General features: G+C 63.8%; 4 protein-coding genes and 1 long non-coding RNA gene across 11 annotated transcripts; 4 read left to right on the top strand and 1 right to left on the bottom strand.

Moving 5' to 3' along the window:
- The first annotated feature begins 50,622 nt into the window (after positions 1–50,622).
- Positions 50,623–53,184, top strand: PSMG3 (proteasome assembly chaperone 3). 3 transcript variants are annotated; one of them, XM_042921934.1, is made up of 3 exons: positions 50,623–50,771; positions 51,846–52,082; positions 52,668–53,184. In XM_042921934.1, the coding sequence occupies exons 1-3, from the start codon at positions 50,736–50,738 to the stop codon at positions 52,818–52,820; spliced, it is 426 nt and encodes a 141-aa protein (XP_042777868.1). In that variant the 5' UTR covers positions 50,623–50,735; the 3' UTR covers positions 52,821–53,184. The 3 variants fall into 3 exon arrangements, with proteins under 3 accessions (XP_042777868.1, XP_042777867.1, XP_042777869.1); XM_042921933.1 differs by having other exon boundaries at positions 51,843–52,082; XM_042921935.1 differs by lacking the exon at positions 50,623–50,771 and adding an exon at positions 51,516–51,609 and having other exon boundaries at positions 51,843–52,082.
- A 7,333-nt stretch (positions 53,185–60,517) lies between these two features.
- Positions 60,518–67,843, top strand: TMEM184A (transmembrane protein 184A). Of its 3 annotated transcripts, none has more exons than XM_042921932.1 (9): positions 60,518–60,719; positions 61,316–61,516; positions 63,675–63,840; positions 64,224–64,314; positions 64,424–64,499; positions 64,581–64,672; positions 65,479–65,648; positions 66,201–66,395; positions 67,038–67,843. In XM_042921932.1, exons 2-9 carry the CDS (start codon positions 61,316–61,318, stop codon positions 67,271–67,273), a joined length of 1,227 nt encoding a protein of 408 aa, XP_042777866.1. In that variant the 5' UTR covers positions 60,518–60,719; the 3' UTR covers positions 67,274–67,843. The 3 variants fall into 3 exon arrangements, with proteins under 3 accessions (XP_042777866.1, XP_042777865.1, XP_042777864.1); XM_042921931.1 differs by lacking the exon at positions 60,518–60,719 and adding an exon at positions 60,752–60,926; XM_042921930.1 differs by lacking the exon at positions 60,518–60,719 and having other exon boundaries at positions 60,806–61,516.
- Positions 67,844–72,469: 4,626 nt separating this feature from the next.
- On the bottom strand, positions 72,470–82,671 carry MAFK (MAF bZIP transcription factor K). Of its 3 annotated transcripts, none has more exons than XM_042922216.1 (3): positions 82,505–82,671; positions 74,398–74,477; positions 72,470–72,912 (listed from the first exon to the last, which is right to left on the bottom strand). In XM_042922216.1, exons 2-3 carry the CDS (start codon positions 74,431–74,433, stop codon positions 72,478–72,480), a joined length of 471 nt encoding a protein of 156 aa, XP_042778150.1. In that variant the 5' UTR covers positions 74,434–74,477; positions 82,505–82,671; the 3' UTR covers positions 72,470–72,477. The 3 variants fall into 3 exon arrangements, with proteins under 3 accessions (XP_042778150.1, XP_042778149.1, XP_042778151.1); XM_042922215.1 differs by lacking the exon at positions 82,505–82,671 and adding an exon at positions 78,381–78,499; XM_042922217.1 differs by lacking the exon at positions 82,505–82,671 and adding an exon at positions 75,080–75,205.
- LOC122209914 lies at positions 78,908–80,442 on the top strand. The gene is made up of 3 exons (XR_006197831.1): positions 78,908–79,744; positions 79,971–80,222; positions 80,323–80,442. It is a non-coding gene; the product is annotated as an uncharacterized LOC122209914 (long non-coding RNA).
- Positions 82,672–103,170: 20,499 nt separating the features above from the next.
- Positions 103,171–132,104, top strand: INTS1 (integrator complex subunit 1). The gene is made up of 47 exons (XM_042921852.1): positions 103,171–103,495; positions 104,023–104,313; positions 106,001–106,197; positions 106,284–106,421; positions 106,685–106,844; positions 107,001–107,106; positions 107,219–107,405; positions 107,495–107,640; positions 107,736–107,877; positions 108,770–108,946; positions 109,472–109,580; positions 110,189–110,309; positions 110,652–110,729; positions 111,289–111,446; positions 111,985–112,081; positions 114,848–114,939; positions 115,112–115,172; positions 116,095–116,292; positions 116,540–116,669; positions 116,927–117,106; positions 117,192–117,341; positions 117,752–117,931; positions 118,035–118,139; positions 119,121–119,288; positions 119,381–119,492; positions 120,372–120,533; positions 121,217–121,363; positions 121,696–121,794; positions 122,042–122,166; positions 122,821–123,075; positions 123,583–123,742; positions 124,006–124,146; positions 124,378–124,543; positions 124,662–124,785; positions 125,451–125,581; positions 126,091–126,178; positions 126,256–126,482; positions 126,575–126,698; positions 127,434–127,567; positions 127,953–128,145; positions 128,776–128,903; positions 129,268–129,380; positions 129,979–130,092; positions 131,002–131,072; positions 131,366–131,457; positions 131,609–131,718; positions 131,814–132,104. Exons 1-47 carry the CDS (start codon positions 103,438–103,440, stop codon positions 131,927–131,929), a joined length of 6,561 nt encoding a protein of 2,186 aa, XP_042777786.1. The 5' UTR covers positions 103,171–103,437; the 3' UTR covers positions 131,930–132,104.
- Positions 132,105–135,889: the final 3,785 nt, after the last annotated feature.

Raw genomic sequence — 135,889 nt, 5'->3', positions numbered from 1 at the left:
CCCCTGATATGTACACTCGAGCCCAGAGACGTGAACTCGCACTCCCTTCACTGTTTAGGACGGATCTGATATTTCAGTTCACGGCGCGTGGCTCCTGACCCCAGGCCGGTACCTCCGAGGAAACCGTTCCCACCCCTGACCTGCGGCCCCCTCCCCGAGAGATTGGTCACCACATGAACAGCAGCAGCTCCGAAGAGTGGGCTGTGGGTCTGTGTGCTGGTCCTGTGCGGCCTGGAGACGCAAGACACATAGATCCAGCCGCGCCTGAGGCAGGTTCTAGAGAACCACAGGGCAAGAGTGGAGGCAGGGCCGCCAGTGCGCCCAGGACATCGGCTGCCTGGGCCCATCACTAGCAGGGCAGGAGGGATGCTCTGGGCCTCCCCAGCTACCCACCGATCGAGCCTCCCTCGTGCCGTGGCCGGGGTGAGCCTTCCAAAACCTCCTCACCGTTCTCAGAAGCAGCCCAAGCTCCTGGAAGGCCCACCGCGAGCATCCCCTGCCCTGCTGCAGAGACAGTCCTCCCGCACCTCGGCCCTCTGCTCCCGCTGGGGCCTCTGTCTAGCTCCAGTTTGACTGGCTTGTCCCGCCCCTTTGTCCTCAGGACAAGCTTTGTGTCCTGAGCTGGTCCCGGTGCCCACGTGTGGCCCATCCCCTGGGCTGTGACTGTGGGGTCAGGGAGGGCCTTGCCGGAGCCCCCTCTGGGGTCCCCGTCCAGGGAAGGATGGACCGGGAGCCCGGGGTGGGGGTGGGCAAGCGGGTCCAGGGAGCAGGAGCCTTTCCCAGAGAAGGGGCCACCCCCCCCCCCACCACACCCCACCTCTTGCTCCCAGGTCGGCTGTCCTTTCCCAGAGTGCCCCTCCCCTGCCCCGAAGGAAAGGCCACTTACTTGGAGCCCCCGTCGTGATGGAAAGCCGGGCACAAGCAGGAAATCCTGGCCAGGCCAGCGCCTCCCTCCTCCCTGGCTGAGCCCCTCCTCTGGCCCCATCTGCGGGGCAGAAGCACAGGAACAAGAGTCCAGGTGGTGGCCGACATCCACGGCCGCCCCCATCCCCGCACGGGCTCAGCTCAGGGCGCCCAGGCCCTGAGAGCCGCCTCCTGGTCGTGGGACAGCGTTCAGACTACGGGGCTGGGATCTCTCCGGCTGCAAGCCTCTGACCCCGCCTGGAAGCGACTCTTGGAGAGATCACTTCCTGCCGGGCAGCTCTCAGACCCGAGTCCACGGCCTGGCCAGCGGTGCCGTCCGGCCCCTGGGCCTCGGTTAAGGCACCAATTAGTGCGAGACGCAGGATGGCTGTTGGGGGTCCACCCCGGGACCCCAGAGGTCATCTTGTCCACTGTTCCCTTCCAGGGCTTGTACCGCCCATAATTGCTTCTGGTAAAAATACTCTCCTCGTGATGCTGGCCTCTCTACTCCTCCTGCTCAAGCCTCCTCGCCCAGGGGGCATCAGGGCTTGCTTGATCTCCTTCGGTGTCGGGGAGCTCACCACTGCCCCTCCCCGGCAGCTCCTGGCTGTGTGCAGGTACCACCAGCTCTGTCTTGGGAAAGCTTGAGGCCCCTCCTGCCCCACATAGGGCGGCCCCTCCCGGCCCCCAGCCCGTCTCAGACACCGAGCCTCACGCCTCCTGGGGCGTGTCCTAGCCCCGGCCGCCCCCCTTCCACGTGCCCCCTCCCCGCCCCTTAGATCTCGGCAAAGGTCACACGGCCACCAGGAGCTCCTGGAGCTGACTTCTGGGGTGTCCCGGCTCCTCGGGCTTCACGGATGACAGCCTAAGGGCCAGGACCCAGCTGTATGACAGATCGTCATGTGGGCAGCAGACAAAGCACCTAGCCTGTGTGACACAAGCGAGATATCAAACGCCTCCCGGCGCCTCTTTATTGACTAGAAATGTTGTGCTTCGTGCCCCACCGTCTCCCGCCTAACGGGCCGGACACAGAGCTGGAGGACAGGCGGACGGCTCTCAGGCGGCCCAGCGAGCTCTAGGCTGGGGGCCCGACGTGGCCTGGGGGGTCCTGCTTCTCCCCAGTGCCAGCGGCCCCCGGACCCACCTGACGGGGGGAGTGCCCCTGTCCCCTGTCCTCCTGGCCCACTTTCCCTTCCCCTCCCATTGTGGGTCCAGCAGGACACGATTACTCCTCGCAGAGGCCACAGGCAGAGGGACTTGCTGAAGGCCGAAATAGGGATGGGAGCGCCCGGCCGGGTCCCCCAACCTGAGGAAGGCTGTGGACCTCGACCCGGACGGACGCACGGGCGCACAGGCTCGCTGCAGCCGCAGGGGTGTGGGGGCCCCGTGGCAGGAAGACACGCCCCCTCCCAGAGGCCAGCGGAGAGCGAGCATCCTGAGGGGGGGCTTCCGGGCGGGGTCCCCGGGGGCCCCAGCGTCTGCCACCTCCCCACGCCCTGGGCCGGGGACACCAGGGCCCCTGTGTCTGTCCCTGTACCGGGCCCTCGGCAGCTGTCCGCTGGCTTCTCCTCGGCTGGCCTGGTACCCCAGGGACCGCACTGAGCCAGAAACGTCTGGTCTCAAAGGAAGCTGGGAGGAAACGCACGTTAAGCTAAATGAAGGGCCGTTTCTTCTTCCAGAATAGCTGGGGCCGCGCGCGGCCGACAAGCCTGGGGCTTGGGAGCCAGTCGAGGCACGCGCAGACGGTAATTAATAAAAATGGGTAATGATAGACCATCTGTCCCAGCCTGTGCTCCGTGGTGGGGCCACGCCGAGCCCTCATTAGGCATTCCTCTGCTGTGTCCCCACAGATGTCGGCAGTGGCCGTGTGGGTCCCGTGGGAAGACGAGGCTGGACAAATTTAGGCAAACAGCATGGAGTGGGCTGGGCCTCCGCTACGGAGCTCACGCAGGGTCAGCCTGAGCAAGACCCACAGACAAGGGACCTCCATCTGTCCTCCTCCCGGGAAGGGCAGACCGCGGCGAGGCGGGCCTGGTCCCCGCTTGCTGCCCGGGTGACCTTGGACAAGCCTGAAATGCTCCTTTGCTCCCCTTGCACCCGATGCGGTCAGGGCACAGCCCCAAGGACAGGGGTCAGGGTGTGCACTTGGCAGCACAGGAATGAGGGTTCAGGTCTCCCCGAGACTTGAATGTGCTCACGCGCAAGGCCTCACGTGCGAGGTCTCGGGCACGTCGCAGAGGCCGCGGCTCACGGAGCCCCCGGAGTTGGAGACGCAGGCGAAGCCCCCAGGACAAAGTCCGCACGCAGCTGGATGGACCTGCCGAGGGAGCCCCGGGTCCCGGAACTTTCCAGAAGGTGCTGGGCAGGGTCCGTCCTCCCTGACGATTCCGGACACCCTATCTGCTCCTGCCACAGCCCCCTCCAGATGAGGCCTGTGGCCCAGAACTGCCCGTGGCCCCAGAGGAGGGTCCATCCAGGGGGCAGACGGGGCTGCACCCCCAGAGAGGCGTGGGGATCCCACATGCCCACAGCTGACGGCCCGGTGGGAGCCAGGTAAGCAAAGAAGGAGACACGGGGAAACGGGGTTTGGCACAGGCAGGGGAAGAGCCCGTGGGGGCCTGGAGCCGGCGGTGGGCTTGATCTCGGGCACTTGGCGGGCACGGGCCAGGGGGCTGGCTGGAGACGCCCACAGCAGCGCTCGGCCTGCCCGGCTCCCCCAGCCGGGGCCGCTCCGGACGACCGGCCAAGAGCCTTCAGAGTGGCGCTCTCTTGCTCGGGCCCGGGTGGCTCAGCCTTGAACGCGGTGGGCAGGCGTGCACAGAGAGGGACACTGAGGCACAGAGCTGAGCGGCCTGCTCAAGGTCATGCGGCATGAGGAGCAGAGTCCGGGTCCCTGCAGGCGGTCCTGGCCTGGAGAGGGAAGGTCCCAGCTCGCCCTACTCCCTCCCGCCCACGGCTGCATTCCCTCCCCGGCCGCACCTGCAGCCTCCCCGTGAGGGCCCCAGGCCCACCCCCACCTTGCCTGTCCCGAGGGACCCCCAGCTGAGCAGGACCTGGCTGCAGGTGTGCAGGGCAGCGGGGACACCTGACCCCAGGCCTCTCTGGTTACAGGGAACCCAAGCCTGGCCTGGTCCGCCCTCCGGGAACCTGAGCCTCCGGGTTTCTCTCCACACAAAGGAGCTCTCAGGACATGGAATCAGAGAAATTGTTTGCTCCTGGGGCGGTGATCCTGGCTGAACCCTCTCGGGGCCAGAAGGGCCCTGGAGGTCAGAAGGGAAACTGAGGCCCAGGGAGGGGCTAGCCCTCACACGGGGGCGGGGGTTGAGGCCAGCGCGGAGATGGGAGCCTGGCTCTCCTGACCACACCAGGGATCCTTTCCACGCGGGGGTCTCCTTGGACCAGAGGCCCCCGTCAGGCGGCCAGACGATCCCTGTCAGTGGAGAGACGGGCCGTGGGGAGTCTGGGAAAGCGACAGAGGGCCCAAGGTCAAGGGGATAGAGAGGAGGTACCTCATTATCACCGTGAATATTCATGTGAGTATATGAATATTCTCTGCTACCACTGGTTTGGGGGAAGCTGAGGGGTGGGGCAGACCCCACCTCTCACCCCTCAGATCAACCTCGGAACCCGCGACGGTGGCCCTGGGCTTTGGAGCCCGTCCACCAGCCGACCCAGCGGGGCCCCCTCTCCAAGGATCACCAGGGAGCAGGGGCCAGTGTGGCAGGGACACGTTGCCTCTCCCTGCCGCGAACTTGGGCTCCAGAGCCTAGCTGGTCACAGACACCTGAAGACAGGTCGGACCTCTCCAGGTGACTGGCAAGCAGCCGGGAGGAACTGGGGAGAGGCCGACGCTGCTTGAAACGGGCTCCCCTGGGGGCCACGGGGAAGGGACATGTCCCACCTGCGGTGGAGGGAACCCAGAGAAGGAAATGGAGGAAGGCTCAGAGAGGGTCAATGACTCACCGAAGCCACACAGCAAAATCAGAGGGAAGCCCAGGGCTGCATCCTGGGGCGGGGAGGGGGGGGGGCTGGTGTGCAGGAAGGTGACCTATGAGCTGGCTTCTACCCCAGAACAGGCACGTAGCTCTTGTCAGCAGACCCACAATCGGTGTTTGTTGAATGAAAAGCTGATCTACAATCCTGTCTATGTTTGTCTCTATTTAAAGATGGGGAACCAGGGTGCCAGGAGTTGGGGGGCTCAGCTGGCTGAGGTTCAAGCTCTTGATTTCAGCTCGGGTCACGACCTCATGGTTCGTGGGTCTGAGTCCCTCTGCACCTTCAGTTCGGAGCCTCCTTGGGACCCTCTCTCTCCCTCTCTCTCTACCCCTCCCCTGCACATGCTCTCTCTCTCTCTTTCAAAATATATACATAAAACTTTAAAAAAAATAAACAAGTAAAGATGGGGAAACTGAGAGTCAGCAATGAAGGGACCCGCCCAGGTACCACTGGTAGGGTGTGGGGGACCAGCAGCCTTTGCTTTGTGGGGAAACGTGTGCAGGCCGGACAGGGGTCTGTGCAGCCTGCCTCCTCTGTGACCTCGGTCCCCCATGAAGCAGAGCTCAGCAGAAGCCCGGGGCCTGGGGAGCGGAGGGGGGGGGGGGAGGGGAGGGCCCGGACCTTGGCCCCGAAGCCACCCTCCAGCCCAAGTGCGTGCACACACACGCACCCCGGTCCGAGTGGGTGACAAGGCAGGCAGGAAGCCGCGTAGATAAGAAATGAAATGAGAAGGCTGACAGTCAGTGGGAAAGAAAAATAATCATAAATGATGGTTTTTATTAAAAAAAAAACTTCACCGGGAAAATGTATGCTCCTTCCAGCAGCCCAGAAAGAGCCCAAAATGTAATAAGGGGGAAGAGAGGAGAAGGAGAACGGAAAATTAAAATCATGAAAGTAGCCCGAGAAGATCTCCTGATTTCTGCTGGGAGCGCACGCACAGAGGGAGCGGGGAGGAGCGCGGGAAGGACAGAGGGAGGAGGGGGAGGGTGCCAGTGTTGTGTGAAGGGATAAACATTATTCTGCAACCAAAATAGCAAGAGCAGCGGCAGGAGGAGGGACAGATAATCTATCACGGAGCAGTGATGGATGTCCCTGCTGCAGCCAGAGGCCGGCGGAGCCCGGGGTCCGAGAGGGTGGGTGGGCGGGCAGGGGGCTGCCTCTGACGGCCCAGGGCAGAGGCCGCAGCCCAGCTGGAGAGATAGTGTCTGTACCAGAAGGGACCTTGAGGGCGTGTGGAGTCCGATCAGAAGGAGAGAAGGGAAACAGGCCCAGAGAGGGGAGGCCGGCCCCGAAGCCACCCAGCAAGCTAGTGTCAGGGTGGGGCAGCAGCCGGTCCTGCCCCGTCGCCGCGTCCGGTCCTGCCCCGTCGCCGCGTCCTGTCCTGCGTGGGGAAGCGGCACCCCGGCCCTCAGGGGGGCAGGGCCGCGGATCCAGGCTGGGATTGCTTCCGAGTCTGGAATCGGCCCCCCGAGGGGGCTGCGTCACCTCACAGCCCGGAGCGGAAGGGGTGTGTGTGTGGAGGGCCTGGCCGGGGGTGGGGGTGGGGGGCATGTGTGGCGACAGGAGTTGGGAGGGACTCCAGCTGGGCTCCCTCCGTGTCCCGCGGGAGAAGAGGACCCCCGGATCTGGACCCCGTGCATCTCCAGCACCGGCGGGCACCTGCCCCGTGTCTGGCCCAGAAACCAACGTCCAGGTCCAGCTGAGCTCGCAGGGTGGCGGGAGGGCCAGGGTGCTCGGGGACCAGGGACTCTGGGCCTCTCCTCACCCTCCCGGGACCTCGGGGGGGGCTGTGGCTGCAGCATCACCACCCTCCCCGACGGGCGCTTGGGGGCACCGGCCAGCTCCCTGCACCCTGCTCTCTGCCCTGCTCAGCGGCACACCTGAGACCCCATGCGGAACAGATGGACAAGGAGGGGGCAGCTAGACAGGCCCCCTCTAGAGAGCTCTAAAGCGAATCAAGAGACAGAGAAACCGGACAGAGTAATGAGACCAAGAGAGAGAGATCCCCCCAGAACCCCCAGCTGTCCAGGACCCCCCTTCCTGGGGCTCCTTCCCCTTGCCACCTTGGGGCCCCACATCTACATGGGCCCCCCACCTCCCAAGATTTCTAACCCCCTACCCCTAAGAAGCCCAAATCTTGCCTTCCCAGGACCAACATTTTCTAGGATCCCCATCTCCAAACTCCCCAAGACTTGCCCTGTCCCAAGACCCCACCTCCTGAGGACCCCACCTCCCCAGACCCCACCTCCCAGACCCCACCTCCCCAGAACTTACCTCCCCCGGAACCCCATCTCCCCAGAACCCCATCTCCCTAGGACCCCTGCTCTCCCAGACCCCCTCCATGCACCTCTGTCCTCCCACCCTGGGGCTCCCTGCCTCCCTGGACCCCTCACCCAGTGCACCCTTCCCACCCCTACCGTCAAGGGCGGGACCTGTGAGGCCCTTTCCCTGCAAAGCCCCTATGCCTCCTACCTCCTTTGCTCTGAAATTAAAGGTGATCTCAACCCCCTTCAGGAAGGTTCGGTAGCAAACACCACTTGGCCTTCTTGTCGCTTCGACCAGAGCCGGGAGACTTTGCTTTCTGCACAGCAGGGGAGTGGCCGCAGCAGCTTTCGAGCTCTGGGCGCTGGACACGGCCCCGCCCCAGGTCCCCTCTGTCTGCAGCAGGAGAAAGGGCATGGGGTTGGGGTCCCAGCGCCTGCTACGTCGGAGAAATGGGGAGCAGGACAGGCCTCTTGGGTGGTCATGGGGCCAGCACCCGCCTGCCTGGGGGAGCCATGACCATGTTCAGCCCTGGGGAAGGAAGATCTACCCTACACACCCCACTGTGGCCATCCTGGGTGTACGTGACCCCCTGACAGGGGGGTGCAGGGCAGCACCCCACCTCCCCAGCCGCCTGTGGGACGGGGGGCTGGGGGGGGTCACGAGGCACTTCATTCCTTCAGGCCCATGAGGCTGTTCCCGTGGGGTCTGCAGGCAGCTGGGCGCTAGGAACCGGGAAGGGCCTGCTTGTCCGAGGAGCTTTGCAGGGGAGGGGGGCAGGAGAAGGGGGCTGAGGGGTTCAGAGTGGAGGTTTGGGCTTCCCGAAGGTGGATTTCTATGCTGCTGAGTTTTGCCTCTGAAATTGGCAAAGGCTTTCTTGGTCCCAGGGGACCGGAAGGGAAGGAGGGAAGGGATGGGAGCCAGGCCAGAAAGGGGGGAAAGGGGGGGCGGGGCGCCTGGCCCCGAGGGGCTGAGGGCTCTCTCGGGCCCAGCTGGCCCGACTCCAGGGGTCCCCTGCACCCAGGACACCAGGGAGAACCCGGTGATCAGGCCAGCGGCTAGGAGGGCCTCTGCTCCCAGGCTCCTGAGCTTTGAGCTCTGCTCCTCTGAGGGATTTTTCATCAGATGCAAATGATTTCCTGCAGGGGAGGCAGCAAAGCCTCCTTCCACCCGAGCACCCCTGGCCCCAGGTCTCCAACTGCCCCCAGGGCTCTACGGAGCCAGCCCCAGATTGGGGGCCACCCCGGGGCCAGCCCCCACCCGGGGCCCCATCGGGAGGAGGGGTGGTGATGATGGAGGGCAGACAGGGAAGCTGGCCTGAGGTGGGGAAGGGCTTCCTTCCTGATCAGAGGGGGGACAACCCTCGGCCGCCCCCACCCCGGCCCCAGGGCCCCTCCCTGTGACACCAAGCCCCCCCATCCCTCACATCCCCGAGGGTCGATTAAGATGTCTGGAGTTGATTAGATTCTGACACTGATGAAATCCAGAGGTAATTAGCAGAGGAAAAAAAGTTTTGATTAGTCCTCAGCATAATTCCCTGCAATTATTCAAAGTTCATGCCTGCAGGGGGTGGAATATCTCCAGGAATATTTATTTATATCAGGATTTTTTTCATCAACTTTGTGAAGCTAGTTAATCACCAGGCCTGAACTTGTTAACTCGGAGGCTTGATGGGGCCGAGCTGGGCCGGGGGGCCCCCGTCACCCTCGGAAGAGAGAGTAGGGACCCCCCCACCAGCACATGGCTTGGGGCACGCCTGCCAGTTTGCTGGGTTTGTTGTCACCATCTCACTCACACGGGGTCTCGGCCATCGGATCCACGTGCCCAGCTCTGGAGCCACCGTTGCCCCAGCGCACACACAGACCCCACCACGGGGCCCTTGCCCGGGCCGTGTGTCCCCCAGGTGGTCAAGGAGACCCTTACCTGTGGCGGAAAGCCCAGGCCAGGCAAGGCTTCGCAGGCCCTGCTGCAGGACTAGAGGTGAAGGGTGACGTCTGAGGCCCTGCTTCCTGCCCTGGGCCCTGGAGCCACCTCGCAGGGCACCGTGCACCTGGAAGACAGATGTCTCAGGAAAGCCCCGGGGCAGGTTCGGGGACATCCTCTGGGGCTCCGGCTGGCCAGCTCACAGCCACATTCAGCGACCGTGAGCTCAGAGTGACGGCTTGGGTACTGGTCCACATCACTGTTTCCCGGATCACCCGGCTGGGACCTCCCGAAAGGACAATCGTGGAGGAGGTGAAGGAGGGAGGGAGGGAGTCTGGTAACGACCCGGAAACCCAACGTTGAAGGAAAAGGGGTTTGACTGTCAGAAAAGCTCCTCAGCCTCTGATGAAGGGGAATGAGGCCAGGGCCGCCCCCCACCCCGCTCCCAGGCAGCCATGGGGCCGCCCCCTGCCCCCCACTCCTCAAGTCCACGAGCTCAGGCCTTCTCTATGTCCGGTCGCCTCGGGAACCGCAGCACGTGGAAAGCTAACACGGGGTGTCTCAGTCCCATCTGTCTGCAGAGGCCGGAGGGCAGAGCCCCGGGCAGGGCTGGTCCCCTTGGGGAGCTGTGGGCTGGGTGAATCCGGGGTCCTTTCTGCCGCAGAGCCCAGGGTCCATGCGTGTGCCGACCGTGGTTCTAAAAAAGGCCACAACGCCACTTTCCCGTCCAGCCAGGCCTTCCAGAACCCGGCCACTGCCCCGCTGAGAGGCGGAGTCTGTCCCCGCCTGCGTTTGGGGGCATCTGCCACGTGGCATGGCCACGACAGGCTCTGTGATTTCTGAGGCTGGGTCACACAGGCCACCTGGCTGTCTCAGGGACACCTGCCGCGGGAACCCCGATGCTTATTCTTTGGAAGCCCAGGCCCCGCGGAGAGGCCCACGGGCAGCCCAGCCTGAGTGCGTCCCGGGGAACCTGCCCCATCCCGTGCCTTCCGGCTCGTGCCCAGCCCTGCTGTCGTGGCAGATTCGAGAGCGGAATGAACCATGGTTTCAAGCCACCGAGTCTGGGCCGTCAGCACGTGGACCCCGCTGGCAGCCACCCTGCCCCCCCCCCCCCCCCCCCACACAGCCCGGCCGGAGCGGCTCTGGGGAGGACGCAAGGCCACGACCGCTCTGCCTCCTTTCGGGCAGCAGAGACTTCTGTCCTCACTGAGAACTGAGCGCCAGCCCTCCCTCCTCACCCCTGTCAAGGCTGCCTGGAAGACATGGGCCTCAGCGTCAGGTGACTCTCTTTTCGGATTAATTTAGCCCGAACCAGCACGAGCTCTCAGGCAGACGCTGCCAGCTAGGTTCTAATGCTGAGCTTTATTAGCTGGGTGGTTCGGGGAGGGGCATCTGTGACCAGTCTGCCCGGTTAACGCTGCCCTAATCCAGCCAAGAGGGAAGCTTGGAAACTCCCCCTCTTTCCCCGAGAAGGCGGTTCAGCAGCAAAGTGTGGGCTCCTCCGAGAAGGGGGGAGCACAACAGAAGGAGGCACCGGGCGCCCGGCAGGGGCGGTGAGAGGCCTGGCTTGCTGGGTCCAGCGTGGACAGGCCGAGCGAGGCTGACCTCCCCAGGGGCCTTCTCAGGCCTGGCCCTGCCTGGCCCTCAGAGCCTCAACCTCTCCCAGGCAGGCCTCCCGCCTCCAGGACTCCCCTAGACGCCTCCCCCAGACAGGCTGGCCACACAGCAGCACAAAAGGTCAGTGGACATGGTCTCTGTTTCCCGCTCCGCCACCAGGCCCGGCCCTGAATTGCACAGACGCTCTGGGGGCTGAGTCCTGGGCCGGGTGCTGGTACGCAGAGTCGGGGGGAACACATGGGGACTTGGCACCTGCAGGCGGATGTCTTGCGGGCCAGGCTTCCCAGACCCTCCGTAACAGGCGTCGCTGCATTTTCGAGTCCTCTGCACACCTTGCTCCTGGCTGACCCAGAAGTGACCCCCTTCATTCTTGGCTCTGGCCTTACTCTTTGGGGCTGGGGTTGGACCTCTCTTCCGGGAGGCCTTCCTGGGCCCCACCAGCCCCGGAGGCCCAGCTCAGGGCATAACAATGACCACAGTGACTCACAAAGCCCCCACCTCAGCCCCTTTGCGGGGAAAACGGGAACGTCTCAGGAGCCCATGAGCTAAATGTGTGCAAAACTCTGCCGTAGACGGAAGTTCTTTGGAAATGCCAAAGTGCGTTGAGATCCAGAAAGCACGTCACTAACCACAGCAGCCAACCTCCAAGATGGCCTCCAGAGACGCTCCCTGCTGGTATTTACGACCTCATACGGCCTCTTCCGACTCCAAGTAGCCTGGGCGATGACAGGATAGTGTGGAAAAGGCAGAGGGTGACTTCCCAGCGAGGCCACAAGAGGCAGGGACTTCCTCCTTGTGCCCGTGGGCCACCCATCCTGTCATGGAGATGCTCAAGCAGCCCATGGACACGGCCAGGTGAGAGGAGCTGGGGCCCAGCCAGCAGTGGCTGGTACTGATGCATGGGCCGCCTTGGAGGAGGGGATCCTCTGCCCCAGGTGAGCCTTCAGATGACACAGCCTCCCGAGAGACCCTGAGGGACCACCCAGCTCAGCCACTACCAACTAACTGGCCCCAGAAATTACGTGAGGTAACACATGCCGTACTAACTCACTAAACTGTGGGGTGATTTGTTACACGGCCGTAGCTAACTAGCACACAAGCCGATCGCTTTGTAAACCAAAAATAACGCTAATAGCAATGGTGACGTGTCCTTGTAGGAGCCGTGGCTGGGGGCGCCTCCCGTGGGGGCCACCGTGATGGTGTCAGGTGGGGGCTTCCCTATGAACACAGGGCGCCAGCCCGGGTCTCAAGCACCAGCAGCCCCCAAACTTACTTGGATTTCCCATCAGCCGCCTTCCCAGAGCAGGGGCCAGATGAGGGGCTCGGAAGCCCCCTCCCTACCTCCCCCCGATCCAATCATTGCCCCTGTTTGGACAGGGAAAAGGCCCTCACTGGTTTTCCCCAGTCCGCAGCTTATACCAATAAAGTCTGTGTTCTCACTCAAAAACCCTTTCTTTCTCAGAAAGCTCTGCTCTCGCAAAAGAAATCCTCTGCGCTTTCAGAATATTGCCTCTGCTGTGAGTTTTTAAAAATTCATCCAGAAAGTCAATTGATTTCTTTGTTCTAGCTGTGTCTGCCTCCCCCGCGAGGCAGCTGGGGCCCAGATTCAATGGGCAGAGGCCACAGAGCAACAAGAAAACTGTGGAAAAGATAAAAACGTCTGTTATTAACTCCAAACTCTATGGTGCTCCGGCAGTACCCAGGCTGCTCCGGAGGTCAGGGCCAACCCCAGGAATCCCAGTGCTGGTGGAGCCGGGGCGGACGGGGCTCCCGCCCCCGCTTCACCTCCAGCTCAGAGGCCACCCTCTGGGATATCAGCCCCACCCAGCGACACACTGTGTGCAGCCCAACTGGGGGCACGGGTGTGGGCTGTAAACAGCCCCCGGGGTGTACAGGTGAGGTGGGAGGTCCAGGCAGAGCTCCAACAGCAGTGGCCAGAGCAGGGCATCAGGTCTGATGAGGATGTCAGCTCAGGGGCTTCCACACCATGGGCCTCTGCCCTGCCCCACCCAGGGAAAGATAAGCCTCAGGCTTCTGGAGACGCCTTCCCTGCCCCCAGGGCATGAGTGGCCCCCACTTCTTCCTCGGGGTCCTGCAGATCCAGAGGTCAGCAGGATACTCCCACTACATAGAAAGTGAGGGACACCCTCTGGATGCCATGTTAATGTCGCTACGATCAATAGAGGCCGTCTCTGGAACGTCCACTGTACTTGCCCTGTGATAGGGATCTCAGTTCCTGGGATCCGGCTCAAACAGGGGCAAGTGGCAATCTGTGTCTATCCCAGAGTCAATGGGCATGAGACCCTGTCTCTGACTTGGCCCTTGTGAAACCAGTGTAACCCTGTCAGCCTAAAGTTTTGGTTGTCCTTGCATAGAAGTCAAGGAAAACCAGAGTGTAAAGGGCCCTAGGAGAGCAATTCATTCAAAAGTCTCATTTAAACACAGGGAAACTTGGGTTCTATAAGGCATTCCTGTACCTCAGTGTCCAGCATGGTTTGTGATCAGAAGGGGATGGGTAGATGGATGGGAAGATGGGCAGGAGATGGAAGGATGTAGGTGGATGGATGGATAGATGATGAATGGACGGATGGATGGAAGGTGGGTGGGTGGATGGATGGATGGATGGATAAATGGATGGATGGATGGATGGATGGATAAATGGATGGATGGATGAATGGATGGGTGGAAGATGGATGATGAATGGGTGGATGGATGGAAGGTGGATGGATGATGAATGGATGGATGGATGGAAGGTGGATGGATGATGAGTGGACAGATGGATGGAAGGTGGATGGATGATGAGTGGACAGATGGATGGAAGGTGGATGGATAAATGGATGGATAGATGATGAATGGATGGATGGATGGAAGGTGGGTGGATGGATGGATGGATGGATGGATAAATGGATGGTTGGATGGATGGGTGGGTGGATGGATGGATGGATAGGTGGAAGTTGGATGGATGGATGGATGGATGGATGAATGGATGGGTGGAAGATGGATGATGATGGGTAGATGGATGGAAGGTGGATGGATGATGAATGGATGGATGGATGGAAGGTGGATGGATGATGAGTGGATAGACGGATGGAAGGTGGATGGATGGATGGATGGATGGATGGATGGAAGGTGGTTGGATAAATGGATGGATGGATGGATGGATGGGTGGATGGGTGGATGGGTGGGTGGATGGATGGGTAGAAGGTGGGTGGATGAATGGATGGATGGATGGGTGGAAGGTTTATAGATGGATGGATGGAAGGTTTATAGATGGATGGATGGATGGATGGAAGGTGGATGGATGGGTGGATGGATAGATAGAAGGTGGATGGAAGGTGGATGGATGGATGGATGGATGGAGGGTGGATGGATGGATGGATGGGTGGATGGATGGATGGATGGGTGGATGGATGGATGGATGGGTGGATGGATGGGTGGATGGATGGATGGAAGGTGGTTGGATAAATGGATGGATGGATGGATGGATGGAAGATTTATGGATGGATGGATGGATGGAAGGTTTATGGATGGATGGATGGATAGAAGGTGGATGGATGGATGGATGAATGGATGGGAACTCATAGCATTAGACATCTCCACTAACATCCTGATTTTAGTCCAAAATACAAAGGACTTCTGGGGCACCTGGTGGGCTCAGTCGGTTAAGCGTCTGACTTCAGCTCGGGTCATGATCTCACCGTTTGTGGATTCAAGCCCCATGTCGGGCTCTGTGCTGAAAGTTCGGAGCCTGGAGCCTACTTCAGATTCTGTGTCTCCCTCTCTCTCTCTCTGCCCCTTCCCCACTCATGCTCTGTCTCTCTCTCAAAACTAAATAAACATTTAAAAATTTCAATAAAAAAATATACAACGGGCTTATATGGAAATACAGTCAAAGCCTGAGGGAAAGCTCTTCCATGCACCTGACCCAGCTGAGCTCTTTGTGGACTGCAGAGAAAAAGCGATGGCCCCCAGTTCCAAGACACCCGGTGGGTAATGCAACGAGCCCAGTGTCTCTGTTTGGGGGAAGACGAATGTGAGTGAACAGGTCAGACAGTGGACACGGCAGTGGAGGGATCACCTCAGGGAAATGCAGGAGAAGCTCCTGGAAAGATCAGCGTGCCAGAGAGGACAGAATCAACTGCCAACTATTGCAGATCGGGGCAAGACCGTGCCAGATTTTGCTGTGCCAAAAATGGTTGAAAAAGAACGGAGGTGGAGCATAACAGGATGTGATTACCAGACCAATTATAAACCTGTGGGAATCAAGACCGTGTGGTATCGGCACGTATACAGACAAACAGATGAATGGGACAGAACAGAGTCCGGAAAAAGATGCACACAAAAAGGGACAACAAATTTTTGACAAGAGGCAAAGGCAATTTGGTGGAGAAAAGATGGTCTTTTCATCCGATGGTGGTGGAACACTTTGGCTATCCATATGTCAGAAAAACGAGCTTTGATCCGTAACTTACATTCTATACAAAATGTAATTCAAAATCGTTCATAGACCTAGCGGCACCTGGGTGGCTCAGTTGGTTGACCATCCAACTCTTGATTTCAGCTCAGCTCATGATCCCAGGGTCATGAGATTGAGCCACGCGTTGGGCTCTATGCTGAGTGTGGAGCCTGCTTCAGAGTCTCTTTCTCCCTCCCTCTGTCCCTTTCCCCGACTCGTTCTCTCTCTCTCTCAATATATATATACATATGTATATGTATGTATGTATATATATATATATATATATATATACACAAAAATAAATAAATAAACAAAATGACTCATAGATCTAACTGTAAAAATCCAGAATTATAAAAGTTCTAGCAGAAAACATAGGAGAAAATCTTTGTCTTTGCTTAGATGAAATTGTTTAGCCACAACATCAAAAGAACAATCCATAAAATAAACATAAATAAACATTAATAAGCTGGACATCGTCAAATGAGAGCTTCCTGCTCTCTAAAAGTCTCAGACAAGGAGAAAATATTTCCAAACCATATATGTGACAAAGGATTTGACAAAATATGTCAAAAACATTCAATGTTCCACAGTAAGAAGACAAACAGCTCAGTTGAAAAAAATGGACAAAAGATATGAACAGATATGTCACAAAAGAAGATACACAAATGGCAAATAAGGACCTAAAAAGGTGCCCAAGGTCGATAGTCCTGGAGAAATACAAATCAAAACCACAATGAGATACTTCTAAGCACTTATTAGAATGGCTAAAAGTTACAAGACCAACCATATCCAGTACTGCTGAAGGTTTAGACCAACCAGAACCTTTAAATGCTGCTGTTGGAAATACAAAATGTTTTAACCACTTCAGAAAATCGTTTGTTAAAAATAATTTCTTAACAGTTGGAAGTTTAAGGGATGCCTGGGTGGCTCAGTCGGTGAAGCATCCGACTTTGGCTCAGGTCATGATCTTGCAGTTTGTGGGTTCGAGCCCCATGTCAGGCTCTGTGCTAACAGCTCAGAGCCTGGAGCCTGCTTCGGATTCAGTGCCCCTCCCCAACTGCTCAGTCTCTCTCTCTCTCTCTGTGTCTCTCTCTCTGGGTAAATGGACATATAATAGTGACATATCCATTCAACGGAATAACACTCAGCAACAAAAAGGAATAAGCTATCAATATGCACGACATCATGAATGAATCTCAAGATTCAAAGATGCTAAGTAGACCTATCTGTGTTCCAAGTGACACGACCTCGTACATAGAAAATCCTAAGGAATCCATACACACAGAATGCATGTTAGAGCCAATAAACAAGTTCAGCAAAGTTGCAGGACACAGGATCAACACACAAAAATCAGCTGTATGTCTACACACTAACCACGAGCAGTCTGAAAAGGAAATTAAGAAAACAATTCCAAATAAAGAATCAAGAATAAAATACCTAAGAATGAACTGAACCAAGGTGGTACAGACAGGTGCACTGAAATCCACAAAGCATTGCTCCAGGGAAGTAAAGGAGTCCTGAGCAGGTACAGATACAGCCACATGCACGGGTCAGAGAACTTGCTAATATTATGATAGTGATCTCCAAACAAATTCAATCCAGCTCCCATCAACACTCCGATTGCCTTTTTGCAGAAATGGACGGCAAATCCTCAGATTCGCACGGAATTGTGAAGGGACCCTAAATAGCCAAAACAGTCTTGAAAAAGAACAAAGTTAGGGGGACTCGACTCATACCTGTCAGTCTCAAAACTTACTCCAAAGCTACAGTCATCAAACAGTGTGGCACTGATCTAAAGAGAGACAATGATCGGGGCACCTGGGTGGCTCAGTCGGTTAAGCGTCCGACTTCGGCTCAGGTCATGATCTCACGGTCTGTGAGTTTGAGCCCCGCGTCAGGCTCTGTGCTGACAGCTCAGAGCCTGGAGCCTGTTTCCGATTCTGTGTCTCCCTCTCTCTCTGCCCCTCCCCTGTTCACACTCTGTCTCTCTCTGTCTTGAAAATAAATAAACGTTAAAAAAAAAATTAAAAAAAAAAAGAGAGACAATGATCAGCGAGACTGGGAAAAACCCATATGTCTGAGGCCAACTGATCTTCTAGAAGCAAGCCAGGACTACTCTGTGGGGAATAAATATTCTCTTCTACAAAAGGCACCAGGACAACGAAAGTCAAGCTGGATCCCTACCTCACGCCATATAAAAAATTAACTCAAAATAAACTTATAAAAGCTAAATAGAACAGCTAAAACTTTAAAGCTCTCAGAAGAAGACAGAGGCAAATTTTTATGATCTCGGGTTTGACAACGGTTTCTTCCATCCGACACCAAAACGGCAAACAACAAAAGGAAAAATACATACATTGGCCCTCATCACACTGTAAAAACTTTTGTGCATCAGAGGACCCCAACCAGGACAGTGAAAAGACAACCCAGAGGCTGGGAGAAAATAGTTGCAAAACATGTGTCTGGTAAGGGTCTAGCACCCAGAACATATAGAGAACTCTCCCAGCTCAAGAACAAAAAGACAGCTTGATTTTGACCTTGACAACACGATGCTGAATGTAAGAAGCCACACGTGGAAGGCTACGTAATGGTAAGAGCCCATTTACATGAAATATAAATTTGCCTAAAATCCTGAAAAGACTTCAAAGGCTACACCGTACAGGATCCCCCTTACATGATGTCCTAGGAAAGGCAGAACTATTAACACGCGGGACGGGTCCATGACTACAGGGGCTGGAGGGACAGCAGGAGGGACCTTGGCTGCGTTTGTCAAACTCAGAGGAATCTACACGCTGCACGAGAGCTCAGACACCTGGGGGGTCGCAGGCAGGAGGGGCCCCGGCAGGTGGCCGCCCATCTACACTCCAGGGGCTCATCGAGCATCACGGAGGCCAAGACTAGTTTCTAAAAGTGGCCCCAGTATGACTTCTGGTCTCACGTGGTCTTCTGGATGAGTGTCCTTCCCCCCGAGAAGTGTGTCCACGCCGGTCCTGTGGAATCTGCCGGCAGAGTGCAGGGACACAGCCCACGGACCCCCACCCCCACCCCGGCTAGGGGCAGGCAAAGACGCGCCCCCGTGGGCAAGCGGTAGAAAGGGACCCGGGCAGGGAAAAGAGACACGGAAAGTGGAGGCCAGCTGTCCAGGGACAGCCTCTCGGGGAAGGTGATGGAGGGTGACGGCTTCACGGGGCGTGAGGCTGGGGACCGGCTGCAACAGGGGCTCCAGGTGCAGGCAGCAGGGGGCAGCCCTGAGCCGGGAGCAGGGCCAGGGGCAGCAGACGGGCCAGCGGGGGGCTCGGGGGGCTGAGTGCGAGGCACCTGCAGTGTTTGAGCAGGACCTGAAAGGAGCCAGGGTCCCCAGGGCCTCGGGTTTCTGTTTCCTAAAAAAAACTAGAAATGGGGCGCCTGGGGGCTCAGTCAGTTCAGCGTCCGACTTCGGCTCAGGTCATGGTCTCGAGGTTTGTGGGTTCGAGTCCCATGTCAGGCTCTGTGCTGACAGCTCGGAGCCTGGAGCCTGCTTGGGATTCTGTGTCTCCCTCTCTCCCTGCCCCTCCCCCTCTCACGCTCTGTCTCTCTGTCTCTCTCTCTCAAAAATAAACAGTAAAAAAAAAAAAAAATTTTTTTTTAAAGCTAGAAATGAGATTTTAATGTATAATGTCTCCCATTTTTAATCTTGGCAGTTAATTCTAATTTAAAAACAAAAGTGTGCTTTTCAAACAAAGGGCACGTCTGGGCACCGTTTGGGACCTCTGGTGACCTCAGCAGCCTCCCCCCACCCGAGCCCGCATCAAATCCTCTCAAGGTCAGAAGGAGACGCCTAATGCCCAGGGGCTCAGCAGGCTGGCCTCTCACCTAATCTCCGGGGAGGCTGAGAGGGACGCGCCAGGCCCACGCTGAGCCCAGCGCAGGCCACACACGGGGCCCTTCTGTGCTCGGCGCCCTGCTGGCCCCCGGGGAGGGGCTGCTGTTCACCTCTCCCCACCCAGGCTCAACACCCCCAACACACACACACAAGCCGCCCCGGGATCCCGTTATCCGTTATCCCCCTGCCCCCCCCACCCCCAGCCCTGGGCCAAGGCTCTCGGGCTTCAGATCCAGTCACAGGCCCAGGAGAGAGCAGGTGGGGAGACAGGCTGGGCAGGGCCCCCCCCCCCTTCCCAGGCGCCACATGCTGGACCGGCCTGAAGCCTATCTACCCTTCCTTCCCGCCTCGGAGGGGACTGGTCTTTCCTGGAGACTTAAGCCCAAGCTCTGGACAAAACGAGAAGACCCAGGAGAAGCAAAAGATGGACGCTGTGCAGAGCCACCTCTGGCCCCCGAGCTGAGGACAATTTCTGATTCCCTGTGACCCTGCTGCCGGGAGGCCCCGGGACACCCCTTCCCCCGGGGGGGCGGGAACGTGGCCTCAGTCCGCCTGAGCCCCTCGCTTCTCCTTACAGACTTGGGTCTGAGTCCTCAAATGTGCGCTTGTGAGTGGCTGGCTCTCCGTGCCACCTGCCAGGGGACATCGTGCTGCTGGCCCTTGGGCGTGGTCCCCAGTCCTCAAAGGCCCCCCAAGGCCTCCTCGTGCCTGTGGCCACATGGCCTCCAGTGGCTCTCTCTGCTCCTTCTCCTCCACTTGCCGGCTGGGGACAGCGGGCCAGCCCCCACTGTGCCGGCAGGAGGGACCCCAGGCGGTGCCCCAACCCCCACTGGCCTGCACCTCCCCCCGCGCCTCCCCCCTCCAGACCCGCATCACCCCGTGCACTGTGCACGTGCTCCCCCAGCCCCAGAGCCCCCCCCGGGGCTCAGAGCAGGTGACGGGGGCCCAGCCCTCTCTGCTCCAGACCCACCACCCTTACACTCCACCCCCACATTACTCCTCCCTGCACCCCGCCCCCCAGGGCTGAGCTGTGTCCTCCCCGAGTTCGCAGGTTGAGTCCCAGCCCCAGTGTCTCAGCATGGAGAGGCAAGGAGGGTGTACTATGAGAGGAGGAGATCAGGACGCAGACACGCACAGGGCGACGACCGCATGAGGACACGGGGAGAACACGGCATGCACACGGCCACGGAGAGAGGCCCCAGCAGAAGCCAGCCCTGCCCGCGCCTGGGTCTCGCGCTTCAGCCTCCAGGACGTGAGAAAATTCATTTCTGTGTTGAAGCCGCCCCATCCGTGGTGGTCCGTTACGGCAGTCCCGGGGCTGACACCCCCATCCCAAGGCTCCAGGACTCCTGCCCTAGGCACCTGCTGGGCGGCCCCCTGATTGCTGCGAGCCAGGCCAGCGCCCCAGGCCGCTGAGGTGTGAGGCCTGGAAGCTGAGTGAACGGGGGCCTCGCCAGAGGTCTCCACGTGTCCCCTCCCCACCGGTAGGGCCAGCTGTCCTGCGGGGGTGGGGGGGAGCCCACTGAAAACCCAGGGTCCCGGGGCTGGTCCTCACTCTGCTGACTAGAGCGAGCCCTGGCCCCATGCCTCAAAGCTTTTCGGGGGGCGAGGAAGCTTATATCGGAGAACAGGGACAACGGAACCCAAGTGTTGCCTGTCCCTTCCGAAAGTCAGGCTGCGCTCCCGCTTAACGCTGTTTAGTATCCCGCACGCCCGTCCCCCCCTTCCCCGGAATCACCCACCTGCCACCTCTTCCCGGCATCCCCCCCACTGACAACTGGTGTGGCCTCCTCACTGCTCTCTGCTTGTAGCTTCCCGGGCTCCTCCCCTGGGGCCGCCAGAAACTCAGATCACCCCATTTATCACGAGGAGGCAGGGAGCCGACCAGACCGAGAGCGAGCAGGAGGGCCGCACGGAGAGGCGCACCCGGGGCCGGCGGGGGCGGCCACGCCATCGGGAAGGGAAAGATGGATGGTGTAATAACTGCGTCGGGGGAACCTGGCGAACCGGCTGGGGAGGACTAAACGAGATCCCTACCTCGTGCCGTTACAGAACTCGTCCCGGGGGGCAAGAGACCTCAACGTGCAGGCAAACCTGTCGACGACCTCTGAGCAGGGCAGGTTTCTGAAACACACACGGAACACACAAGTCATGCCGGGGAAGATCGATCAACGCAACTAGAGCAAAATTAGAAAAGTCTGTGTGACAAAACACGCCACAAAGGAGGCACACGGACAGCGGCGGATACGCAGAAGAGATCACAACACACACCCGCGAACACAGCGTTAACACGGGCGCGGCTGGAGGGCTCCTCCACATCAGTAAGTAAGACGAGCCCTCGGCGAGCCCAGGAGGGAGGGGACCCGTCCCGCGCTCACGATCGATGGGAAAATGCAAATTAAAGCCCCCACGAGAGGCCTCTTCACATCCACCAGGGCCCCTTGAAGACACTCGGGGCCCGGGGACGGAACCCTGCTCTATCGGGACCCTCCTGACCCCTGGAGGCTGCAGGGTGCCTGCAACCCCAGCGTGTTCCAGGTCACGAGCCTCGAGTTGGCGGGAGGAGAAGGGAGGCAGTGCGGCACCCACATGCCCGGCATCTGGGGGGTTGGAGTCTGCAGTGGGGGAGGGTCTCGGGCACTGACAGGGGGTGGGGGTTGCAGGGGGGGGCGGGGCGGGGCGGGGCAGGGAGGTCTGGGCGGGGCTGTTCGCCACAGCCCGCGCTGGAGGAGGAGCTGTGCCCCCATCGCCCCAGCGAGGAACCACCGCCTGAGGCCACACTCAGGTGGGGAGGGACCGAGCCTGGCTCCACATCCGCCCCGACCCCACTGCCCCCCAGGCCGGCCGGGGCACCGCCCCTCCCGCAGGCCAGGGCCTCAGATCCACTGTCCACACTTCAGATCTGCTCACGCTGATTGTGCCCAAAACAGCTGGATGTTCACTCCCTCTGGGCAAGGGCACCAGCTTCCCCGGAGGCTCGGGCCCCAGCCCTTGACCTCTCCCCGGTCTGACCTCCCCTCCAACCCAGAAGCAACCCCCAATGGGCTCTGGCTTGAAAGCAGCCCCCAATCCCCTTCCCTCCAGCCAGTGGCCGACACCCTGGCTCTCTCAGGGTCACTCTGGTGGCCTCTCGCTGATCCCCCCCCACCCCTCTCCCCGCCTTCCGCCCTCCAGGGAGACGTCAGCTCAATCTTTCATAACAGAGATCGCGTCACTCCCCAGCTCAAACCCCCAGCGGCTTCTCACCACGCTCCCTACCCTGGCCCACATACAAGGCGCTAACGACTTTGGCTTCCTTTTTCCGCCTCCCTGCCCTCGGTTCGCCACGCTCCAGTGAGCACCACGCAGGCCACCTCTGGGACCCACACCACATCTGCTTCCACCCCAGGGCCTTTGCACCGGCTGTGTCTTCTGCCCGGAACGCTCTTCTTCCGGATGTGCCGTTCTTGTGAGGGCGCGGCCCTGACCATGCCGTTAAGTCACCTCCTATCGCGGGCGCCGCGTTGGGCCGTCGTCGGAGCACGTCCCGCTGCCCGGAACGATCTCTGTTGTTGGTTTCCTCGTCGCCCGCCTGTCTCTCCCGGCAGACCGTGCCGGGCGCGCAGCACAGACTCAGAGCACAGCCAGTGAATGAAGCAACCGTCTCAGCTCCACCCACCGGAAGCGGCCACCGCCCTACAAACCTCACTCCTCGGGTTTCGGCAGGGCCAGAGACGAATGGCCTCCGGAATGAAGGTTTGGGTGACCCCACCAGCTGCATGGGACAAGGCCGCCCTAACAGCCTCATTTCAGCCCAAGGGCCCTGCCTCCAGACACGGTCACTTGTGAGGGACTGGGCATTAGGACTTTGACACACGGATTGGGGTGGGACGCGATTCAGCCCCTAACAGCGGGCCCGTGTCAGCTGGCTCAGAGCAAGCACCTGGCCAAGCTGGACGAGTCCTTGTCCATCCAGCGGGAGCCGCAGACCTGGTCTGGGGGCAGACGGCGTGGTGCGTCGGGCTCTGGGCGCCGCGGGGCCGGGACCGTGTCCCCTCCTGTCCCCTCCTGTCCCCCAGGCCAACGAGAGACCACCTGCTGACGGAGCCCACCTCGAGGACCTGTGTCTCTCCCGCCGTAGAGCCCAGGGCAGACCAGATGGCCCCTGGGGACCAAGTCTGGTGCGAATGTAGCCTCTGGGACCGTCTCCTAGCCCAGACCATCGCCCCTCACCCCGCTCCCCGGCAGAAAGGACCCTCGTGCCGAGATCCACACTGACCGGCCGGTCATCCGCCAAGCCCCCCTTCCCCAGCTGGCCGTGCTCCACACCCACCCCTGCGGTGCCCGTGTAACCCAGCCCCTGCCTGGCGAAGCCCCGTTACAGCTCGTCGGCGCATGGCAGGTGCCCGGCACAGCCCAGCTCCCGCGGCTCGGACAACTGGCGGAGCCGCCTGACCGGATCTGAGACACCCCTAATTGGGTTCCTGACGCCTGGGAAGCTGACGACGCACTCGGCTCAGTGGTAATTGGCACGGCGCCCCTGACGGGGCTACGTGAGGCAACTCTGGTGTTTGGCCATCATCAGCCGCACTGTGAGGCCCCAGTGGCCGGTCCCAACCCCCCGGGACCACCGCCCCAGACCCTGCTCCACACTCCTCCCGGTCTTCCTCCGGCCGGCTGGGCCCGAGGCGGCTCTGGGGGCTGGCCCGTCCCCTCCCTCCGGGGACTGACCCGTCCCCTCTCAGACCCCCACCCTCCCTCCAGGGGCTGGCCCGTCCCCTCTCAGGCCCCCACCCTCCCTCCAGGGGCTGGCCCGTCCCCTCTCAGGCCCCCACCCTCCCTCCTGGGGCTGGCCCGTCCCCTCTCAGGCCCCCACCCTCCCTCCAGGGGCTGGCCCGTCCCCTCTCAGGCCCCCACCCTCCCTCCTGGGGCTGGCCCGTCCCCTCTCAGGCCCCCACCCTCCCTCCAGGGGCTGGCCCGTCCCCTCTCAGGCCCCCACCCTCCCTCCAGGGGCTGGCCCATCCCCTCTCAGGCCCCCACCCTCCCTCCAGGGGCTGGCCCATCCCCTCTCAGGCCCCCACCCTCCCTCCAGGGGCTGGCCCATCCCCTCTCAGGCCCCCACCCTCCCTCCGGGGGCTGACCCGTCCCCTCTCAGGCCCCCACCCTCAGGGCTCATCAAGCTCCCTGGCGCAGAGGGGCCTCTCCCCTCCCTGGTCACCAGCGTCTGCTCCCTGGGGCATCCGAGGGGTCTCATCAAGTGTCGGGGAAAGCCACCCAGAGCATTAGACCGCCTCCATCTGAGATGAGCGGCCGCCTCCTCTAAGCCGACCACTCTCGGCCTCACTCTCCTTGTGTGCAAAACGGGGTACACCACTGGCTCAGCCCTCCTCCCAGAGGCTCTCTGGCGGGGGACACTCCTCGTGCAGGCCAGGCCCCCAGAAAGACAGGGGAGAGTGGGCGGGGGCTAGGCCCTGCCGCCTGCCTCCTTTGGGGGGTCCAGGCTGGCCACGCAACCACAGCAGGCACTGGGGGCCACCAGGACAGCCCAACAGCAGGGGTCTGTGAGGAAGCCCGGGGCTGTCTGCGTCAAGATCAGGGGCCCCAGAAAGGGGGTACAAGCCACGCTGGGAGCCCCCAGAAGGCACCAGCACCATCCGCCAGACTCCAGCCCTGGGGGCCCCGAGCCTGCCTGGTGACCCTGCCCTGAACCCAGCTGGCTTTGTGGGCCTGATGCCCCACTCCCTCCAGACCCTTCCCTTCTCCCAGGGGCCCACGAGCCCCCCCAAGACGTCCCGAGACAGAGGTGTGAGTGGGTACGAGGTCGCCAGCCCGGGAAGACACTGCCGTGGCAATGAGACAGCTGGCTGATCACCTTCTCCGTCTGGAAACTCTTTCCTTGGCTCTGGGACATCGGCATCCACCACCCCCCCCCCCACACTTCTCCTCTTGACCCCCTGACCCTCTGCGCCCTCTCTCCACCCCCCACGGACACGACCAGCAGATGCTGGGCCCCTCGGGACCAGGACCCACCCACAACCTTGGCTCCAATAGCCACCGCCCCCGAGCGATGATCCCCACGTGGCTCTCCGGCCTGGACTTCCCTTTGGACACCAGGCCCCTAGGTGTCCTGCCAGCACCTCAAGTAAGACATAGCTGAAACCCCTCCTTTTCCCCCCACGTCAGTAGACAGCACGAGCACCTCATCAGGTGATCAAACCAGGACCCTAGAAATCACTGCCAGGTCCCACCCTCTCCCCACATCTGCCAATGCCACCGAACCCGCCAAGCTGACCTTCTAAGTGTCCCTGGAAGCCAGTCCTTGCCCTGCTCCCCAGGGTTGGCGCGAGGCTCTCCCCGCTGCCCCCCCTGCCCACAGTGCCAGGCACGGGTGTCTCCTGGGGAATCCAGCCCTCCCCGGGGCTGTGGAGTCTGGGTGGTGCTCTCAGCCATGGGCTCAACCCCCCCAAGCAGATGACCAAGTTGACCACTCGAAGAATCCACTCTCCCCAGGCTCAAGTGACCGGCTCAGGGACAGCACATGACCCCACCTTTTCCAAGATCGCTCTTCCAGAGGTAGTGATTCCCAGGAGGATAGAAGGTGGGGACTTCTGGCGGCCACTGTCCCCAGCTACAGCAGCATAAAGGACACTCATCCTCAGAGGGACTCAGAGGGGAGAGGCGGGGGGAGGGAGGCGGGAGAGAAAGAGAGAAAATGACTGTGCGCTCAGATCCAGCCATGCCTGAAGCCCCGGATTTCCCGGTTAGCTGAGCCACTAGATTCCCCTTGTCACTCACACCTACTGGAGGCCAGCTCCCCTGGCTTACGAGCCCTGAGGGACATCTTCTACGACAGCCTGGCCCATCTCTCCGCCTCGGGAACAAACCCCTTGATCCAGTTTTGAGATCTTTCTGAAGCACAGACCTGATCTCTTGCCCTGCCTGTTAAGCACCACCCCCAAAGTGCCCCAGCGTCCAAGACACCATCCGCACTCTCTCCCTGGCGTACTGTCCCCAACTGTCCCCTTCATGCCAGAGGCCCAGTTGGGAAGCAGTCACTTGCACCTCTCCGAGGACGCCGGGCCTTTGAACTGGCTGTTTCGTCCTCTTGGAGCATCGCTGCCCTAACGCATGCCCGTGACTTGGCCGACTCCTGGCTCAGCTTCTCATCGGCCTGCCCCGACCGCCAGGCCACGGTGGGTTACAGTGGCCTCCACGCACCGCCCCCCTCCGCACGGCCCGTGGGTTCACCTCCTCACAGGACTCCGCAGCCCCCCTTCTCCCCCTTTCCACCGCGCCGCCCCCCACTCGTGTGCGCTGCGTGCACTCGGCACAGTCGTTGAACACTCCCAAGAATTACGGGCTCCGGAACTCAGCAACTCTGTGCCCACACCTTGGTCCCGCCCCTTCCTGGCCGTGTGACCTTGGGCAAGTCGCCCAACTTCTCGGAGCCTGGCCGCTCACCCATAAATTAGGAGTGAGCGCCCCTGCAAACAGAATCATTTGCAGCTCTTGTCGAGATGCCGCTGGGAAGGCCCGGTCCCTAATTCGCGCTCTACAACGTATTCTAAAGTGCTCCAGCCGTGTGCCCGGCACGTAGTAGGCCCGCAGTTCACACAAAGATGCTGCATGCGACTATGCCCCAAGTGCCCGCTTCTCTGGCTGGGCCTCTGCTCTCTTGGGACTCGGGGCCCGCGGCCCGTGAGCCCAGGCAGGATGACCAGCGGGAGCCCAGAAGGAACGCTGCACGGCCCCCGTGGACCCAGAGCGCTCGCTACGGGGATGAACGTGTAATCGCTCGTCAGAGTCTGCTGCCCCGTCCTTCCCTGTGTTTCCACCATTCCAAACGTCTTCTTTTTCTATTTCTGATTCTTCCTCTTTTGTGGGATTGCTCTGGCTTTGCCCATAATAAATCTCATTTTACTCCTGTAATTTACTCAAAGCTGGATAGTTTCAACGTCATCTACATCATTAGCCGTTCTGCCTGTTTGACGATATCTGCAAACGTTCACCCGTGGATCCACCGGCCGGTCCTTCAGGTCCGAAATGGACACGCTTCGTGGAGGCAGCCCCCAGACGGGTGCCGGGGGCAGGACCCAGGCTCGAGGGTGCCTGTCCACCCGGGTGTGACTGGCGGCCAGCCCCCCCTGGATTGGAAGGGCAGGGGAGCGGGGCTCAGAGACAAGTGAAGGCGGGGAGGGCGCACTGAGGGGGGAGGAAGGGCCCCTCAAAGGTGACTACTAGGGGGCGCCTGGGTGGCTCGTCGGTTGAGCGTCCGACCTCGGCTCAGGTCATGAACTCGCGGTCCGTGGGTTCGAGCCCCGCGTCGGGCTCTGGGCTGACAGCTCAGAGCCTGGAGCCTGCTTCAGATTCTGTGTCTCCCTCTCTCTGCCCCTCCCCCTCTCAAGCCTGCATGCTCGCTCTCCCAAATATAAATAAACGTTAAAATTTTTTAAAATAATAAAATTAAGGGGCGCCTGGGTGGCTCAGTCGGTTGAGCTTCCGACCTCGGCTCAGGTCATGAACTCGCGGTCCGTGGGTTCGAGCCCCGCGTCGGGCTCTGTGCTGACAGCTCAGGGCCTGGAGCCTGCTTCCGATTCTGTGTCTCCCTCTCTCTCTCTCTGCCCCTCCCCCACTCTCACTCTGACTCTCTCAAAAATTAATAAAATTAAAATTAAAAAAAATTTTTTTAAAGGTGACTGCTAACACCACGGACACAGGTGTCTGTGTCTGAAACTCAGATGGGAAAGGAAATCAAAGGGGTGACTGGCCATGGACGGGAGGCAACGAGGAGGCCCGGGCTGTCCAGGCCTGGCAGGCTCCTTGGAGGAGGCAGGGAGGGCTTCAGGTGCATGAAAGGAATTTATTATTTTTAACGACTAACATTTATCAAGCATTTATAGTGCCAGGCACTGTTCTAAACACTCTATGGGAAATAACGACTACCTTTAACAGCCCTCTGAAGGTGGGCGCTGTTACGTTTTAGCGGCTTTACTGAGACACAGGTCACGTGCCCTGCCTCTCACCCGCTCAGCGCACAATTCAGCGGCTCTCACTACGTCTGTGGGGCCGCACATCCAGCACCAACAGTCCGCTCCGGAGTGTTTTCATCACCCCGAACAGACACCCCGCACTCCTGAGCCGTCACCCCCGCGCCCCCGTCCCTTCCAGGCCCGCGAACCGGCGACGCGCTGCCTGTGGACCGGCCTGTTCTGGACACGCCGCATCCATGGAGGGGGATGCCACGTGCTCTGTTGTGGCGGGCTTCCTTCACGGAGCACGTTTCCGGGATCCACCCCCGCTGAAGCGAGTGTCAGACGTCCTCCTTCCTCCTTCCCAGGTAACACTCCGTCGTGTGGGCAGACCGCGTGGCATCGTCCATTCGTCTGTGCGGGGCACTCAGGCGACCCACGTTTTGGCAGCTGTGCACGTGCTGTGGTGAGCATGGGCGTCAGCGCGTTTCCATCGCTCCTGGGTGCGTCGAGCGCTGGAACTGCCAGGTCACGTGGCAACTCTGTCTGGCCATCCGAGCCCCGGACTGTTTGGAAAGGAATCTATTTTGAAGACCCATGCCACGTCTGTGGGTCCCGGGAGACTGGGATGCCTTTTTCGTTCACATCCTCCTCCCGTGGCACCGAAGGGTCTGTCGTGCAAGTGTGAGTGAGTGAATGAGTGAATGAATCAGTGCATGAATGAATGAATGAGAGCATAAATGAGTGCATGAATGAGTGAGGGCGTGAATGAATCAGTGCATGAATGAATGAGTGAGTGAACAAGTCAGTGCAAGAATGAATGAGTCAGTGCTTGAATGAGTGAGTCAGTGCATGAATGAGTGTATGAATGAATGAGTGAATGAGTCCGTGAATGAATGAGTGAATGAGTCCATGAATGAATGAGTGAACAAGTGAGCGCCTGAATGAGTCAGTGCATGAATGAATGAGTGGAGTGAGCGAATCAGTGAAGGCATAAATGAGTGAGTGAATGAGTGAATGAGTGTGTGAATGAGTGAGCAAATGAGTGAAGTCATGAATGAGAGGTGAATGACTGAGTCAGGGCATGAATGAATGAGTGTATGAATGAATGAGTGAATGAGTCCCTGCATGAATGACTGAGAGTGAACGAGTGAGTGCATGAGTCAGTGTATGAATGAATGAGTCAGTGCACGAGTGCATGAGTGAATGAGTGAGAGAATCAGTGAAGGCATAAATGAGTGAGTGAATGAGTTAGTGCATGAATGACTGAGTGAACGAGTGCGTGAATGAGTGAGCGAATGAGTGAAGTCATGAATGAGAGGTGAATGACTGAGTCAGTGCATGAATGAGTCAGTGTATGAATGAATGAGTCAGTGCACAAGTGCATGAGTAAATGAGTGAGCGAATAAGTGAAGGCATGAATGAGTGACGGCATGAATGAGTGAGGGGTGAATGACTGAGTCAGTGCATGAATGAATGAGTGTATGAATGAATGAGTCAGTGCATGAATGAATAAGGGAGTGAACGAGTGCGTGAACGAGTGCGTGAACGAGTGCGTGAACGAGTGCGTGAACGAGTGCGTGAACGAGTGCGTGAACGAGTGCGTGAACGAGTGCGTGAGTGAGGAACCCAAGGCACCAGGAAGAGGAAAAACGGAAGAAGGAAGGAGTCTTGCTGTTGAGGTGCTGAACCCGGCTCCCGTGCGCCGGGCCCAGGTGAGACCCGGAGGGAGATCTGGGACCCCCGGCTCCCACTGGCCCCTGGACGCTCGCCTCCTCTCCCACGTCGGGGCCTCTCTCTGCTCTGGGGACTCGAGCCCAGAACCCCCGCCTTCACCTCCAGGTTGTTCTCTGCCTGTGTCTCCAGTGAGGGCTCCCGGGAAGGTGTCTGAGCTGGGCAAGCGGTGTCTGCTTCTCTGGCTTTGGGGGACCCCGGCGCACTGTGACCGCCGGGGGAGGGGGGCGTCTTCCAGCTGCAGGAGGGTGGGCGGCCTCTCGGCTCTCCCAGGACTCACATTTCGAAGTCAGAGGGCTGGGAATTGTGCTCTGAAGGGTCCCCAGCTACGGCCCCAAGGCCCACATCACAAGTGTTGACAACTGTCACGGCAGGCCGCGCTCTGTCGACACCCTGGCCCGGCCCAGTGGGCTCAGGGCTCCCGTCCGGCCCCACTCCTGTTCTCCAGGTGTCTGGGCCGCCGACCTGCCCCTGACACCACCCCGGGCCCACCCCTCCCACGCCACCTGCCTGAACCCCACGCGGGTTCCCCTCAGAGTTGTGGGGAGCTGCTATGTGACAGATGCCTTCAAACGGACGACAGTCCCCGCGCCGCATCCTCCTCCAGAGTCTCTCCCGTCAGGAGGTGGGGATCTCCGTGTCCCCTCCTTTAACCCGGACAGGCCTTTGTCGTCACCCGGAGGGACACAGTATGTCTGAAGAGACACCGTCAGCCGGCTGGTGGGCCCTAACAAAGACGACAGGCGGGCGGCTCGGCCCACAGAAACCTACGTCCCCCAGGTCTGGAGGCCAGAGCGAGGCCTCCCTCCTCGGCGTGTGGACGGCGTCCTCTCCCCGTGACCCCACACGGTCGACCGCCCGCGCAGGTCTGTGCCCTGATCGCCTCTTCTCTAGAGGACGCCAGTCACATCAGCTGAGGGCCACCCTGACGATCTCCTCTGAACTCAGCCACCTCTTTGACGACCCTGCCTCTGAATACGGTCACGTTCTGGGCAACCGGGACTAGGTCTGCAAGGTACGGGTTTGGAGGTGACACAGCTCACCCAGTAACAGATGCTCTGAAGACGTCGGAGGCTGGGGTCATAAAGGGCGAACCGCTTGGCCCTGGGGCCCAGGCCACGCCCACCTGCAGAGGACACGAGGCCTCCGGCTTGGCCCACATCTTCACACGAGGTTGAGGCAGGTCCCAAGGACATCGGGGATCCCAGGACCAGCTCCCCAGCACCCCTGCTTCCCCCCATGGCACGTCCCGGTTCTACATGGCTGGGAGGGTGGGTGACACAGAGGACTCTCGGTGTGTGGCCACCCCCGCTTCTGTCTCCTTTTCTTCACGTGCTACCCTTCTCTCCCCACTCCCTGCCCACCCCAACTCTCTCCTTTCTTTGCAGACGACCGTCAGGTTTCGCAGACCCCGCGGGGAAGAGGGCAACCTCACGTCTACCTGCAGGCAGGGACCCGTCATCCGCAACCCCTGATCTGAACGGTCTCGCCTGAGTCAGGGGACCGGCTCTGTGCCCCGAGGAACACGGGCCAGCTGGGCCAGCACGGGCTGGTGGCTTCATCCGAAAACCAACAGGCATTACCATCCACTCCACCGGTGGACCCGATTCACGCCCCCTGCAGGCTGCCTCCCCTGAGCCCTGTGACTGGCACAGGACCGGGCACATGGAAGTTTCTCCACGGACACCCCCCCACCCCGACCGGGCGCCCCGGCAGTACTCTCGGAAGGCTCGCCGTGAATGTGACCTTTGGCCGTCTGGCCGGAGGTATGGTGCCCAGAAGTAGGAATGTGATAGGAATCTTGGCCAATCAGCCGGAAAAAGGAACGTTGTGTCTGGTCCTAAGTGCCTCACTTTAGGGACATTGGCACACCAGGACATCCCCAGGGACAGGACGGTAAGCCCTGGACATCAGCTTCGGGACGCATGGGTGAGGAACCAGAGGGGCTCAGCAGAAAAGCTAGGCGTGTCGCTCACTCAAACACTGGAAAGGCCGGCCTGAGGAGGGCGAGGGGGTGATTTTGTGCCTCTTCAGACGACAGAACACAACTGACAAAAGCAGATTGTACCTGACATTGAAAAGACCTTCTCGGGGCGCCTGGGTGGCTCGGTCGGTTACACCTCTGACTCCTGGTTTCGGCTCGTGTCCTGATCGCACGTTTCGTGGGGGGGCCCCACATCGGGCTCTGTGTTGACGGCGTGCAGTCTGCTTGGTGCCCCGTCTCCCTCTCTCCCTGCCCCTCCCCTGCTTGCGTTCTAGCAAAATAAATGAAAATAAGCTTAAGAAAAGAAAAGACCTTCTAACAGCCAAACCTGACCGGCGTTAGATGCGGCTGCTCCGGAGGTAGTGAGCTCTCCATCGCTGGGGGTATTCAAACAGAACTAGGACAGCTGTGGGTCAGGGACATCGCACAAGGTGAGCCGTTGGCCCTCTTGCTCCCTCGGGTTCTTCCCGTCTGATTGCTGCCGGCCTGGGCGGGCCCCAGGGAGAGACCGTGTGCTTCTTTTCTGTCTAAAAATGAATCCTTGCTTCTCATCATTTCTGTCGTGTTGCGTCCTACAGTAACAGCTGGTAGGAAATCACATTCGTACCTTCTCAGGAGCTCTCTTGAACTGCAGTGCAAATTAACTTCATGTGATCTAAAATATAAAAGGTCGCTTCTCCCACAAATTAAAAGCCGGGAGACGCTTGCCAAGCTCATGAGCACATCAAGTTCTGTAGGGACGTCGGGGGGAGGGCGAGGGCCTGCCGTCCGCCCCCTGCCACGTCCACGAGGAGGGCCCCGCGTCGCCCTCTCTCAAGGCCATCTGCCCGGTCACGACGTCCTCCCGGGCTGTGGCCTCTTCACCCTCGCGGCCTGCTTCTGCCGATCTGCTGGGCACTGAGCACTCAGGGCACACGGACCCCGTGCGGCCCATCTTCCCGGCTTCTTCCCACAGACCCTCCATCCCGTGTCGTGCAGGAAGGGGGCAGGGCCCCCCGAGGGGCCCTGGGTCTCCCCGCACCGCACCAGGGCAGAGGCCCCGCCCACCTTCCCACACATGAGACTCGAGAATGTGTCCCCACACCCAGACGGGTGCTTCTAAGGGTTGGACCCCAGCTCTGCAGGCGGGGGGAGCTCCCGGCTTCTCCGCTCCGCGCCCTCCGCCTCTCCTCCCCACCTCCCGTCACCAGGACAGAGCCGAGGTCTGTGCTGCACCGCGTCGGCCTTGGCTTGGCCCCACACGTCCAACAGGGCTCCGGGACGGGGGCTCCTCCCTCCGTCCCCACCCTGGGGCCTTGAGGCTCGGGGCTCAGCCCTAGAGACGGAGATGTCGAGGGGACGTGAGAACACGACCGTCTTGTTAGTGCCAGAACGTACAGCATCACACGTGGGTGCGAACAAGGTGAGGAAGGTTTTGAAATCCTAATTACTTGCTCCTCCGGAAGAAGTTAGGGAGATGTGGTCAGGCCAGGAAGATGGGCTTGGGGACAGTCAGTGGAGTCAGCTCTGCCTGATGAGGCCCCTGTCGACGCCAGCGGGACTGGAGAGAGGTGGCCGGACCCTCCAAGATGGAAACGCACCTCCCTCAACTGACAAGTCCGCGAGGGGCCGTCAGCGGAGGACTCTCTCTCACCTCTAGGCCTACGCACATACTGTGTCCCTTTCCGGAACTCTCTGCATGTCTTCACCTGAAGACCTACCCAATCATCAGGTCTATGCTGGGAGAGCGCTCTCTGGACCCTTCCCCCGGGAACCTCTACTCCCTGCCCCAGGAGCCCGCAGCCCCCATCACGGCACTAGACCCAAGCTGCTTGTTGGGGCGTCTGACCCCCCAACGAGGAGGTGAGCTCCTTGAAGGTGACTTCACCCTCCCTCCCCACAGCAGAGGGCCCGCGCCACGGTCCCTGTGCAAGTAAACACGGGTCAACGATGGGACACCACCTGCCCTGAGGGGCTGCACTCCTGCTCGGGCCGGTGGTGTAGCCACAGGATCCGTAACCCTCAGCGCCCCCTCAGTGCCCGGCCTTGCCGACAAGGACACTGCTGTGCAAAGGCAGCGAGGGACCCGCCCGGGGTTGTATGGCTCCTTCGAGGCCACACCGAGACCGACGGCCGAGCTTCCCTCACCCCAGACTCAGCACGGACGCCTCCCTGCCTCCGAGTCCCGGCTCCCGGAATGCCTCCCGACTGGGGGCTGGTTCTCCATGGCTGTGCCAGCGTCACCCCAGGGCCTCCCTCCCTCGGTTGCTACTCCCCGGGAGCCTAGCACACCCACAGACTTGCACACCAGCCGCCACGGCTCACTGCCAGAGCGACGGCCCCGTCATCAGAGCCTCTCTCTGGGGTTCGGAGTCACCCTGGCCTCACCCCGAGCTCCCAGGGGACACCTTGGCCTTGGACTTCCGATCCCCGGAAGGGCACCCCAGCCTCACCACCAGCCCTGCAGCCTGGTCGAACGCTCCCTGACCCAGCCAGCCGCCCCACCCCCGGCAGCCTGCTTAGTCAGGCTTAACCAGGGGGCTTCTCTCCATCCTGGTCCATGCAAAACGGCGCTTCGTGAACATTCTGCCAGCAGCCCCGTGTAGCAGGCGCTGTTACTTCTCCTCGTACGTTAGCGAGGATCCCCCCCCGTGTATCCCCTGTGTTTAGGAGAGTGGTCAGGGTATGCCGACAACATCGGCTTTCTGAATCCCGGGGTCGGGGCCCATGGACACCCCGCGTGCACCGAGGCCCCCAGCTGCCCCCACACACCTCCTCCCCTCTGCCCCTGACACCCACTGAGCCCGCCTGGCCAGCCGCGGCCCGCAGCCAGCCACCCCACCTCCCAAAGGCTGCGTTTCTGACATTGACGGTCCCGCAGGGGAGAGGCACTCAGACTCGGAGAGCATAACGAATCCAAAGAATCCTCATTACTCGTTCAACCTTCTGGCTGAAGCAGAGTTTACACCAGAGAGCAAGCCTGGTGAGGCAGTGGTGTACCAGAAGCTTCTCTCGAACACGGGGAGAACCTCAGGGTCTGAGGGTGGAAAGCAGTCGTAGGGACCATGACATGGGGGAGAAAGGAGGGCTGGGGGGAGCGGGTGCTCACTGGGGTCACGAAGCGACCCCCCCCACCTCTGCTTCTCAAACACCCCCCAGAACACAGGAGAAGTAGAGTGACACAGTCCGCAGGGTCAGCGAGCGGTGCCCTTTTCTCCTTTCTTTTCCAATGTTTATTTATCTTTGAGAGAGACAGGGAGACACAGAACGCGAAGCAGGCTCCAGGCTCTGAGCTGTCAGCACACAGCCCGACGCGGGGCTTGAACTCCGGACTGGAAGATCACGACCCGAGCCGAAGTCGGACGCTCGACTGACGGAGCCCCCCCGCCGGCACCCCAAAAAGAGGTGCTATTTTCTAACGAACGTATGAAGGAGGCATCGCACCCCGTCCAGACCCGGGCCTCGGGACTGCACGCGCTCCTTCGGGCCTGCCGGCCGCCACATCCGGGTCCCCCCGGCAAACCAGGGACTCGGGTCTGCCTTCCCCACGGGCCTTGCCGCTTGTCACCGCGCGGTTCTCCCCAAAGCCACGGGGAGAGGCCCTGGCCGCCGGCGGTCCCCGCGGAAGCCTTGGAGGCCGACTCCTCTGTCTCCCGGGCCACACGCTCCTGCAGCAAACCTCCAGGCCGAGTCGGGAATCCAGCCCCTTCCCCTGGCGTGAGCCGCCTTGACCCCTGCGCCAGGCGCCCGGCCTCATCCCCGGGCACCCCGCCGCTCCTGTCCCTACTGTCTGCTCTGCATGCTCCAGCCGGGTCAGTTTTTCTAGAGAGATCAGACAGGGTCAATCCCTTGCAAATCCCTGCCCGCCACCAGCTGCACGCGGAATTAAGCGAAGCCCTTCCCTGGGCCCGCGGCCGTACTCCCCTGGCCCTGGCCCTGTGCTCATTCATCTTGTCAGGGTCCTACAACTCCCCGGCCACACACTGCCTGCGGGAGTCCAGGGGTAGCCCCTAAAAACACATGTCCAGCCACAGAATTCCAGAAGCTGTGAAGGGACCTTATTTGGAGAAAGGGTCTTTGCAGCTGTAATTGAGTGCAGGATCCCGAGTCGGGCTCATCCCGGCTTGAGGGCGGGCCCTAAATCCAACGACAGGTGTCCTTACGAGAGAAAGGCAGAGGGAGGCCCGAGACCCAGAGACCCAGAGACCCAGAGACACGGGGAGAAGGCAGCCACGTGACTCCAGAAGCGGAGGCCAGGACAACCCAGGACGGTCAGCAGCAGGGGACGCTGGGAGAGGGGCCTGGAGCAGACCTTCCCAGCGAGTCTCCAGGGGAACCACCCAGGCCCCACATCCCGATCGGACTTCTGGCCTCCCGAACCGGGAGCGAGCAAGTTCCTGTTGTGCGAAGCTGCCCGTTTGTGCTCATCTCCTACAGCAGCCCCAGGAAACTAACACGCGGCTGCACGCTTCCTGCCTCAGACCCTTTGCACATGCTGGGCCCTCTGCCCAGAAGGCGTTTTCAGCCTGCACCCGGCTGACTTCTGCTCGGCCTTCAGGTCTCAGCTGAAATGTCACCCCCTCCTCCGACCATCCCCAACACCATCGCCCGCCTCCGCCTTGGCCCCTTCGGGGCGGGATCCCCACGTGTAACGGGCTCGTTTACCGCTCAGCCTCCCCGTCCCTCTGCCCCGTGGAAGACGAAGTCCGTGAAGGCTGTGCATTGTCTCTTTGTCCCAGGAGGCGCGGAGCCTGCACGTGCCTGGCAGAGCATGTGCTCGGCAACAGTGGGGACCAGGCAGACCGAACAGAAGTCCCCTCGCTCGGGACGAACAGTCTTCAGACTTCAGGCATCCACGCGTGGGAGCCACCCGTTCAGCCCGTGTGCATTCCTGCCTCTCTCAGCGCCCCCTCCCCTGAGAGATGCATTCGGCCCCAGCCCTTCCGGCCAGACGCGCCCCCTCTCTTGGCCGAATGAGCCCTGGGGACAGAGCACCAGCCTGGAGCACAGGGGCCCCATCGCCCCTCCCCAAATACCTGTCATCTGCGCGCTGCATTGTGAACGGTCCCCAAGCGCGAAGAGTAGATCAGATCCCAGGCTCGTTGCCCCGCGTCTCCGGGAGCTTTCTCGCAAACAGGGCTGTTTTTCTCTCGGCTGACTCGGGAAGGGAATATTGCAGCCTGGAGGCATTCAGAGATTAAAATGCTTTAATTAACTTTGAGTGACCGACGTTTGCAAGGCCTCTGTAGATGAAAGCCCCGCGGACCCTACTGTGCGACTTCACAAGCAAAATAACAATCCGTGGAATGGGCTGAAAACACGCAGGGAGAGCCAGACCCCCCGCGGTCCTCCTGGGAAACCAGAGACGCTTCCTGCCCACGGAGGGGTTGAAGTTGTGGGGGGGACATCATCTTGGGAGGGGGTCTGTCTTTATGTTCACACCGTCCTCCCTGACTCCCTCTTCCCTTCCTGATCTACCCGCCAGGCTGGGACACGCGAGCACCAGATGTGCTCATTACGTAGCGGCTCAACGCGGGGCCTGGTCTCCACCCTGTGCAGTCATCCCCCCCCCCCCCCCCGCCCCAAGCTGCTTCGGCACCCCTCCATCCCGTATCGTGGGCTGCGTCCCTCCCACTGCAGCGCCCGGAGACTTCCCCGGGGCCCCGAGTCCAACGCGGCCCCCCTGACTCCCCCTCATCAGGCTCAGCAGCCATTGCGCGCGGGTGTGGACACATGGCTTCCTTGTCTGTTCTCTCTCGAACTCGACAGCCGCTCTGCCCAGGCGGGGCCTCTGTGGTCTCTCGGCGCCCGGCACAGCCCCCCCAACTCCCCGCCCTGATGGACGAGGATGGACAGGAGGGGGCGGGCCGGCACAGGGAGGGCAGCAACCCCCCCCCCCCGTGGCCGTGTGGCCCGGTGCCACCGCACACCGGACGGCCAGGGCTCCAGGTGGCAAAGTGCCTTCCAAGGCAGGCATGGTGGTTGTTCCCACCATAGGTAGGATCCACATCCCCTCCCCTGTGGTCTGCGCCATCCCATGTCTCCCTGTGGCCAGTGGGATGCGGGGTGGGGGGGGCGGGGGGGTCACAACCACTCCGTACTTGGGCCTAGAGAGGCCCCCACAGCTTCTGCCTGTGTCCCCTGGAAGGCTGCCCCCAGGCGACCCTGCAAGGGAGCCGGTCTGGCCTTCCACAGGCAGAGGCCCCGTGTGGGGGAGAGCGGGCCCAGCGGCAGGGCCAGCCCCTAGGACAGGCACCAGACTCAGCTGCTGAGCGCGTGGGCCTGGCCACGCCAGTGGGGACCCGGCCCACAACCACGGGAGCACGTGCAGAGCCCCGGCCCCGACTCGCGCCCCAGGCGGTTCTCAGCCCGGCCAACCCCCAAGGGCTCCCCAGGGCCCTTCTCCGGCAGCACCCTCCCAAGCTCTCCCGACTTTGACCCTGGTGGGCACAACCTCGAGCTGCCTTGGGACCAGGAGCAAGGCTGGCCGGCCCCCTCACCACCTCCTCCTCGACCGTGAGCCAAACAGGAGGTGTCTCTCGGGTTCCTCTCAGCGTCCTGGAGGGCGGCCCTGTTCTGCTGTCTTACGACAGTGGCACACCCAGCCTGTAGTGCCTTTGCTCTGAAATTCGCCCCCGGGGAGTTTCCCAGAAGCCACAGCGCTGTTCCTCCAGGACGCAGGCCCCAGCCCTCTCCAGAAGGCTCTGGGCCCTCCTTTCCCTTCTCGGCAGCCCTACGGCCAGGCGCTGGCCTCGACCCACCCCCAGATCTGGCCTGGTCTCTGCCACTCCCCAGCCACTGGGGCCCGCACCCCCACCGTCCCCCACCACCCGCCGTCTCCACCGCCGCCGCCTGATGGCTCCGTGGCCAAAGCGTCCAGGAGGGCTCTCTCTCCGCACAGCGTGCTGTTGTGGATTAAAGGCAGCTGCAGATTCCTGGCGCCCTGCGGCTGACAGGCAGCCTACGCCCGCTCCTCTGTGCTCCTGTGAGCACAGGGGACTCAGGCTCATGACCTGTGGCCACAGCAACCAAAAGGTGGAGGCGACCCCAGCATCCGTGGACAGACGAACAAACCGGGCCCAGCCCAGCCTCACACCTGCTGCGGCGTGGATGAGCCCTAGGACACTGCAGACCGCGGGACCCCACTTGCGTGGGGCCCCTGGAGTTGTCAGCTCACAGACGCAGAGAGCGGGCAGTGGGGAAGCGGCCGGGGGGTGTGTGATGGGGACAGACACTGTCGCGGGTGAAGGAGAGCTTTCAGGTGCAGACGGTGGTGACGCGTGAGTGTAATTAACGCCACGAGACTGTACGTGTAAAAATGGTTAAACCGGTAAGTATTACATTCTGTGTGTTTCACCACAATTAAAACACCGAGGGAGGGTCACCTGGGTGGCTCGGTCGGTCGAGCGTCCGACTTCGGCTCAGGTCACGATCTCGCAGTCCGTGAGTTCGAGCCCCGCGTCGGGCTCTGTGCTGACAGCTCGGAGCCTGGAGCCTGCTTCCTATTCTGTGTCTCCCTCGCTCTCTGCCCCTCCCCCGCTCATGTTCTGCCTCTCTCTCTCTAAAAAATAAATAAACATTAAAAACATTAAAAAAAAAAACAGAGAAAGAGTAGGGAGCAGGATGTCCACGGGCAGCCTCTGCCCCTTGCCTCTCAGGACACGGGCTCAGGGAGCCCTGAGCTGCCACGTAGGAGGTCCAGCCACCCCCAGGGGCTGAACCCCAGTGGACAGTCCCGGCCGAGCCCAGCCCGAATCCCGACCCACAACACCGTGAGCTCCAGCAGAGCGGCTGGTGGGATGGCCTGTCATGCAGCGTGGATGCCGGGAACACAGGGTGAGACAGACGGTCAAGGCGCTGACCCAGGACAAGGCAGGACCCTCCCCCTGTACCCACAGCATGCTGGGAGCTGGGGACGTTCAGATGAGTCAGCAACACAGCCTGCCCTGCGGGGCTCACGGACGGAGGGGACACATACAGGTCACCAGGCAGCGATCACATAATGTCCTTGGGGGAGCGATGATGGAAACGCAGGACAGCACGGGAGCCCAGAGGGGGGACCGCCCCCCCCAGTTGGAGGGAAATGCATGAAGGCAAACCCTCGATGGCGCTCACCCCTCCCCTGTCTCGCTCCGCCTCGATGGGGTTCCCCGAAGTCCCCTCCCAGGACAGCACTGCTGCTCAGAGCCTGCTCTTGGGGCCTGTGTCTTGGGGGGGACCTCCCGCCACCATGTCTTCCCCAGAACGGTCCTGACACTTGCCCGGCACAGGCAGGTGCAGGGCTCCAGGTATGGGCTTCAGCCGGGCCCACAGTCAGCTCCACAGCAGGGCAGCTGTGTGACCTCAGACACGTCACCCAACCTCTCTGAGCCTCTATGTCCTCCCCGGGCACAGGGGTCCTAGTTCCCACCCCTCCCCGGGCGGCTGCAAGGTGTTTACAGGTGATGTCTGCACACAGAGCGCTTGGCTCCTGGGTCATCACCAGTGTCTTCCTGTCTGGCCCGCGCTCTGCCCCGGTGCGCTGTGCCGTGTCCCCTCCCTGGGCCTCAGTTTCCTCCACTGTTCAGCTAAGGGCCCGGCCTGTCCCCGAGACCCCCTGAGCTCTTAGAACACAGCGTGCTGGTTCTTGTTCAGGAAATGAGGCCGCAAGGAACGCCTCCACTCTGGGTCAGGTTTCTCTTCTGGAAGGGATAGACCTCCCCCCACCTCGCCTGCTCTGGGCCCTGACGTCAGAGACAGTGCACGTCCTGGCTGTCAGCGCCCGGCCCGGCTGGCAGCCTCTGGGGGTGGGGGCCTCGCCTGTCCCCCCTCTACCTCAGTCACTACCTTTGTGGCCTGGGCCCTCCAGCTGCACCCGGAACTCTCCCTTCCTTCCACGGCACACTTGCCTGCCTGCTACCAGAGGACCTCGGACCACTGCCCACCCCACCCCCCCCACCGCCCCAGGTACCAGCCCTGGGGCCTGCAGAGCCCAGGCGGCTGGGTCACAGCACCGGGAGGAGGAACCTGCCAGGACGTCTGATCCCAGCACAGGAAACAACAAACCGCCAGGCCCCGCTCAGCCTGGGTGGGCATCCCTCACAGCTGCCCAGAGAGAGAGAGAGATCCCGGCTCTGGGCGGTGACCCGGCCTGCCTTTCCTGTGACCACGGTGTCCCTGTGCACAAGTCACGGGTGGGGCGGGGGCACTCACGGAGCTCGCGAAGCCCACCCCCGGTCTGTGGCTCAGGGAGGTGGGTGCCTCTGGGGTTCTCCCGAGGTGACGAGTCCAGGAAAGCAGGTCACCCCAATTCACGCGGGACTGGTTACTTGACCACAGGCGGCCACCATCGGAGCTGAGACCAGAGCCAGGTCTCCAGACCCTCGGCTCAGGGCCCCTCCCCCCAGCCCCCCAGGCTGCCACCCCCTCCCCGGGCAGGAAGGAGCCTGGATGTTCGGAGAAGCGCAAGGGGGCCCCGGGCAGGAGTGGCCGACCCCTAATGAAGCCATCTCACCGCCGTAACAAAGACCTCGTGTGCCTCCAACGACACTTAGCAAATCCAGGCACAAATAAATAACCCAAGTCAAATTGAATTAACCTTCAACTGATCAGCACAGCTAAACAAATTATCCCGAGGCCGAACGAGATTAAAAGGCCTGGCGCAGACTGGGGTCGTGCGGCGGGAGGGTTCATTGGGTTTAACGAGTTTAAGCCCAACCCCTGTGTTCTTTTCTCTGGTTCCAGGGCACCGTGCTCCCAGAGTGCAGCCTTTCGGGGGGCCGTGGCCCCTGGGGGGCTGCAGAGGGAAACCAGAGTGGGAGATGTCCCCTAGTGTGCAAGAGGCTGCTGCCAGCCCTGCCTCCCTCCGCTCACTAGAGGGCAGGAGAGGTTCTTCTGACCCTCCATGGGGAGGCAGGAGCCAGGAAGGTGAGCGGCCCGCCTTCGAATGCCCCAGGCACCGCTGCACCCCCAGAGCCCCGGGAGTGGGTACACATGCGGTCCGTCCACACCTGGGCACGCGATTCAGCCTTAAAAACGAAGGAAGTTCTGGCACCTGTCCACCATAGGCGGACCCTGCCGACACCGTGGTGAGGGACACAAGCCGACACGGGAGGACACGCACTGGGACCCACTCCCACGAGGTCCTGGGGTCGTCAGACTCACTGACACGGGAGGACGCGCGCTGGGACCCACCCCCACGAGGCCCCGGGGTCGTCAGACTCACGGACACGGGAGGACGCGCACTGGGACCCACTCCCACGAGGTCCCGGGGTCGTCAGACTCACGGACATGGGAGGACGAGCACTGGGACCCACTCCCATGAGGCCCCGGGTCGTCAGACTCAGGGACACGGAGTAGACGGCGGGGCCGGGTCTGGGGGAGCAAGTGGGGGTCTGTGTGTAACGGGACAGAGTCTCAGTGTGGGGAGATGGGACGTTCTGGAGCCAGACAGTGGGGCGGCCGCACAGCGGCGTGAATGTGCTCGGTGCCCCTGAGCTGCTCACTTAGAAGTGGTTGAAATGGTAAGTTTTAGATTTATTTTACCACAATTAAAAATTACCAAAAAACAGTGTGTGGCCCGTGAGCCAAGAAAGACAGGTGGGTAAGAGCGAAGGCAGCAGGAGGCCAGGGGCCGCGGGGGCTTGTCCTCTGGGGACCGAGGGCATGGTGGGGCCGTGGGGAGGGGGACCGTGGGGGAGACGCCGCAGGCAGGGGCTCTGGCGAGGCGGGGGCGGCAGTGACCGATGAGCACGGAGAGGGGGAACGGGAGCAGGGCTGACCCCGTAGGGCGCTGGGTCCCCTGAACCTCCACCTACACACCTGGGTACCTGATCCCTTTTCCCTGTGGCTACCAGGAAGGTCAAGGCTAATCTTGAGGCCCAATAATCGTGACCGTGGGGAAGGCAGAGGCCAGCGTGCACCCACTTTGCTTTCATTATGGCCGTGACTGTCCAGTGCAGCTTACGATTCCTGCTCCTGATTTCGGATGCTGACGGTTCGGCCTGAATTTTAACCCTACCAACTGTGCGCACCTGACGCCCCCTGGAGGCTCACAGCGGGCCTGCGCCCTCTCGCTACCCTTACCGCCCGGTGGCACCGGGTCTGGCCCTCAGGACGGGCTCCGTGGGTGCCCGTGACATAAATTACACCTTCAAGACCTTTGTTATTAGGTGACTGTACCGCTGGGGAAGAGAGACATCCAGATGAGAGAGAGACAGGCAGACAGAGACAGAGAGAAGGGGAGCAAGAGATCCAGACGGAAACAGAGACAGAGTGACAGAGAGGGAGGTGGCTCCCGGCAGGATCAAGGGCGCGTGGGCGGGAAACGCCTGAGGAAGCAGCGGCCCCTCATCCCCCGTGGGGAGCGAGGACGAGGACGACAGGACAGGACGACCTCACATCCTTTACTCACACAGGCTCCGCGGGCCAGAGCGTTCTGTGGCCTCTGCTGCCCCCTAGTGGTGCTAACCGGTAGCACAGGCTCCCCCCCACGGCCTTCCCCGGGTCTGGGGTGGCAGCCCTCCCTCCCGCCCTTTCCCTGCCAACAAGCGACCCAAACCCCCTGCCGGATTCAACTCGGGGCTGCGGGTGCGTCTACAGGACGCAGGTTTCCCTGCTACGAGGGCCGGAAGTACACATCCCTCCCCGCCTTCTTTCCCGGCTATAAGAACAAAAATGCTGGCGATAAGAGTACGAAGGGCACATCCGTATGTGAAGGTGGGAAGTCCCACCCAATCTACACCCGCTGCCGTCCCAGAATGACCTCCAGGACAGTGTCACGCTGGGCCCTGTGTGTCCGGGGCCTCTGGGGCCGCCGCACCCTGTCCTCCCCCACGGCTGCGTTCCTAGGGACCCCTTCCTCCTCGCAGCCCCCTTCGAAATGACTACCTGCCCTGTCCTTGGGGGTGGCGGCGTGCCTGCGTCACCTGACGCTCCTGCACCCGCAGCTATGGGCCCCTTTTCTGTCTCGTCTCTGCATCCAGAGAGCCCGCCGACCAGCTCCGAGCAGGAGGTGCTCATCAGGACCACAACACCTGTCTCTCCTGCACAGATAGGTGGACGGGGTGGACAGACACATGGATGGGTGGGCAGGTGGTCAGATGGACAGACGGGTGGGCAGATGGACAGACAGGTGGGCAGATGGACAGATGGATGAACAGGTGGATGGATGGGTGGGCAGATGGACAAATGGACAGGTGGGCAGATGGACAGATGGGCGAACAAACAGACGGGTGGACAGGTGGACAGACACACGGATGGGTGGACAGGCAGACGAATGGATGGCTGGACGGGCAGACCGATGGACAGATGGGTGGACAGACGCACGGACAGGTGGACAGGCAGACAGATGGATGGACAGGTGGTCAGATGGACCGATGAGTGGACAGATGGACAGGTGGACAGGTGAACAACTGGGCAGATGGATGGATGAGTGGACAGATGGACAGGTGGACAGATGGACGGGTGAGGAGATGGACAGACGGGTGGGCAGATGGGTGGACAGATGGACAGATGGGTGGGCAGATGGGCGGATTGGTGGACGGATGGACGGGTGGGCAGATGGACAGATGGTGGATGGATGGGTGGGCAGATGGATAGACAAATGGACAGGTGGGCAGATGGACAGATGGGCGAACAAACAGACGGGTGGACAGGTGGACAGACACACGGATGGGTGGACAGGCAGATGAATAGATGGATGGACGGGCAGACCGATGGACAGATGGGTGGACAGACGCATGGACAGGTGGACAGGGAGACGGATGGACAGGTGGTCAGATGGACCGATGAGTGGACAGATGGACAGGTGGACAGGTGAACAACTGGGAAGATGGATGGACGAGTGGACAGATGGACAGGTGGACAGAGGGACAGGTGAGGAGATGGACAGACAGGTGGGCACATGGGTGGACGGATGGACAGACGGGCGGGTGACGACAGTACTCTCAGAGCACAAGGAGGCGGACACCAGAGCTGTGTGGGTGGCACTACCTGGGCGGGACACAGCAGCGCGGGCGTGGGCGGGAGCCCAGTGCACCAGAGCTCTAAGTTCGCCAAGCGGGAGCCCGCCCTGGGCCCGAGGTGGGATTCTCCGTCAGCGCCGCCGGCCGGGGGTGGCGTCTGTCTGCCCGGATTATTTACTCACTCTTTTTTACGTGCAGCCCCTGAAGTCCCCGCTCGAGGCACGGTTTCACGCGCGCAGACAAATGCAGTCACGGAAGCACGGCCGCGGTCAAGTCACAGAAGTCCCACCGTCCCCCCCCCCCGGAGCCAGAGCTGCCCCTGACCCCCAGCTCTGCAACCACTGATCTGCTTCCTGTGCCTGGAACCCGGCCTTTCCCGGAACACCGGATGCGTGCAGTCACCTGCCGTGGAGACTTTGTGCTTGGCTTCTCTCACTCGGCGCCCGGCCTCTGAGATCCCTCGGTGCTCTGCACGTACCGCTAAGCAGTTTACTCCTTCTGAACACAGGGGAGCGTCCCATCACCACCCGGCACCACTTTGTGGGTTCGGGGAAACATTCGGGTTGCTTCCACTCTACAGAAAGCCTCTGTCAACGGTCCTGTGCCGGTTGTGTGAACCAAGCCTCATTTCTCCTGGCTGAGCTCCTAGGGACGGCCCTGTGTGGTCACGTGGCAGGTGTATGTTTGTGTGTTTATAAGCCTCCGCGAACCTGCCTCCCAGGGGCCCCGAACCGTCCTGCGTTCCCACCAGCAGGGCAGGAATGTTCCAGGGTGTTGCGGGTCCTTCTCCACCGTGCCTTCGGGGCTTGTTTGGTCTCGAACAGTCTAGTAGGACTTAGTAACATCTCGCTGCGGTGATCAGTTCCTCTTGGACACACAAAACCACAGACACCTGGATGCAAACATCCTCAGAACGCCGAGTCCAGCCTCCCAAAGGAACGCAGACAGCGCTGGCACAAGTCCCGGCCCCAGTGACCGCCTGGTCTCAATTCCTCCAAAGGAAGCACACTGAGCACCGCCCGCGGGAGGCCCCGGCGTTCCTGGAAAGCTCCAGTGGTCAGAAAGTCCTCGAGCCGTGACCCATGTGCCTTCTTGGAGCCTCCACGTGGTACGGCCCCCAGACACAGGACAGCTGGGCAAAGCGAGGCCGCCTCCCGCCTTCCCAGCCCGTTCTGCCCCGTCCCTGCCGGGACAGAATCTGCTCAGGCCCTCCCTGCCAGTGCTCCTCTGGGCTGCCTCTTCCTCTGCGGACCCTCCCCGCTCCCCGTGCTGCGTGAGCTAAGAGTGGGTGGGAGGCACCTGGGGGCCACCTGGCCAATTTGCCCATTTAACAGATGAGGGTTTATAGGTGGAGGCCCAGGGAGGGGAAGGGAGTTGTCTAAGGCCACAGGTTAGTGCCAGAGCCCCGGGGCAGGGCTCGAGTTCCCTGGCTCCATCCTGCCCCTCTGCCCCCTCCCGCTCCGCGCCCACCCGGGCCCCTCAATCCGAAGCTTCGCACGCCAACTTGAATTTGATCCGATTCAACAAGCACGTTTTCGGGCCCCCTGACGCGCAGCACTGGTGGGAGCAAGGACGAGCCTCCGTGCACGCTGGCAAGATTGGCCGCGGGTTCAACGCGGGGCGACGAGACCGCGTCTTCGCCAGGGGAAATAACTTCTTAAAATATTGAAAGAAAGGCTTTCAGAAATTGTACATGGATTAAGGTTTCATTTATTAAAGAACTAAACAAACATGTGCCAGGCAGTTTTCCGGATTTCTAATGAGGGCGGAAAGGCTTGCTCCTCGAACGAAAACGTTGCGATATCTGAGCTCGACTCAGTTCGGCAGAAAACAAAGCGACGTGCTGAACTCTCGGTTCCGTGCCGTGATGGAATCGGGTCCAAAAACAAGGGATTTTCTTTGTGTTTACTGTGCGGTGTTAAATGAAAACACTCCCTTCGACACGAAACTCCAAAGCTGGGGACTTCCTTAGGCCAGACAGCCCCTGCCGGCCCTGGCTGAGCCGAGGCTACACCCAACAGGGAACACCACCGGCCTCTGCAGGAAAATAATGATTTTACTTCTTACCCTGTGCTGCAGGCATTTCAGAAATGGTCTTTAAATGCTCCCTGGGAAGAAGATTTATTCCCTTTCCAAAGGAACCGCTCCCTAGATCCTTATAAACTGGACTCAGTTTTAATGGTATTCATTAATTTCCCTTGGGAAAAATTTGAATTTCACACAGACCCGGGGCTTTGTTTTTGTAATAAAATATATGCGATTTTCAATTGGCTGCCTTTAATCTTTTTTTCTCCAAAGGCCTCAGCGGCATGTTTCTTATATCCTGCCTCCACTTGGATAATCCTGGTTTGGAAAAAATTAATTGTTCATTGTTTTTCTAGATAACCGGGTGCCGCTGAAGGTAATTTCCGTCTTATAGAGAGCCCTAATTAGAATCGCTTCTATTTCTGTGCTGTTTGTTCAAGGGTGTCTGTGACCGTCGTGCTAGGGACACTGTGCCGTACCGGCAACGGCCCCGGGTCGCCGTCGGGCCTCCCAGCTGGGGCACCGAGAGGGCAGCGATAAGCTGGGGTTGAATGCCAGGGCCCACTGGGCAGAGCGTCCCCAGCCGTGGCTGCAAGGCCGCCAAACGGAGAAAGGGCCACAGACAGCCTTGAAGGTGGCCGTGCTCACGTGCCTGTACATTGGTGTCTTGACAAGCCACGGCCAGCTTCTCCGCCACCTCGGCCTTTCTCCGGGAATGGGATCGTGGCACGAGGGCCTCACGGCCCCGGCGTCGACAAAGCCCGCGTAGATATCCCCAGACCTGTCTCAGGAGGCGTCAGGGGACCGGGGAGATGGGCTAACGCTGTCACCCTTCCGCGTCAGCGCCCCCCAAGCACCAGCAGTGCGGGGAGCTCGGAGCCACTGACCACGTGAGGTGCCGTGGATGTGGTGTCGCCAGCTGATTCCAGTGATCCGTGAAGGGAAGGAAACCTTGCACACCTGTGCGTGTCAGGCCCTGCCCCGGGCCCTCCTGCCACGGGGCCTCGTTTCGGCCTCCCAATGACTGGCACGTCTGGAAGGAACGAAACCCTGCCACGCGTGGACGAGCCTTCACAGCACGGCGCTGGGCAAAAGGAGCCGGCTGTGAAATGCCACGTGGAGTACGAGTCCCCCTTGCGGGAAATGTCCCACGCGGCCAGTCTGCGGGAACACAAAGTAGGTGAGTGGTTTCCAGGGGCGGGTTCTAGGTGTTTCATGACCTCCAAGATGATTTCTTCTTTGATGCGCATCGCTGGGAAGTATTTTCTAACTCTCGAGCACACGGGGAGCTGTTTTTACATTAACTGCTTTTCAAACAGTGACTGGTGCAAGGACGGGCACGTGAGCCAGGCTGGGGATTTCACTGGCACGCAGGGACGGCAGCCTCGGAGCCGTCCACGGAGCCCATCTGTTCCCCTTGGGGGCAAGAGACGGTTTCACATGGCGTCTGCCACCTGCCTGAAGGAATCCTAACGGACACATCCGCCCTCTGCGTCCCCGGGCCCTCGTGGGAGACTGGCCGAGACCGTGAGAGGAACAGTCATCTATACTGATAACACGGCTCCACCTACGACCACGTCTCCCCAGAACCCGGAGGCTCTGCGGGACCCTTGCTCGGGCGGACCCTGGGGGCAGCAGGTTGGAGAGCCTCCCGTAGGTTCAAGGGTGGCCAGAAGCACCTCACCTCAAACGAGAGGCCCTCTGAGTCCCAAAGACTGGTGCGCACTGAGGCTGTTCCTCGCCCGGCATGGAGCAGCGGGATGGTACTTACTTAAGGATGGGAGAACAGGTGGTTAATAATAAACGAGAGGGGCGCCTGGGTGGCTTGGTCAGTGGCTTGACCGTCCGACTTCGGCTCAGGTCATGATCTCACGGTCCGTGAGTTTGAGCCCCGCGTCGGGCTCTGTGCTGGCGGCTCAGAGCCTGGAGCCTGTTTCCGATTCTGTGTCTCCCTCTCTCTCTGCCCCTCCCCTGTTCATGCTCTGTCTCTCTGTGTCTCAAAAATAAATAAACGTTAAAAAAATTTTAAAAAAAATAACGAGATAAATAATACGTAAATATATAAAGATAAAGTCATAGCTAACTTCATAAAGCTCCAGGGGATCTGTGCACACGATCCTCGCTCAATCCTAGGAGGCAGGCACAAGTGTCAGCTCCATTTTTAAGCTGAGAAACTGAGGCGGACAGGGAAAGTTGCTCAAAAGCACAAAGTGAGTAAGGGCCAAGGAGGCAGACTCTGCGGCCCGAGGTCTTACCCATTCCGGGGTCCTGAGCGTGGACAGTTCAGGACCTCGTGCCGGCAGGCTGCGGAGGGAGCAGAATCATCCTAACACTGAAAGTTTCACTAATGAATTGACCCTTTACAAAACTGGGCTCCACTTAAATACCCCTCCCAGTGTGGTTCCCGAACCCCTCTGTCTCCCCCAACTCTCTCTCACGCACACGCATGACGTTGAAAGTCCTGGGAACCCGGCTGTGAAGCTGTGGACGGACGGCACAAGTCAATTACACAGTCAGTTGCAAATCTCAGGAACAACCCAAGATTCCAGAAAGCCCGTGAATGGGATACTAGGGGAGGTTCTGATGGCTCCCAGAGCTGCCAGTAAGTGCGGGAGGGCCTGGCGGTGCCCTGGAGGCTGCGACAGGACAGGACGGCACTCCAACAAGGAGTGACTTACGGAAGGATTAGGAGAGGCTCTTGGGGAAATTGAATGGGCCCCTGCACAGCACGGCAAACCAATCCTCTGCATAACAGAGCTGGGAACATCGCTACCAAGCAATTAGTTGGAAAAATCAGGGCCCCGCCAAATCAACACCGATTCTTTGCTCGTTCTACACATTAATGTACAATTGCGATCACAACCTAAAACTCCTTGAAGAGAAGACAAATTCAAGACATTTCCCACTTTCCCCATTTTTCAAGATAAATTCTCTTTTGCCCCATTATGGACCCTATTACTACTTGCTTCTCGTTTTAAGTGAACTCCCCTAAGGGACCTTTCTTTCCAGTTCAATTATGGCCTTAAACTGGAGAACAGTCAGCGGCAGGCAATGAGGTCATCACCCATTATCCTAGGTGCAGAAGTTCTGCCTACACGTCCACTTGGGCCACCAGGAAGCCCCTCCGTTTACTTCATATGCAGTTCGTATCCAAGATCCAGACCAAAAAAACAGCCAACTGACGAGCACGTAAGCATTTGCTTAACAGCGTTAACACTTTGTAAGCATTTGCTTAACAGCGTTAACACTTTGTTCTTCGACATCTTTTATAAAGGTGAGAACTTGGGAGTTGGGTTTTTCCCCCGCGGGGCAGGGGGGCGGGGGAGGATATCAGACTTGTGTCCATTTGCCTACAGAGAGAGGCTGCATGAACAGGTGAATAACAGTGAATGGGTGAATGGACCTTTTGAAGGCTTCCCATGGCAAAGCAATGCCCCTGCGATTTGCTTTTGGGGTGTGCGTGGGTGAATGTGCATTTAAATTTAGACCCAACAAAAACACTCTCCTGAGAAACTGATATCCTCCCCCCTTTTGGAATATGGGAACCTTGAAAGTCAAAATCTTTCCCTCTGTGACCTGGCTGCAAGAAAGCTCAAAAACAGATTTCCTTTTGATTTTTATTTCTATTTTGATAACGTTTTGTATACATGCTTTTTATTTTAAGCCACCAGAAGTTGTTTTCAAGGTGCATGCTTCATTTGACTTGACCTGGATTGTACAGGAGTCAACAAATCAGGAGAAAAAGGAAAGATTAGGGATGCTGACATTTCCTAGGGGACTCAGCGACGTGGGCCCACTAGACGGAGGGGACACGCTCCCTGACCCCGCCGGCAGGGCACTGGACAGTAAGTATGGGGTTCTGAAGAGAGGTTAGTCCCGAGAAAGTCTGGAGGCTCAAATCGAATCAGTGCAGTACCGGTCAGTGCGCGACTCCCCCACCCTGCCAAGAAAACTTCCAGCTTGGGGAAAAAGAGGAGTGGCGGGGGCTCTCAGAGATCCTGGGGAGGGGCCAGAATTCACCCGGCCACAGGGGCCACATTGGTCCCTCCTCTTCCCCTATACCCGGGCATTCGAGCCCTGAGACCAGTACTCAAGGGTGATGCAGGCCTTACCGGCTCTCCGACCGCGGCCTCGGGTAAGGTCCCCGAACCAGAACAGCCTGCTTACGCGACAGGGATGACAGCGCTCTACCACGTGGCGCTAAGACTCCGGAGTTACCGCACAGGCAGCACTTAGCACAATGCCCGGCACCCACTGCGGCCTCATGGATGCTGGCCTAGGGGAGTGGGGGGCAGATGGGCCTTTGATAGGCCGCCAGCATCCCCGGAGGGCTGGGGACCCCCTCAGAGTGGGGTGGAGAGTCCGCTCCATCCCCGGAGACCGCCCCCGCTGAACACCGCCCCCCCCACCGCTGAACACCCTCCCGACCCCGCCGAACCCCCCCCCCCGCCCCCATAGAGCGCCCCGAACCCCGCCGACCGCCTCCGCGGCGCCCCCACCCTGACCCGGGCCTCGCCGAGGGGCCTCCGCGCCGCCCCGCCCGGCCAGGGTCAGCAGGACGCCCCGGCTCGGGACTGGAACGCCCGCGGGCCACACTCGGAGCCCTTGACGGCCCGCTCTCGGCGTCGGCTCCTCTCCCACAGCCCCCCCCCCCCGCCCCCGGCCGCCACGCGGGTCCCGCAGCCCACAGCCAGGCGAGCCCCGACCGCCGAGCCGCAGGGCTCCCCCGGGACGGCCGAGGACGCGCAGCCGGAGCCCCGCAGGCCGAGGGCCGCGGGTGGGGGCCGCAGCCCCCTGCCCCGAACACGCGGCCCCTCTCGGGAGCGCGGAACCCGGCGGCTCCGGGACCCGCAGGGAGGCCCGCGCGCGACCGGAAGCCCGCAGCCGCACTTCCGGCGGGCTCGCGGGGGCGAGCGGGCGGCCGCCCCCCCCTCCCCCCGTCGCCCGCGGGCGTCACTTCCGGGCGCGGCGCGGTGAGCGCGGGCGGCACGGCGGGTGGGACGGGTCGGCGGGAGCGCGGTCCCCTGCTCGAGCCCGGGAGCGGCGCCGGTCCTCGCCCGCCGCCTGCCCGTGTGCGTCTGCGGGCGGCGCCCCGGCTCCAGGGGAAGCCGGTGGCCGCGCGGACCCTCACCTGCCAGGGCGCGTGCGCGCGGCCGTCGGCGCGCCGCGGGGACGCGGTCTGATTCACTTATCTGTTCTAACGTAGAAGTGCCCCGGAGGAGACCCCGCCATGGAAGGCAAACCTCTGCTGATGTCCCGACAGAGGACGGAAGTGGTGTGCGGGGTCCCCACCCAGGTGGTGTGCACGGCCTTCAGCAGTCACATCCTGGTGCTGGTGACCCAGTTCGGGAAGATGGGCACCCTGGTCTCCCTGGAACCCAGCGACGTGGCCGGTGACATCGGCAAGCCGGTGCTCACCACTAGAGTCCTTCTGGGGCAGGACGAGGTATAGTGGCCGGGAAGGGGTCCCCACGCTGGGCGCGGGGGGTGGGGGAGAGGGGACCGCGTCTGTGGCTCCGTTTTGTCAGTAGGCAAGTCCCCCTTGCCCCCTCTTCCCCCCAGCAGCGACAGCCTTTCCTGGTGCCCGTGCTTGGTGGCTGCCTTTCCCAGCCCGTCGGGACTTTATCCAGCAGACAAGCAGAGACACTGATTTTGTAGTGAGGGTGCCTCGCCTTCATCTTGACCCTGTCACCGCGGCCTGGAGGAGCGAGTGGCTGTCCCTGTTCGGTCTGAAAAGATGGCCTGGCAGATTGGACAGACCCCCGCCCCCTAGCCCGGCAGACTCGTCTTTTGGGAGTCCTAGATTAGAGACAGCCAGCAGGGACCCGGGCATCAGAAGGCACCGAGAAAATAAGTATAATGGTGCGTGTTTAGCATTTTGTGTAGGACCGGAATGTTCTGGAGCCTCCTTGAATCCTGAACTGCTGCCGCATCACACCGGGTGGGGGTCTGAGGCTGGTGCAGAAGCCAGGTGGGTTCCTACGGGCAAAGAGACTCGCGGTTCAGATGGTTTCTGTCGTTCCTTCACCAGCCTCTCATCCACGTCTTTGCAAAGAACCTGGTGACGTTTGTGTCTCAAGAAGCGGGAAACAGAGCGGTGCTCCTGGCCATGGCCATGAAGGACAGGAGTGTGGAGGGGCTGAAGGCCCTGAAGGAGGTGATCCAGGCCTGCCAGGTGTGGTGACCACGCCTGCTCCTCGGCGCGGCCAAAGGGAGACCCCGACACGCTCTCGATTCGGAGGCCCTCCCCTGGCCGGTCCGCAGGAGGAACTGTCTGGCCTGGGTCCCCGGAGCCGGAAGAAATACGCACACCTCAGGCGGACTCTTGGTTGGTTGGGTCGCTGAGTTACCCGCGGTCCGGTGGGAGCACAGCCGTGCAATGTGTCTTGGGGGGCTTGTGAATGGTTCTCAGCAGGGTCCGGGTAGTGGCGTTTATTTGAGAGGCGAAAGAGGAGTCATCAGGTAAGAGTCCTGGTCCTCCACACGCGGGGGCAACTGTTGGAGGACGGCTGTTTCTAATAAAAATAAACGCGTACCCTAAGCGACTTTACCATCCTTCTTAGCAGTACTGAGAAGTTTCAGTCACATGGCGCGAGTTCGGTTCTGGGTGCGTCCGGCGGGAGGAAGCCTCGTTCGGCAGGAAACAGTGTAGTTCACGCTCTGCACACGCTCACCCCACTCCTCTTCCTCTGACTTCGCTGAGCGCGTTTGCGTTGCTGGGCAGCCGTTAACTTCCCTTCCGCGAACACTCCCCGCGGTCCTGCTGGGCGGCAGTCGCTGCGAGGGTGTGGGGCACAGACCCCAGCCTCAGGAGCCGGGGAGCTGTTCATGTCACCCCACGGGCCTGGGGCCAGCCACGGTAGGGCCGCGGGCCGCTGAGTGCCCAGGGAGGGAATCCTGAATGCTGGGGGAAGGCTGCACAAAGGCCAGGAAACAGAAGTCCAGCATGGGAGGGCACGGCTGAGCCCGGGCCCCAGGGCGTTGGGGCTGGCAGAGCCCGAGGGTGGGGAGGGGGCCGATGGCAGGGGCCTCTGGTGCTGAATGCTGAGGCCTCTGAGGCCTCGGGGCTTGAGTCAGGCAGGTTTGCCTTTTGGAAATCATCCCAGGAAACACCTCCACAGGCGGGCGGAGCTACGGGGTAGGGCCTTTGTGCGGCTGGGCCTCTGGGAGGGCATCTTGGGATCCGCGGGGCTCCCCTCGTCCCCCTCTGGCCACAAGGGCACGTCACTGGCCACACCAGAAGCTGGCAGGCTAGATGTTCTGCCATGTGAGTCTGTCCCACAAGCTAGAAGCCCGCGGGAGAGCGAGCGGGGGCTCAGGATCTGCAGGCAGAAACCAGCGGGGATCCCCGTGCGCCCAAGATGGCCTTCTGGGGTTGGGGGGGTGGGTTCTGAAACAGAGAGTCTTAACCTGAGAAACCCTCCAGGGCGGGCAGTGGAAAGATGGGACCGAAGCCTCTGGACCAGCGTGAGTTTGTTGAGGGTGGGGCAGAGGGAAACCTCGAGGGCTCTTTCCGTCGGCAGACGCTGCCCGTGCAGGGCACAGACTGGCCGAGGGAATCCGACCAGACTTCCTGGAGGCGGCACCGACTCCTAAGCGGGGAAGGCGCTTCACTCACCTGCTGCTACGGGGAGCCTGAGTGACCAAGGTCCCGCCGCCCCCTCCTGGTGCCTGCACCTGTCAGGGACACGGGGGGGAACTGAGGCAGGCCCATCCCTGGGAGACACGGGACTCCTTTGTGGCCGGCTTTGCCCCCCTTCCTGGTCTCGGGCAGCCGTGTCCCCAGCCTGACCCCCAGAGCAGGAGCAGGGGCCTGGTGTCCTCAGGTCAGCACTTGGGACCAGTAGTTACCCCACGCCTGTCAGCGTCTGCCCTGTGAAGTCATGACTTGTCCCGTTTAACAAGCAGGGAACCTGAGGCTTGGGTAGGGTCCCGTCTGAGCCTGGGTTTCGGATCCACAGCCTCTGGCTTTCTGTTTGGTCCCTAAATGCACAGCAACAGGACTCACACACGTGCTGCTTGGCACCGTGGCCAGGCTCTGGGGCCCACCCTTCTCAGCCCTCACTCAGACTGGAGGGAGGTCGCCACCCTGGTCACCCACGTGTGCCAGAGGGGGAAACCGAGGCGGAGTCCCGTGGCCGCCCTGAGACGAGGCAGGGGCGCGCTGGTGGACGAGGGCTGGGGACACGGGGCGGTGCCGGCCCTCGGCCGCCCGCCTGGACGGTGGACGTGTAATGGAAACCAGGCCCCCAGCACCTTCCTCAAGTCATCGACAGCGGCCCGCAGCTCGTAAGACACAGACCGACACTCGAGGCTCCCGGCCCGGAAGCCGCCCTGCCGTGCAAATGCAGGCACGTGACTCTGCCCTTTGCCGCGGCCGCGCCCTCCCGGCTACGACGATTCTGGGGAAGAGGGACGCACTCGACAGAGACCGAGAAGCCTCGGTTTCCCCAGGCGGGGCTGTGTGCTCCGCGGACGTGGACGCGGGTGGCGCTTACCCAGCGGTCAGACTGCAGTTCGGCCTTGCAGTGATTTGTGGCCCAGCGTGAATCATGATCTTCGTTTCGGGCCAGTTTGCCAGCCGCTGCAGCCCAGACTGCCAGACGAGGCTCCTTCGTCAAGGCCGTGCCCTTGGTCGACAGGGCGCGATCTGGCCGGCCCAGCGCCACTGAGCTGCACGTGGAGACCCCCGGGCCCCTCCCTCGCACGCCCCCCCTGTTCCTTAGAGGACGTGGGGGCGTGGTTCCAGCTCCGAGCCAAGGGCCGGCAGGTGCCCTTGGGGGTCAAGAGAAGCCAGGGAGGGCGGCCGCTGTCTGCTGTCACCCCGAGCTGCTTATCCAGGGCTTTGACAGAGCCCCGGTCCCCCCTAAACCAGGTAGGACAACTAACCGGGGGAATCAGACGCCGCTCGCGGGACCGGCTCTTCCGTTAACGCCCTGCAGTGAAGTTGGAAACCAGGAGGGGGGCACGCGGGTAAGTGGCCAAGACGATGCCCGTGAAATCCGAGGGCCCTGAGTGCCCAGGGGACGACGGCAGGGAGGCGCTCTGCCCCGCGGTCTGCTAGTGCACGTCCCAACAGGAAGCACGCAGACGCGGTCGCGGGGGGGTGAGGACTGGCTCGTGGGAAGCGAGGACGCATCAATCCCTGAGGACTGTGACAGGATGGGAGGCCCCGAAGCCCCCGGGATGGGGTGCGGGGGGGGGGGGCTTTCGGGAGGAAGCCCACGTCTGGGGACATTTTGATGGGGACCGTGTCTCCGTGAGCCCCAGGAAGCCCAGGCCAGGGGCCAGAGAGCCGGCGGCCGATAGTCTTAGGGGTCCACGTCTCTGGAGGAGGCGTGCTGGGACCCCTGCGCTGGGCCTGCTCAGGGACAGGAGCCCATCCGTCGTGAAGGCAGGTGGGGACCCCGCGGGCCACCTCGATTCCTGGGCCTTGCGATCTGGCGGGCCAAAGTAGGGAGGCAGCTGGAAGGAGGGGAGGGGGAGAGACGCTGAGAGAAACAGGGGTCTCCGAGAGACCACAGGAAGTCCCAGGCCGCGCCGGCTCCCGGGCTGTGCAGGCCCCACGCTCAACCCGCACACGACCTGGGAGCACAGGGACGCCTGAACCCCCTCTGCAGCCGGGAAGACCAAGGCTCAGGGCTGTGCAGGTGAAGCCAGTGGGACTGGGGCCACAGCATCGCCCCGTTTAACCCTCGCTGCACCAGAGGAGGTGGGCGTCAGACTCCCGCCCACACAGACTAGCGATGCAGCCACGGGGGTCAGTGGTCCCGACGAGATCCACACCCAGATGGCAGGGACCCGGAGGCCAGCTTGTGGCCCCCGCTGGACGGTGGCAGGGCAGGGCAGAGGGTGTGGCCCCGGGCGGCACCCCAGCAGGCAGGGCCGGTCCGGCAAGGTGGGCAGGCAGCAAGGAGGAGTTTTCTGGGTCCAGGGAAAGGCCAGGACTTCCCCAGAAGCGACAGCGTCTCAGACCGACCCTGGCTGCCGTGAGGAGGAACCGCGGAGGTCCGGAGGCCTCACCGTGGGGCCGGACATCCCGGCCACCCCTCCCCGGCCTGGGGCCCCGCCACCGAGCTGCTCGAGGGGCCCGGCCGGACAGCCGAAGGAGCCGCCATGGAGGTGAGCTGTGGGCGCCAGTTCACGGGAGGGGTGAGGGGTCCAGGCCGGGGTCCCATTCACTCCAGTGGGGCAGGGGCTCTCAGAGAAAAACGCCCACACCTTGAAATTCTGGGAGTCCCAGCGTCTGTGCCCCACTCCTTCTCCCCTCAAGAGGACAGGGCCCAGACAGGCCCCAGAATGCCACCTGGTAGCCAGAAAGGGTCCTCAGGCCAGCACCCCAGCCCAGCCCCGCATAGAGACGGAGGAGGGCCTCCAGGTACACACCCAGGACAGCCAGCTACCTCTGGGGCAACGGGCAGGTACAGGCAGGCCCTGGGCACACACAGCTTCTCTCTGGAGACGGAGGCGGCACAGAGGAGGGGGCCGCCAGGGAATGCGCAGGAAGGACGGGGGAGCCCCAGAGGAAGGGAGGGAGGCCCCCAGATCCCACGCTGGGGTCCCCCGGGGCTGATTGGCCCAGATGACGAGAGAAGCCTACGGCAGGCGACCTGGCTGGCAGGACAGCAGGACTGAGACGGCCGTCCTGGGCTGTCTTGGGCTCCAGCGGCCTGTGGCCACCTCCAAGAGAAACAGGTGGCAGGGAGCCCGGGGCACGCGGGGGCTCCAAACACAGAGGGAACCGAGGTTCAGAGAGAACCAGAGTCTGCCCAAGGTCACGGACACAGAGAGCGGCGCATCAGGGTCCCACCCCGGTGCGTCTGACCCAGGGCCCTGGCCCAGGTCAGGAGCCAGCGTCCTGGAGCCTCCCTGCTCACCCAAGTGTGTAAGGGGGCCCAGAATGAGAGCTGGAAGGACCCGCCGTGGCCCAGAGGGAGGGAAAAGCGACTCGGGGCCCCGGCTAGTAGGTCCCTTCCGCAGCCAAAGTGATAGGGCCACAGAGGCCCCGCCGCTGCCCCACTTCTCCCAGCTCCCACACGAGTGGCTTAAAGGCCCGAGCGCCCAGGACCCTTGGCTGCCAGTGGCCCCAGTCCAGTCACCCCAGGCCCCAGGCCACGGTGGGTATTAGTTGAGTCAACGGCCGCGTGGGCTGTAAGAAAAGCTCGTGGCAAACCCTGTCTGCCACTCCCCGGGCGCCAGCAGGGGAGGGCCCCCGGGAGAGTCAGAGGACTCCGATGGGGCCGGCCTGGGGGGAGCGAGGTGTCTCGATGCCCCCACCGCCGTGCCCCAGCCCTGCCTCCGCCTGCCCAGGGGTGGGGGTGGGGGGCAGGGAAGGGGCTGCGAGCCTTCAGTGATGTCCCCTGGTGGCGGCCCGTCTGAGAAGGGGGCTGGCCTGGCAGGGCAGGTGAGGAAGGAGGTCCAGGGCCAGCAGGAAGGCCAAGGAGGCACGGGCCGTGGGTCATCAGCAGTGAAGGGCAGGTGTGGGGATGAGGGCTCCCAGGTCTCAGCCGCCCCACAGCCCAGCCAGGACCTGCCGGGAGTCCAGGCACCTGGTCACTGTAGACAGGGGTCAGAGGCCCCGGCTGCCCGGATCTGGGCAGGCAGGTCCGTCCTGTGACCGGCTCGGTCAGCGTCCAGCCCCAGGCAGGGAAATCAGGCCTGGCCGGCCCACCACCTCTCCTGAGTGTGCGTGGACCGTGACACCCGCGGCCAGGGGTGGGGCCACATTCAAACAGCCCCACGGGCAGCCAGGTGGCTGAGGAATCAGCCGTCCTGGCCCCCACGCCCCCAGGGCCGAACCCCAGCCCCCACCCAGCTCCTTCCCCTGCCGCCCTCCCACGCCCCACCCACCCAGGCTCCTTCTCTCCAGGGAGAGCCCTGGGGCCGGACCCTTTCCCTGAACTGAGAGCAGGCCGAGGGGGGTTGTCCCAGGCCCCCACTGACGGCAGGTGTACGACAGGCCGTACCCCAAGGAGCGGCGGGAGAACTCAGACTCGTCCGCACAGATGAGAAAGCAAAGGCCCAGGGGGGTGAAGGTCTCTGCTATGGTGACAGCCCAGGGCATGGGCAGAACAAGGCCCCGAGGGCCGGGGCTGCCCCCTGAGCGACAGGTCAGGACCCGGAGAAGGAGGGGAGGGGATGGCCCCCCCCTCGCAGGGTCCCAGGCTTCTAAAGGGCACGCATGGCTGGCGCTGGTAGGAAGGCAGCCATTTCCCAGAGTGTGCAGGAGGCCCTGGAGTGGGGACCCCTGGAGGCCTTCCTGGAGGCAGTGGCTGAACAAGAAAACTTGAGGGCAGACCTGGCCTCCGCCATCAGAGCAGGGGTGGCCTTGGGCAGAAGAGGATCCCGGACGCCTTGTCCCCACCTGCTGCTGTGCCCCACAGCGTTTCTGCCTTTGAGAAGGCGGCGCTTGGAAAGTCCCTCCGTCTGGGTCCAGGGTCCAGGGTCCAGGCCTCGAGCCTCCCCAAAGCCAGGCCCTTCAGTGCCCTCCCAGAGGCCTGGGCCTGCTGACTCCAGCTAGGAAGTCCTTCTGACATCTAACCACAGTGCCCCTGCTGCATTCCCAGTCACTCCAGCAGCAGCCTGGGAAGGATGTAGGCCTGTTTCCCCGCCTGTAGCACGAGTGGGTTCCCCAGGCCCCTGCCAGCCCCGTCCATGTCCCAGAAGCTGAGTCTTCTCCCTCGAGGGTCCCCAAGCTATTGTCACCAGGGGCGATGATGGGTGCTACCTCCAGAATTGCCCCATAAAGATGACAGCCACGTCCACGGCCGGCAGTACCACCCTGCACACAGCGACGGACGCTCCTGCGGGTCCCGGGGCACCGGCTGGGAGCTGGCATCGAGGGATCAGGGCACACCAGACTGCCTACCCCCCATGTCCGGGGATGGGCACGGCAGCCCCTGTGCAGGGGGTGGGGGGCAGCACAAAGCCAACAGGTGGACAGGAGTGCAGGTGGGATTTGAAGAGGAGACAGGACCGAGTGGGTGACATGCGAGCCTGCGGGACGAGGGGACGGCTGGGAGAAAGGTCGGTGTGGAAGGTTCCAGGCAGTGCTCAGAGGAGGCCCGCTGGGGGTGATGCGGAGTGGGGGGCAGACTCAGGCAAGGCCTGTCCTCGGGGGGCTCCCCCGGGGCTGGTGTGTGCAGGGGTGGGGCCGCAGACACGCGGATGAACCTCTCTGAGCCCCCCACCCCTACATCTAAAAGGGAACGGTAATTCCAACAATTCAGCCCTTGACCCCATCGCCCAGGTCTGCGGGGAGCGTTAGGTGGCACAGAGGACACGGACGGGGTGTCCCCATCACGGGCACAGAGCAGGCACTTGGTCCTGGTACCCACGGCCGCAGCATGAACGCGTCTGCGACCAGAGCATGGCCCCGACCCCGACGCCCCCTCCAGAGACACAGCAGAGACAGCTGTTCCCCAGAGGGCCTCTGGGCTCAGGGTTGAGCCCAGGGCAGCAGAAGCCAGGCCCCCCAGCGAGCCCAGTGACCTGTCTGTCCCCCTCCACCCTTCCACCCTGGAGTGTTTCCAGCATACCTGTGGGGGACAGGGTGAGATTCTCACAACGCAAATTCACCCATCCTTGAAGCAAACCGTTTCACCGCATTGAGTGCAGCGGCCTGCCTACCTCGGTCCATAACTTTGTCATCGCCCCTCACGGAAACCCGTGGCCCCATGCAGCCCACGCCCACCCCACCCACCGAGACCCCTCCTGGCCGCCTGGGGCCCAGGCAGGAGCCACCTGACCGGCTGGCACAGGCAGGTGAGGGCACCTGGCGGCCTGTAGGATCCTGGGAGCCAGCTGCCGCCGGCCAAGATAGAATGTCAACCGCGGGGGGAGGGGACAGGCCTCAGCTCCTCCCACTCCTGCTGGGCCCCTCCCTGCAGGCAGCAGCTCAGGTGGGCTACCCTGAAGAGGAGGCTGAGGCCGCCCCTCCCCAAGCCCGATACGGCCTCCAGATAGCAGCCCTTCCCCACCCCCGTGGGGCTGCCACCAGGGCCACGTGGCCACACAAATGACCAGCCAGGCTTCCCTGGAGGCCGGGCCTCCCAGGGCCGGGCCTGAGCTTCCTGCCTGAGAGGTAGGCGCTGGGTCGCTACGGTGGGGCCGGAGGGAGGGGGAGAGGCCCGGGAAGGCCTGGATGGGAGAGGGGGAGGTGCCCGGTGCCCCAGCTGGCCGGCAAGCAGCTGGAGAACTGGCATCCGGGGCCGGCGAGCGGGCTCGGGGCGGAGAATGGCCCCGCAGCAAAGCTGGGCACCCCGACAGTCCGGCAGGTTCCGGGGAGCCGGTGGGTGCCGGGCCGAACTCCCCATCGGCTGCCGCGGGCAGTGCTGTCCGACTCCACCCTGGGCAGCCAGGGCAACGGGGGCTCCCCCGCTTTCCCAGACACCTCCGGCCCCTAACGTGTGGGGTCCCCGCAAACCCGAGCAGTGGAGGCGGGCACCACCCCAGGGAAGGAGGGCGTCCCGGGCCCAGGCCTTGGAGCCGAGTTCCTGTGCACGGAGCTGCCCAGGGCTGCCCGGGGTCAGGGGAGCGGGCCAGCCGGTCAGCCTCCGGCTCCGCCTGCAGCGACGGCTGCCCCCTCCCTGCCCCCGCTCCCTCCTCCCCGGGCTGCTCCCAGCTGCCTGGGCCCACCTTTGCCCTCGCTCCTCCCCGCATCCTCTCTCACCTCTGCAGATGACTAACGCCTCGGGGCTCCTGGGAACATGGCCACGGCCCAGCCCCGGGCCGGCTGTGCCCACCGTGCCCGCCGGGCCGCAGATGGACCGCATGGGGAACAGCTCCCAGGGCGCCTCCCGGCTCTTCCTCACCACCGCGCTGGCCCGCGGCATCTCAGGGGTCTTTGTGTGGACCGCCCTGGTGCTCACCTGCCACCAGGTAAACCCTCCCCCCTGCGTCTCCGGGTCCCCGCTCTCCGTGGGACGTGGTCCTGGCTGGCCCTGCTGGCATCTGGGACCTCCAGCCATGAGCTTGGGGCAGACATCAGAGGCGGCAGCAGGCCAGGGCACAGGGGCAGGAGAGGGGGCCTTGTCCAGAACGTGGCGTGTGGGAGCCAGGGATGGGAGGTCTGTGCCAGGGACAGAGCTGGGCTGGGAGGACAGGGCGTAGGGGGGCCGCCCCCTCAGATTCAGGGAAGCAGAGGAGCCCCCGGCCCCAGGCGGTGACAACCCCCGGCAGACAGGGCAGCCCCCCCAGAGGGGGGATGGCCGCGCCCAGCAGCGAGGAAGAGCGGGCGCGGGCAGCAGGTCTTGGGCCTGAGCGCAGGGGCGGGGCAGTGGAGAACGGACATTCGGGGAGGCACCGGGGCGACAGCGAGGTGGGAGGCCAGGGAGCCGGCCGTCTGGGCAGAGGGCACTCAGGACGCAGAAGAGCGGAGTTTGGCTTTCAGCCTGGGGGGTGTGGGAGCCAGAGAAGGCGGTGGGGGGGGGGGGGGGGCTGGAGGGGGGCAGTGCCGAGAGCAGAGCTGGCCTGCAGGGTAGTGCAGCCGGCACTGGGGGAGGAAACAACTGGCGGGGGCTCCGGGCCAGCAGGCAGGGGGGTGGGTGGCCCAGAGGCCTCCAAAGCACGGAGGGGTGAGCAGACTCCCACCTCGATGAGAGCTGCCTGCTGTGTGGCCTCAAATCACCACAATACATGATAGACACAAGGGTGTGATGGGGGCCAGTGGAGCAAAGTGCAGCTGAGAGCGGCAGGGGCCATCAGGGAAGACAGCCTGGAGGAGGCAGTGTTTGCACCGCCCCTGGACAGGTAGACCGCACAGGCGGGTGGTGCCTACTCCTCAGTGGAGGAACGGTGTGGGGTCTTGGGGAGGCTGTGATTTATAGAGCAGAGAGCAGCAGAGTCCTGGGTCCGGGTGTCCGGGTCTCGGCTTCCCCCGTCTGCGTAACCCTAACCTTCTGCAGCGCTGGCGACTGTGTGTGTGTGTGTGTGTGTGTGTGTGTGTGTGTGTGTGTGCACGTGCGCCCGCGCGCGCTTCCTGGGCCCCCACCGCCTAGACAGGGCAGTCAGGGACCCCCCTCCCCACCATGGAACGCAGCTCCCGTCCCCGCCCACACTGCCAGGCCCCCGGAGCTCAAGGGCAGCTAGACTCTGCCCTTCCAGAGCCCAGAAGGACAGAGGGAGACGCAGCCTCTCGCTTTAAAGACGGGAAGGCAAGGCCGGAGAACACGGGGAGTACTTGCCAAGGCCACCCAGCCGGGCAGCGCCAGCACCGGGCAGAATCCACGGCTCCTACTGGCTGGTCATGCCGGGCCCCTCCCACTGCGCCAGCTGGGAGTGAGGGACTGATAAGGAGCCTGTCCCCCGCCCCCGCCACTCCCTGCGGGGTCCGCACGGGGCTCCACACACAGCCTCCCCGTCAACCGCCCTCTCTCCGCCTGGCACTCAACGGCACCTCCTCTGGGAAGCCTTCCAGAGGTGCTGTGGGACCACAGCCAGCCCTGTATACCCAGCGCCCTGGTGCATCTTCCTCGTTAAGACCCCGTCACTGGTTTTTCACGTCCTCACAGACGACGTGGAAAATCAGGAAAGGTTTATCGATAAACAGTGATCACCTGTATCTTCCTACCGTCTTGGAAAGACAGGGATCTTTCCTTTTGGGTCTGCCCTGCGTTTCCAAGGCGTGCGGGGCCGTCCCTGGTTTGTCTTCTGGTGTTTACTCGGCACCTGCTGGAGCACGTCCCCGCGTGGGCATCTCGGGACGCCCCCTCCGCTGGCTGTGTGGGGCTGCTCTGGGGCAGCCTGGCCCCTCGGCCGCGTATCCGCTCCGAGGGACAAATCCCGGAAACGGGTCAGGGCCCCGGCCCCGGCGACGGCCCGCCACGCTGAAATGCCAAACTGCCCGCCCAGGGGCCACGGACGGCCCCTCCCCCAGGGAAGTTCTCCTTGGACGAGTGAACACACGAGTGCGTGCGTGCGTGCATGCGTGCGCGTGTCCGCTGAGAAGGGGCCGCCGCGCCCGGCGAAGTCCTCGCTGCTGCCTCCCACCGCCCCTCTGGCCTGTCGTGCCCACGCCTCCCTGGCTCTGTCCGCCCAGATCTACCTGCACCTGCGCTCCTACACGGTCCCCAACGAGCAGCGCTACATCATTCGCCTGCTCTTCATCGTGCCCATCTACGCCTTCGACTCCTGGCTCAGCCTCCTCCTCCTGGGGGGCCACCAGCACTACGTCTACTTCGCCTCTGTGCGTGACTGCTATGAAGGTGAGCGCCCCCTGGCTCCGGGGAGGGCCCGAGGGACGCACAGCCGGCTCCGGAACCCCACCCTCCGGGGCCGGGAACCCCACCCTAGGGGGCGGGGAACGGCTCCGTCCAGCCCGGTCCAGCCCTGCGGGAATCAGACGCCTGAGCCTGACGGTCAGGATTTGGGATGCGAGGGCAGGGTCCAGGCCCTGGGTGGGGCATCGCTGCCTCAGTGACCGATGAGGGCTCCGCCCGCCCCGGGGTCACCGGGGATGGCGTGGGCTCCCAAAGCTGAGTGAGGGTCCTGGGCGTGGGCACACAGGGGGTCAGAAAGCCCTCCTGCAGCCGGGCGTCCCCGGGGAGCCCAGGCTCACTGCCGCCCACCCTGCCCTGCCCCTCTGCAGCCTTTGTCATTTACAGCTTCCTGAGCCTCTGTTTCCAGTATCTGGGGGGCGAGAGCGCCATCATGGCCGAGATTCGGGGGAAGCCCATCCGGTAAGCCTCTCACCCCGGAGCCCACGGGGGTCCCTCCACGCCCAGGGCAGCAGGGAGGGTCTGGGGACGCGTCCTCCCGGAGCTCTGCTTCAGGGACTGGTCACCCCAGGTCAAGCTGCATCTATGGCACCTGCTGTCTCCAGGGCATGTCCTACTCCATCGGCTTCCTTCGCTTCTGCAAGCAGGTGAGTGGGGGTCTTGCCTCCCTCTGCCCTCCCCTCCCAGCCACTGCCCTGAGCGCCCCCACGCTCCCCTCCCCCACCCAGGCCACACTGCAGTTCTGCATCGTGAAGCCCATCATGGCCGTGGTCACCATTGTCCTGCAGGCGTTCGGCAAATACCACGATGGGGACTTCAAGTAAGGCCAGGCCGATGTGCCTGCGGGGAGGGGGCGGGCCCGGCCTGGTGGGGGCACCGTGCTGGGCGGAGGCAGGCAGGGCCTGGGGGAGGGCTCAGCCCAGGGCCAAGTCCCCATGTGAACGGACAGGCCTCGCCCTCCTCTCGGGAACCCGCCAGGGCAAGGCCGTAGCAGGCAGACCCACGTGTGCCAAGGACCCCAGGACCTCGCAGCCTGCAGCCGGCCCACCCGGAGGAGAACGAGGCGGGGGGGGTTAAGGCATTCAGGCGCGGGGCGCCGCCGGGGACCTCCCTGGTACCAGGAGCCCTGTGCCAGGTCCACGCCCACGCCAGCCCGTGCACACGCACAGGCACACACAGACCCAGCTCGCACGCACGTGTCCACACCCACGCCAGCCCATGCACACGCACGGACCCAGCTCACATGCTTATGCGCACACAACACTGACTTGTGCACGTGAACACACACCCACAGGTCACACCAACATGCACACACATGTTCACATATACCCACCCGTGTGTCCACGAGGTAGAGGCCCGCTCCCGCAGGCCATGCCCAGGTGGACAGAGGAAGAGAGACACAGGGTTTCACAGGGAGAAAGGCTACCTCCTCACTGCTGTGGGGGGCACCCCAGCTCCCTCGCTGTTGCCCTTGGGTACCGTCCGCCCGCCACGCAGGGAAGGTCCAGGTCTGGGTTACTGTCGGTGCCCAGGCTGGAGCGCATGGGCCAGTGATAACGGCCGAGACTGTGGGGAGGGCACGGGGCAGGGTCCTGCCCTGACCCCCGACCCCTGCTCTGGCCCCAGCATCCACAGCGGCTACCTCTACATCACCCTGGTCTACAACGTCTCTGTCAGCCTGGCCCTCTACGCCCTGTTCCTTTTCTACTTGGCCACGAGGGAGCTCCTGCAGCCCTTCGAGCCTGTCCTCAAGTTCTTCACCATCAAGGCCGTCATCTTCCTCTCTTTCTGGCAGGGTGGGTGGGCTGTTGGGGCAGGGGCTGGAGCCCAGAGCCTGTCCCAACCCCATCTCCGCCCCGGTTCCCCGGGTGCCCTTAGGCCTGGCCTCAGTCTCTCTGGTTGTAGCACAGGTCAGTACGACCGCTCCCTCAGCCAGAAGCCACACAGCCCCTGGCGCAGGGGAAATGTCGAGTCCCTGTCCAGTAGGTCTGGCCTGTGGTGGATGGAACGGACAGGCAGAGGCCCTGGGCCAGGCTGGGGACACTCCCAGACCCCACTCTGCAGAGGCGGGGGTGGGGGTGGGGGGGTAAGTGTCAGGCGGGCCCCAGCTCTGGGACCAGGGAGGTCAGGGCAGACGCTTGGGGAGCGCCCAGATGGCCACCGTGCTGAGACCCTGGCTTTGGAGGCACCCCTCCCCGTGAACGTCAGCCACCCCCCAACCCCCACCGTGGGACAGGACCACACGGATGGGAGGTCCCAGGGCCTGACCCTCGTCCCCTCTGCAGATCCCGCTGAGCTCACAAGGCCCGTGTAGGGCGGGTGCCTGAGCGGCTGTCACCACCCCCCAGGGATGCTGCTGGCCATCCTGGAGAAGTGCGGGGTCATCCCTGAGGCCCAGGTCATCGACGGGAGCAAGGTAGGGGCCGGCACGCTGGCCGCGGGCTACCAGAACTTCATCATCTGCATCGAGATGCTGTTTGCCTCCATCGCCCTGCGCTACGCCTTCACCGTCCAGGTCTATGCCGAGAAGGAGAGCTCGCCAGGTACGCGGGCCCCATGGGGGGTGGGGGTGTGCGGAGGGCCTGCGGACGGGCCCAGGCAGCCCCGCCTGCCTCTGGCCGCACCACATCTCTGTCCCGCCCTCCTGCACGGGCCCAGGGGATGTCAGCAACACGGACAGGGAGACAGCCCCATCGGAGGCTAGACGGGTGCGGCGTCTGCTTCTGGCCCAGGGGCAGCGAGGTGCACGGCTCCGAGCTCGGGGTGAAATGGCTGGACGGGACGTCTGGGCCCCAGGGCCCCGGGCATCCCTAGCGAACGACGCTCAGCGGCAGAGATGGCCTGCGGCCCCTCCAGCAGCCTAAAGTGACAAGTGTGAAGGGCTCACTGTAGGCCAGAGAGAAGACAGGAGCCAGCCTGGGCGTCTTCCCCCTGTGGCCCCTGGGGAGTCCCGGCTGGGACAGTCCCAGGGTAGAGGAGCCAGGCTGGGATTCAGAGGTCCTGAAGTGCCCCCTACTGGCCGAGCCCGGGGCCTGGGGATGCCAGACCCCAGCCCTGGGCAGCCCCGAGGCCGGTGGGGGCAGGGCCGTGTACCCAGGGCCCAGGCCCCGGATGGGGGGCGGCTGGGGGGTGGGGGGAACAGCTCCAGAGCGCCCTGGCCCCACCCACGTGCTGTCTGCCCCCAGCCCCCGAGGCACCCATGCACAGCATCTCCAGCGGCCTCAAGGAGACCATGAGCCCACAGGACATCGTGCAGGACGCCGTCCACAACTTCTCACCCGCCTATCAGCACTACACCCAGCAGGCCACTCACGAGGCCCCGAGCCCTGGTGCCCACCCCAGTGTGGCCGGAGGCTCTGGCGGCCTCAGGAAGAGTCGCAACGTGGAGAAGAGAATGCTGATCCCCGCAGAGGACCTGTAGGAGGGCCACGGGGGTCCCCGGCCGCCTGCCTGGACCAGGCTGCCCAGGCCTCTGGGAAAGCACAGGGCCCCTCACCCTCTTGCCAAAGGTGAAGCCCCTCCTGGGAGCCCTGATGCCAGGCCGGTGGCACCACTTCCCGGCCTTCCTCCCGCCAGCAGGCCCGTGGCCCCAGGAGAGGGCGCCTGAGTTTATCTGACGAACCAGGAACCCACCGGGCTCACCTGGCCGTCATGGGGCTGTCGTGAGGCAGGCACTGGCAGGGCAGGGGCGGATGGACGGACCTCACTCTGGGCCCTGGGAGAGCGAGGCAGCCCCACCCTGAGGACGCCGGAGCTGTAGGCGCTACGGGCCGGTGGGGGCAGGGGACTGGGCTGGGCAGAGGTGCTTTGCACCCCCTCCAGCCCTGGGGATTCCTGAAAAGCCCCCACCCGGGGAAGGCGTGCCTGATGAGCTCTGGGAGGCGCCCAGGGCCACCTGCACAGAACCTTCACCCTGGGCAGCCCGCGAAGCGTGTGGGGCTCCTGGGGGCATCACCTATTTATACATAAACAGCCTGCGTTTTCTAGTGACTCCCGTGGCCTCTGTTCCTGCAGGGTCGGCACCCGGTGGGTGGTCACGGGAGCCCCACTGTGCTAAGTCTGGGTGTCGGGGCAAGTGTCCCGGGCGACGCTCAGAGCAGGGCAAAGAGCTCACGCGTGGATGGAGAGCCCTGCCCTGTGGCTTGGAGAGACCCAGGGTCGTGCTCACCTTCCTCCATAAGATGGGCCTCCTGCCAGCCCCGCCCTCGGTGGGTGGATGAAGGCCACGGACGCAAGCCCGGAGAGGGCACGGGGCGCAGACATGGAGCCTGCCTTCCTTCGTCCTTCTCTCTTCCTGTGCGCCAGGCCAGCACCCCGCGAGACACAGGCCCTGCCTTCCAGAAGCTGTGACATGCCCGAGCGGCCTGGGAAACATGAAAGAGGGGCCAGAAGCAGCCAGTGGGGTGGGGAGGCCTCCGGGAAGGCCTGTGTCTGGGAGGGGGTGTGGGCAGGGGCCCGCGGGTGTGGGGAGCCAGGGCCGCCGGCAGGGCAAGAGCGGCCTGGTGGGCGCCACCCGGTGACAACTTCCCGACCCGTCACCGGGGAAAGAGGGAAAGGCGCTGAGAGACCCCGCAGGGCAGGAGTCAACTACCAGCATGGGCTCACCCCGCGGCCTCCTTGCTCCCTAGGCCTGGAGACACGGGACTCAAGGCCACAGCCTCTCCAAGGGCCCGGATGGGCTGCCCGACAAGATAGGCCAGGCTGCCTCCCCGAGCGAGGCCCCCACCCGCCTTATCATGCCCTCTGCAGTTGGCGGACCAGAGTCCGCCCAGCTCGGGCCCCACAGGCTGCAGTCAGCAGGTTTGGGGACAGGCGTGGTGCCTCCTGCAGAGACCTGTGGACCACGGCTGGAGGCTGTCTGGAGGAGGCGAGACACGGTGCCAGCCCCACCACGAGCGAAGGAGGGGGCTGCCCTAGAGGCCCGTGCCCGGGAAGGGCCACCCCTTTAGGGCCCAAGGTGCCTAAGGCTATGTGCACAGGGTAAGTGGGCCAAGACCCCCTTCAAAAGACCAGACGCACTGCGGGCTCCTGGCTGCAGGGGCGCCCTCGGGCCAGGCCTGTGCACTGGGGGCAGCCTGGTCAGCTTGGCACTTTGGGGTGAGGGGAGTCCACGTTTACCGAGCACCCACTGTGGGACCCGGCCTACGCTTAGTCTTCACGACAGCCGCAGGGAAGGTGACGAAGGCCCAGAGAGGTTAAGCCACTTGCCTGAGGTCAGAGCCGGCAGGAGGCAGACCAGCTTCCCAAAGGCCAGCTCTCCCACCTGTCCAGCCCCTACAGACACCTCTGCCCAGACCAGACCCCGCTTCTCCTGGACACCCACAGGGGAGCACAGAGCCTCAAGGTCAAAGCCGCTGCAACCCCCTCACTGGCCTCGTCTGCCAGGGGGGAGCTTGGGTGCTCTGGAGGAGGAGCGGAAGGAGGCACGTCTCACCACCTAGGACAGCAGGGCCGGCTTCCGGCTCTGGGCCCCACCGCACAGGGCCAGGAGCGGCCGGCTTATCTAACTTATCCTGGCCTCCGTGCTCTTATGTGGGAAATGACCCTGACAATCCAACACCAAGGAGGCAGGCTGGAGACGTGGGTGGCCAGGGCGGGGCCAAGGGGTACCTCTTCCTTCCCAGGGGCCCGGAACAGGGCTGGGGTCCATGCCTCCCCAGCTCATACCCACAAGCTTGCTGCCAGCTGCGGTCACCTGGCCGCCCCAGGGCTCTCGCAGGAGGCACAGGCCGGGCTTCGGGGGCGTCTGGCTTAGCCGTGGGCCATGGTGACCCCATCGTGCTGGCACACTCGGCCCCCTGCCGAGTTCACAGAAGAGAGCGCTCGGCTAGAAAGGGGAGGGAACGGGCCCTCCGTCACTCAGAGGTTAAAGCCAAGGCGCTGAAGCACCCTGCCCACAAGTGACCGCAGGAGCCACCCTGTCAGCTCAGGCAGAGGTGTGGCAGGAGGGCTGGCGGGGCTTGGAGACCCTAAGGCCGCACCCACCAGCCCGCCCTCCGTCAGCAGCTAAGGCTGAGCTCGGACACGTCTACCCCTTGGAGGAACAGTGGGAAGGGAAGACCGGTAAAGAGGGGACAGCATCCCCAGAGGATGGGCACTCCACTCCACTTACTTTAGGCCACCAGGCAGGGCACCTCGCTGCCCACCCCGGGCAGGACGTCTCTCTCCCCACCTCCAGTAAGACCTGGCCTGAGACGGGGGCACAGGCCGCCGGGGGGGTGGGAGGGAGCAGCCCCAGCTGGAGAGGGAGGGCTGCCTAAGGGCTGGGGGGCTCCTGGTCTCGGTGGATGGGACCCTCGGGAACGGTGCCCACCATTCAGAAGGCCAGCTGGCAAGCTCTACCAGCCTGACCCCCTGCACGCACCGTGGCTGACCGGACGGACCCCGCAGCCAAGGAGACCCATCGCAGGGGAGGGCGACCGGGTCGGGGGCTGGGATGTGGGGGGTGCAGCGGCCCAGCACATTCACGGCCCCTGCACTCGAGGACTCGGCCCAAAGCACCAATCACAAGACCAGGCGGGTCTGAAACCAGAAAACTCTTTATTGCAAAGGTACAAAAGCGTCACAGCAGAGATGTACAGCAATAAATTAGGTGGTGGCCGTGAGGGGACAGGGCGGGCGCAGGGCACATGTCATACGGACAAGGACCACGACGTGGGGTCTCTTCTCAATAATTTATACCATGATAAAAGCAGCACAAAAATAAATATTGAAATGGAATAGCTGAGTGACCAAGGCCAGGAAATGGGAGGCCTTGCCCCCTGGGAGGACAGAGTCTGCCTCCCTCGGGAAGGACCCCGAGTCTGAAGCACAAGAATCAGGAAAACAAACCCAAGGGACAGAGATCCTTGCCTTTTAAATAAAACAAATCCATATATTAAAACGGGGACAATGAAATCTCAACGAGCTGAAAGGAAAGGCATGAGAGAATGCTCTGGTCTTCCTTCCCCGGCCCCTGGTTCCCGGGAGCGGGCAGGCATGGCGAGGTGCCCCGGGCGGTGAAAGAAGCCCCCTCCGGGCAGGGGCGGGGGGGGGGGGGGGGGGGGAGAGGGCATGCAGGGCGCCAGCACTCCCGAGGGCAGCAGGCAGCGGCGACAGCCCCCGGCCCCCACCCCCCTACTCCAACCGCAGCTCTGCTCGATTAGGGATTTACAGTAAAAACAGGAAAAAAGTTACGAAAAATCTGTACGATAAAATGTGTATATAATTTTATATATATATATACTTTTCTCTCTTTTAAATATTTCCCCGTGGTCCTTATTGATATCCAATGTGGATTACCTACCATGGCTATGGTATCGACAGCTTTTTTTTTTTAATTTTTTTTTTTACACACTGGGCCTTTTGCTCCTTAAGGATCCAGCACGCCCCAGACCCCTCACCTTCCCCCAGGACAAGGCCAAGGCCGAGGCCGCACGGCAGTGCGGCCGGAGAGACCCAGACGTCTTCCGTAGGGAGCTCTCCGGCGTCTGTCCCGCCCAGTCTGCCTCTTCCTGCACAGGGGCCTTGCAGCTCGCTGGGGGTCTCCCTAGGTGGCGGGGGACAGGCCAAGAGGAAGCCGGGAGCCCCAGCAAAGGTCACCGAGGTCATCAGGGGCTCCAAGTGTCAGAAAGAAAGAGCAGGTAAAAGTTTCAGGCGAGGAATAAGCACCAAGGTGGCCGCGTCCCCTTGTCCTCTGCACCAACAGACCACCCGGGAGCCCCCAGAAGGCCGGTCCCGGCCCGGTGCCTAGCGTCACCTCCTTGGCCATCACACCCTCCTCACCCTCGGACTCCACCGGTCACTCTGGCGGCGGGACCACAGCCCACTCCCGAGGCCGCCGCCGACTTCCCACCTGCCCGGCAGGGATAGCTCCACTTCCGCCCCGGACCCTGCCGGCCCTCCCTGCGCAGGGCTCCCGGCCAGCTCCCCGCAGCGGACCTCCCCGGGGTCGGTCCAACGGAGGGGAAATTCCGAGTCCTCGTGCAACTCTGCACGTGTACCCCGGAGGCCCCCAAGGGACCACCCGGACCAACCCGCTCCTCCGAGGCCCCGCGCCGCCGGCACGCGGGTGTCACGGCAGGCGCGCCCCCAGGCGCGCGCGGTCCTAGAGCAGCACCCCCTCCCTCCGCCTCGCGGGGCGCGGGCCTCTGGTGGGGCTGAAGCAGGCTCAGGGTGCTGTTCGTCACCGGGGACACACGGCTCCTCCCCAGGCACCCAGAGCTCAGTCAGGGCAGGGAGGGGCTGCCCGCACCGGCCGCTGGACCACGACAGGCCACTCTCGGGAGGGGTGGCAGACAGGGCCCCTGCCATCCGGGCCACAGGGCCGGCGGCCTTCTGAGGACCTTCCCTCCATACGCCCCGACGCCCCCTGGCGCAAGACACGCGCCCCCGGGGACCTTCTGGAGAGCGCCGGCGGGGCCCGGGGGAGGGCCGGCCGTGTGCGTGCGCGTGCGTGCGCGTGCGTGCGGGAAGGCGTGCGGCCCGCGGGCTCGCCAGACCCCATCTGCGGCCGCACCCTCGGCCTCGTCCCCGCCGGGAGTCTGCGCTTCGACTGGGGCGTTAAGGGGTCCGCGCGACGCGGACCCTCCGGCGGGCACCACCCCCCCCCCCCCCCCCGCCCGCCCCCCTCCCGGCGGCGGGCCACTAGGAGGCGGCCGAGAAGGGCACGGAGGCGGAGGAGACGTCGGCGGACTTGACGATGGTGATGACGCTGGTGGTGGCCACCTTGGTGGGGGCGACGGGCCCGCGGGCCACGGTGCGGGCGAAGGTCTGCAGGGCCTCGTACTTGGAGCGCAGCGCGTCGAGCTCCAGCCTCATGCTGCTGTTCTCCCGCGCCAGCTTCTCCACCTCCTGCTGCAGCTCCACCCGCTGCCGCTCCAGCTCCTCCTTCTGCGTCACGCGCTTGATGCGGCAGCTGGCCGCGTAGCCGCGGTTCTTGAGCGTGCGCCGCCGCTGCTTCAGGCGGGCCACCTCCTCCTTGGTGAGGCCCCGCAGGTGCTGGTTCAGCTCCCGCACCGACATGGACACCAGCTCGTCATCGCTGAGCACCGGGGCGTTCTCGCCCGCCTCCTTCTTGACCTGCGGGGGCCGCGCGGCAGGGCGGTCAGCGCGGAGGAGGGGGTGGCGGGAAGGGCCCCGGAGGGTGGCCCGGCGTCTGCCCGGGAACGGAGGCCGCGTGGACGAGAGCCTGGTTCCGGGCAGCAGGAGCACCCGGAGGCACCCTCTCTGCCTCCCAAGCCGGCCCTCACGCCTCCGTCGGGGCGGGGGGCCTCCTGACGTCACGCACGCGGCAGAACGCGGGTGGCTCCCTGACGGGGAGCCCCGCTGCGCCTGCCTGTCACCTGGTTACCACCTGCCGTCCAGAACCTGCGAGGCTGTGGCCCACCCGTGCGCAGCCCTCTGTGAGTCTCCAGTGCCTGGTGCGGGGGTGACGCAGGCAGGTGGGGGGGGGGGGGAAACCCAGGCAGGTGAGCGGGGCCAACGCAGGCAGGTGACTGGGGGGACCCAGGCAGGTGAGTGAGGTGGGGTGGGGGGGGACCCAGGAAGGTAAACAGGGGTGACCCAGGCAGGTGTCCAGGGCCAATGCAGGCAGGTGAGCAGCAGGGGGGGGGGACCCAGGCGCAGGTGAGCAGGGCCAACGCAGGCAGGTGAGCGGGGGGACCCAGGCAGGTGAGTGTGGGGGGGGGGGGGACCCAGGAAGGTGAGCGGGGGACCCAGGCAGGTGAGCGGGGAACCCAGGCAGGTGTCCAGGGCCAATGCAGGCAGGTCAGCAGCAGGGGGGGGACCCAGGCAGGTGTGCGGGGCCGACGCAGGCAGGTGAGCAGGGGGACCCAGGCAGGTGAGTGAGGTGGGGTGGGGGGGACCCAGGAAGGTGAACGGGGGCAACCCAGGCAGGTGTGCGGGGTCCACCCAGGCAGATGAGCGGGGGACCCAGGCAGGTGAGCGGGGTCGACCCAGGCAGGTGAGCCGCAGGGAGGCACAGCAGCCTGTCCTTCCACACCCCTCGGACAAAGTGGGGCCTCGGAAGGGGCTTCGACGTGCATGGCCCACGAATGCACGGAGGTCCCCTGTCCCGCCAGACCCAGCTCTGTTCCCAAGACGAGATAGCCGACCCAGGAGCCCACGCCAGCCTCAGAAGCTGGGAGGGCCCGGGGAGGCAGCACGCTGGGCCTGGTCGGACCCGGCAACGCGAGCAGGAGTGCCGAGGTTGACACGCGCCCTGCCGGTGGTACTGCGGGACAGAGGCCACGCTGCCCACCCCTGGGGGCCGGGGATGACCATGTCCTAGCAGGCAGGGATCCACACCTGCCACTCCCCCCCAAGGAGGCCATCCCCCCTGGACGCCAGGGCCCACATCTCCTGAGGCCACAACCCCCAATCCTGTCCCCAGCTCCCTGGCACGGCTCTGCTGGCCAACAGCCCCCACCCAACTGCAAGGGACAGGGCCTCCCTCTTCACACTCAGGGCAGTCCTGGGAAAGAGGGGCTGCTGGGGCCGGAACGGACCTTTCCCAAGCCTGAGCCCGAGGCAGAAACGGGGTCTGCCCACCCCCACCCCACTTACCTTTAATGCCTTGTTTGGTTTGGGATTAGTCGTCATAACCTGGGCACAGTCACCCGAACAGAAGGGCTTGGAAACTGGATCTAGAAAATCAGACAAGAAACAGAAATGAGTGAGGTGAGGTTCTGGCCAGGCTGGGGACGGGGCCGGCTGCCGTCGCACGTGACCTGAAGCGGGGACGTCCCCACCACAGAGACGCTCCAAGGAGGCTCGGCCTCTCGGTCCACGTCCCCCCGAAAACAAGACAGGAGGCAGCCGGGACTGAGGGGGCTCCCCGCAGGGTGGGCATCCCGGCCACGCTGCCCAGTCCAGCATCAGCCCACGAAGCAACCCAGACCCACCCCGGCCCCCACGCTGGCAGCCACCCGCCTGGGGGGCACCAGGCCCGGGCGGCCACTGCCTCCCGTCCGACTCCCCCTAAGCTGAGCCGCTCGCACCCTCGAGGCACGGGACGCCACGTTGAAGGGCCAGAGCGCACGGCCCCAGAGCCCCCTCCCGAGAACGGCCTCACCCGGCACACGAGGAGCACCGCTGGCCCCCAGGACGGCACCCTGCCCGGGCAAGAGCCCCCGTGACTCCTGACCTGGTCTGGCTGCAGAGAGGAAGGGCCCCTTTGGGGAGCCCCTGCGTTTGCCCAGCACACCCCCAGGGACGGGTGCAGCCCCACCCTCCCTAGCAGACCTACCTCCGCAAAGGGCACTGCAGCTGTGACATCACCACCCCCGCCTAGGCTGCCCCACAGCCCTGACCTGAGGCCCGCAGGATCCCGGAGGTAGGGGCCGCTACTGCGCGAGCTCACCGGCTGTCTGGCGGGAGCCGTCCCCGCCGCCCGCCAGCCCCCCCCTCCCCGCCGCTGCCCGCCCTTCTGGTTTTGGCGTCTGCATTGTGTCACACATTCTAATCATTCATGAAAAAGCCAGCCAAAGCATCCCAAGCATGATTCCCCTCTGATAGTTGCCATGGCGACCTTGGGAAGTAGCCAGCCCCTGATGGTCGTCATGGAAACAGAGAAGCCCACAGCAACAATGGCTTTGGGCAGGCGGTGCAGACATCACAGGTTGTGGGACAGTAAACAAACCAGTGGGCCCCGGCGGCTGGGGTGGGGGGCGGGAGGGCCCGGGCTCTAGACGTGCTGGCACATTCTGTAGCTGGCTTAGGAACCAGGGTCCACGTTCCAAACGCCAGGCAAGGTGAACTGAGCAGAGGGAACATCAGAAAACGCACGGGGGAAGGGGGGGACCCGGGCCCCAGAGACGGAGCAGCACCAAAGCCTTCACCCTGGGGTGAGTGGGGCTCGGGTGGACGGTCTCCACCCCTCCTTCGCCCACAGCCCCAGGACCCTTGCTACAGCACAGCCTAGACGCCACGCGCCCCCAACAGCCCACCTGCCTCCCACTAGCAGGCGTCTCAGGTCTCAGCACCCGGGCCACCGAACCCCCTGGTTCACTGTTGCCTCTGGCAACACGGCCACTGTCCCAGGCACTGACGACGGATGATGGAGAGAAGGACAGCAGCAGGGCCGGGGCCAGGTGCACCCTCAGGAGGCTTCTGGCTCCTCCGCACCACCCACGCACGCGCAGGAGGCAGACGCGCTACAGCGCGGGGTGACCCCAGCAGGAAGACAGGAGCTGCTTCCTGACAGCGGCCTGACCCCCAGCATCTGCAGGGGCACGGCGCGCCCGATGAGTGCCCCTCCCTCCAGGTCCCGGGGTCAAAGCCATGCTAGAGAAGCCACCTGGAGGGCCAGCAGGAGCCAGGCGGCGGGGAGAGCCATGAGAAACTTTTCCACGGGAGCAGGAGGGGTGGCCGGGTGTCATTCCAGCACACGTCAGCGCACAAGGGCCTGGGCCGCCAGGGCATAGCTGTGTGGTGAGTCACGCCTGTTTACAGAGCGAGGAGCTCACATTCCCACAGACCCAAGGCCCTCCCACCCCGCACGGACCGCCCAGCCCGCCCGGCTCCAGCGGAGGAGGGACCTCCGCTCAGACCCCCGACCAGACAGGGGTTTCTGTGCCTCACCATCCCCCCCCCCGCCCCGCCCATGACGGGCCAGCTCAGCCAGGACCCCGGGCCACAGCGCTGCGTTCAGGGCAGGTACGCCCCGCCCCCTCTGGGGACCTGCCCTCCGTGACCGCGCGAGGCGGGGAGGCCCAGGTAAGCAGGAGCTACACAGGACTGGACTCCGCGTCCTCCCCTCCACACAGACCTACGAGGGTCGGCTGGCAGGTCTGCAAGGTCGAGGTCACCTGGGGAAAGCCCTAGGTCCACCAGCTCTGAACCCACCTCGCCCAGCTGCCTGGCCTTCTGCGGGCAGGACACAGACAAGAGCCCGGGCAGAGACGGGAGAAGCGGGACCCCCGGGCCGGCCTGGGCTCCAAGCAAGGAGGGATGCCTTTCTGCGGGAGGGCGCCACGTGCGGGTCTGACCTCCGGGGACTTCCTGCAGTTCTCAGACCTTCTGTCCAACAAGAACAACATGAGGCCTGAGAGAACGGGAGTAAACGTAGACACGAACCTGGAGAAAAACCCAGCAAAGCTCTTCTCTCTGTGGGCCTTACGCTCTTCCTCTGGAAATGAGAGCCTCAGAACCAGGGGCCCCAGGTTCTGTCCACCTCGCAAAGGCCTCGGCGGAGCCGAGCAGGTGACTCAAGGAGACGCCCTGACTGGGGGGGGGGGGGGGGGGGGGGCTTCCCTCTCAACCCCCAGGGCTCCGGGGGCCTGGACCGGCACCCTCCAGAAGCCAGAGACCCCGGGCCAGGTGAGCAAGCCCCAGGCAGGAGCAGACACTGCCCCACGGCCCCGCGCTCGAAGACACGACCCCCACAGCCGCGGGCGGACCAGGTCTTGGCTCCTGCCCCCTGTTCAGGCAGCCGCCCCGCGGGAAGTCTCCGCCGGCTGACGGAAAGCAGGAGTGTCCCCCCCGCCTCGAGAGGCGGCACGCAGACCTGGGCTGCAGGTTCAGGGGCCCGGCTCCGGGAGCGCAGGGTTGGCCCCGGCTGCCCTTCCTGCGAGACCTCGGTACGCGGACAGTAAGGGCACGAGGGCTCACCTCTACCCAAGCCACACGAGGTACATGCAGTAGTGACCCGAGGTCGCTTCCTGCACGAAAGGCAAAAACCCGGCAGCTTCTGGAAACAGGCTCAGAGAGAAGTTTGGTGCTTGTGATGGTGCGTAAGACAAAGGATTTTAAAACAACTGCCCTAAAACGTGTATTTATAAACCGCTGCACCTCAGGCCACCTCCACGGCCACCAGAGTGCACACAGGAAGAACTGTGTTCTGAGACTCGGGGGGGGACCCAGCCGGGGTGAGAGGCCACAGCCTGAGAGGCAGGTGCACCAGCCACTCGGCCTCCCTCCCCTCCCGCCGCAGGCCGGACGCCCCGTCGCCGTGTAAGAAAACACCCACCCTGCCCCCGGCAGCTTCACGAGGGGTCGCCCCGGGGATCGGGCCCCACAACCATCGGTCACGGCAACGCCAGCCGGGCCGTGCACGCAGCCCGCGCTCTCCGCCGGCTCTTCTGAACTCCGGTCAAGTCGCGGGAGCGGCTCAGCGGCCGGAGCGGGTGGGGGGGTGGGGCCGGGCCGGGAGCGGGTGGGCCTCCTCCGCGCCCGCCTGCCTGTCCGTCCGCCCAGTGAGAGCACGGACAGTCTCCCACAGCCCTCCAGAAGCTTCTGGTCAAAAAGTCTGCGCGGTCAGCACTTCTAACTTGGAACACCTTTCAGGCGACCACTTCCCCAACTAAAGAGGTCGGTTTTCAACCCAACGCCAGAAATTCGCTCTGACGCGCCCCTACACGAGGTTAAGGCAGAGGCCGCTCTAAAAGACACGTGCCAGCAGCCCGGACGGGGCCCGGCTCTGGGGACGGCACGGTTGAGAGTAAGTGAGGGAGCCGGTGCCGGCCCTCCCTCCCGGGGCCCACGAACAACGGGACCGCCCTTCCAGAGGCCAGGATCTCACCCCCTCTACCCCCCCAGCAAACGTGTACCTCTCGCCTGTTGTCTGACGCAGCTCATCTGGGGCGACTCATGGCCCCGGGTCATCCCCACTGTGCTCCGGCCTTCGCGGGGCTGGACCCAGGCTCAGGGCCCGGGGGGACGCTTTCTCCACCGGTAAAGCCAGGTGGCTGACGGCAGCAATGGCCGCAGCCAAACGGCCCTGGGTCTAGATGGTGTGGCAGAAAAGGGGGTTTAGAGTCTCACGGGGCTCTTAGGTCGGTTAGACCAGCCTAGACGGGGAGCTTCACATGCACAGGAAGCCACAGCTCTGGCACCTAGCAGGGCGGGTCTCAGAAAACACCTGTTCCCGCTCAGTGTGGAGTGAGGGCGCCCACCGCTCCCCGGCCGGCTACACCCGGCCCTCCCAGAGGACTGTCCACGCCGGCTCTCCCAGGCCTCCCGGGGCGGCGGGTCCAGGGAGAGGGAGGGGGCAGGGGGCAAACAGGCAGAGAGGAAAGGGGCTCTGTCCTGGAGCACGTCTGCGCTCCCCCGATGGGTGCAAACCCCAAAGGCACAAGCCACGCTGACGTGACCGCCTCTGTCCCAGGGGTGCCGAGCGCCCCTCCTGCCAGCGCCACAGGACGCACCTGCCCCGCGAGCAAAGGTCAGCACGGCCAGCGCGCCCCATACGCTGACGCCTCACCCGACCGAAGACGGGCCCCAGGAGGACCGGGAGGGCTCCCACGCCCCGCCCACCCCAGACACTGGGTGTCCGTGTCCCATCCGGCTCCCTCAACGTGGGGGTGCGTCCTGCCGCTCCTCGCCACCCCCCCCCAGCCCGGCCCACACCCAGCAGCCTGCAGGCCGGCCCTGGCCGGCCGCCCTCCGGCAAGACACGACTGTCTGCCTGGCTCGGAGGACGTCTGGTCACCTTGTGTTTGCGGTTCGAGGAAGCTGTGTCATCCTGGCTCTGTCCAGAGGTGACTCAGGCAGCTGCCAGGCTGACAGCGGGCCGAGCGCCTCACCTCCCCGGCCACGCCCTGGCCCCCCACTCCTCTGGCCCCCCTCTGGGTGGTCCTTCTGTCTCTAAGCTCCCCTTTGGGGTTCTGTTCGCTCCACAGCTGCCCAGGGGTCCCACCAGCCCCCACCTCCACGTGCAGCCAGGCTGAGACAGCTTGCGTGTCTGACATACCCCAGAGACGTGTCCTGTCCTCACACCCGCCCTCCTCCTGTGTCTCCAGCTCAGGTGATGACCCATCACGCCGTTCACGCAGCAGTCGCCCCCAAGACCTTGTCCCTCCTTCCGTGGCCACCTGCTGAGTCGGGCCTGCTGGACTTGGCCCTCCAGGACTCCCTGGCTCAGGCCCCAGCTTCTTCCGTCTGGACCGCGGTCCCTCAAACGCAGCGCCTCAAGGTGGTAGAAAAACCCCCTGCTTGAAGTCCCTCCTGAGCCCCTCACTGCCTGGACCGCCTGTTGCGTTCCAAGCCTCCCCCTCTGTCTGTGCTGGGCTCCCACCCTCCTTCCCCAGCCCTTGCTTCACCGAAGCCCCCTCCTGCTCTCCCTGTGGTAGGCAGACACCCTCTCCTGAGCCTCCATCGAGGGCCGTGCCCAAAACTTGGTCCTGATCTTTCCGTCCAAGGCTCGCTTCCTTTGCTGGATGGAGGGCGGGGGACATTCTCACCTACACCTGCTCCCCGCACCCCCCGGCGAGTGAAAGGCACGCTGCCTGGGGACGTGCGTCAGCACCGCACCCGAGGGCAGCGGGGTCTGGGCGCCCCACCTCAATACCTCTCCAGCCTCCCCTCATCCAGGACAGCCGACAGGCAGCACAGAAAAGCAGGCAGGGTGCCACCCCAGACCCCGGATGTTAGACTCCGCGGCCGCAGGCCAGGTACCGAGGCCTTGGGCTTGGTGTCCTTGGGTAAGATGGGGTGGGGGTGGGGGGTATGCGTATGACACGATCCCTACATTCATTTCTACCCGTTCTGAAGTTCTATGATTTGAAGACAACACTTTCAATTTCCTGAAACTGCAAGAAAGAGGAAACATGACGGACAAAAAGCAAAAGTAAACACGGGAGCAGCGCATCTTCCATGAGCAGGGAGCAGGGAGCAGGGAGCAGGGAGGCGGGGAGCAGAGGGGAGGGTGAGTCACTGTTTACTGCTCCGAGGAACAGCCACACAGAGAACGCTCACAGCTGCCCGGGTTCCATTTCCCGTGTGGACTGGACCCTAAGCCAGAAAGTCCACTCCAGAAACCTTTAGACTCGGGAACAGCCAGGACGCGGGCAGGACTCGTCCGCCGCCTGAGACGGTAAACAGACTCTCAGCTACCGGAGCCCCGAGAGGGACAGCGCGGTGGACAGGGGCGCGGAGAACCTCCGGAAAGCGGCCTCGCTCAGCACAGCCCGGGCGCTGGAGATGGGACTGGAACGCAGCGAGCCCCGGAACCACCTTCCCCGAGGAGCCCCGATTCAACTCCCATTTTTAGCAGCCACCTTGAAAGTGAGTGAGGCTGAACTTGGAACGCGTCCCTTAAAGTCCAGCTCCGTTCACGCGCGGAAGGCAAGTGCGCTCCGGAGAGAAGACTTGCTTTGTGTTTTCGAGTTAGTAAACTTCAGTTTGGAACCAGGAGAGATCCCCTCGTTAAGTTCTAAAAGCAGACCCCCTCTAAGGAGCTCAAACTCAAGCATTCCCACTGGTTTGCCCTGGGGAGGGAAGTCCTCCAGAGATGTCAGCTACCCGCAAAGCGCAAAGCGAGAGAGGCTGGCCAGTGAGTCTTGCCCACCTGCACAGCCCACCGTCAGCTTCCGGACCCCTCCCACCTGCTTAGACGGACGCTCTTTAAAGAGCCCAGCCCCAGAAGGCGGCAGATTGAGACGGCCCGGCACTCGGCTGCGCTTTATCAAGATACCTGTGCAGTGAGGGCTGTAAGGGCAAATCCTCACCGAGGCCAATAAGGGAGAAGGGGCAGGGAGAAGGGACACCCAAGCCACGCTTGCGGGAACCCACTGACTCTATCTGCTGTGTGGGCGTGGGTGTTCGAGACCAGGGAGCTTCCCGGGGCCGGCACCTGGTGAGGGAAGGTGGCCCGATCTTCCACACTGACAATTCATTTGGCAGGGGAGCACTTCTGCCCCGGCCGGCCGCGAGAGCGGCACGACAGGTAAACAGCAGCATAATCATTAACACAGCTCGGAGAGCAGGAACTTCCAGCGGCCCCAAACACCAACTCCACCAATGTGGAGTCTTTGTCAAAAGACGCCACAACACGTGGCGAGGAGCAGTACGATCAGAGACAGCAGGCAGAGCGGTTTCTTTTACCTAAGGGAGACCTAGGTGGAGAGAGACACGTTTCCTGTACCCTCCCCAGGCTCCCGGAAAGGTGTGCGGAAGCCGGCACCCTGGCACACTGTGTCCCGAACGCGGCAGGATCACAGAGGAACCCGCGGTCCGACTTAGAGGAGATGGAGCCCCCCACTCACCGATGAGAAAACTGAGAACCACGGGGCTCGGGAGAAGGGACACGTTCGCCCTGTCCCCCTCCCCACCCAAAGCTTCCACATCAGGGCCTCCCTCCGGGGAACCCCTGGCAGGTCAGCTGCTCAGAACGTGACATCGGTCATGAGTCCCCTTCTCCTTGCCCTCCCGCCCCCTCCCCCGGAGCGCGGGTGGAAGCCACCGCCGGGCAGGGCAGCACCGGCCGAGCCGGCGGAAGCACCCAGGTGGACGCGGCCGGGTGGGCCCTGCGCGACCACGCGCTCCCCTGCACGTGGCCGTGTATTTTCGCCCCCGCCTTCCCGCCTCGCAGCGGACCTCCGCGGGCTAAAGGCGAAGCAGGTGGGGAGGGCAGGGCAGGGGCGCCGGGCCCGCAGGAACGTCCGGGCTCCCTAGGCCGCCCCCCCGGGGTGGAGGGGGGGGGCACCGCCTCCGGCTCGGACAAGGGGCGGGCGGGGGGCGGGGGCGCGCTCCCGGGCCCGAGAAAGAAAAGCCCCGGCCCGCGCGGCGCGCTCGCGGTTGGGCACCTGACGGCAGGTGCGAGGGCCGGGGTCTCGGGGTCCCGCCCAACTTCGCCGCGGGTCCGAGGCGCCGGTGACTCAGCGGCGCGCGGCCCCGACCCGCCCCCGCCCCGGCCCCCGGGCCCCCGGCCCGGCCCGACGCGGCCGCTCCTCACCTGGCGTCGCGCGGGGGGGCGCGGGCGCGCGGCGGCTCCTCGCGGGCACGCGCTCTCCTCGCGCTCGCGCTCACTCTCGCGCTTCCTCTCGGCCGCCGCCTCGGCCGCGCGCTGGGGCTCCGACTTCGCGAAGAACAACAAGTCCCCCCCGCCGCCCGCCGCCAGCCCGCCCGCCCGGCTCCCCAGCATCTGACACCGCTTCCGGGATCGGCGTCGGCGCGCGTCACGCCGCCCCGCCCACCGCGCGCCGCCGCCCGGCCCGCCCGCCCGCGGCCCCGCCCACCGCGCGCCGCCGCCGCCCGGCCCGACCCCCGGCCCCGCCCATGGTTAGACCCCGCCCCTGGGCCCCGCCCCTCGTCCACCGCTGCCCCGCGCGCCACCCGAGTCGCTGTTCCGGATCCCGCAGTGTTGCGGCTGCGGGAGCCGCCGGCTCGCCGCCCCCGCGCCTGCACCTGTGCCCACAGGTGTCGTGCGCCCCGCGTAGTGACAGTCCTCCGGTTGAGGAAGCCTGCCCGGGAGCACCCCTGTTGCCCACAACGGCGCTCCCTGGCCTCGTTGCTCTTCTCCCTGAGCACCTACTTCCCAGGTGGCCGGGCGCGCAGGCCCTCAGCCCCATCAGAGCCCTCGGGAGACAAAGGGAGTCGAGCTGGAGTACGCTCGCTCTCCGAGGGCAGGGCGCTCGACGCTAGGGCCAGCCTCAGGGTCGCGGTGTCTATCACAGGAGATGAGTGAATGCATCACAGTGCCCACCACCCTGTCCGAGGGCAAGCAGGCCCTGCAAATGAGGGAAGGGCACCTGGCATTGCCTCCACCCCGGGCCTTAGACATCCCCAGGAATTTCTCTTTGGATAAGGAGGATTCTTCTCCATCATAGGAAAGACAGCAAGGTAAAATGGTGATAAGTGGCTTTGACCTACGTCCTCTGTGAAAGTCTCAGAAACTCAGGAACCTGGGGAACGGTGCCCAGCTGAAGCCCCAGCTCATGGTTTCAGTGGGGAAACACAGGCCCAGCAAAGGCAGGCACGGAAGGATATTCTGGTCTCAGATCAGGGCCCAGCTCCTCCAGGAGAGAGCAGCCTGGTCCTGTCCCAGGTGGAGGACAGAGCTGGAGAGAGGACCCCACTGTCAAAATCCAAAACAAACAGAGACCAACCTTGCAAACTCCCTGAACAGACACCACCAGTTTGGTCATACCAACTAAGCTGAAGGTAGCAGATTTTGCAAGGCTAAGTTGACCCAAGTCATTTCTTGCTGTGCCTCTGAAAATCAGAAGCAAGGCTTACTCTCTTTTCCGAGGTTGATGTGAAAGGGCCACTAGCCAATTCCATCGCTTAGGAAAATTCTGATATGAAAACAAATCCCTGTGGAGAATGAACACTGTGCTTTCTCACCATAGAAGCTGCTCTTTAAGGACACCCCCCTGAGCCCTATTCCGTGTTTCGGTTTGAGTGTTCCTGGATTTTCCAACTGTCTTTTTGGTGTATACACAACAAACTCAATAATGACGGCTTTGGCCATTCGTTGGTTTTATTTACTTCTGTTACATAGGGCCTTTGACATTTCATGGTGTCAGAAGTGGGATTTAAAGAGAAGACAGCCCCCCACCCCCACCCCACACACAGACCCCGAGGCTGCTGAGCAAACAGACCCTGGCACCCACAGAGCCCACTGAGCTCACCACTTTCTTGTCGACCCTGAAGAGTGAAGGTGAGTCTCTCGAATCTGAGCTCTCTCTCTTAGGTTCTAAGCTGCCCAAATTTATTGTGCATGCCTGCTCAGATGGCCAGTGTTTGTGTGCAAGACTCTCTATTTGCAGCCTGTAAGGACCCTTTTGGAGCTGTGTTTTGGAGTCATTTTGTCCTTTAGCAGCTTCTGTTTGCCAATCAAAGAATGTATTCCATTTTCTCTCTCTTGTTTTTGAATAAGCTATGAAGGAGATGGGTTTTTGTTGTTATTGTTTTGTTTTGGTTTTGGTTTTGATTTTTCTTTGGGGGGGGGGTAAGGGAGAAAGGAAATAAGTTTGTCTTGAATTAAAATGAGTGTTCCAGAATAAGAAGGGAAAAAGGACAAGACCTAAATGGTTAAAGAATGTTGCAGGTTTGTGGAAAGAGATCTTGAAAAAGGAATTTAATGTGAAGTCAAGCTAAGATTGGAATGGATTTATTTAACTTAAAAAAAAAAAAAAGGATTTTAGGAGAGCCTGACTGGCTCAGTCAATGGAGCATGCCACTCTTGATCTCGGGGTTGTGAGTTCAAGCCCTGTGTTGAGCGTGGAGCCTACTTAAAATTAAAAAAAAAAAAAGGGGGCGCCTGGGTGGCTCGGTCGGTTAAGCGTCTGACTTCAGCTCAGGTCTCGATCTCGTGGTCCATGAGTTCGAGAGCCATGTCGGGCTCTGGGCTGATGGCTCAGAGCCTGGAGCCTGCTTCCAATTCTGTGTCTCCCTCTCTCTCTGCCCCTCCCCCGTTCATGCTGTGTCTCTCTCTGTCTCAAAAATAAATAAACGTTTAAAAAAAATTTAAAAAAAAAAGAATTTTAATATCAAAAGTACATGGTACAAAATTAGAATTTGGTTTCTGCTGTTAAAATCACATTTTTTTTTTAGATTGTCAGTCTGCCCCTAACAAGAAATTGTAAACAAAGGTGTTTCTGTACTTTTAATGTATTTTGCCTGCAAAGCAAAGATTCTGTATTTTATGAAAATAATTTCATGTGCTTTGTCCTTACCAAGTCTTGGATTAGGTAGGAAAATAACTGAGTCCTCTGTATTAAAAGAACTGAGTTTCATTTTTGCAACTCTAACTTTCTGTACCTGCCTCTGAAATTTTAATTGTCACTTGGTAGGAATGAATAACTAAGTACTTTACTGTTTTCACAGTGAACTCTGATACTGTTTGATCACGTGTTTTAAACCTTTGGATATTTTTGACAAATTTCTCACATATCAAATTCTAAATGAAGTCCTTTTGACCCCAAACTAACTTTGGGATTTTAAAAAGGATCCCTAGACTATCTCAAAAGATTTGTTCCCTCTCCTTATAAAAGAGATGCTGAGCAAATTATGTTTTGTTACATTCCATGGGAAGCATTGTCAAATAAAAAATGAAGTCTTTAGCTGATATCTGTATAAATATATGTTAGTAATATAAGCATTCCAGAATTTCTATGAAATTCTTAAAGTCTGACATGTCTTGCTATAATGTTATCAGTCATAATTCAGGTTATTGTTTTAAAATGTATGTCACATAAAATAACCAAATTTCTGGGGCTTCTGGGTGGCTCAGTCGGTTGAGTATCCAACTTCAGCTCAGGTCATGATCTCAGAGTTCGTGAGTTCGAGCCCCACATCAGGCTCTGTGCTGACCTGCTTCAGATTCTGGGTCTCCCTCTCTCTCTGCCCCTCCCCTGCTTGCTCTTTCTCTCTCTCTGTCTCTCTCAAAAATGAACATAAAAATTTTTTTTTAAATAAGAACCAAATTTCCTTGTCAAAGGCATTATAATGAACTCTCACTACATCTTTAACCATGGCCATTTTTAAGCCTTTTGCCATTTACAGACACTTACTGTTTTATTCTGATGCTTTCACAAAAAAACGTTCCTGCAAAAATGCTTCCTTTACAAAGACATTCATGGGAACAACCCTAACAAGCAGTCCAGAATGCAGGTTCTCTGAAAACCTCAAGACCATAGCACTGAACTGAGTGAGGATTTCTGAAACTTTAATGGAAAACTGATTGAGTCATAAAGCCGCTAACTCAAGATGAAGCAAAACAATTTTAATTACAAAACACTGAACAAACTGATAGAGATGACTGTAATTTGGACGACTTCATTTACAACGTTGCTGGTTCTTTAATGTCTTGTTTTCCAGATGTAAAGGATCCTTTTTCTCCTCTGTCTGAAGTTATCTATGACTCACAACAGTTTGGTAAAGTGTATCTTTGCAACAAAGGTTGAAACATTTTTCTTCCCCCCCCCCCCCCATTCCTCCAGAAATTAGAAACTCTTACTATTCTCTTTTTAAATTGTTTTATTTTTTAATTAAATATTCTTATTTTTCATGACAATATGTGTGTTTGCATAAATTTAAAAATAATCTGTTCTCCCTATAACAAGACAAAACTGGCCTGGCTTCCTGGCCTGGAGATGCTTTTGAAAGTCTAATCTGAGTTCCTTTATGAAACATTCCAGCAAAGTAGATTTAAAAGCACCTATAAGGGGGCGCCTGGGTGGCTCAGTTGGTTAAGCATCCAACTTCGGCTCAGGTCATGATCTCATGGTTCACGGGTTTGAGCCCCTCTTCAGGCTCTGCCTTGACAGTTCAGAGCCTGGAGCGTGCTTCGGATTCAGAGCCTGGAGCCTGCTTCGGATTCTGTGTCTCCTCTCTCTTTGCCCCTCCCCTGTTCTCTCTCTCTCTCTCAAAAACAAATAAATAAACATTTTTGAAAAGCACCTATGTGATCAATCACTATTCCTGTGTACTTATGTAAATAATCATACCAAGTATTTGGAAACAGTCTTAATTTGCAAGCAAATTAGTCTTACTGGGGTTATCTTTGATAGAAACGGGATGATTACAGAGAGAAAAATAGGCTTCGATAATTAATCTTTGTGGATATCAGATTCTAGTGCTGTTTCTTGTCTCTGAGATTTTGTTTTCTACCTGTAATCTGGACTGGATCCTGAATTCTTCCAGTTTCCTCCAAAATTTGTCTAGAATTTTCCAAACTAACATTTCCAATTCTCCCATTCTCTGGACTTGGAATCTTTATTTTTTAAAGATTTCTTTTTTTTTTTAATTTTTTTTTTAATGTTTATTTTTGACAGAGAGAGAGAGACAGGGCATGAGTGGGGGGAGGGGCAGAGAGAGAGGGAGACACAGAATCCGAAACAGGCTCCAGGCTCTGAGCTGTCAGCACAGAGCCCGACGCGGGGCTCGAACTCACAGAACGCGAGATCATGACCTGAGCCGAAGTCGGACGCTCAACTGACTGAGCCACCCAGGTGCCCCTGGACTTGGAATCTTTATGAAACTAAAACCATCCTTTGCCCAACGCTGGACAACTCGATGTCAACTTCGGAGAGCTCAGCACAACAGCCCGTGTGTGGACGCGACCCGTGCCTGGGGCCGTGTGACTGCTTGGAAAGATCCCCAGGCACATTCATGCCGCAAGCCAGAGAAACGGGTCAGATCACCACTGCCCTGCTCTCACCTCATCTGAAGAGTCTCCAACCCCGACGTCTGCAAACTCAACTGGCCACTCTCCAAACACAGAAACTGAATTTGTAATTTGCTTGAAGTATTAACCTTTTTCTTTTGTTGCATAGAAATGTCTGTCGTTAAACTACCCGCTCGCTCGCGTCATATAGAGACCTGATTTAGATGGAGCCCAACTGAGGCACTGGCCAACACCCTCAAGTTCACCCTGTCCTGAGCAACTGTTGGGCGATGCGACTGTTAAGACATTATGCATGCTTTTGAAAAATAACTTTAAAAAAATATAACCCATTTAATGTATTTGAATTGTGACATCTTCGCTCCTGGGAACCTCAGTCCTCGGGTATTGCTGCCCTTACTGTCATCCTGCCGGCCTCTCCAGTATCTTGTACACTCTCCAGGGTTTGAAATGCGGTAGGCAGCTCCTGGTGTGCCGAATGGTACCCATTAGGACCAACCCCCTGGATGAAATCAACAAGAACCACAGAAATGACGGAGACTGTGACCACGGACCTTGGGCCCGAGGACTCAGCAAGTCTGAAGGTGAGGGAACCCCACTGACAGAGCCACCAGAAAGGGGACCCCTCTGTCAAAATCCAAAACAAACAGAGACCTTGCAAACTCCTTGGACAGATACCACCAGTTTGGTCACACCAACGAAGCTGAAGGTAGCGGATTTTGCAAGGCTAAGTTGACCCAAGTCATTTCTTGATTGTGCCTCTGAAAATCAGAGCAAAGCTTCCTCTCTTTCCCGAGGTTGATGTGAGAGGACCGCTAACCAATTCCCTGCCGTTTAGGAAAATTCTGATACGAAAACCAAACCCTGTGGAGAATGAACACTGCTTTCTCACCATAGAAGCCGCTCCCTAAGGACCTCCCCCCCCCCGAGCCCCATTCCGTGTTTTGGTTTGAGTGGTCCCGGCTTTGCCAACTGTCTTTTTGGTGTATACACAACAAACTCAACGATGACGGCTTTGGCCATCCGTTGGTTTTATTTACTTCTGTTAGGTAGGGACGTCTGGCGCCTCCCAAGTCACGTGGCCCACCAGCCCACCAGCGCCACCCCCCCCTCCCCAGCACTAGGATGGGAGGCCGAGCCCCTTGACCGTTCCTGGGTCCGTCTTGCAGAAAAAGCGAGCTGCCTCAACGAGGCTGCACGTCTGAGTTCCGGACGAAGAGCGGAGGAAACTCGCCAGGGCTCTGGGGGCGACCACAGGCCTCCCGTGGGCACAGCTGCACCTGCTGAGGGGCGTTCAAGAGCCTCAGTTGCCTTGTGGGGGGGATTCCAGGAAACAGGCAGGAGAAAGTGCCAGGAAGTTTGTGGGCCTGTGGTCCACGGTTAGCGCCGCAGAGTGGCTTGGTATTCAGGAAGCCGCCCGGAGAAATGGGCCTCTTCCTGAGCGACCTTGTTCTCACTGGGCGTGCCGGGCCTCGGGGGCTAACCGGGCACACGGGTGTTTGCTGACCGCCTCAACACCGGCCCACCGCTCCAGGGTCGATCCCCCACCCCCGCCCCGACGTCCCCTCGGATGTGCAAGGGGCCTCCTCAGAGGAAAGCTGGGGCTGCCGGCCCCTCGGGTTGTGAACGATTTGGTTCCTCGCGTCCACTTTCCCCTATCTGGACCTCAGCGTCTTCTAGAACGTTTGGTTTCTGAGAGCAGCTCCGAGGTTCTCCCACATCAGCTCCCCGAAGGCAGGAAGAGCCGGACCCTGGGCGGCTGGGACGAGGTGGAGGGTGCAGGTGTGACCCGGGCACTCCTCACTGCACCGTCCTGGCCTCAGTTTCCCCAACTGTAAAACGGGCTCAGTAAAATAGAAGGAAGGTGGGTTTTTCAATGAGTCATGTAGAAACAGCGTGACGACCATTTACAAAAAGAGGTCCACACCGCACATCAGTATTGTACATTTCCAATGGACCAGAGACCTGATGGTCTTAAGAAGAAGCCGTTAAGTGATGAAAACCTTCTGGAAATGGGCTGTGGAAACGCTTGCACAACGAGAACGTACTGGGTGCCACTCAGCTGTGCGCTTAAAAGTGGTGAAAATGGAAATCTTGGGGCGCCTGGGTGGCCCAGTCAGTTAAGCGTCTGACCCTTGGCTTCAGCTCGGGTCATGATCTCACAGTTCGTGAGTTCACGTCTCACATCAGGCTTTGCAAGGACAGCCCGGAGCCTGCTTGGGATTCTCTCTCTCTCTCTCTCTGCCCCTCCCTGCTCTCATTCTCTCAAAATAGGTAAATAAACTTAAAAAAAATAGTAAACCTTATAAATATTTTCCTGCAATAAAAAATGAATTTAAAAAAACATTAAAATATTTGCAGAAAACACGAATGACTCCTTAGAAAACTTGGGAGCAGGAAAAATGTTTTTAAATCACAATTTAAGACCCAGGCCCTGGGAGCGCCTGAGTGGCTCAGTCGGTTGAGCCTCCCACTCTTGATTTCAGCTCAGGTCATGATCCCAGGGTCATGGGATCAAGCCCCACATCACCATGCTAAGCATGGAGTGTGCTTAAGATTTCTCTCTCTCTCTCTCTCTCTCTCTCTCTCTCTCTCTATGCCCCTCTCTCCTGCTCACCTGCTCTTTCTCTCTAAAATAAACCCCCAGACACACTAAAAAAGATTTAAGGCAAAAATCACCATAAGCAAAGTCACAACACAAAGTATACACTAGGAAAAAATATTGGCAACCGACATCACAAAGGTCTATCTCCCTAATCTACAAAAGGCTCCTAGGATTATAAAAGGAAGCGATAGAAAGGGGCAGAGGATATGAACAGATCCCTCAGGAAAAAACATAAAATGACAAACACAGAGAAAGCTGGGTGTGATCAGAGCGGTGCACGTTCACACGGTATCCAAATCCCATTTCGCAGCCATCAGAATCCAGAATCAGGCGTCGCCGTCGGGCAAGGCGTGGGGAGCAGGCGGCCGCGGCCGCCGGTGGGGGTGCAGGAGGGGAATCCGGGGGCTCCTTCCCCGTGGACCCTGCCCGTCCCCAGACCCGGCCTCCCCGCTCCCAGGGCTGGCTGCCACAGGCGCACCTGCTCACGTGTGAGACCTGGGGCGCGCGCGGCTCATCGCGGGGGCGCCGGTCGTGACAGCAAAAGGTGAGGCGGCCACGTCCTCGCTAAGGGATCGGCCAGGTGAGCGGCGGGACGCGGGCACCCGGGCGCCCCACGCGAGGCACACGCCAGGTCACGTGCGCGGGCGCGTGAGTCTCGTGAGCGCCGCGTGAGTGGGTGGCCTGCGCCACCTGCGGCGCCAGGAGGGCGGGAGACCCCCGTGTGTCCGTGTGTCTGTCTGTACCTGCCAGGCGGCCGCCGCAGGAAGGACAAGGTCGGAACGAGCGTCTGCCCGCACCAGATAAAGCGCCCGTCGGAGCCCCCGGGGAGCCCCGGCGAGAAGCGCCACCTGCCCCTCGACCAGCTGTGCGCGCGGCCCCGCCCTCCTTCCAGAGAATCACACGTTGGCAGCGCCGCCCGGCGGACTCCGGTGGCCCTGGCGGAGGTCCGGGGAACGGGAGGGACCCCGAGGCCCCGAGTTTGACTCCTCCGGGGGAAGAGGAGAGGCAGGGGCCAGGCCAACTCCAGCCCCCCCCCCCCCACCCCGAGGGGGCACCCTGGCCCCGGAAAGGTGGGGGTTGGGCCTTGGACAGCCGGGCCTGGGGGACCGACCACGTAGGGCGGGCGAGCCGGGCCCTCTGGGAAGTCAGCGGGGCGGGGTGTTTGCGCCCCACGCCCTGTGAGGGGGAAGCCTTTGCAGGCGGATGTTTGCTGACCCGGAACGGATGAGTCATGCGTCAGCGCAGGGCAGGCGGTGCTGGTGCTCGCGACGCCCTTTCCTCGGCCCTCCCGGCCACGACTGCCCCGGAGGATGACGCTCGGCAGGGGAAGCCCCCCTCCCCGCGCCCGGGGAGCCGGCAGCTCTGCCTCGGCCGGGGTCCACCTGCTCTCAGGGCCCGTCCTCAGCCTCGCTGGGGAGTGTCCAGGGCCTCAGCCCGTCCCCCCGCGTGCGGGTCCCACCCGTTTCCCTGCACCGGACCCCCCCCCCCCAACCCTGGGTCCTCTGCCAGGAAGCAGCGATGGCTACCGGGTGACTTGGGGGTGGCCGAGAGCCGCCGTCTGCTTGTCCCTGGCTCACTTCTGGGGTGGAGGACTGGGTCGGCTGGGCTTGGGGAGGGGCCGGTCTGGAAACCATCTTTCTTCTGCTGGTGGGGGGAGAGGGGCCCCTCCCTCACCGCAGATCCGGAGGGAGCAGAATTTGTCTCCCCGGTGCTCCCCTGGCACTGGGCGCCTGTGTGGCCTTGGGCGGGACGCCCGATCTCGGAGCCTGCCTCCACGTCCCTAAACTGAGAGGAGGACTGCCTGAGGGTCAGATGCAGCGAGCTCTTTGTAAGCTGCCGAACGCTCCCAAACGAAAAGACCCCCGTCGCCAGGATGATGGTATTGATGAAGTAATAAAGTTGACATCCATTCGACACTCTGAGAGCAACCGGGTCAAGATTCCCGAAGAACAAACTTCTCCCGACCCCTCCCACCTGCCCCGGGCGGCAGGTCCGTCCTCTGTGCAGTCCGGCGAGGTTCCTGCTGCCTTCTGGTAGAATCTCCAGCCTGTCGGCTGCCAGCAGGCCCCTCAGACAGAGAATGGTCTGGCACCGATGTGACTAGCGGGACGTGGAAGTCTCAGCGGGACAGCCATCTTCGCTCGCCCCCAAACGACCGCAACGGTATCGATGAGCAGCCGCGGATTCTCTCGCTCTCGTGCCCCAGACCCCGGGGGAGGTACTTACTGTGGATTCATCAGACCCTTCCGAGGAGCCGGGCACGGGGGCTCTGCTGTCTCCACGTGACGGAGCGTCAGGGAGCCAGGACTGGGGCCTGGACACTTGTGAGCAGGGGGACTCTGGTTCCGGCGAGAGGCCCGGGCACAGGCATTTATTCTGGTCTTGCCAAACGGAGACAAGCTGCGTGTCCACGCCGGAGGGCGTGGCCCTTACCGGGGCGGCCGGGAGCCAAGCTCCGTGACCACAGCAAGCTGCACCTTCTAGGGATGCCGGGACGGTGCCTTCCCACCAGGAGCCTGGCCAGACCTTCCCCACGGCCTTGGCCGACAGAGGACGGCGGGCGTTACGTCCGGCGTCGCGAAGGCCAGGTCGCGAAACAAATTGTCGCGTTTTCCCAAACGCCAACCATTTCTCCCGCTCTCCAGCCCCGGCTGGGCGTCGCACGATTCAGTTCTGTCTCCACTAGGCACCGGCACAGAGCACAGGTGAGGCGCTCCGTCCCCAAGCTGCCCCCATGTCCCCGGACGCCAGCGCAAGCCCCGGGTCCCCAGGCTGCGCCCGTTGCTGTCCGGCTGACGACAGATTCAGGGTCAGTAATTCTCTGCGATGGAAGCCATCACAGTGCTGCTCACGACGTGAGAGCGTCACGCGTAGGGTGACAGCGTTACCGTAAGGGAAACAAGGCAGGAACAGTCAGAGGAGGACACGCATCAGAGGAGGACACGCATGGACCAGAAAAGAGAAGAGGGACGAGGGCCTTTGCGCCCTGCCCAGGCACATCCTCCACATCCTTGGGTTTGCCCATCGCCCCGGAGCGGCCGCCTCCACCCCCTCCCTGGGGGCCCAGGCCTCTAATCACACCGGCCACGGTCACGGCCTTCCCCCGCCCCCGAAGCTGACGGCCCCACCAGTAGTCACCTCCTGAGCGCAAACTCAGGTAAGGTCAGGGCGGGCTCATCGGGGATGACAAAAGAGGTTCCCACCATTCAGGAAACACCAAGGCTTTTAGGAACCCGGGGGGAAGACGGACGTATCTTTCTTATTTTAATGCATCACAGCGCAAAGCAGCTCTGGGAACCCAGAGCCACGTGGTGCGGAAGCCCGAGTCACGAGCAGGTGAGCAGGGACGCTCGAGGACGAGAAGCACCCAGCCGAGCCCCGTCGACCCGGCCGTAACACATCACAGCAGAGGATCCGGTGGAAGCGTCGGTTGTAAATGATCGATACCACGAGAAACGCCAATTTGCACCTGACGTCAAGATGCCAAGATCTGGACACTCCTTTCTGTTCTCCACTGAGCCCGAGGTCACTTTGGACCCGCCCCAACCTGGGACATCTTGTCCCTGACCAGAATGTCGGCACCGAAAGTCAGGGCGCAGGGCGCAGGACGAGTGTGTGGTGGCACTTTTCTGCGAAGGAAACACGGGCTGCGGCTGCCGTCAGGACACCGCGTGGAATTCCTCGGACGTTTATTTTACGTATTTATTTACTTTTAAGAAAAGCGAAGGAGGGTCTTTTTCTCCTTTCAAACCTACTAATATGCTCTTTGCAGAAAACTTGAAGCCCAAACAAGGAAAGAAAACCACGTGTAGCCCCCCCCCCCCAATAGGACAGCGTTGGGGACATTTGGAGGGCTTACAGGGACAGTGACACAAAGTGTGAAGTCAGGTCTGTGCTGTGCAGGGCGGGAGGGCTGCAGTCACTGCTCTGGGTCCCTCCCACCCCACCCCACTCCCACTCAGCCCCCGGACCAAGAGAGAAGGAAGGGGCACAGGCCGAGGGACTGTCATCCCCTGAGGAGATGCTGCATCTGGGGGACGAGACTTTCCCCATCCATGCCACCTTTCGGTCCTGCCTGACGTGGGCTGCGAGCTCTACCCAGCCCCATGCCCTTGGCCTCTGCGCCCCCCCCCCCCCACTGCTGACCGGGCTGACCGGTCACAGGGTGTCCCCAAGAGCTCCCACCAAAGAAAGCCTAGGGGTGCCTGGGGGGCTCAGCTGGTTAAACGTCCAACTCTCGACTTCGGCTCAGGTCACGATGTCACTGTTCGTGAGTTCCAGCCCCGCATCGGGCTCTGTGCTGACAGCTCAGAGCCTGGAGCTGCTTCCGATTCTGTGTCTCACATTCTCTCTGCCTCTCTCTCTCTCTCTCAAATAAATAAGTATATTTTTTTAATTAAAAAAAAGAAACAAAGAAACCCTACGTCCCCTCTTCAGCTTCAGCCTTTCCAGGGGAAACTTTGGAATGTGGGTGAGGTGCTACCTGGGAGTATGTCGCTGGGCTAAGGGATTCCCTCCTCCTCAGTCCACGGCCCTGCTTGCACTGGTTCCTAAACTGTGGCCCCCAGAAGCCCCGGGGCCCACAGAGACAAGCCATGCAGAGGGGCCCCGGGAGCACCCAGCTTTCATCTGCCCTGCCCTTTGTGGCTGACACGAGTGTGCCCCCTCAAAGGCTTGCAGGGGTGGGGACGTCACAGCCGGCTCCCCTGCGTTTCCACTCCGGAGCCCAGAGCTGGGCGGCCCCGAACTCAGCCTCAGCCTGGGTCCCGGGAGTGTGGGTTACGCGGGGTGGGGTCTCCAGAGCACGAGCTCCTGAGCCCTGGGCCATCAGCGTGTGACGTCGAGGGCCTCTACCCTGACCCTAATTGAGGACAAAGGGAAACTGAGGCCCGGCCAGAGGGGCACAGTTGCCATGGGACCAGGCGCGTTCCCCGCAGCGACTCTTTGCGCACTCAGGGTCCCGGAGAAACTGCTCTCTGCCACCACCAGTGTTTCCTCCCGGCAGCACGTTTGGGTGCTAGGTGCCCGGACCCCAGTCCTGCTTCCTCTACCTCTACCCCCCCCCCCCAACACTTGGGGGTACCCGCAGGTGAGAAACCCAGGACTCGGGGCCTCCCGGGGTCAGAGGGCTCGGATTCCCGTGCCTGTTCCTGCGGCTGCTTGCTCCCTTCCCGTGACGGGGGACTCATTTCCTCGTGAGCCAGCCCGTTCTATTTTCAGACAATTGTTGGAAAGTACTTCCCGCCTCCAGCCAGAGGCTGCCTCCCCGGAGCTTCCGCTCGCTGCCCGGCCGAGTCTCAGATATCACACCGCTCGGCCCGGCTGCCAGGGCCCCGGCCTTCCTGGGCACTGGCAGAGCGCGGTCCCTACGGCCCCCTCGCACGCAGCCCTCCAGCCTCACCGCAGGGGCGTCTCACGGGCGGATTCCGGCGTCCCGTGCTCTGCAACGGACTGTTCGCTAGCAGAGGAAGTTCCAGAAACCTCCGCCTGAGTGTAGACGGGTCTCCGAACTTGCCCCAGCCCCCCCCTCCCCCCCAGCACACGGGCATCTAGGTCCTGATAACCGCTGACTCATGGCTTTGAGACTCAGGCACCAGACTGGTGGGGCTTCCGGCAGGGGTGAAGCAGTTTCTAAATTTAGTGGACGAGGTAGTTGGGAACCGACCAGCGCCCCAGGGAGCCCTGGGTCTCCTCTCCCCGTCCCCCCCACCCTGAGTGCCGGGAAGGGCCAGGCCTGGGATGGGGCTGGGGACACCGACCGGCCCGGGCCCCAGCTGCTTCCTGGCCCGGAGGCAGTTAGGCCACAGGCAGCTGTGGGCCCGCCACTCTCCCCGTCTCCCCTGGGGGGCTGGCAGGTCCCTGTTTACCTCCGTCCCTCACCCTGCAGCCACCCAGCCTGGCATTTCAGCTTCTGGGAGGAGCTGCCCGTCTGGTCCCTGCTGCAGGGAATGCCCCCCACCCCCCCGGCCTTGGTGTCACCGGAACCACCAGTCGCCAGGTCAGGGCCAGGTGCGGGTACGGTTCTCGCCATGACCCTGGGACGCGGTAAAAATGAACGCGTCTGCCCCCCTGACCTGCCCCTCAGGCCTGTGCCGGCTCCTGACGCTCCTGGCTTCCCTGACCGGGACCTCGCCCTGTGGGTGCTGTTCCTTGGTCCTGGCGGGTGGCCCTTGGATGCAGCAGGAGGCCGCAAGGACAGTGGTGCAGGCCGCCCACTGGGGGACGAACAGCAGTTCAGCAGTGACAGGAGGTTGTCAGGTGCCAGCTAGGTCCAGGGGCGTTGGGGCCGTGGGTGTGGGGGCGAAGGAAGAAGGCCACACCAGCAAAGACCGGTGATGGATAAAGGCAGCTATGGGAGGGGGGGCTCTGATGTGGGAGTGGGGGGCTCCTGACGTGGGAGTGCAGGGGTGGGGCTCCTGTCATGGGAGTGCGGCGGGGGGGGGGCTCCTGACGTGGGGGGGGCAGCTCATGATGTGGGAGTGGGGGGGCTCCTGATGTGGGAGTGTGGGGCTCCTGACGTGGGGGGGCTCCTGACGTGGGAGTGGGGGCTCCTGACGTGGGGGGGCAGCTCCTGATGGGGGAGTGGAGGGGGCTCTGATGGGGCACTGGGAGTGGGGGGGCTCATGATGTGGGGGGGCTCCTGATGCGGGAGTGGGGGGCTCCTGACATGGGGGGGCTCCTGACGTGGGGGGGCAGCTCCTGATGTGGGAGTGGGGGGGGCTCTGATCTGGAAGTGGGAGTGGGAGTGGGGGGGGCTCCTGACATGGAGGGGGCTCCTGACGTGGGAGTGGGAGGGCTCTGATGTGGGAGTGGGGGGCTCCTGATGTGGGACTACAGGGGGGGCTCCTGACGTGGGGGGGCTCCTGACATGGGAGTGGGGGGGCTCTGATGTGGGAGTGGGGGGCTCCTGACGTGGTACTTCCGGGGGGGGCTCTGACGTGAGGGGGCTCCTGACGTGGGAGTGGCGGGGGCTCTGATGTAGGAGTGGGAGTGGGGGGGGCTCCTGACATGGGGGGCTCCTGACGTGGGAGTGGGGGGCTCCTGACATGGGAAACAGCAAGAGCAGAGTCCAGAGAGCAGAGCCCCACGAGGCGCCGGCACGTGGCTGCCAGGGACACACGCCCACGTTCCCCGGGCGGTGGCCCCACACAGTCGGGCCACATTTGGAAGCGGTCTTTGGCGGTCTGAGTCAGGTGAGGGTCTGAGATCACCCTGGATCGGGGCGGCCCTCGGCCACTGACAGGACAGGGGGAGACACGGACGCAGAGGCCACGGAAAGAGGCGGCAAGGGCTGGGAATGCCAGCTCCTCCCTGAGCGAGCCACGAGCGCCAGCTGCCGCCGGGAGCCGGAGGGACGCGGAAGGACCCTCCCCCGGAGCCGGAGGGGGAGCGCGGCCCTGACACCTTGACCTCCGACTCGGGCCCCCCGCACCCGCGGTTTGGGCCTCGGTCTGTGGCGTTTGCCACGGCAGCCCCGGGACGCGACACAGTGCGTCTCAGGGAGGCACCTGTGCTGGCACCCACGGGAGGCCGTGGAAGGCAGACCCCTGGGCCCAGCCCAGGCCCCTGCACTCGGTTCTGGGACGGGGCCTCCTCAGTGTCCCCCGCGAGCCCCCCCCCCCCAACGAACCGTGGCGGAGTCCGGGGTGCAGCTTCGGTGGCGGAGGCAGTAGGAGAAGAGCAGCACGGCCTGCCCGGGGAGGGAACCCGGAGGGCTTCTCGGAGGAAGGGGTGGGGCTGGGAGGTTTTGAGGGCGAAGAGGGGCGTGTGTTTCCGGGGGTCCTGCAGGCAGCACGCGGTGGCGGCTCCTGGGCGGGGAGGTCTGCAGGACCTGGGCAGAGGCGGTCCCCCTGCGCCCGGACCCTGGGACCCCCCACGGGCGAGCTTCTTCGTCAAAGAAAACCGCCTCCAGGGTGGTCAAGCCAGAGCCTGCGTCTCCAATCCTGGGTCAGAGGTCAGAGGTCGGGCACAGCCCACTTTCCGCCAGCTCTCGCCAGCCGTCCCATCTCCCCCCGCACGCGGTTGGCACCGGGCAGAACCTCGGCAGACTCGGGAGTGTGGCTCTGCTTTGGCCCTTCTTGCCCTCCTCCCGGCCCCTGCCGCCCGCAACGGCCCAGCTCCGCCCGCCCGGGGAAGCCTGGAGGAGGCTCTTCCCCTACGCTCCCCGGGGCAGCCTGGAAGGGCAGGTGGGGAAGCTGGCAGCCGTCTGCGGTGGGAGCAGACGCTCAGCCCCAGCCCCCTGCCCGGGGCTCGCCCGGCACCTGCCCCTCTCCCGTGACCTGCTCCCCTCCGTCTCTCCTCCCACCCGCCCAGCCCAGCCGTCTGTACCAAACAACCTCCACACTCGGTGGCTTCGAAAAGTAAGGACGAGCTTCGCTCACGATGGAGTCGCGTCAGCAGACGACAAGCCAGCCTCGCGGGACTCCACTGTCCAGATGCGGAGTGTCTCGTGCCTGCGATAAATAAAGATAGTGAAGGATCGAATCTGCTGGATGAGGAATCCTCGAGTCCATCCTGAGGGGAAGGTCACGGGCCAGCGCTGGGGGCGGGGGTGGGGGGGAGGGGAGGGGAGGGCAGCTCTCCCCGACATAGGACGAGGACGCGGGAGGACGAGGCAAGCACAGAAGCGCCTCCCGCCAACTGTGGTCGTCGTGACGGCGTCGGGCACGGGTCAGCAGGGAAGCTGAAACGGAGTGGCTGAACGTTTGGAGGGTGAAAGACAGGAGAAATCAAGCAGACACCCCTCGAACCAAGTAATCAAGTTATTGCCAGGAGTGAGATAAGTTACACTTAAGGTCACGTGCCTACTGATGGGGAAGAAGTTAGCGTCTCTGCACTGTCCCTGCCAGAAATGTGTAACCTGAGCCTAATTGTGAACCAGCAGACAAGCCCGAATTGGGGGGAATTCTACACAGTAACAGGCCTGGACCCTTCCAAAATGTCAGTGTCGGGGCACCTGGGTGGTTAAGTCCGTTGAGTGTCTGACTCTTGATTTCTGCTTAGGTCACGATCCCAGGGGGGTGGGATCGAGTCCTATGTTGGGCTCTGCACTGAGCATTGAGCCTGATTGGGATTTTCTCTCTCTCTCTCTCTGTCCTCCTTCCCAGCTTGCTCTCTCTCTCTCTCTCTCTCGCTCTAAAATTAAAAGAAAGAGAGAAAGAAAGAAAGAAAAAGAAAGAAAGAAAGAAAGAAAGAAAGAAAGAAAGAAAGAAAGAAAGAAAGAAAGAAAGAAAGAAGCCAGTGTCGTGAATTACCCAGGAGGGCTCAGGGACTATTCCAGAAGAAAGGCTACAAGGGTGGGGGTGGGGGGATAGGGCCATGGAACGCAATGCAGAATCTTGGATTGTCTCTGCTCTAAAGATATTGCTGGAACAGTGGATGGGGCCTTGATAAAGCCGTAGATTAATGAAAAGCATTGCTTTGATGTTAATGTCTTGATGTTGACAATAGTCTGGTTATTGTATAAAACAGCTCCTTGTGTTCAGGAAATACACACTCAAGCGTTTACGGGTGAAGAGGAATCTTCTGCTACTCATTCTTAAATGGTTCAGGAAAAAATTGTGAATGGATGGAGAGAAAGGGATAGAGCAGAGACAATGTTCAGGGATTCAGGATGAAGGCTGTCTAGTACTCGGTACTATTCTTGCAAATTCTGACAACACGTCCCCCGACTTGTTTTAAAGGATTCCTCTTTTGTTGTCTATTTATTTTGAGAGAGAGAGAGAGACAGAGCATGCAAGCAAAGGCAGGGCAGAGGGAGACAGAGAATCCCAGGCAGGCTCTGTGCCATCAGTGCAGAGCCCGATGTGGGGCTTGAACCCACGAATCGGGAGATCATCATGTGTGCTGAACCCAAGTCGGACACTTACTGAATGAGCCACCCGGGCGGCCCTCAAATTTCATTTAGGCTTCAGGGGCTTAAAAGAACAACGGTCACCACCTTGCTCGAGGGTCTGCACTCTGGGCAGGGCAGCAGCGGCGGTCTGTCTCTGCACCCCCCCCCCCCACCCCCCCGTCAGGTGGCACAGTGGCTGAGTCACAGCTTGGAGCCTAGCAGGAGCGGCGGGCCATCCCAGCGACGGGGAGGGAAGCGGGCACGGCAGGCTCCAGAGCGGGCACAGAGGCTGGGGTCTCAGACAGCTTTGTTTCAAAACCTCACTGCCCTCCAAAACTATGTAACTGTGTGAGAACAAGGAAACGCTAATCAGCTGGATTGTAACAATCGCTTCGCAAAGTGTACGTACATCAAACGTCGCACGTCGTACCTTAAATACCCACAAATTTTGCCAATTATACATCAGCGAGCTTGGAGACAAGTAAGTTTTTTCTGGCTCTTTTCTCGATAACTTTATTGGGCTACAAACCATAACACTGACCGTTTTGAAGTGTGTGATTTGGAGGTTTTTGGTGTTTTCACGCGTTGTGCGTCCAGAGCCACCCTCAAATTCCAGGCGTTTCTATCACCTGGAGAGAAACCCTGTGCCCGCTCAGCAGCACCCCCCCCCCCGCTGCCCTCCCCAACCCCAGCGCCCACTAATCTGCCTTCCGTCTCTGGGGATTTGCCTGTCCTGGGCTTTTCATATCAATGGAACCAGACAACGTGTGGTCTTTCTTGCGTGGCACGTTTTCGAGCTTCTTCGTGCCGTGGATCGTGCTTCCTTCCTTTTTATGGCTGAAGAGCATTCCACCATGGGGACAGACCACTTTCTGTTTATCCGTTCCTCTGCTGCTGGACGTTTGTTTCTACCTTCTGCCTGCTGCGAACAGTGTCGCCGGGAACATGGGTGTGCAAGGCGTTTATCTGAGCACTTCCAGTTCTCTGGGGTACACGCTCGGGAGCACTCTGGCAGGGCCCCGTGGCAGCCCGGCCCCTTCCCACCGCCGGGCCACATCTTGGCCAGCACTCGTTGCTGTCTGTCCTCGCCGGGTGCAGCGGCCGCCCTTCCGCTCTGAGCCCTACTCCGTGCCCACGCTGAGGACCGAGGACCGGGTGGTGACCCTGTCCTCCCAGCCCACGCACAGGGCGCCGGCCCGGGGTCCTGGCGTTCCCGCAGGGCAGGGACTGAACGTGGGGGGCTGCGGGCAGGTGTGGCTGGCACACCGCCAGGCCTCCGGCGGCCTCTGCACTGTGAGTCACGGCCACCTGCTGGAATGAGGGCCCACGTCCCTCTCCCACCCCAGAAAAGCAGGTGCGCTCCTGCTGTGGGCAGAAGGAGGGCTTCGGACGGGGTCTCGGCTGCGGTGGCCACGGCGTGGTACCAGGTGGGGGCCAAAGAGCAAACATTTCCTCATCATGGTTCTGGAGGCCGGGAGTCCGAGATCCGGGTGCCGCAGCCCTGGTGTCTGGTGGGAGCCCGCTTCCCGCCTTGCAGACGGCGCCTTGTCGGGTCCTCATCTTGGGGGGCTGGGGAAGGAGTGGGGGAAAAGTCTCCCAGCTCCCGGCGCTTCTTATCACGGCACCAATCCCAGGACCAGAGCTCCACCCTCCAGCCCTGGCCCTTAGAGCCTTCCCCTGCTGAGGGCAGGGCCTGGGCTGCCAAGCTCCAGGGACCTGCCGGCCACTTCCTGGGGCCCGTGGTTCTGAGTAAGGACAACGACCATGGCAGGGAGCGTGGCGCCTCTTTGGTGGGGGGGGCGCTACGGGGCACCGGGCACCTCCCATGGGCTTTCTGAGTTACACCCTCCACTGCCCTTGGCAAGGTGACCCCACTGCTGCCTCCCTCCCCTGGCAGAAGGGCCCCACTGGCCACGCCAGGGGACACGGCTCTGGGCTCCCAGTAGCCCCCCCCCCCCCCCCCCCGGTGACAAAGGATCCTCGCTCGTGCCTGCTGTGCCCACCGGTTCTACCAGCCACCGCTGACAGAGGGACCCCCGGTGGGGCCAGCAAGGCCCCTGCCCCCTGCTTTAGAGCATTCGCTAAACGGCTTGCAGTGGTGAGCCCTCCTCTGTCCCTCTGAGACACATGTGGGGACCCACAGCCATTCCTCTGAACGTGACCGTCACGAGGGTGAGCCTGTCTCCCCTGTCTGGTCACTGCCCGCCTGCGGACACAGCTGGCTACGCGTCCACACTGACTGACCGCCCTTTGCAGGTCTTCACCTGGGCCCCACTGCCTCCTCCTCCCCTGAGGCTCGGCCCTTCCCTACCTGCAGCCGCCACTGAGGAAGGTCCCTTAGCTGCAGACCGCTGCTTTGCCAAAGCTCAGGTCCGGTAGGAGCGCCGCGCTCGGGGTTCCCACGGCCTGTCCCTTCACGCCAGGCCGCCCACTCTACAGAGGAAGGCACCTGGCTGGCCAGTGAGACTGTGGGCCGGGCAGTCGCTCTGGCCTCGTCCGTTCGTGGTGCAGGGTGGGGCTGCGTCGGGAGACCCCAGGACACCACGGTGACCCCTGATAGGAGGGGGGGCGTGGGGTTTCGTCGCCATGGAGCCGCACCCCGGGAGGGTGGACACGTCCTCTGCCATCAAAAGGCCTGGGAGAGGCAGCAGAGCCCCACTGTGCAGGCGGGGAAACTGAGGCTGGGATCCCCGCTGCAGACGTGCCCATTCGCAGCCCTGGGCTCCCTCTTCGACCCAACGCGGGCATCCCAGAAACCTGGCCTTTGACAGCCAAACGGGAGGGCGGGACCCTGAAGGTGCAGCACCTCCGGTTCCGAGTCCCCGCGACCCCCTCCCTGAACCGCGTCACCCTCACCTGCAGAGGGCACGTGCCACTCAGGTCGGCGGCAGCGAGGCTCGGCCGGCCTCCCGCCGCCAGAGGGCGCTGCAAGCACCGCGCAGGCGCCTCCCTCCCAACCCGTGCTGTTTTGCTTCCGGTTGTTCTGGAAGTCGTGGTGCCGAGGGTGGCAAGGGTGGCTTCCGGTTCCGGGACGGCCGCGGCCGGGGTGCCGAGGCGGTTCGCTGGGCGGGTGGTGTGCGGGCCGGGCCGCGGCTGCCGGCGGTGCCGATCCCTCCCCGGCGGATCCGAGGCGGGGCCCGCGCGGCCCCCGAGTCGCTCCGTCCTGCGGGGCCGCGGCCCCTTCGCCCGCAGGCCCCAGCCCCGGACGGCCCCGGGCGCGAATGAATGAATGAGCGAGCGAGGGGACGGCGGATCGGCGCCGGCCTTCTCCTCGGGTGACACCGCGGCGGCGAGGAGCAGCGCGGGGAGGGGGACAGAATGAACCGGGCCAAGCCCGCGACGGTCCGCAGGCCCAGCGCGGCGGCCAAGCCCTCAGGTGTGGGCTTCTGCCTGCGGCCCGGGTTCCCGGGCGTCGGGTCTGGAACGGTGTCCCTGGGCGGATGGGCCGGCTGCGACCGCCTCCGGGAGGCCGACTCCCTCTCGGGGCACACCCGAGGCTGCAGAGAAGCAGCTGAGGATCTCGCTGGCCGGGGGCGGGCGGCAGCACGGGCCGGAGCCGGGCTGTCTAGCGCCGTGGCCGGGCGCATGTGACCGTACGTCTCTGTGCCTCGTTTTCCTCCTCTGCAAAGCGAGAGGACGGGCGCCTGTGTCAGAATCTTGTTGGGATCAAGTGAGCCGACGCTCCCAAAGCAGGGGTCTGGTCTGGTCTGTAGTAAGCACCGCGTGACTGACCGCACCAGACCCTGCTCTGCCCTGGGCTTGCTGGCAACTGGTTTCTTGCCTGCCCTGCCGCTCGTCTGAGCCCCTCTGAGAAAGCGGGAGGTTGGAGTCCCTGCGCAGCATCCTCTCCCCGCCCCCCCACCACCGTGTAAAGGTGCACGTGTCCCCATCTCCCCTCTGCAGGGCACCCTCCGCCAGGAGACTTCATTGCTCTGGGCTCAAAGGGTCAGGCCAATGAGTCGAAAACGGCGTCCACCCTGCTGAAGCCTGCCCCTTCCGGCCTGCCTTCGGAGCGCAAGCGGGACGCCGCGGCCGCTTTGGCCGGTGCCTCAGCGCTGACCGGCCTCACCAAACGCCCCAAACTCTCCTCCACACCCCCTCTGAGTGCCCTGGGGCGCCTGGCTGAGGCTGCAGTCGCGGAAAAACGCGCTATCTCTCCATCGATTAAAGAACCGTCTGTGGTCCCGATCGAAGGTAAAGCCGGTGTCCGGACTTGGCGGAGAGCAGGCCCCACAGCTCGTCTGCCGGGGGCTCAGGAGAGGCCACGTCCAGGCTTAGCGTGGGTGCGGCACAGGCGGAAGGGTGGAGAGGAGTCCTCTGCGGGTTTGTTCCCCAAAGCGCTTCTCACGCAGGCGCCTCCACCCACCTCGAGCCGGCGAGCTCGTGACGGGGATGGAGACCGGGAAGTGTTAATGCGGGCTAGGGCTTGGCACAGGGGGGTCTCGGGCCCCGGCGTGCTGCAGGAGCAGGTGTCCACAGCGGGCACGTTGCTGCAGTGAGCCTCAGCGGCCTTCTCTGAGGTTAGGGTGACCCACGGTTCGGGATCCTTACCCTGAAGCACGCCCAGCTTGTGCCCGTGCGCCGTCTGCTGGGAAGCGGCTGGGCTTCGCTCTCTCTGCTCTTCAGCCCCTCTGCGGGGCTGGCTTGGGGTATGACTGGCCGCACTGCCAGCCACTATCCTCCGTGAGCAGCTTCTGTCCTTGGCTCGCCTCCGCTCTGGGCACTGGGGGTCAGCAGTCACCGAGGCAGACCAGAGGGGGCCCTGTGTTCTGGGGAGTCCCCCTCTGCCCGCACTTCAGTGACCCTCGCCAACGGGGCAGGAAACGCTACGACATTAACGTCAAGAGAAAGTACGTTAGTTCTGTAATTTACAGAAAGGCTTTGAGCTGCGCGCATCTGAGATCGCTCTTGGTTTTCTGTGCCATATTCCCACTGATTAATTTTAGCTGCTCCATGAGGCCACGTAGATCAGATCCGTCAAATAACCAGCCAGCCCCAGGTTTGGAACACACAGGTACTCACGTGACAGTGTTGGCAGAGAGAAGCCTCACGAGGGAACTGTAAGGTGCAGGTGAGGCTTAAAGGCTGGCTAGGATCTTGACAGGTGCTCGAGGATGCTGGGGAGTAAACCGCCGGGCAGAGGCCCGCATTCCGGAGAGGAGAGCATGCCGGGAACGGGCTAGGTCCCGGCAGTGCACGGGGCGAGAATCGAGGCTGGCCGCCGGAGAGGTGCTTGTGCCTGATTCGGTTGGCGGTAGGGAGCCCTGGGGCATGGGGAGCAGAAGGCACAGCTGGGGCTAGCTGCGCTTTGGGAGACGAGTCAGGCCTCCAGTCCAGGCCCGAGCCTCGCGGGGCGGCAGCCCCCTGCCCCAAGGCGCCCTCCCCTGGCAGCGAGGGCAGGCGGACGCTAAAAGCACACACAGGGCTGGGGCTCCTGCCCGGGCCACGGCTCTGCCAGTTAGTAGCCGTGCGTCTCCCGTAAACGGTGGTTCTGGAGAGCAGGTGGAATGCGGTGTGGAAAGCATATCCTGAGCGATGAGGCACTTTGCAAACAGGAGGCCGCACGTAGCTGTGCGTAGCCCCGGGCGTGGGGGACTTCAAGGTCTTCAGCAAGTCTGGCCCACCTGCCCTGCCTGCTCGTCCGCTGTCCTTGGCCCTCGGAAAGCCTTCGGTGAATATCACTGACTCTGTCCTCGTTCGGTGAACTCAGCAGTCGACAGCAGCGCCTCCCTCTGTGTGTTTGCGTATTTAAAGATGACCGGAAGGATCTCTCTGGTCAAAGCAGACGGCAAGGGGGAGTGGGACCCCTTTGGGAGGGGACCCAAAGGTGGGTTCTGCTTGTGGCCGACCGCCCTGACAGAGCCCTTCCTGTGCCTGCCAGTCCCGCCCTCGGTGCTGCTGGACGAGATCGAGGCCGCTGAGCTGGAGGGCAACGATGGCCGCATCGAGGGGGTGCTGTGTGGGGCCGTCAAGCAGCTCAAGGCCACCCGGGCCAAGCCAGACAGCGCGCTGTACCTGAGCCTCATGTACCTGGCCAAGATCAAGCCCAACATCTTTGCCACAGAGGGTGTCATCGAGGTGAGGGCTGTGGGTGGGAGGGGACGGGCCCCGGCGCCCTCCTGCACTCCTGCCCCCCTCCCCTGACGACACGCCGCCTCCTGCAGGCTCTGTGCAGCCTTCTGCGGCGCGACGCCTCCATCAACTTCAAGGCCAAGGGGAATAGCCTGGTGTCCGTGCTGGCCTGCAGCCTGCTCATGGCTGCGTACGAGGAAGACGAGAACTGGCCTGAGATCTTTGTTAAGGTGAGGCCGCCTCTTCTGGGAGCTCAGCGCGGCTCTGGGAGCAGGAAGGGGCAACACTGAGTGTGCGCTGGCCGGAGGCTGGATATCTAACGGCCTGGGGCGTCTCCCCTGTGTGGGCCGCCGCGGGGTGGGGGTGGGGGGTTCGCCCTGGGAGGCCCCCCCCCACCCCCGCCCAGGGAGCTGGGACATCGGGGGAGCGGTGGAGGGCAGGCGGAAGCGAGCTGCCCGCTGGGGCACGGAACGCGGACTTGTGTCACGTGCAGGTGTACATCGAAGATTCCCTGGGGGAGCGGATCTGGGTGGACAGCCCGCACTGCAAGACATTCGTGGACAACGTCCAGACAGCGTTTAGCACCAAGATGCCCCCCAAGAGCATGCTTCTGCAGGGGGAGGTGGGGCGCAGCGGCGGGGATCTCAGTGCTGGTGAGAGACACCGGTGGCCGGGCTGGGGAGAGGACGGAGTTTCCGTGAGGGAAGGGCTGGGGTCGCCTCCCTCCGCAGAACCCGGCGTGGGCAGGCGTGGGTGCTCGCGGGACGGCTGGGGGGAGGGGGGGTGTCCACGAGTGGCTCTGTGTGCAGGCGGCAGCCCTCACCCCTCGCTCACGGAGGAGGAGGACAGCCAGACGGAGCTCCTGATCGCCGAGGAGAAGCTCAGCCCCGAGCAGGAGGGCCAGCTCATGCCCAGGTAGGCGCCCCGTGCGGCCCCCGTTGGCAGGGCCCGCGTGCGGCCGGCAGGCAGACGGGGTGGGCCCGTGAGGAGAGCCGGCCGTCCTTCCTTCCTCCCCGCTCTGGCCTAGGTACGACGACCTCACAGAGAGCGTGGAGGAGTACGTCCTCGACATGCTCCGCGACCAGCTCAACCGGCGCCAGCCCATCGACAACGTCTCGCGGAACCTCCTGCGGCTGCTCACCTCCACCTGCGGGTACAAGGAGGTGCGGCTGATGGCCGTGCAGAGGCTGGAGATGTGGCTCCAGAACCCCAAGGTGAGGGCGGGGAGCCCCGCTCCCGGGCCCTGTGGGTGCCGAGCTGTGTGCGGGGCTGACGGGGACCCCCCCCCCCCACGTCCCCGCAGCTGACCAGGCCGGCCCAGGACCTGCTGATGTCCGTGTGCATGAACTGTAACACGCATGGTGTCGAGGACACGGACGTCATCTCCCACCTGATCAAAATCCGTCTCAAGCCCAAGGTTCTCCTCAACCACTACATGCTGTGCATCAGGTGCGGCCCTAGTGGGAGCGGGGAGGGCGGCGGGAGGGCAGGGCGGGGGGTGGCCGCGGTCCGCCTCAGGGCCCCTTGGCTCGGCTCGCGTCCAGGGAGCTGCTGAGCGCGCACAAGGACAACTTGGGCACCACCATCAAGTTCGTGGTCTTCAACGAGCTCTCCAACGCGCGGAACCCCAACAACATGCAGATCCTGTACACGGTGCTGCAGCACAGCTCGGAGCTGGCGCCGAAGGTAGGGCGCTGCGCGCGGGGCGGCCTGGCGCTCGCAGGCAGGAGAGCGGCCCCTGGCGCGGGGGCTGCCTCGGCCCGGGAGCCCCACGCCGGACTTGGGGGCTCCGGGCTGCACGACCGGGCGTCTGGGTGGAGGCGGCGGTGTGGTGCAGAGCCGCGTGGGAGAGAGCCCCGGAAGGGGACAGAGGGCCCAGTGAGCCACGGTCGCTCCCGATCTCGGGTCAGTTCCGGAGCGGGTGCGGCCGTGTCACGGGACTCTTCCTTCGAAGCTGAAACCGGATTTGTTCCGGAGGGGGCAGCACCGAGGCCTGACCAACACGGCCGTTCGCAAGCGAAGTTCCCGTCCGGCCACCCGAGGGGTGGACTCTCCCGGTGGGGCAGGCGTCTGTGGCGCTGCGCAGCTCTGCGAGTCCCTGGGATCCCAGGGTGCTTTGGGAGAGCGAGAGCAGTGCTGCTGTTAAGGGAATGGGCTAGGCTTGGAAACAGCTGTGTGCAGGGTGGCCGGTAGGCGAGGCCCCTGTTGTCACGGCCGCTCCTTCGTCCTCGTGGCCTGCGGTGCGGCGTGAGGGGGGCTGGGCCGGCTGAGCCAGCGCGTTCATCCCTGAAGCTCGGCTGCCGCGGTGGGGACCGCGTCTTGGTCCATCCCCTCGTCTAACGAGGGCCGGCCCCCTCCAAACTGGCTGCCAGGACAACTAAAGATGTGTCCCCTGCCGTCCGGCTGTCCGTGTGGCGCCCGCTTGTGCCCGTGCGCTCCCGGGAATCGGGCGGGACGTTTCCTCGGAAGGGTTCTGGGAAGCTTCCCGCAGGACGGAGGGAGCCCTGAGAGCAGGCCTGGGGCGGAAGGAAGCTGATGGCGGTGGGGAGTGACCCCACGTGCCCTTCTCTCTGCGCAGTTCCTGGCCATGGTGTTCCAGGACTTGCTGACCAACAAGGACGACTACCTGCGGGCCTCGCGGGCCCTGCTCCGCGAGATCGTCAAACAGACCAAGCACGAGGTCAACTTCCAGGCCTTCTGCCTGGGGCTCATGCAGGAGCGCAAGGAGGCCCCGTACCTGGAAATGGAGTTCAAGGTGCCGCCGCCGTCCCCTCGGCTCCCGCGCGCGGCCACCTCTCGGGCCGTCTGTGGTTGGCGCCCCGTGTGCCCAGCGGCCGGCCCCAGAGGGCAGCACGGGTCACGTTCTGTGCCTGGCCGCATGTGGGCGACCTCCCGGCTCGGCGTGCGGGCGGGTGGGGGGGAGCCGAGGGGCAGTGTGCCCAGGAAGCCGGGGCCGCGGTGACGTGTTTGTGAGGGGGCGGGTGGTCTGCTCCAGGGAGACTTTAGACTTTGGGGGGTGGAGGGAGATGATGGGGAAGAGGAGGATGGGGGCAGGTGGCGGAGGGCCTCGAGGGCCACGCGGCAAGTTGGCAGCTTCGTTGGCAGAACCTTCTTCCCGCGTGTGACCCGGCCCTGGTCCCCAGACCTCCTCCTGCTGGCCCTCGCAGGGCACAGGGTCCCGGGGCGTCCTCCTGTCCTGGCCGCCTGTGTGCGGGGGGCCTGAGCGAGGCCCCCCGGGCACAGGCCCTTCCAGAGCACAGACCTTGCCCTGTGCTTGCAGGAGCGTTTCGTGGTGCACGTCACAGACGTGCTGGCGGTGTCCATGATGCTGGGCATCACGGCCCAGGTGAAGGAGGCTGGTGTCGCCTGGGACAAAGGGGAGAAGAAGAGTAAGGACCCGAAACAGGCCCGACTCCGCTCGGGTCACGGGTGGGGACAGCAGGGTGGCAGCGGCCGCTTCCGCGGCTGCAGGCCGTCCCCCGAGGCCCAGCAGACCTGCCCCAGGAACCCTGGGGACCCGGGGGCTTCCTGGGGGCGGCTCCCAGAAGCTGCGCCCGCCTGGTCTCTGGTTGGGTCGCCTGCTCGCTCCAGTTGCGGCCTCCCTCACTTCGAGCGTGCCCTGCGGCCAAAGACGGGAGGGGAGCGGGGCGGTGCTGGTGGACTGGGCCTGGTTTGGCTCGTCACGAACCCCGCCGGAAGCCTGGTGCAGACACCTTTCCGGTGATTGACTACCTTAGTGAGGTTGTGAAGAACTCGAGGGGTGACATCATTTGGAATTTGAGATCTCGTTGAAGTTTTCTTCCACGCGCTGGAGGCTCGTCCGGTGCTCCCTGCGGGTTCTCCCAGCCGCATCGGGGTGTCCCGTCCACCTCTGTGTCCCCTCCGTAATCCTTGGGGGGGTGCGGCTGGGATGCTCCGAGTGTCCCCCAGGCCCGCCTTGAACCCGGCCCCTCCAGCTGCCGTGCAGGCGGGCCGTAATCCCGCGTGTCCTTTTCAGACCTCGAGGTGCTGCGCTCCTTCCAGAACCAGATCGCCGCGATCCAGCGGGACGCCGTGTGGTGGCTGCACACCGTCGTCCCGTCCATCAGCAAGCTTGCCCCCAAGGACTACGTGCACTGGTACGGGCCCGGCTCGCTCCGCTTGGACGACGCTCCGGAAAGCCCCGCAGCCCCTTCCCTGGGCTCAGCCAACAGGAGCCAGCTGTCCCTTGAGCGGGGGACACGGGCTCGCCTGGGGGTGTCAGGGCTCAGGCGGAGCCTGCCGCCGTGAGGGCAGAGGTGGGGTCCTCTCCGGCCAGCCTCGCTGAGGCGGGGGCTGCGGGAGGCTCTGGAAGACGCCACGGGAGCATCCACCTCGAGTGGGCAGCTTCCGCACCTGCGGGGGATGTGTCTTTCTGGGGCCTGGCGGGGTGGGGGGCTCGCCGGGTCCCCGCGGCCCGACCGCTCGTCTGTCCCCCACAGCCTGCACAAGGTGCTCTTCACGGAGCAGCCCGAGACCTACTACAAGTGGGACAACTGGCCACCTGAGAGCGACCGCAAGTGAGCATACCTGCTGTGTGTGCGGGGGGGGGGGGGGCTGGGGGGGGGGGGGGTCGGCCCCAGGAGGACCACGCAGGCGGGGCCCCCTTGAGCACACCCTGTGCCTCGTCCCCTTCCGGATCCCCAGCCCCGGCGTGCTGTCCACTCACAGGGGGCCAGCCGGCCACGCTCCCCGGGTCAGTGTCACGGCCCCGTCTCCCCGGGTCCGGGGCCACCCTGCCCTGTGTGTCCCCCGTGCCCCAGCTGTCTTCACCACTGGGCCCCCGCTGCCCCGTCGGCTTGCTCGTCCCCTACCTCCCGTGCCCTGTGCTCTCCTCGGGCCGCACTTCAGCGGGTGGTGGGCGGTGCCCTGCGTGTCTGTGCCACCGGGGGCGAGGCGCCTTCTCCCATTCTTCCCTGGCGCGGCCGGGCCTCGCCCACAGGGGCCTCCGGAACGAGGGGACAGGGGAGGGGGTGGCTGCCCGCTTCCCTGTCCAGCCGAGCCTCGGAGCTGGGGCTTTTCCTTCCCGTGGGCACGTGCAGCCCCCGCCGAGCCCACCCCTGCCTGCTCTGCCCGCAGCTTTTTCCTCCGCCTCTGCTCGGAGGTGCCCATCCTGGAGGACACACTGATGCGGATCCTGGTCATCGGGCTGTCCCGGGACCTCCCGCTCGGGCCCGCGGACGCCATGGAGCTTGCCGACCACCTGGTGAGGCGGGCCGCAGCCGTGCAGGCCGACGGTGAGGGTCCCCGCAAACTCTGTCCGGGCGCCCCCCTCGGTGGCGGCCTCCACCGCCCCGCTCGGGCGGGCCTGCCTCCACGGTTGCAGCCAGGCGTCCGCTCCTCCCCGTGGCCCCGGGCTCGCCGGACCCCACCGGTCTCTGGAGTCGGGGATCGGGCAGAAGGTTTGCGCCTTCCGTGGCGACGTGCCGCGTGCTGCTTCTGGAGCTGCCCTGGGACCTGCACACGTTGTCCGTGTGATGAACCGAGGCCCCGTGCAGGCCGCCACCGCGGTCCCACAACCCCGCTCGCGAGGCGGGCGCCCCTCTCGCTGCCGCCGGGCCGGCGTCTGGCCCTCGGTGTGGCGGGCAGGCCCACGGTGCCCAGGGCGCCCGCGTCAGCCCCCGCCCGCCCTCGGCTTCTGGAGAGCTAGCCCCCGTCCGCGGGCTGTCTGTCCGTGGCCCAAACCCCGTGCCTCGGTGGCACACCACCACATCCCCCCACCGCCCCCGGCACGCGGACGGGCTCCTGAACCTGTGCGTGGCTCTCGCGTTTCAGATGTGGAGGTGCTGAAGGTGGAGAGGATCCAGCTGATCGACGCGGTCCTGAACCTGTGCACGTACCACCACCCCGAGAACATTCAGCTGCCCCCTGGGTACGGCGCCTCCCCCCAGCCGGGCTCCCGTCCGCCGCCCCCCTGCGCCGGCCCGTCCGGCCTGCAGACGCCCGTGAAGCTGCACTGCCCCGAGCGGCCCCTGCCTCCCTGCCTCCCTGCCCGCGCCTGCGCCCCGGGGACGCGCTCCCCTGCTCTGTCCGTGTTGCTCTGTGCTCGGCACGGACGCTCCCGCCCTGTTTGCTGACGCGCCTGCTCTTCCGCGTTTTCTCACGTGTCTTCTCGAGGGATCGTCCGCGTGTGTTTCACCCGCTTCGTGTTGCTGACACGTTGGTTTTAGTAAATTCCCGGGATGGGCCGCCATCGCCACAGGCCGGGCGTAGAACAGCTTTGGCCCCTAAAAGCCCGTACCCGGGAGCCGTCCCTGCCCCACCCCACGCTGCCTTAGGCAGCCACTGATCTGCCCTCTGTCCCCATGGCTGTGACTCTGGGGACGCGTCACGTAAACAGATGCACACGTCGTGACCTTGTGCGTCCCGCCTCTGTTACCGGGCAGCGCGTTTTCGAGGTTCACCCGTGTCGTGACGCTTAACCTGGGAGGCGCTGCTTCGGGTGGACGCCGCGTCGTGTTCACCACCGTCGGGCGGTGGGCTCGCGGGTTCTCCCTGACCGCTGCGAACGTGCCCGCCACGTTCCTACCCGAGTGTTCGTGCAGACGCGTTTCCGGTTCTCTTCCTGGGGGCTGCCTTACCTTTCCGGGGAGCTGCCAGGCCTCGCGGATCTCCGTTGCCGGCAGCCGTGCCCGCGGGCTGTGGTCCCGCCGTGTCCTCGCCGAGCTGTCGGCCGGCGCACGGTGGCACCGGGAGGTGGTGTAGATCCGCGCTTCCCCGACACCCGGGGCGCCGGGCCTCTTGGTGCGCTCGTTGGCCGTTTGCACGTCTTCTCCGGAGAGGGGTTACTCGGGTTCCTTGTCCGTTATTGGGTGTTTGAATTTTTGTTGTTGGGTCTTGGGAGTTCTTTACATATCGTGGACCTAGACCCTGAACAGGTGACCTGCAGGTGGTTTTTCCTGTTCACACCGTCAGCAGTGTCCTTGGAGACACTAGGAGACGGTGGCTTTTAATTCGGGGAAGGTCTAGCTCGTCTGGTTTTGTTCGTTTTTTTATACTCTTGTGTCATTTCTTTTTGTTGGTAACTTTATTTTGAGACAGAGAGTAAGAGACTGTGGGGGGGGGGGGGGGGGAAGCAGAAAGGGAGACAGAGAACCCCGAGTAGGCTCCACACGGTCAGCACAGAGCCCGGAGCGGGGCTCGAACTCCCGAACCGTGAGATTGTGACCTGAGCCCAAGTCAAGAGCCGGAGGCTTCACCGACTGAGCCACCCAGGCGCCCCTTGCGTGTCGTTTCTCATCCAGGATCGGGAAGATTTGCTCTGTTTCCCGGTTTCAGGTCTTGAACGTAGGCCTTGGATCCTCTGAGTTGGTTTTGTGCGTGGAGGGAGGCAGGGTCGAACCCCGTTCCGCTGTGGGTGGACATGCACGCGTGGTGAGCCTGGGGCCTCAGCTCTGTCCCGCACAGGGATGCCCCGATGACGTGGCCCCGCGTGTCGCTCTGCTGCCACGTGGGCTTGGAGCCCTTCCCAGGAAACCGTTGCCCCACCCGGGGTCACAGGCCTTTCCTGTGTGTTCTCCTAAGAACTTCCAGGTTTTAGCTCATAACGCTCAGGTCTGCGACCGTTCTGAGCTGATGGCAGTGTGGTGTCAGCGACGGGTCCGACTCCCCGCTCTTTCACCAGGACGGCCAGCGGTCCTGGCGCCGTTTCTCGAAAAGACTGTCCGTTCTCCCGTTGAACGTTTGGTCGCCCTTGTCGACGATCGAGTGACCACAGATGTGTGGGCTCTCCCATGCGTTCAGGCGGTCTGTGTGTCTGCCCGTGTCGGTAACACCCTGTCATCGTTCCCGTGGGTTGTGCTGAGGCTTGACATTGGGAAGTGGGACTCTTGCCGCTGTTCTTCCTCAAGACTTGTGGCTGTTTTGGGCCCTCGTATTTCCGTGTGAATTTGCAGGTCAGCTTGTCCGTTGTCAGAGAAGAGCCATCCGGGATTTTGGTGGGTGTTGCTTTGAACAGGTAGATGACGTCGGGGAGCATGGCCACGCTGACAGCGTCTGGTCCACAGACGTGGGACGTCTTGAGTATCTTTCTGTTGCCGATGTTATCGGTCGCACGTGGGATTCACTTCTTTGTGTCTTGGGGTGCTGGTGCGCCCTGCTTCCCGACCTGATCGCTGTCCATCTCCCCGAGTCGGCTTCTCGGATCTGCTTCTTTTTTAACGACGATTGTGCCGTTGCATCACCTGGAACGTTCTGTCCCGTTACTTGAAAGAACCATAGTTTAGTCGTAAGTGTGTCGTAAGCATGACGTTTCAGTCACAACGACGACTTCACGGTCTGTTCAGTTGGAGACCAGGGTTGTTTCTGGCTCTCTGGTGGACACAAGACGAATGCTAACTAACACTGAGCTTTGCCGTCGCGACTGCCCTCGTCCCCACGCTGTAGACGGGATGCCGGGACTCGGCGATGCGCGGGACCTGTCCAGGGGCTCGGGGCTCCCGGCAGCGTGGTGGTGGTCACAGTGCCCTTCCCGGGGATGCCGGTGTGGCGGGAGGACCAGGCCCGGGGGTTTGCGATCTTTCGTTTCCTCGCCGGTCAGTCAGGAGGTCGTCTCCGGGCCGTTCCACCCTGGGCAGGACCCATTGCCGTCACCGCCTTGCACGGCCGAGAGCGAGCCGTGGGTGTCCTTGCGTTTCAGGTACCAGCCCCCGAACCTGGCCATCTCGACCCTCTACTGGAAGGCGTGGCCCCTCCTGCTGGTTGTCGCGGCCTTCAACCCAGAGAACATCGGTGAGCCTCCCCTCCCTGGCAGGCTCGCGGTCGTCCCAGCCGGCTGTTGCTCTTTGTTTCTGTCGGGGCGTCGTGCTGGGGACCTGCAGCAGAGCCAGGCCGGGACCCAGGCGGGGCAGCGGGGCAGCGAGGCTGTGGGCTGGCCGCCACCTGCCCTCCTCTTGCTCCCTAGGCCTGGCCGCCTGGGAGGAGTACCCCACGCTGAAGATGCTCATGGAAATGGTGATGACCAAGTAAGTGGGCTCACGCACCGCTGGGGCCAGGGCCCCGTCTGCGGGACGCTGGGAAGCGGAGCCGATCCCGGAACCCCGACTCGCTCCGAAGCATGTCCCCTGTTGCACGGCCACTCGGGTTTCCTTCTCTTGCGGGCTTGAGTTTCCGAGTCCGGGCCCGCGAGCGTTAGCGTCCCCTCCCTGCCGTGGGCTGAGGAGGGAGTAGGATTGAGGCGGGGCCTTGGCGGCCGAGGTTCTCCAGTGACGGCAGCGGGGGCAGGCCAGCCGACGGCTGGTGGCACACCAGGAGCCGGTGGGGTGTGTGGAGACAAGGGACGCGGTGGGCCAGGTGGTTTAACGGTTGCAGACGTGAACACGGCCCAGGGTCAGCTTGGGTGACCACCGTGTACGCACCATGGTACGCGGTGACCAGGTGTGTGTGGCCCATTCTGAGGGGTTGTCCTGTGGCCGGTGCGGGGGCCCCAGGGACAGATCTGCCGCGAACGGCCATCACAGGTGGTGGGTTTGAGCTCACCACGTGTGACAGCAGGCAGCTCGTGTATCTCAGAAAAGCCGCAGCTGCCTGTGGGAGCAGCCGGTCCACCTGCGATGCCCGTGGGCTGGAGACGCCTGCCCGTGGGGAGGGGATCTGGCGCAGGGTGAGCGGGTGTCCAGGATTCTGACACCCGCTGGGCCTGATTCTGGAGGTGGCCGGTGTGCTGTCCCGTGGAAGGAGAGCGGGTGGCCGGCGTGGGGGCTCCCTCCCAGAGGCCAGACCTGGCGGCGTTGCCGATGGCCCGGCCAGGCTCTCTGATGCGCTTGGTGGCCAAGGTCGTGCACAGGGCGGGGGCCTCGTGAGCACCCGCGACCTTCTCTGTGCGCTGTCTGGTGGCCGCGAGCCTCAGATGGGCAGGGCTCCGGGTTCTTCCTGTCTGGCCCCCAGTAACTACTCCTACCCGCCGTGCACGCTGACGGACGAGGAGACCCGGACGGAGATGATCAATCGGGAGTTGCAGACCTCCCAGCGGGAGAAGCAGGAGATCCTGGCGTTCGAGGGCCATCTGGCAGCCGCATCCACCAAGCAGACCATCACCGAGAACAGCAGCCTTCTCCTGTCTCAGCTCACCAGCCTGGACCCTCAGTATGTCGCACCCGGGTCCCCAGGGTGGGGATGAGGCCGGTGGAGCAGCTCCTGGGCCTCTGCGTGGCGCCGGGCCCTGGAAACACCCTGGAAACGCTGAACGCGCTCAGCGGGTGGGGGCGGGGCGGAGGGCCTGTCTGGCCCTCGAGGGGAGGCTGCTGTTGGGCGGGGAGGGAGGTTGCCGCCCTTGCTCCCGGGTGCCGCGCCAGTGGCTCCCTGACATGCTCGCGTCCTCGGGGACCTTCAGGGGACCCCCTCGGAGGCCTCCCCCCCACATCCTGGATCAAGTGAAAGGCCTCAACCAGTCCCTGCGCCTCGGGCACCTGCTGTGTCGGAGCCGAAGCCCGGACTTTCTCCTCAACATCATCCAGAGGCAGGCGAGTTCCCCGCGGCCCTGGGGTGGGAGGTCGGGGTGGGGGTGGGGGGAGGGGGAGGGGGCTGGGACCGCGGCTCCGGGCTAAGTGAGGCCAGAGCCGGAAGGGGGCGCCCCGGGACACGGGGGCCGCCCGGGGACGGGTCCCCTCCGCGTGAGGCGGCTGCCCGCACAGCCGCCGGGAACCACGGCCTCGGGAGGGTGGGGGCCGGCGGACGGGCCGCCGGGGGCGCCGCTGAGTGTGTCCGTGGCCCCGGCCAGGCCTCGTCGCAGTCCATGCCCTGGCTGGCCGACCTGGTGCAGTCGAGCGAGGGCTCCCTGGACGTGCTGCCGGTGCAGTGCCTGTGTGAGTTCCTGCTGCACGACGCTGCCGACGACGCCACGTCCGGGGAGGAGGAGGAGGAGGGCGAGAGCAAGGAGCAGAAGGCCAGGAAGCGTCAGGTCGGTGCCCCCGAGCGCCCCCAGGCCCACCGCGGCCCCGCGCACGGCCGCGCGGGCCCCTGAACGGCCCCCCTCGCCCCCGCAGAGGCAGCAGAAGCAGCGGCAGCTGCTGGGCCGCCTGCAGGACCTACTCCTGGGCCCCAAGGCCGACGAGCAGACCACGTGCGAGGTGCTGGACTACTTCCTGCGGCGCCTCGGCTCTCCCCAGGTGGCCTCCAGGGTGCTGGCCATGAAGGTGCGGCACGGGGGGGGGGGGCCGCTCTGCTCCGCCCCTGCTCCCTGGCGCGGCTTTGTCCCCGGCGCCCCGGCCGGCCGGCGTCTCACTCGCCTAGGCTGCGGCTTAGCCGGTTTCACGTCGAAAGGGTGGCGGTGGTGAGGTCGGGAGAGGCAGACCCTGTGTCCCGCTGGCCCGTGATCCCTCCCCGGGCGCCGACGTGAGCTCCCGGGAGAGACTTAGTGACGGAGTAGCGGTCTCGCGGCCTCTTGCGAGGTGTCGCACGACTTTCCAGAGATGCGGCTCCAGCTGCGGCCTTCTCGTCGGTTCGGGCGTCTCTGACGGGACGCGGTGTCTTTGCCAGCCAGGCCAGTCCCGCCCCCGGGGGCTTTGAGGGAGCGTGTCCGGCCCACACACGCGTCTGTTCGCAGGGCTTGTCCCTGGTGCTGTCGGAGGGCAGTCTGCGGGACGGGGAGGAGAAGGAGCCCCCGATGGAGGAGGACTCGGGGGACACAGAGACGCTGCAGGGCTACCAGTGGCTGCTCCGGGACCTGCCCCGGCTGCCCCTGTTCGACAGCGTCCGGACCTCCACCGCCCTGGCGCTTCAGCAGGTACGGGTGCCGGGACGCTGCCGGGCGGCTGAGGGGCGGCAGTGGCACGAGCGGGAGCGGGGGCTGCCCCGCGAGCGAGCTCACGCGACCACCCCTCCCCCAGGCCATCCACATGGAGACCGACCCGCAGACCATCAGCGCCTACCTGGTCTACCTGTCCCAACACACGCCTGTGGAGGAGCAGGGCCAGCACAGCGACCTGGCCCTGGTGAGGGGGTGGGACGGGGCCCTGCACCTGGAGGTCGCGGGGCGGGGGGCGGCACAGCCACCCGGGCCGGGGTGGGGGGTGGGGGCCGCTGCAGGAGCCCAGCCTGCTTCCCAGGGCTCTTCTGCCCAGAGCAGGTGTCAAGGGTGTGAGGGTTCAGGTGTGTTTGCGGCCAGAGCGGCCGTGGTGCTCATCGAGGCCTGGCCGTGTCCCTTTGTCCCCAGGCCGATGATGCCCGGGCCGTGCAGATGGGGTTTGCCTGCCCACCCCCCCCCCCAACCACCCCCCAGGGAGCACTCGCTCAGGGAGGGAGGACGGGGTGCCGGGCCAGCCCGTCTGTGTTCTTCTGTGTTCTTCTTCCCTGCAGGGAGGGTGGTGGCCCAGGGTACGGGCGTTTCCTCCTCCCCTGCCCTTTCTGGAGGGCCTTCTTCTGACCTTGCTGTCCTGTCCGCCCACTCTGGCTCCGACCTCGGGCGGCTCCCGTGGGCCCGGTGCTCTGTGGGATGAATGGGTGCAGGGAGCAAGGGTCCCTGGAGGCGGGGTTCTCCCCACGTGTGGGTTCGTCGTCGAGGGGCCAGCCTGGGGACCGCTCGTGGCCCGTGTGCTGCAGGAAGTTCACGCTCCCGCCCAGGGCTGGTGTCAGCGTTTCCCCCTCTTTCCCTCCCCCCCCACCCCCACCCCGCTCGGAGCAGGAGCAGGGCGGGTGGTGACGTCCATGACGTCTGGGTCGCTGTCCGGGCCGGTGGGCGTCTGCCTCGCTTCCGTCCCGCCCTGCCGTTCCCGGCCCTGCCTGGTGGTTTCGTCCCTGTGTGTGCACGCGGGCCCCTCCCTCTGCTGGTCCCGGCGACCCCGGCCCCGGCCCCGGCCGGCACCAGGCTGCGTGGGCTCGCGCGATGCGGCCTCGCGGGGGGCTGGCGTGGCGGCGGCGAGGGCCGGCGGGGCCGGCCCGCGAGGCCCTCTGACGGCCGTGCTCCCCGCCCCCAGGATGTGGCGCGGCTGGTCGTGGAACGCTCCACCATCATGTCCCACCTGTTCTCCAAGCGCTCCTGCAGCGCTGAGTCGGACGCCGTGCTGGCGGCCCTGCTCTCCATCTTCTCCCGCTACGTGCGGCGCATGCGCAAGAGCAAGGAGGGGGAGGAGGTGTACAGCTGGGTAAGGCTGGCGGCCCCCTCCCCAGGCCCCCCCCCCCCCCCCCCCCCCCCCGCGGCCCCCCTCCGCCCAGCCAGCCGCCTCCTCTCCTGCAGTCGGAGTCACAGGACCAGGTCTTCCTGCGCTGGACCGGCGGGGAGACGGCCACGATGCACATCCTGGTGGTCCACGCCATGGTCATACTCCTGACGCTGGGGCCGCCCCGCGGTGAGTGGCCTGCGGGGGGGCGGCTCCCGGCCTCCCTGCCTTGCTCCTCGTGCCCCTGAGCCCCAGCCCCGCCGGGCAGGGCCGCGCAGAGGTGGGGGGGAACACCGCTGCCCCCGCCGGGGGCTCTGGGCGGGGGTCCCCGCAGGGTGAAGACGGGACCGTCTCGCTGACCCAGAGTTTCGGGGAGAGCGCTCCGGAGCCCCCGCGTGGCGGGAGGTCTCCTGAGCTGTCGAGCCCCTCGGATTAAGAAGCCCGGATCCCTGGCGCGTCCTCGCCACCCCGGCCCGTGGCCTTGCGTCATCAGGACGTGATGCCCGTCTGTGTGTCCAGGCCTTCGCGGCCCAGCCAGGGAAGCCCGCGGTTCCGGCCAGCTTCCGCGGACTGTTCTGGCGCGTCATCGCGTGTGGGCGTGGAGGGCGGGGACGGGGCCCCTTGCTGGGGTCAGTGCCGTGTGGGCTCTGCTGGGAAGGCGGCCCCTGTCAGGAGGGCAGGAGTGTGTGAGCCTTGGGCAGGGAAGGGAGGCTGGCCCTGTGTCAGCCCAGGGGCGTCCGCGGGGCCTGGGGGCGGGAGGGGGGCGGGAGCCCAGGGACAGCGCCGGCCGAGTCTCACACAGCCCCCTGCGGCAGACCGGCCGGCCTCGTGGTACAGCCCGTGCCCTCAGCTGGAACGGGGTCGCGGAGATCGTGGGGTTAGACCAAGGAGGGGCGGGCACGGCGCGCAGGCCGCCCCTCCCGTCCCTCCGCAGCCTCCGTTCCCACTTGGGGCTCTTCCGGCCCTGGCCTCCTGCCCTGGCGGGGGGCGGGGGGAGAGGTCTCACCGCGGAGCTCGGGGTGGCCCTGCCGAACCGTCACGCTGCTCGCCACGTCGTCTCTCCCGAAGCCGGGGACGGCGAGTTCCAGGCGCTGCTGGACATCTGGTTCCCGGAGAAGCAGCCTCTGCCCACGGCCTTCCTGGTGGACACGTCGGAGGAGGCGCTGCTGCTGCCCGACTGGCTCAAGCTGCGCATGATCCGCTCCGAGGTTCCTCGCCTGGTGGACGCGGGTACGGGCGGGCCGGCCGGGCCCGGGGGTCTGTCGCCGGGGTGGCCCGGCCCCCCGCTGTGGCGCGCCGGGGAGAAGGCCTTGGCCTCCAAGGCTCGGGGCGTTCATCACTCAGCGGGTGCCCACGGGGCTCCTGGTGTGGCTGGAGCTGTGCTGGGCTTTGGGGCGGGCGCCACGCTGCCCCTGGCCGCCAGCCCCTCACAGTCGGGCGGGGAGGCCAAGGCCTCTCTGGAAGCAGGCGGTGCCAGAGGACAGAGGGAAAGCGGCCCGGGGGTTTCGAGGGGAGCGGGAAGGGCCGGGTTCTCTGCGCTGGCTCTGGAAGGATGTGGGGGCTGGGCGGCCTGCCAGAGGCTGTTCCCAGACGAGGCCACAGACGAGGCCAGCGCGGCGTCTGGCAGGGAGCGCCGGGCAGGTGGAGGGCAGCCTGGGAGGCGGTTCAGTGCGTAGCGGGGCGAGTCTGTGACGCGCAGGGAAGGACACGCTGTAAGGGGCCGCAGGGAGCCAGGGATGGTTGTAGAGGGCTCAGGGGTGAGGGGAGGGGGCGCAGGGCCGGCACAGTGCCCCGGGTGGCGAGCTGCGGAAGCCGGTGGTGAGCCTCCTCGTGGGGAGAGGCTGGGGCTTCAGGAAAGACCCCGCGGGCCGGGGTGCCGAGCAGGAGGGGCACCGAGCGAGCGTCCCTCTCAGCCTTGCAGGACCTGGAGCCCCAGCAGCTGCTGCTGTTCGTGCAGTCCTTCGGCATCCCTGTGTCCAGCATGAGCAAGCTGCTCCAGTACCTGGACCAGGCGGTGGCCCACGACCCCCAGACGCTAGAGCAGAACATCATGGACAAGAGTGAGAGCCAGGGACACCCCCCCCCCCACAACCGTGTGCGACACACCCCGGCCGACCGAGCATTAGGGGGCGGCTCCGGGGCGGGGCGGTACTCCCGGCAGGAGGTCCGGCCTGGAGCCCAGCCGCCCTGTCCCAGCACGGCGCGGGTGACAGCGCCTGCCCGGGTTGGAGGCGAGAGACGCTGCGGGGTGCACTCGGCCCCAGCAGGCCCTTCGTGAAACGTCCCGCGGCTCAGCTCTGGGAAGCTCGGGCCTTGGGAAGCCGGGGCGTTGGGCGGGGGGAGGCGCTTGCTCCCGCGGGCGCGGGGACGTAACCTGGCTGCTGGCTCCCAGATTACATGGCTCACCTGGTGGAGGTTCAGCACGAGAGAGGAGCGTCCGGAGGCCAGACCTTCCATTCCCTGCTCACGGCCTCCCTGCCTCCCCGACGAGGTACTGCCCGACCCCGACCCACACCCCAGCACGCGGACCTGGGGCAGGCTCGTCCCGGGCGGGTATCCGACATCCCGCCTGAAGGCCCTGCTCCTCCCGGGCCTCCGCAGGCCTGAGTGAGGCGGGGGGGCGCAGGGGATGTGGGGGGCGAGGGCCCCTCCGCAGGGCCCGCTCTCGGGTGCCGGGCCCGCGCTGGACGCCAGCTGGGAAGAGTCATCCGCTGAAGCCCGTTCCCCTTTCCGCGCAGACAGCGCCGAGGCACCGAAACCCAAAAGCAGCCCGGAGCAGCCTTCGGGCCAGGGGCGGACCCGGGCCGTGACCCAGGTGCGGGTGCTCGGCCCCGAGGACGACTTGGCCAGCACAGTCCTGCAGGTACCGCCACCGCCTGGGACGGTCTCTCCAGAGGCGGGGCGCCCCGGGCTGCCCAATCCTTCCTCCCGCCCGGAGAGAGGGCCGCTACCCCAGAGCCCACACCCAGATGGGGAGGGCTCCCCGGAGCCAGCCGCCCGGGTCAGAGTCGCGCCTCCCTCCCCGGCGCTAGACGACCCTAGCCCAGCCGCTTGGCTTCCCGGCCGGAACGGAGCTGGAAAACCTACCTCAGGCGGGTTGTCTGGCGTGTTCCACTTGAGACTGGCTCCGGGGGTCCGAGCTCTGAGGGCCGCGTTGCCGTGCTGCGCGTGGGCATCGCTCGTGCTGTGCGATTTCGCCCACCAGAGCGGACGCCTCTCCAGGGCCGCGCACCGTCGTCTGCGCTCGGAACGGTCCTGGGAGCGCTCGCTCCCTGGCCGCCGCCGCCGTCGTGCTTCCTGCCCCCAGGGCTTTCCCCGTTGCGGACACGTGTGTGCACGGCGAGCCCCGCAAGCCCGGGGCCTCCGTGCCGTGTTCTCGCCTCCCCGCATGGCGACGTTCCTGCGGAAGGCTCGCGTCTTCCTGCGCGCGCAGGCACACGCGCTCGCTCTCTCGAGCCGGCTGCTTCCGCTCTCCCCCACCGGCCTGCCCTGATGCTCCCCCCTTCCCTCTGTCCAGATCTTCCCGCTGAGCCCGGGCCCGCGGTGGCAGAGCTCCAGTGCCCGCCCCGTCGCCCTCGCGCTGCAGCAGGCCCTGGGCCAGGAGCTGGCGCAACTCCGCCAGGGGAGCCCCGAGCTGTCTGGCGTCACGGTGCGCCTCCTGCAGGCCGTCGCCACCCTGCTCGGCTCCCCGCACGGCGGGGCCCTGGTGATGTCCATGCACCGGAACCACTTCCTCGCCTGCCCTCTGCTGCGCCAGATCTCCCAGTACCAGGTGGGCGCGTGTGCGGCAGAGGCCTGGCCCGCGGGGAGTCACGCGGGAGGGTTGCTGCACGCGTTCCGGGGCCCGGGGCCTCGGCCTTGAGTCCACCCTGAGTCCCGGGCCTTCCGCAGAGCTGGCCCCGGCCTTGCCCACCGGCTGCCCTCACGCTGTCCCTGTGCGGGCCTTCGTCCTCGGCTTCCCAGGGCAGGGAGGGAGCTGGCGGCTGCAGAGCCGGGCGTAGAGCCCCACGTCTGTTCGGGGAGGCGCCCCAGTAAGCCGGGGGCGGGGGGGGGGTTACCGGTCCGCGTCTGTCACCCCGACTCGGTGACCCTGCCGAACTCGCTCATCTGCCCGCGTCCACGCGTGCTGTCACTCGTGTGTGCGCCCATGGGGCGTTTCCTCTTCCTCCCCGAGCCGCAGCCGGGCCGGTTGCAGACGGGAGAATGGCTCGCCGGCTGTGCGGTTTGGAAGGGTCGGAGGTCCCGCCTCTGAGCTGCGGGTCCCCCCCCCCCCCCACAGCGCTGTGTGCCGCAGGACACCGGCTTCTCGTCGCTCTTCCTCAAAGTGCTCGTGCAGATGCTGCAGTGGCTGGACGGCCCCGCCGGGGAGGGCGGACCCCTGCAGGCCCAGCTCAAGCTGTTCGCCGCCCAGTACTCGGCCCGCCGCAGGATCAGCGATGGTGAGGGCCTCGGGCTTGCTGCCCCTCCCCCGGGGGGCAGTGGGGAGGGCCCAGTCCGTTTGGGGGTGTCAGCCGTTGGGCTGTGTGGGCCCTGCGTGGGCGTCAGCGTGGACGTGGCCCAGGGATTGGAAGACTGGGGCCGTGGGGAACAAAGCGGGAGCCTTAGCGGGAAGTGGAGGGGGGGAGCCGGGGAGGCGGGCAGGCTGGGGAGCGGGGACGGGGGCCCGCGCCAGACCCCGGGTCACACGCGCGCTTCCCTGCAGCACGGAGCGGGCTCCTGCGCCTCGCCGAGGCCTTGGCGTTCCGCGGGGACTCGGAGGTGGTCAATTCCACTGTCCGGGCCGTGGCCGCCACCCTCAGGTCGGGGGAGAAGTGTGGTGTGGAGCCCGAGCTTGTCGGCAAAGGTAACTCGGGGCCGGGCGCCACGAGGACCCCCAGCCTGGCTGCCGAGCCCAGAGGTCCCTCTCCTAGGTGCCCCCCAAATGGGGCCTGTGGCCAGGAACGGCGGTCTGCCGGAAGGCTCCTCCCCTGGCCGAATAGCCCTGGCCTGTCTGTCCCAGAGTCAGGTGGCCCGGGGCCCGCCGGTGCCCGTCCCCGGAGCTGGAGTGACGCGGGACACGCTCTCTCCCCCGCAGTCCTCCGGGGCCTGATTGAGGCGGGGTCGCCCCACCTGGAGGAGCTGCTGGCTGCTCTCTTTGCCACCGCGTCCCCGACCTGGAGGCCCGTGGCCGTGCTGAGCTCCCTGCTGCTGCAGGAGAAGGAGCCCCCGGCCCCGGGGGAGCCCGAGGCCGACAGCTGCAGGTGGGCTGGGGGCGCTGGGAGGGCTGTGGCCTGCCCGCGCCACCCCCCACCTCTCCCCCCCTCCCCCCACCCCCGCCCCAGGCCAGCCGTCTCTGACCCGGCCCCGCATTCCCTTCAGCCCGGAGACCGTGCAGCTGGGACCCTGCTCCGGGCTCCTGGTCGACTGGCTGGAACTGCTGGACCCTGAGGTGATCAGCAGTTGTCCCGACCTACAGCAGAGGCTGCTGTTCTCCCGGAGCAAGGTGGGCTGCGCACGGACCCGGGCCGGCCCCCGCACGGACCGGCTTTCCCTCGGTCCCAGCGGAAGCCCAGGCCTGACCCTCGTCGGCCAGGGGTGGGGGGGTGCCCCGTCCCCTGTGAGCAGTGACTGCGGCGGTCAGGTCGGGTTGCCGGGGCGGGCAGGCCAGAGTGGGACCGGCAGCGCGTGGCCCAGGGCCTCGTGCAGGGACGGGAGGCACCGCTGGCGAGCCTCATGGAGAGCGGAGCCCGGCCCCCCGCCCGGGATGGGTCCCCAAGGAGGCTGTGGGGCCTTGCGGGGCGGGGGCGGGGAGTCTCAGCGGTGATCACACCCTCCTCCGTCCCCGAGCCTCCCGAGGTGCTCCTGCGGCCCGTGGCGGTCTCTGGACCAGCTTCTGAGGTTCTGGAGCAGGAGATGGGGATTTGGGCTTTGTCGTTCCCGTTCGCGCTCACCGTCCCCAGGAAGCTGGTCCGGGCCAGCACGTGTTCTGGCTGTGGCGACTCCGGCTGGACCCCACGTGGCCGGGACTGCCTCCCAGGCGGGGGCTCCGGGTCTCGCTGGGAACGGCCTCCTCCCTCTGCTGCCCGGCGGCTCGAGTGGGGCGTCGTCTGCTGACCCTACTCGGCAGAGGACGCCTGGCCGGTCAGCCCAGGTGTCCTTCCTCCGCAGGGCAAAGGTCATCCGGGCCCCCAGGTGCCGTCTTTCCGACCCTACCTGCTCGCCCTCCTCACCCACCAGTCCAGCTGGTCCACGTTGCACCAGTGTATCCGTATCCTGCTGGGCAAGAACCGGGAGCAGAGGTGTGCGTGCCCCCCCCCCCCCCCGCGCCCTCCCCTGAGGGCCAGGCAGCGTGGGGGCGGCATTGAGGGGCCTCTGGACATCTGATCCCGTGCTCCCCGCCCCGCCTGGCTTCTTTGGGTGCCTGGGGCTCTTACCCGGAAGGGGGCCCTGCGGTGGGTCTCACCACCCTCGGGATACAGACACCCTCCCCCCGCCGTCCAAGTTTCCCTGCCCCGGGCGTCCAGCAGGGCAGACGGCCAACAGAACGTCCTCTCCTCGGAGGGTGTCCGTCCACGCCACGTGCAGGGGTTCCAGGTGCCGGGGGTGGGCAGGGCCGTTGGTTCCGCTGGTGTGAGATGCGGGGAGGTCAGCTGAGGCGGGGTGGCCCTTACCTAGAGAGCTCGTCGGGAGAGACGTCCGTGGTGCACAGCTTCCACCGCCGGTCACGTCCTGCCCTTCGTTCTCTTGTCGCGACGGTGGTTTGCGTTCTGCGCCTGGAAACCGAGCCAGAGCTGCTGCGCCCTTGCAGGTTCGACCCTTCGGCGTCGCTGGACTTCCTGTGGGCCTGCATCCACGTGCCGCGGATCTGGCAGGGAAGGGACCAGCGCACCCCTCAGGTAGGTGTCGGGTGGGGCGAGGCCCGCGCCAGCGCCTCCGCTCCGGCCTGGCGCTGACGGGCGGTCGCCGGTTGCAGAAGCGGCGGGAGGAGCTGGCGCTGCGGGTCCGGGCGCCGGAACTCGTCGGCCTGGCGGAGCTGATCCTGGCGGAGGCGGAGGCCAGAAGCCAGGACGGGGACGCCGCCGCCTGCAGTCTGCTCCAGGCCCGGCTGCCCCTGTTGCTCCGCTGCTGTCGCGGGGACGACGCGAGCATCAGGACGGTGACGGCGCACCTGACCGGCTGCATCCAGCAGTGGGGCGACAGGTGAGCGGGCCCCCCCCTCCCCGGCCGCGGCCCCCGAGGCTGCCGCCCGCGGAGCCCCGTGCGCCCAGCAGCCGCGCCTCGGTCTCTTACAGCGTGCCGGGCAGGCGCTGCCGGGACCTGCTGGTGCAGCTGTACCTGCAGTGGCCAGAGCTGCGGGCGCCCGTGCCCGAGGCCCTGCTGCACAGTGGAGGCGCCACGGGCAGCAGCACCTGCAAGGTGAGCGGGGCGGGGGGCGGGGGCGAGCCCCGGCGGCGGTGAGTGCTGAAAGCCTGCCTCGAGCGGGACGCTCCTTCGGGCCCCCGGAGACCCTCCCCGGAGCCTCTGTCCGTGGAGCGGCGACGCACGCTGCTCGTGGGCCACCTCGCACTCCGCGTGGTCCCGAGAAGCGGGTGTGCTTGGCGTGCGCGGATGGCTCGCTCCTTCCTTGGCCGTGGGGTCGTCCGCCACGTGGCCGGACCCGCCCGCTCATGCCCCCCGCCCACCGTGGGCCCGGGGACCGTCACGCGGCACGGCCCGTGTGCGGTGCTTGCCTCCGCTGCCTTGGGCAGATACGGGGCCGGGGCCCAGGCATCCGGGAGGCCTCCCGCCCCTGCCTCCGTGGTGGGATCTGTCACCTTCCCTGTTTTCAGCACAACGTAGGGAAATTGGTTCTTTCTAACCCTGTTGCGTTCGCTTTTTCGTACGTGTCGCTTTGCAGAGTTGAGATCGTGTTTTACGCACCGTGTTGCTTTTTTATCTCAACGTACCACTTTGGCGTTTAGCCGAGGGTGTCTGTCTTACGTGGAGGGTGACTGAATTCCGTGTGCGAGGCTGTCTGGAAGCTTTGGCTCCGGCCTGTTTGACGTGGCCCCAGAAAGCACGGGGACAGCTTTCCCGGGTCCGCTGCGTGGCCGGGGCCGGGTGTGGGCCTTCTGCGGGTGGCCCCTGGCCCTCACCCCGCCATCCCCTCAGCTGGACGGCCTCATCCACCGCGTCATCACCCTCCTGGCAGACACCAGCGACTCAAGGTCGTCAGAGAACAGGGTGGCCGACGCTAACATGGCCTGCCGGAAGCTGGCCGTGGCCCACCCCATCCTGCTGCTCAGGTACGGGCGCCCGGCTGCGCTCTGGGGGCCCCGGCAGGGCGTCTGGTGGCTCCTCGCGTCCTGCCTGCGCTCGGGTGGTTTGAGAGCGGGCTCTGCATCTGGAAGCTGCCGGGCCTCGTGGCCCAGTGGCGGCCGTTGGCTTCTTCCTGACTGAGCCGAGTCTGAGCTGGGAGGGCCCGGGCACAGCCCCGGAGGCCGGGTCGGGACACACGGCACGTCGTAGACCTAGAACCCAGTGGGACGGTCAGGGTGGCCAGTTCGGCCCCTCAGGGCGTGCCCCGGAGCTTGTTAGGGGTGGGCCCGGGTGTGGCCCAGGCCACCGACGGACGGGCGGGTTTCCTGTGGGGTCGAGCGGCCACCCACGAGCACCCTTCGTCGCCCCCAGGCACCTGCCCATGATCGCCGCGCTCCTGCACGGCCGCACCCACCTCAACTTCCAGGAGTTCCGGCAGCAGAACCACCTGACCTTCTTCCTGCACGTGCTGGGGGTCCTGGAGCTGCTGCAGCCGCAGGTGTTCCAGAGCGAGCACCAGGGGGCGCTGTGGGACTGTCTGCGCTCCTTCGTCCGCCTGCTTCTGGTGGGTCTGCCGCCAGCTTGGGCCCCCTGCCTCTCACCGCCGGGCGGTGGGGCTCCCCCCGGGGCGGTGGGGCTCCCCCGGGCCAGGCCCGTGTGCCCTTGTTCCTCCTCTGCCCACTGGCACCCCCACGGCTCCCACCACCCTCCGCCCGCTTCTGCCCTCACAACCTGGCCAGGCCTGACCTGCCTCCGTCCCCTTCCGCCTGAGGCTGTCGGGTGAGGGCTTCCTGGGGCCTGTGGGAGGGCAGGGCTGGCCCGCATCACCGCAGCAAGGGCAGGGCCGGGCCCCCTACCCGGTGGCTTCTGCCCCCCACCCTGGGCACCAGCTCCCTGCTTCTCGTGCGCCTGGGGACACAGCTCGTGTTCTGCAGCCGGGGCTCAGCACAGCCCTCTCTGCGGCCTTGCTGCCTTGCTGGGGTCTGTCGTCCATCTGCTTTCACGCTCCAGCTAGCCGTCTGCCTGTCCACGCTGGCAGTTCACGAACGGCAAGGCCGTTTTGGAGACTTTAGCGTGGCGGCCGGCAGGCGGTGGCGTTGCTGGCGTCTGGGGGTCCGTCCTGAGGCCTCCAGGGCAGGTGTGGCGGGCAGGGTGGGGGCGCCGCAGCTGTGAGCACCCGGCTTCCGCTTTGCAGAGCTACAGAAAGTCGTCCCGCCACCTGGCGCCCTTCATCCACAAGTTCGTGCACTTCACCCACAAGTACGTGACCTGCAACGCCCCGGCGGCCGTGTCCTTCCTGCAGAAACACGCGGACGCGCTGCAGTGAGTGTGTGTTTGTGTGTGTGTGTGTGGGTGTGTGTGTGTGTTTGTCCGGCCTGCACAGGCTCCGGCAGGTGAGGGTCCAGCCCAGCCGGAGGGAAGGCTGTGGGAGGGCAGTCAGTGCTCGGGTCGGGGCAGGGGGGACGGGGGGGGGGGGGGGGTCCCTGAGGCAGGGTGGTGGCCGGGAATGGACGCTGCCTGAGGGTTGGAGCCCGGTGTGGGGAGGGGGTGGGGGGTGGGGGGTGAGGGCTCGGGCCGAGTCCCACTTCTGTTCTGAACCCGCTCCCGGAAGCTCCTTGCCTCCTCCCACACCCGCCCATCCCACCCCCGTGGCGTCTTCCTCACGGAGAACCTGTGTCCTCCCCAGCGACCTGTCCTTCGACAGCAGCGATCTGGTGGCTCTCAAGTCCCTCCTCGCAGGGCTGAGCCTGCCCAGTAGGGACGGCAGGGCCGACCGGGGCCTGGACGAGGAGGGCGAGGGTGAGTGGGCCCCGCAGGGGCGCTGCCGGGAAGGGGCTGGGGCTACGGGGCGTACAGGGGCAGCTGTGAGGGAGCGGGCGGGCCCCGTGCCCCTGGCAGAGTCCGTCGCTGGGCTCTGAGCGCTCGTGCTGCCCCCAATTTCGCCGAATCATTTGGTGGAGTTTGTAGAAACCTCTGCCGTGGGGCCCGCGCATGCCTTTATTGGGCGCCCGCTGGGTGCCAGGGCTGCGGCGGGGCGGGTCGCCACTCTAGTCTCGAGGTCACGCTCAGGCAGGTGCAGAGAAAACCCGCACTGGGTGTGGCAGGTGGCGGGTCGGGCCGGAAAGTGCCGTCTCCCGGGCAGCTCCCAGTGGGCTCGCTGCCCCCCGTTGAGTGGGTGCCCGCTGTGTCCCAGGCAGCGTGCTCACCCCGGGGCAGCGGCTGCAGCCTCCACCCTCCCGTGGGATTCCGCGGGTGCTTGGTAGGGACGGCCCCGCTTACGCGCAGGGTCCGGAGCCATGGCGATGAGCGCCAGCAGGCCTCGCCTCCAGGCGGGTGGGTGCTCCCGGCCCGGGTGGCTCTGTTTCCGGCCTGAAGGCACCGACTTCCCGGCTTCCAGATGAGAGCTCGGCCGGCTCCCTGCCCCTGGTCAGCGTGTCGCTCTCCACCCCTCTGACCGCAGCGGAGATGGCCCCCTACATGAAGAGGCTCTCCCGGGGCCAGGCCGTGGAGGGTGAGTTTGGGAGCCTGGCTCCTGCAGACCGGGGCGGCCCTGTGGCGGGCAGGGGGCACCCATCGTGGCCCCGTGGTGCCCTGGGTCTGATGGGACACCCGGCCATCCAGAGGCACGGGGTCCTTGCCGGAGGGGGGAGCCGGGCTCTTTCCTCAGGGGCTTGAGGCAGGGATGGGCCCCCCTGCCGGCGGCCTCACAGGCTGCGGACGCGGTGGAGAGCGGGGACCCCGGAGCCGAGCGGCACCCGCGGGGGGCAGGCCTGACGGGCCGGCGGGGAGCAGAGGGGCTGGGCGGCCGCAGCGGCTTGGGCTCCCGGGCACGCTGTGGGGCGGGTGTGTGTCTGGGCATCAGCCGACCGGAGCAGAGCGGGGTGTGAGGGGCTGGCCGCCACCTGGCAGCAGGAGTGTCTCGGGACGGCCGGCGACGGGCAGTGGGGACGGCGGTCCCAGTGCAGATCCATGGCCTCCTCCCTCTGCCGGACGAGGGTCAGGGGTGGCGGGGGCACGGTACTTCTGGATGCTTCCTTGTCAACGGCGCCTACAGTGTGGGGTCGTTGGCCTGAGGGAACTGGGAGCCGGGTGCTCTTCACCCCGAGGTGCTGGGGGCCTCCCAAGCTCACCAGGCACCAAGGGTGGTGTGGAAGGTTCCAGAGGGCACTGGTGCTAGCGTTCCGATAGGTTGCACCGCGTCTGGAACACCACAGCTCTCTCTGTTGGAACCTGTGCAGAGACCAGACCGGGGACCGGCCAGGGTCCTGGTGGTGTCCTTGCTCGGCCCCTGCCCGGCAGGCGGGATGGGGGACGGTGCGGGCTGGGGCTCCTGCCTCTGGGCTGCGTGGGCACACAGAGGTCCCGGCCCGGGTCCGGCAGCCGAGGCCTGGCCCTCACGTGCTCCCTCTGCCCACCTTAGATCTGTTGGAAGTTCTGAGCGACATAGATGAGATGTCTCGGCGGAGACCGGAGATTCTGGGCTTTTTCTCGGTGAGGGAGCTGAGGGCCCGGTCAGCCTTCTGTCAGAAGTGGGCCGCCGCGGGGACGGGGGTGTGAGCCTGGCCCTGCCCCAGGTGCTCCCAGGGAGCGGGGAGCCCAGCCTCGCTCTGGGAACCTATGGCCGGCCGGCCGACGCTTCCCACCTCGTGTTACGAGGCCGTGGGGGTGGGGGCTTGGGGAGCAGGGTCCCCTGCCGACCCTCGCTGCTGTCGCTGTCCTGAGGCCGATGGCCGAGAGCCTGGGGACTGGCGGTCCGAGCTCCTGTCACGCCCCCACCCCTGCAGACCAGTCTACAGCGGCTGATGAGCTCTGCCGAGGAGCCGTGTCGCCACCTGGCCTTCGGCCTGGCCCTGCGCTCCATCCAGAACAACCCCAGGTGAGCCCCGGGCCTGCCCTGACCCTGCTGGCCGAGGGAGCCCCGGGCCAGACTCTCGGGGGTCAGTTAACCCCTCCGGGGCCTGGCCGCGGGCTCCAGGGTGGTCTTGGGCGCAGGGGGGAGGCGTCTGTCTGAGCGCGTGTCTTTGCAGCATCGCGGCGGACTTCTTGCCCACGTTCATGTACTGCCTGGGCAGCCGGGACTTTGAGGTGGTGCAGACGGCCCTCAGGAACCTGCCAGAATACACCCTCCTCTGCCAGGGTGAGTCCCGACCCGGCCCACGGGGAAGCGGGCGCTCTGCTTCCCACAGCCCGCTGCCCGTCGGGACCCTGACGTCCGTCCTGTGCCGCCCACAGAGCACGCGGCCGTGTTGCTGCACCGGGCCTTCCTGGTGGGCATGTACGGTCAGATGGACACCAGCGTCCAGATCTCCGAGGCCCTGAGGATCCTGCACATGGAGGCGGTGATGTGAGCCCGCGCGGGGGCCCGTCTGCTGGCCGCCAGGTGGTTCCGGGTCAGGGAGGGCGCCGAGCCAGCGCCGGGTCCGGCAGGGGCAGCGTCCAGAGCCCACGGCCCCGCACAGGAGGATGCCGCCGCCCCGGCGAGCCTCAGAGAGGGGCTGGATTTAAATAAAACGTTGTGAATTACCTGAGTGTCGGCTGCCTGGTGCTCGCTTCCCTTGAGACGCCTGCGGGTTGAGCCGGGCGGGGAGGGGGAGCCCGCCCGCCCCCTGGCCCACCTGCCACAGCCCGTGCTCCCTGCTGTCCTGCTCCACCTGTCCGGCCCTGAGCACTTCTGTCGGGTAGGAGCCCCTGGGCCGAGGCTGGTCCCCTCGCTCCCCAGAGGGGCCGCAGGCCCAGGACCCTTGGCTGAGGGCACCAGTGCTGGAAGCCGGTGCCGGCCGAGCCGCCTAGAGCGTCCCCACCCGCGAGTGTCCCCCCCCGGGGAGCTGTGGGTGCTAGGCTGGGCGCCCTGCCCGAGAACGTGGCCCCAGGGGCGCTGAGGGGCAGGGGCAGCGCCCCATAAAGCCGGCCCCACCCCCTTCATGCTTCTCAGCAGCACAGACACCGCCCCGCCTTACCCCTACCGGCTCCGGCTCCCCACCCCTCACCCCCTAGCAGGCTCCCCTGCCCGCTTGTGCTCCGCTGGGGCCACCAGGGGGCGCCGTGGCTAACAAACTGACCCCAAAGCTGCTGGGCTGGGGTCAAGGAGGCGGGAGGCAGACGTCCAGGCCGAACCTCCGCCCCAGGAGGGAGACTAGCCCTGGGGAGTGGGAGAGTCGCCTCCTTGCCCCGGAAGCCCCTGTGCCCCAGCCTGGCCTCGCTTCACCCAGCGGACAGCGGCAGTGCCCCTCCCGGTGTGGAGAAGGCTGGCGTCCCGCCCCTTCTCCCGAGCCCCTTCCCGGAACCCTTGCTCCCAGCCCCCAGCCTCCCTGGTCCCAAGCTCCCGGAAGTTAGCATCCCAGCCCCCACCCAGTGCAGCCCTGAGACCCCAGAAGGGCGGCCTCCGAGGCGGCACCCCTCCCCCCACCCCGACCGGAGACGACGGGCGTTCCGGCTGCTGGGACCCTCATGACCAGAGAGCCCGGTCAACAGCATGTGACCCAGAGCCCCCGCAGGAGGGTGGGACTCTCCCCTGTCAGAACCGCGGCACCAGGGTGTGCGAAGGATCCCAGGAGGCAGAGGAGGCTCTCGGGGGCAGTCTCTGGGCCCCCTCGCTGCCCAGTCTCACCAACCTCAGGGCCTAAGGTCAAGGCCCCCGAGGGAGATCAGGTCCGGGCGCAGCCTGGGCCCCTGTCCGCCTGGGCTGCCTCGCCTCCTGGTTCTCTCAACGGAACAGCAGCGTCGGCGGGTTCTGAAACCTCCCGGTGGAGAAGCGCGGGAGGCAGGGGCTCCAGCAGCCGCGAGATCCCACCCTTGTCCCCCAGCGTGGCAAAGACCGAGGGTCCCCGCATGGGAGTGGGCGGGCAGGCCGGGCGTGCGCAGTGGCCGTGGAGGTGGGGCTGCAGGGGGCCTGGGCACGCCTGCAGGGCCCGTAGGGGACGGCGGGCTTCGAATCAGGTGTGCAGTTTCCACCATCACATGGAAGGTGCTGCTGAGATGCTGGCTGTTACCTTCGGCACCGGTCTCCCCTCACCCGCCAGGAAACTGAGGCACAGGGGTGGGTGACGGGCCAGGTCTCTGGTGGGGCCCCGGCTGGGCTGAGGGAGTGCTGGGGGCTCAAGGGCGGAGTCGGTGCCCCGACCCTGGCCGCACCGCCCGTGGGGCCCCTGGAGTGTGGAGGCGGACGGAGGCCAGGCCTGCGCCCCGGTGCGGGGGTTGGGGTACCCCCAGCCCACGGCTGTGCGGGGCAAGTGCTCCAGGGAGTGGAGGTGTGGGGGCCGAGTCACCTGCCTGCTGGGCCCCACCCCCAAGCTCCGGGCCCGAGTGGGCGGGGCTTTGTCAGCACAGGCTTAGTGAGACCCCTGAGCTCAGCCCAGGTAGGACCTCCGGGTCCTGCGCCCCCTCCCCCGGGTCAGCACCGCTGGGCTCGGGGCCTGCTTGCCGCCTGTCCCTCCACGATGGCAGGGCTGTGGCAAAGCCCCACGGGCCGCCTGTGTGCTCCTCCCCACCCCGCAAACCCGGGCTCCCCGCGGGGGTCCCCTCACGCCCGCGCGCTCAGTAGCCAGAGGCCCCCCAAAGGCTGGACCGGGTTTGGGGAAGGGGATCCTTGGGTGTCAGGGAGGTGGCGGGGGGGACAGTCCTGGGCCTCTCTGGGCCTCAGTTTGTCTCTAGCTGACGGGCTGCAGAAACCCAGCAAGAAAATGGAGGCTACCTGAGCGGAGGTGTCCCACGTGAAACACGTGGTGGCGGGGACAGGCGACAGGGCATCTGCCCCCCGGTGAGGGGATCCTCCCGGCGTCCCTGTGACTGCTGGCCAGCGTCCAGGGGGCTGGTACCAGGCACCGTGACTGGGTGACTCCAGTGGGGGCGCCCGTGGGGCGGACGGTCCCGGCCCTTGCACACGCCAGGCTTTTCCACGTCCCCTGGGGACGGTACCGGCCACAGAGGCGGCGTGGGGGCCTGGCGTCCACTGCGTGGGCCTGAGCCTGTGTTCACGGCACTGTCTCCAGTGGCCGCACTGCAGACTTGGGACACCCGAGCCGAGGTCCGGCAGGTGCAGGTGTGGAATCCACGCAGGGGGGCGGGAAGTGGGGGCGGGGCCTGTGGTCCCTGCCCGTCTGTTCTGGGATCAGTGAGGGCCAGCGCTGAGCCCGGTAGTGAGCTCCCCGTTGCAGGGGCCAGTGTGGCCCGGACAGCTCTGGGAGTCCACAGGAGTCCAGCCCCAGACTCTCGGCCCCCTTCAGTCTAGGAGAGAGGATGCTGTGCAAAGGCTGGGCTGGCTGCAAGGGCTGCTGGTCACTGGGCTTCCTAAGGCAGGTGGGAAGGGGTGGGGCCGGGTGAGGCGTTGCCATGGTGATGGTTTCAGGTGCTTCCCCAACAGCTTCCAAACAAAACACCTGGTTTCATTTTCAGTCCCGGGAAGGGGCGGGCCCTGACCCACAAACACGCCCTCGTCCTGCAGGCCAGGGGCAGAGAGGCGCGGGCAGCCCAGATCTCTCCCCACGAGGCTCCCCGGGGCCGTGCCCCTGTGTTTCCCCGGGGAGGGCTGGCTTATGCCCCCATTTCGCAGATGAGGGCCATGAGGCCCACGCAGGGCAGATCCGCTCCTGTCGAGGGTCAGAATCATCTCTATTTCCTTCCTCAGGGCACCCCAGAACTGACCCGGATAGGTCCAGCCAGGCAGAGGGAGGGTTATTTCAGGTGTCGGAGGGGGGACCTGCTCCCCCGGGACCTGCTGGGGACACTCTGGGGGAGGCCTGTCCAGTTCCCTCACCAACCAGACCCCGGTCCCGTGCCCGGCCCAGGCTAGGCCCCCAGAGACCAGAGGTTGGATCCCACAAGGCCTATGCCAGGGGGAGCCTGGAAGGGTTCCTCGGACAAGGTAGAATGTCACGTGGGTCTTGAAGGATGAATAGGAGTTTTTGAGGTGAGGACTCAACTTACCATCCTGCAGTTGGGGCCACAGGGTTCTCCTCCTTTATCAAGTGTGAGTGATGAGCCCACAGCCCTGGTTTTCTGCCGGTGCCCTCCTGGCCTGGAGGGGACTGTGGGGCTTCTTGGTGTGGAACAAGGGCGGGGCCTGCACATGGTGGGGCTGGGGGGACATTTGTGCAGGAAGTGGCCTGGCCCCGACTCTTCCAGACGGAGCTCAGGCCCTAGGAGGAGCAGTCAGGGGGAGCCGCACACCCCAAGGTCACAGGGCCACACACAGAGAGGGGACCTGGGTTGGCGCAGGACGTCCCGCTGCAGGGCCCAGGGTCCCTCTGACCGTCTGATGGCCCACGGCCACCTGCTCTGCACACCCGGGCCGCTGCCACTGTCCTCAGCCT

The sequence above is a fragment of the Panthera leo genome, chromosome E3, assembly GCF_018350215.1.
Source record: "Panthera leo isolate Ple1 chromosome E3, P.leo_Ple1_pat1.1, whole genome shotgun sequence".
Classification (NCBI taxonomy): domain Eukaryota; kingdom Metazoa; phylum Chordata; class Mammalia; order Carnivora; family Felidae; genus Panthera; species Panthera leo.
The sequence above is the reverse complement of the archived record's forward strand: the minus strand, read 5'-3'. Positions and strand labels throughout refer to the sequence as shown.

Coding starts and splice junctions, on each gene's coding strand:
- MAFK (XM_042922215.1), bottom strand. CDS start 78,435: ATGACCCGGGGCCATGAGTCGCCCCAGATGAGCTGCGTCAGACAACAG. Junction 74,478..78,380: donor CGTCAGACAACAGGCGAGAG/GTACACGTTTGC, acceptor CTGATTTTCTAG/ATCCAGTTTCCAAGCCCTTC. Junction 72,913..74,397: donor AACCAAACAAGGCATTAAAG/GTAAGTGGGGTG, acceptor CGGCCCCCGCAG/GTCAAGAAGGAGGCGGGCGA.
- INTS1 (XM_042921852.1), top strand. CDS start 103,438: ATGAACCGGGCCAAGCCCGCGACGGTCCGCAGGCCCAGCGCGGCGGCC. Junction 123,743..124,005: donor CCGCCGCAGGATCAGCGATG/GTGAGGGCCTCG, acceptor GCTTCCCTGCAG/CACGGAGCGGGCTCCTGCGC. Junction 124,786..125,450: donor TGCTGTTCTCCCGGAGCAAG/GTGGGCTGCGCA, acceptor CTTCCTCCGCAG/GGCAAAGGTCATCCGGGCCC.
- TMEM184A (XM_042921930.1), top strand. CDS start 60,872: ATGGCCCCGCAGCAAAGCTGGGCACCCCGACAGTCCGGCAGGTTCCGG. Junction 61,517..63,674: donor TGGTGCTCACCTGCCACCAG/GTAAACCCTCCC, acceptor CTGTCCGCCCAG/ATCTACCTGCACCTGCGCTC. Junction 64,315..64,423: donor ATTCGGGGGAAGCCCATCCG/GTAAGCCTCTCA, acceptor TGGTCACCCCAG/GTCAAGCTGCATCTATGGCA.
- PSMG3 (XM_042921933.1), top strand. CDS start 50,736: ATGCAGGCCTTACCGGCTCTCCGACCGCGGCCTCGG. Junction 50,772..51,842: donor CTCTCCGACCGCGGCCTCGG/GTAAGGTCCCCG, acceptor GTTCTAACGTAG/AAGTGCCCCGGAGGAGACCC. Junction 52,083..52,667: donor TCCTTCTGGGGCAGGACGAG/GTATAGTGGCCG, acceptor TTCCTTCACCAG/CCTCTCATCCACGTCTTTGC.